The following is a 126,526-nucleotide window of genomic DNA, read 5'->3' as shown; positions in this document are numbered from 1 at the left end:
ATTATCCGTATATGAAATACAGCAGATATTATCTTTATCTGAATCTGACAATTGTGGATACGGATACGGATATGTGCAGATTCTTGTACGAATTATCTTTTTGATATCCCTGATACATAATGTGTGTCTTTGCTAGTTCATATTTTTCCCAGTGCAGTGCAGGGGAATAAATACACCCTAGATATATAAATAAATATATGTATATATATATATATATATATATTTCTCTTTTTCAGTTTTTTCCTTACGAAATCATGAGATTCGCCATCAGTTCATGCTATAAAATTACGTTTAAATATTCATGTTCTATATAACAAGGGAATAATTATTTTTTTGAGGTGATTGTTGCAAGGAAAGAGGCGAAAAAGAGAAGAGTGAGTTAGCATGTTAGCATGAAGTACGCATATCCGCCAAATGATAATCGAATGGGTATAATTTGTCATCTCTCCTCAATATAGATAGTTTGGTTAGCTTATATATAAAATTGGGTATTTATAATAGTCTTTTCATTTTCATGGCTAATATTTATATATAAAATGATTTCTCTAAGACGTACATGAGTTAACAAAAATTATAAAATGATATATGACTTGGTTAAAATGATTTCATCCCGAAGTTTAGGGGTTGGGGACATATTACCTGGTATATATGTATCACAAATATTAGTTGTGCATACTCAAATAGAAAAATGTGTCTTAGAACCAAAATATCTAAAACTTAATTTTCTTGCAAGTTTAGATTAAACTTCTGGTTACATTTCTTTGCCTTGTTTCAATTTTATTATAATATGTCATCCTAGACATATTCGAAACTTTAGGTGCTTAGTGCTGGTAATTTTATGTCGTTATAAAAATGACCTTATTTTAGTTATTAACTAACAAGTGAGAATATATGTAAATCTCTGTAAATGAATATTTGTTAAATACATAACCTTTCTAACATAATATTTTTCTGGTCCCTGCTTGGATCAATTAAAAAAATAATTAACTTCGATAAAATAATAAAATAATAATTTCTTAAAAAAATCATTATTAAAATATGGATCCAATAATATCATAAATTAATAATTCAGAATAATTGCAAAATATATTTTTTATATAATTATATCTTCTCTTGTTATTTATTTTCCTTTAAAACTTGAAATTTAATCATAAACTTTTTAATTCCATTCAGAATCATGAGCTCTTTTCTTTTGTTACTATTTTAAATATTTGCATTTACTTTATTGCTTCAAATAAAAAAAAATAAATTATTGAATAATGTGCATTATGTGTAAAATCAGGAAAACTCAAGTTTAAAAACTCTATACTTGCATTTTAAACATTTTCACAATTTGTATACTTATGTCACTCAACCCAACTTCATTACTTTTTGGGAGGGTATTTCAATATTTTTATATTCATCTCCTTCTTCAAATTCATTTTCACCATGAATATCAATTATAACTATTAGGGTTAAGGTTATAAAGTCTGCTCATAAGATCAATATATTATTTTAAACTGATCCGGAAAGAAAAACACTGATACAATCTGCACACATTGTACACATCAAGTAAAGACAACAGGTGAGGTGGAGTACCGGTCAGCTGAGAGGGGACAAAGGAATGATGAGCTGGACAAAGACAAACAAGGAGTGGGGGTTGTTACACCAGGAGGACTAGCTGCAGTACATGGAGCACTGGTGGAGACAAGTGGCTAACTAACAAAAGACATTTCATTGGCATTTACATTTGCATTTAGTTTTCATTTCATTTCACAGTCTGTAGTATTTAAACTGTGCATTTAGATTGGGGAAGAGTATGTTGGACAATATTATCTCTCAAACACTCTCTTTTTCATTTTCTTATGCTGAGTTAGTATCTTCGAACTGCTTTTCATGCTTGCTAGTTTCCTAGAATTAACAGTTATCGCTATCATTTCTAGTTAATGTCATCATTTTCTTTCTCTAATTTAGAATTATATTAAGATTGTATCACTGTTATCAGAGCTATCGACTCCTCGGAATCATGGCGCAAGGGAGAAACAATAGGAATACAGAACAACCGGTAGAAGAAGTTCCAGCTGCAGAGCTACACCGATTTGAGGTAAGTGTACGAGCCCTTTTAGAAGAACAAAATCAACGTCTGACTCAGTCATGTAATACAAATAGTCAGAATATTTCTCAAAATACTAAATCCATAGCTGCCTTAAATGAATTGATTGTGGGTCTATTTATACAAATAAGTAAATTAGTGTCTCAAGAGGGTCGTAGTAGTGAATCTACCAGAAATAGTATGGAAAATGAGACAGGGTATAGATAATGATTATCAAAACAGGCCCCATAGTTTTGTTTCACGAATGACCAAAGTCGATTTCCCAAAATTTGATGGTACAAACCTTAGATCATGGTTATATAATGTAACCAGTTCTTTCAGCTAGATGAGATAGAGGATGCTCAAAGAGTTAGGTTAGCAGCTCTTCATCTTGAAGGAAAAGCATTATTATGGCATCAGAATTTCATGAAGAAATGTAACAATGATCTGCCAAACTGGGTTAAATACACAGAGGAAATAACTGTACGTTTTGGTGAGTTATACGACGATCCCATGGCCGAGTTGAAGGCGTTAAAACAGACTGGCACTGTGCAAGAGTATCATGATGCATTTGACGCCTTGGCTAGCAGGTTACAATTGTTAGAGGAATACATGTTAAGCTGTTATTTGGGAGGGTTGGAGGATGAAGTTCAGCTGGCTGTTAGAATGTTCTCTCCTAAATCAGTGCAACAAGCTCTGTGTTTGGCAAAGCTACAAGAAGCTGCCCAGAAAGCTAAGAGAAGTAAAAATGTTGCAAGACCACCTTTATTGCCCACACCAGTTACCATAACAGTACCTGTTACTCAAATTCGCCCACCTCCTACTAACTTTCAAAATTCCAATAGGCGTACATTAACTCCTGCTGAATTCAATGACAAGCGAGCAAAGAATTTATGCTTTTAGTGTGATGAAAGGTATGCACCAGGGCATAAATGCAAAGGAAAAAAACCACAGTTGTACCATATTGAGATGGAGGACGATGCAGAAGACGAACCTGTATAAGATGACACTCTAGCAATAGAAGCAATAGAGGAGAACCAGTGTGCACGTATATCTGTGCAGACCATTGATGGAATTGCTTCATTCCAAACCATGAGGGTGACAGGCCACCACGGTAAGAAGGAATTACATTTATTATTAGACAGTGGCAGCACTCACAATTTTATTGATGCCAACAAAGCTTTAAAGATGGATTGTGAGGTGGAAAATATCACCCCTATGTGGGTGAGAGTGGCAGACGGATGACAGCTTAAGTGTGACAGTATGATTAAGAATTTCAACTGGAAGATGCAAGGAGTCAATTTCGAGGCTGACGTGCTATTGTTGCCTCTCAGTGGAAGTGATCTTGTGCTAGGTATTCAATGGTTCACTCAGTTGGGACCGGTGCTGTGGGATTTCCAGAACCTTACTATGCAGTTCACACACAGGGGAAATAAGGTAAAGCTGAGGGGGGCGAGTGGGAAGAAGCTGAAAATGATCCAATCTCAGAAACTGGATAAGCTGACACACATATCTGGAGAGCTTTCTATGTTGCAATTGATACCATGCGAAGAAGGAACTTGTCCTCAGTTATCATCATTACAGTCAGCCCAAAAAACGAAAGACCCTGACCTGCAATTTATGTTACAATAATATGATACTGTGTTCCAGGAGCCTAAGGGATTACCACCTAGTAGATCACACTTTGATCATCAAATTCCATTAAAGGAGGGAACAAATACAGTAAATTTTCGACCATATCGATATCCAGTATTGCAGAAGACTATCATTGAAGATATGGTCCATGAATTGATGGAGCAAGGAATCATACAACCCAGTAATAGTCCATTTGCAGCGCCAATTATGTTGGTAAAGAAGAAGGATGGGGGATGGCGGATGTGTGTGGATTACCGGAGCCTCAATAAAGCAACTATCAAAGATAAATTTCCTATTCCCATCATCGAGGAGTTGCTAGATGAATTACAAGGTACTAAATTCTTTTCAAATATTGATTTAAAATCAGGGTATCATCAAGTCAAAATGCACCCAAATGATGTGTACAAAACTGCATTTAAGACACATTTTGGACACTTTGAAAATTGGTGATGCCATTCGGCTTAACGAATGCACCATCAACCTTTCAAGCACTTATGAATTATGTCTTCAAACCACTATTGAGGAAAGGAGTGTTAGTTTTTTTGACGGCATACTCGTGTATCGTAAGTCGTGGAGTGAGCACTTGTTACACTTAGAGGCAGTGTTGAAGCTGATGCAGCAAAATTTTCTCCATGCTAATCTCAAGAAATGCTCATTTGGAGTAAAGGAAATTCATTATCTTGGGCATATAATTTCAGATAAGGGGGTGCATACGGAACCAGAGAAGATCAGGGCTATAAAAGAATGGCCAGCTCCCCAAAATGTGAAGCAACTTAGGGGATTTTTGGGCCTTACAGGTTATTATAGATGGTTTATACAAGGATATGGACTTGTCTGTAAACCTCTTACTCAACTACTGCAGAAGGATGCTTTCAAATGGACTTCAGAAACAAATGAAGCCTTTGAGAAATTAAAAACTTTGATGGCACAACCTCCCGTACTAGCGCTCCCGGATTTCACTAAATCTTTTCTAATTGAAACATATGCCTCAGGGAATGAAATGGGGGCGGTACTGATGCAAGCAGGACATCCAATTGCATTCATAAGCCAATCATTTTCTAAAAAGAATGCATTGTTGTCAGCATACGAGAGAGAATTGCTAGCAGTAGTTTTTGCTGTTAAAAAATGGCAGCACTACTTAGCTGCTCGTCCATTCATTATTAAGACGGACCAACATAGTCTCAAGTACATATTAGGGGCCTGTTTGGCACGCTACTTATAAGCCACTTATGGCTTATAAGCCCTTAACAGCTTATCGACGAGTGTTTGTCGACCCAACTTATAAGCTCAATTTACAACTTATAAGCTGATAAGTTGAAAGTAGGCAGTGACGTACTTTTTTTCCAACTTATTTTCATTTTTTCACTTTTTTCTAAAGTTTTGATTTTAAAATATAAATTTTTAAATATTTTCTAATTTAAGATTCATGAACTAAGATAATTGTATTTAATAATTATTTGTTTTAATTCATTTAAATAAAAAAAATTTCTGACTTATAAGTAAATTTATCCAAACACCTATAGAACTTATAAGTATTTATCAACTTATCACTTATTTCGCACTTAATAATTTTAAGTCATAAGTTACTTATTTTAAGATTTCCCAAACGGGCACTAGATCACAAGTCGGCGACTCCGTTTCAGCAAAAGTGGCTTTCAAAGCTTGTTGGATTCGATTATACAGTGGAATATAAGAAAGGTGCGGAGAACAAAGCTGTTGATGCCTTATCCAGAATTCTTCACACTCAACTCATGACCCCAGATGTATCTTTAGTACAAATAAATTTGATGGATAAGCTTCAAGATCAGTGTGCTAAAAATGCAGATCTACAACAACTGATCAAAGAAATTCAGGAGAATGCAGACTCTCATGCGCAGTACAAATGGCAGGATGGACAACTCACAAGAAAGGGGAGATTGGTTGTGGGAAATAGTGCAGAGGTTAAGAACATAATCATGTCATGGATGCATTGCTCACCACAAGGAGGTCATTCTAGAATTGATGCAACTGTGAAGAGAATACAAGCACTGTTCTATTGGCCCAAGCTCAAACAATCAGTAGCTGACTTTATCAAAGATTGCATTGTTTGTCAAAAATGCAAGGCTGATTTACAGGCTTATCCAGGACTGATTCAACCACTCCCTATTCCAGATAGAGTATAGGAAGAAATAACCGTGAATTTTATAGAAGGATTGCCAAAATCTCACGGGAAGGATGTGATTATGGTGGTTATAGATTGACTAAGTAAGTACGCCCACTTTTTGACCTTATCTCATCCCTTCTCGGCAATCAAGGTGGCTCAGATTTACATGGATCAGGTGTATAAGTTGCACGGCTCTCCAAAATCTATAGTCTCAGATAGAGACAAGGTATTTATTAGCTCTTTCTGGACAGAATTGATAAAGATCCAAGGAGTGCAATTAAAGATGTCAACAGCCTACCATCCTCAAAGTGATGGTCAATCGGAAGTCCTTAACAGATGCTTGGAAGGGTATTTAAGATGTATGTATCATGCCACTCCTACAGCATGGGCTAGTTGGTTGCCATTAGCAGAATTTTGGTATAACACCAATTTTCACACAGCTACGCGAAAGACTCCCTTTGAAGTGATGTATGGTATGCCCTCTACTATACATAGGCCTTATCTGTCGGGTTCAAGTAAAGTGTGAAAGTGTTTGTCCTAAATCCAATCATGTATGATGAGTTAGGAAGAACTTTCTTATATTCCTATTTGATTTCATTGATATTAATAAAAGACTTGTTATGTTTTTATTATGGGCTTTATCTATTTAAAGTGTTTTAAATAAGATATTCCATAGTTTAGAGTAAAGCTTCTAGAATTATAATGAGATTATAATAGTGAGATCTAGAAGATGATAAATCTAGACTTAAACAGTTCATGATCATAGGATAACTAATCGGATGTTAGTGGATCCGCAAAGATTGGTACATACTATGCTTGCTCCATTCAGGAGGATGTTTGTTCTCATAGGCATTTGTGCGGTGACACTATAGCTAGTATGTAGGTGCTTATTAGGGAATAAGTTCACTGAACATGACTCGATAAGTTGAACAACTAATGGAGATTACTCACGTGTCAATAGTGGTTCACTGAGTGATAGTTGTACAAGTGTCCTTATACTTGAGATCGTTAAAGTTATCTTATATATAATGAACTGTGCTTTGGTTTAGTCCTTAGTCTCAAGGACATCCATTAGGTCTATTCTGGGCATAGGGATTTGTGTATAGAGATAGTTAACGTCAATAGAGGATCTACCCCTTCCAGTATAGGAAGAGAATATCCTATGTTATTCTTAGTATGCGAGTTCTGGAATCTCTGGCCAGAGTGTATAAAATTAGAAAGGAGTTTCTAATTTGCATTGATATGAACTTTGCATTATGAATAAGAAATCATATGATTAAATTTGATAGGCCTGACACGAGATCCATGCCTTGTATTTAATCGGGATATTGTAAGGGTAGAAGGAATTCGTTGTACGGTAACTAGTCACTGACAGGTTCTTGGTATTCTAAGCAGTGAATTCATATTATCCGGATAGTCGCGATATGTTGAGAAGCATCACTCACGATGTAGAATAAATAGAATTAATCAGTTTATTATATTTAGTGAATTTTAGTATTCATATAAATAATTAATAAAAGTTTATTATTATTTATTTCTACTACCGGAATAATATTGAACCTACAGGGTCACACCATAAAAGAATATTTTCTAAATAGTTTAGAAAAAGAAATAATGATTAAAATAGTTTTAATTATTATTAAAGTATTTTATAAAGATAAAATGTGGGGGTTAATATATATATATATAAAGATATATTTTATAACTCTAGGAGAGCCCTATAAATAGAATGAGATGGCTCATTCTATTTACATAATTTTGGTTTTATGAAAACCCTAGCCTCCATCTTCTTCCTCTCTCTCTCTCCCAAAAACTCCTTTTTTATAAAAGCTCGGTTTTATAAAATGTTCATCGAAGAGGATCGTTCTTGGTGGATCCCGGTAGAATGCTTCACACACTGAGGAGCAACTGCTAGCACTCCATTTTTATAAAACTTCGATTCACAAGGTATGATTACGATTCCTCAGTTTTTCCCTTTTATACGTTTTTCTATATGTGTGGTATATGGTTTTTACGGAATAAATGTTATATCACGCTTCCGTTCATCCGTAAATTCCTTCATTGACATCAGAGATAGGTTCTGCATATAGAGATTCATATAAAAAAAATTCAGATTTTTTTATGCATGTATGGATTTATTATGATTTTTGCAAGTTTATTTGGATTTAATTATGAATTAATTCGAAATAATTTTTGCATGAGATTTTGACTACTGATTTGGGTTCTACAAGTGTTGTAGATCATCTAGGTATTTTTCTCATAATTTTGTGATGTGTAGATTATTTGTTATGAATTTTTTAAAATTGTTTTAATTAAAATTCATGAAATAATTATGCATGTGAATAATTATGATTAAAATTTGCACAAGGACCCATGGTTGATTTGATAATTTTCTGCTACTGCCTGATTTAAGAAATCATATTATTTTGATTTTTATTAATTTATTAATTAAATGTTAATTAATTTATTAATTAAATGTTAATTAATTTATTAATAATAAAATTAAAATAATAAAATATTAATAAAAGTTATTAATTAAGGGAGTAAAAGAAACGGCTGGAAGCAGACACGTCGCAGGAGAAGAAACAAAACAAAAAAAAATCTGCAGAGTCGACTGTGCCAGGCGCGTGTAGCGCACGCACGGGGAAAGGGGGGTCGCGCATTTACGGAATGCCTTAAAGGCTCAAAAGTGTTGTAAAGCATTACCAGAATGCGTTACAGCCCTTGTAACGCATTCCTGTAATGCGTTACAGCCCATCTGTCTTTTTTAAATTTGATTTTTGGGAGTTTCGTAACTCCTTTTTGGGCGTGCAATATATCGTTGGATTCGTTTTTCCGAAACGGATCTAATGGAGTGTTCAAATATTTTTTATATAAAAGTTTTGAACTGTTTATATTCTCGAAAGTGTTTTAAAGCATGTTCTAATTGTTTTAATTTCTTTTAAATGCTATAATAAATCCATACATCATTATATCAATGTGTGACATGATATTACTTGCATGATTACTTGTTTATTTATTTTTATATATGAGATATATGCCTATGTTTACCATGCGATGATAGATTTAGGTGAACTTAAATCAATATAAGGCGTGCTCTAGAAAATCTAGAATATGAATCATTTCTTGCCTTAACAATAATATTATGAATACAATCATGAGATTATTGTGTTTATATCATAATATTATTGTGTTTATGAAACACGTAATTAAATATGAATTTTCAATTTTGAGAGAAAGGATGATTCAGTCAAAAACAGATTTTGATCTGTAAGAAAGGGGTATTAAGTGACGCCTCTTGACAATGCTCCCCCCGATTTGGGAATCATCTGATTATCGATTATTGATTTGAAATATTTAATTTAAAAGGAAGAATTTATTTATAATATGATTATGATTGTAACACAATATAATCCCTCTAAAATTAAATAATATCAAGTAGTAATTGGCCAATGACACAACGGGCTTGTGTCGGTCATAGCCTTCCAACATGATAGAAAGTAGTTCTTATTTTTTAAATCATTGTCGTTTCGTGCTACAGCCGAGGGCTTTGATTTCAAAATAAGAAATACTTGTCTATTACATAGAGATGCGTACATTGAATTAGAATCTAAAGGTCGTTACGTGCTGCAGCCGTGGGCCGTTGGAGACTGATTCAATTGTACGAAATGTTGGGTTAGACTTGACTTAGAATATTGAGTCTGTCGTGCTACAGCCATGACTCAATTATTCAAGAGGCTAAAGTTTTATTAGGGAATAACATAAGATGTAATTGACAAGAGTTGTCTGCCTATTGAACATCACATGATGTTTCGTGCTACAACCGAGGTTGTGTGATGGAATGTAGGATCCCTATTCCCACTAGCATTATGAATGCTTAATTTTTCACTTAGGGGGTTGTATAAATTAGATTAACTAGTGGGAGCCACTTATGAATAAAGACCCGATTCATATAGTGTTTTGAAATGAAATTGAATATTTGCTAAGTGTTGTTATGTGTTCATCATTTACAGATTTACTATATACGTTATGTCTTCTGCACTATCACTCTGGAGTATACTAGATGCTCACAAGTTGACTGGTCCTAATTTTGCTGACTGGCTTCGAAACTTGAGAATTGTTCTCAGGGTTGAGAAGCTGGAATATGTGCTTGACTCACCTAAGCCTACTGAACCCGCTAACGATGCACATAATGATTAACATGTTGTGTATCGTAAGTGGATAGATTATGCAAATGTTGCTCAATTCATCATGCTAGCTTTCATGAACATTGAGCTACAGAAGCAGCATGAGCATATGGATGCTCACACTATCCTTATGCATCAACAAGAGTTGTATGATGTGGCAGGGAGGACAGCTCGATATGAGATATCAAATGAGATGTTCGGTTGTATGATGTCTGAGGGATATTCTGTGAATGACCATGTACTTAAGATGATCAATTTGATTGAACGTCTTTGACAACTTGGTTTTGCCATGGATGGGGAGCTGAGCCAACACTTGGTCTTGCAATCACTTTCGGGTTCGTTCTCGCAGTTTGTTGTGAACTTTCACATGAATAAGCTGGATGTCAGCCTGGCTGAACTCCACAACATGTTGAAGACTGCGGAATCGAATTTCCCCCCTAAGAAGAGCTCTGTTCTTCTAATTGGTGAAGGTTCCAATCCTAAGAAAAGGAAGAAGAACCATTCCAAGAAGAAGAAAGTAGGTGAGAAAAAGCCTGTTCCACCAAAAGCTGAAGACCCCAAGAGCAAAGCTGTTTGCTTCCACTGTAATAAGGTGGGGCACTGGAAGAGGAACTATAAGGTTTACCTTGCAGAATTGAAGAAGAAGAAGGGTAGTGAGACTACCGCTTCTGTTTCAGGTATGTTCATGATTGAATTGAATATGTCATTAAATTAAATTTCCACTTGGGTATTAGATACCGCCTATGGTTCTCATATTTGTAATTCGTTGCAGGGACTAAGGAGAAGTAGGACTCTTGAGGAAGAGGAGGTGATTCTACGGATGGGAAATGGAGCAAGAGTTGCTGCTGAAGCTGTAGGATCATTTCATTTACATATGCCTACGGGCAAGACTATTGTTTTAAATAATTGTTATTTTGTTCCCTCGATTGTGAGGAATATTATTTCTATTCCCATGTTAGACTTGGCTGGATTTTTGTTTGTTATTCAGAATAATAAATGTTCAATTCTTAGAGATAACGTTCTTTATGGAAGTGGTATTTTAAATAATGGTTTGTATGTATGTGACGTAGAGCATGATTTACTATAAATTGAACATACTAATAAAAGAAAAAGGGATGATGAAAATCTCACCTTTTTGTGGCACTGCAGACTTGGTCATATTAGTGAAAATAGACTACGGACATTGCATAAGGAAGGGTTACTTGACCCCTTTGATTTTGAATCATATCCTACATGCGAGTCTTGTCTATTGGGTAAAATGACCAAATCTCCATTTAGTGGACATGGAGAGAGGGCTGCAGATTTGCTAGGATTGGTACACACAGATGTATGTGGACCACTGTCTACGCAAGCCATGGGTGAATTTTCATACTTCATTACTTTCATAGATGATCGATCTAGATTCAGATATGTGTATTTGATGAAACACAAGTCTGAAACCTTTGAAAAGTTCAAAGAATATAAGCATGAAGTGGAGAACCAACCCAAACATAGTATTATAACTCTTCGATCAGATCGAGGTGGTGAATACTTGCATGGAGAGTTTTTAGATTATCTCAAAGAAAATGGTATAGTCTCCCAGTGGACTCCTCCATATACTCCACAGTTGAATGGGGTATCTGAAAGGAGAAATCGAACTTTGTTAGACATGGTTCGGTCCATGTTGAGCTATGCGAATCTTCCAGTGTTCCTGTGGGTTTATGCATTGGAAACCTCAGCATATTTACTGAATAGGGTTCCTTCCAAATCTGTTCCTCAAACTCCATATGAGATATGGAAAGAAAGGAAACCGAGTATTAAACACGTTAAGATTTGGGGATGTCCATCTTATGTCAAGAAAGTTGACCCAGATAAGCTGGAATCTCGATCCGTAAAATGTAATTTTGTGGGATATCCTAAAGAGACTTTAGGGTATTACTTTTACACCGATCATAGGGTGTTTGTCTCCAGACATGCTACCTTCTTGGAAAGGCAGTTTATCCTTGAAGGAAACAGTGGGAGCAAAATTGAACTTGATGAAGTTCAAGAAGCACAAACTACTACGAATCAAGTGGAAACACCTGTTCAGACTGAACAACCTTCTGTGGAACAGCCCATTCGTAGGTCATGGAGAGTGTCTGCCAACCTGAGAGGTATTATGGCCTTGTCATTGAGAATGACAATGAGTTGTCAATCATTGATGATGACGACCTTATGACCTATAATGAGGCTATGAGTAGTGTTGACTCAGAGAAATGACAAAGTGCCATGAAATCTGAAATGGAATCTATGTATACCAACCAAGTATGGACTTTGGTTGAAGCACCTGAGGGTGTGAAGCCTATTGAGTGCAAATGGGTACACAAAAGAAAGATTGGAGCAGATGGCCAGGTGGAGACCTATAAGGCCAAGCTCGTGGCAAAAGGATTCAGACAAAGGCAAGGGATTGAATTTGATGAAACTTTTTTGCCTGTAGCCCTGTTAAAATCAATTCGGATTTTGCTTGCGATTGCTGCTTACTACGACTATGAGATCTGGAAAATGGACGTGAAAACGGCCTTCCTCAATGGGAAACTTGAAGAGGAAGTGTATATGACACAGCTAGAGGGTTTTCTTTACAAGGGAAATGAACACCTAGTATGTAAGCTGCTGCGAACCATATATGGTTTAAAGCAAACTTCTCGTAGATGAAACATCCATTTTGATGAGACAATCAAAGAGTTTGGTTTTATCAAAAACATAGATGAACCATGTGTCTACAAAATGTTAGTGGAAGCGCGGTAACATTTCTTGTATTTTATTGAAAGAGAAGATATCAAGATTGAGAGAGTTGACACACATAACAACATAGCAGACCCACTCACAAAGTCATTATCTCAGATTCACTTTGATCGTCATAAAGAGAAGATGGATATTAGATACCAGGGTGATTGGCTTTAGTTTAAGTGGGAGATTGAAAGTGTTTGTCCTAAACCCAATCATGTATGATGAGTTAGGAAGAACTTTCTTGTATTCCTATTTGATTTCATTGATATTAATAAAAGACTTGTTATGTTTTTATTATGGGCTTTATCTATTTAAAGTGTTTTAAATAAGATGTTCCATAGTTTAGAGTAAATCTTCTAGAATTATAATGAGATTATAATAGTGAGATCTAGAAGATGATAACTCTAGACTTAAACAGTTCCTGATCATAGGATAACTAATCGGATGTTAGGGGATCCGTAAAGATTGGTACATACTATGTTTGCTCCCTTCAGAAGGATGTCTGTTCTCATAGGCATTTGTGTGGTGACACTATAACTAGTATGTAGGTGTTTATTAGGGAGTAAGTTCACTAAACATGACTCGATAAGTTGAACAACTAATGGAGATTACTCACGTGTCAATAGTGGTTTACTGAGTGATAGTTGTACAAGTGTCCTTAGACTTGAGATCGTTAAAGTTATCTTATATATAATGAAATGTGCTTTGGTTTAGTCCTTAGTCTCAAGGACATCCATTAGGTCTATTCTGGGCATAGGGATTTGTGTATAGAGATAGTTAACGTCAATAAAGGATCTACCCCTTCCAGTATAGGAAGAGAATATCCTATGTTATTCTTAGTATGCGAGTTCTGGAATCTCTGGCCAGAGTGTATGAAATTAGTAAGGAGTTTCTAATTTGCATTGATATGAACTTTGCATTATGAATAAGAAATCATATGATTAAATTTGATAGGCCTGACACGAGATCCATGCCTTGTATTTAATCGGGATATTGTAATGGTAGAAGGAATACATTATACGGTAACTAGTCACTGACAGGTTCTTGGTATTCTAAGCTGTTAGGAATATATGTGCATTAGTTTGATGATATGTTTAACAAAATACTTAAGTAGAAATTTAGTGTCAGTAGCCTCAACGGATAAGACCACTTTGGCTATCCGTTGATGGTGTAGCTTTACTTAGAAATAAGTCTAGTATTGTAGCATATTTCAGTCTCTGTATTTAAAATGTAATTCTTAGAAGTTGAGAGAAACTATAAGTCATGTTGACTACTAGATGATATGCAGATAGGAAGGCCAATTGTAAATATTTCATGCCTTGTAATTTTGTATAAATGAAGTGGTATCAACGGATGAGAAGCTAAGCTTCAACGGATGTCTCTAAAGCTTCAACGGATAACATCCTTCAACGGATGAGAGCATCAACGGATAAATGCATCAACGGATGAAAGCTTCAACGGATAACATCCTTCAACGGATGAAGTCATTAACGAATGAAAGCTTCAACGGATGTTCTGCTAATTAGCCGTTGATAAGTGGTAGTTGTACCTACAGACAGAGGCACATGGGTTGACAGAGAAAACTGAGATGTGGTAGCCGAATTTCAGGATCAACAGAAAAAGCAGCCGTTCTTCTTTAGTACAAAGATGCAATAGTCAACAAAGTACTGGAGTGAACAGGAAAAGAAGCAAGTGAAGAACTTATTTTACTATTGTAATTTTATATTGTTTTTCACTTGTACACTTGGTAATATATAAACCAAGAAGAAGCTAGTAATTAGAGAGAGATTTTCCAGAGCTGTTAAGAAATATCTTGAGAGAAAATTCATCTAGTTTGTACTAGGATGCAGCTGTGATCAACATTGTTGAACACAGATTTTCTAATATACCATCTCTGGTGGAACAACAAATCCACCAGAAAAGTTTTTAAAGTTTGTTGTGTTCTTTACATTTTATGTTTGAATATATATCTGTCTGCATTAGCTCAAAGCAATTCATACACTTGTTCATCTAGAACACACTGCTTTAATAAACTTCTCAAAACCTGAAAAAGTTTTGAGATTTACATTCAACCCCCCTTCTGTAAATCTCATTGTTAGTCCTCTAGGAATAACAATTGGTATCAGAGCAAGCTCTTGACACACAAAGAGTTTAAAGATCTTGGAATCTAACAAAGATGAGTAAGAAGGATATTGGAGTAAAGATCCCAGTTCTTGACAAAGACAGTTATCACCACTGGAAGGTGAAAATGCACCTTCATCTACTCTCCCAAGATGAAGGTTATGTAAACTGCATTGAGAATGGTCCTCACATTCCCCACAAAGTAGCCACAGTTGCTACGGCCACAATTGCTGTTGGTCAATCCATTCCAAAACCTAGAGCAGAATGGACAATGGAAGACACAGAAGAAGTCCACAAGGATAAGAAGGCTATGAACATTTTGTTTAATGGTCTTGACAAGGATATGTTTGATAATGTGATAAATTGTTCAACTGCCAAAGAGGTTTGGGACACAGTTCAGTTGCTGTGTGAAGGTACAGAACAAATAAAAGAGAACAAAATGCAGCTTCTCATTCAACAGTATGAGTACTTTCATTTTGAAGAGAATGAATCTTTAAATGACACATTTAATAGATTCCAAAAGCTGTTGAATGGACTGAAGCTGTATGGTAGAGTGTACCAGGTGAAGGATTCAAATCTTAAATTTTTGAGATCCTTACCAAAGGAATGGAAACCCATGACTGTTTCCTTAAGAAACTCTCAGGATTATAAGGACTTTACTCTTGAAAGATTATATGGAATCTTGAAGACTTATGAACTAGAGTTGGAACAGGATGAGGTATTGGAGAGGGGGAGAAAGAAAGGAGGTTCAGTTGCATTGGTAGCTGAAAATGAGAAAGAATGCAGAAAAGAAACTGTGAGATCTACATCAAGCTCCAAAGATGGTGTAAGAAATCCAGAATCAGACAAGGGTAAAGAGCAAGTTGCTGAAAATGAAGACAACTCCAGTCAAGATGACTCTGATGGTATTGATGAGCATCTTGCATTTCTGTCCAGGAGATTTGCAAAGATGAAGTTCAGGAAAAACACTAGAGCCACTTAACCCTATAAGAACATGGTGGACAAATCCAAGTTCAAGTGTTTTAATTGTGGTATAAGTGGACACTTTGCAAGTGAATGCAGAAAGCCAACCTCTGAAAAGAAGAAATTTGAACAAGTAGATTACAAAAAGAAATATTTTGATCTACTCAAACAGAAGGAAAGGGCTTTCATCACTCAAGAAAAGGACTGGGCAGCTGATGGAGATGAAGAGGATGAAGATGTGGATTATGTCAACCTTGCTCTCATGGCTGATTCTGAAGAAAACGAAGTTAGTTCATCAAGCAATCAGGTAATCACTACTGATTTAACACAGCTTACTAAAGAAGAGTGCAATGATGCTTTCAATGACATGTCTACTGAATTGTATCATTTGCGTGTGTCTCTTAAATCTCTTGCTAAAGAAAATAGTAGGATCAAAGAGAACAATCTGTTTTTAAGTAATAGAAATACTGTGTTAGAAAATAAGTTGATTGACCTAGAGAAAACCAAATTGCATTGTATATCTGTTGAAAATGAACTAGCTGAATCTGTTAAGAAAGTAGAAATACTTTCCAATCAATTAGAGAAAGAGCAAGAGGTGATTAAAGCCTGGAAAACATCTAGGGATGTAAGTGCTCAAATTGCCAAAGTCCAAGGAATTGAATCATTCTGTGAAACTGCCTGGGATAAAAATAAAAAGAAACTGGAATTAATTGATGGACTGTCAACGGATGTGGAATCAACGGATGATGAAAGTTATCCGTTGAAGGAAGAAAAGGAACATCCGTTGAAGGTTCCTCAATTAAAACAGGCAGATGTTTCTAAAAGAGAAAATCTAAAGAAACTCAACAAAAAGTTTGGTTCAACTTCAAAGAACTTTGTCAAAGAAGGAGCAAGCACATCCAAAGATGTCAGAAAGGTGAATGTAGGGCACATGACCTTAGAACAGTTAAACAATAGGCTCAAGATGGTTGAGGATAAAAAGGAATCCAAAAGGAAATCCAACAGAAATGGGAAGGTAGGAGTTAACAAACATAACAATTACACACCTGACAAGTATGCTCCTAGAAAAAGCTGTGTGCATTGTAGTAGTGTTAATCATCTATCTGCTAACTGTAAATCTATTAAGAAATCTCCCATAACTGTACCCTCTTCCATGCCTAACATGTCTGTATCACCTCTACATGATATGCCTGTTATGTCTCAACAAAATCCTTATGCACATTTTGCAAACATGCCATATTTTAACAATCCTTATCTTGCTGCATTCAGTATGCCTCAAATGCCATACAATATGCCAATGTGGAATAACATGTATGCACAATCCATGCCTAATAATTCTATAAATGTGATGGATAATGTTGTGACTAACCCTACACCTCAACCAACCACATCTAAGACCAAGGTTGACTCAAACTCACCTAAGTCTAAAGATGCAGGAGGAATGAAGTCTAGGAGAAAGGCTAACAAGAATGGACCCAAGGAAACTTGGGTACCAAAATCAAATTGATTGATTTTGTGGTGTGCAGGAAAATAGAAGAAATCTATGGTACTTGGACAGTGGCTGTTCAAGACACATGACTGGAGATTTCTCCCTGCTCACAGAGTTTAAAGAGAGAGCTGGCCCCAGCATAACCTTTGGAGATGACAGCAAAGGGTTTACTATGGGATATGGCTTGATTTCAACAAGGAATGTCATCATTGAAGAAGTTGCATTAGTTGATGGTCTCAAGCACAACTTACTGAGTATCAGTCAACTATGTGATAGAGGGAATACAGTTTCCTTCAATTCTGAAGCCTGTGTTGTCACTAGTAAGGAAGACAACAAAGTGGTTCTAACTGGAGTTAGAAAAGGAAATGTGTACTTAGCTGACTTCAACTCTACAGATGCAGAATCTATTACTTGTCTCTTCAGCAAAGCAAGTTCAGTTGAGAGTTGGCTATGGCACAAGAAGCTATCCCATTTGAATTTCAAAACAATGAATGATCTAGTCAAAAAGGACTTAGTAAGAGGAATTCCTCTTGTTGAATTCTCAAGGGATGGTCTGTGTGATGCTTGTCAGAAAGGCAAACAAAGGAAAGCATCATTTCAGAAGAAGCTTGAAACAACAATTGATGAACCATTACAGCTGCTACATATGGATTTGTTTGGACCAGTCAATGTATTGTCAATAGCAAGAAAAAGATATTGCTTAGTGATTGTAGATGATTTCTCTAAGTTCTCATGGGTCTGTTTTCTTGGATCAAAGGATGAAGCAAGTGAAATCATTATCAATCACATCAGGCAAGTCAACAATCATCCTGACTTGAAGGTTAGAAATATCAGGAGTGACAATGGAACTGAGTTCAAGAATTTGACATTAAGGCTGTTCTGTGAAGAAAATGGAATCATGCATGAGTTCTCAGCTCCAAGAACACCTCAGCAAAATGGGGTTGTTGAAAGAAAGAACAGATCTTTAATTGAAGCTGCCAGAACAATGCTTGAAGAATCAAAGTTACCAACATATTTCTGGGCTGAAGCTGTTAATTGTGCCTGCTTCACTCAGAATATTTCTTTGATCAATCAAGCTAAAGGCATGACTCCTTATCAGTTGTTCAAGAGAAGAAAACCAACTCTAAACTTTCTTCATGTCTTTGGATGTAAATGCTTTATACTGAGGAATCAATCTGACCATAAAGGGAAGTTTGATGCAAAGGCTGATGAAGGAATATTTGTTGGTTATTCAGCTGGAAAATCTTATAGGGTCTACAATCTAAGAACCAACATTGTTATGGAATCTGTGCATGTTGTGTTTGATGATAAAAAGATTGATGGACTAACAGATGAGGGACATAATGAGAGACTCAAATTTGACAATATTGAGATATATTGTGATGATAGTGAAGAGGAGACTGATGGAGATGACACTTCAAAAGGGATTCAAAACATGCCCCTGGATAATGCACAAAATACTGCATCCATTGATAGAAGCAATGCAGTATCCGTTGAAAGACATAGTGCACCATCCGTTGAAGTACAAAATGAAGCATCCGTTGATCATAGTTCATCAACGGATAATCGATTTACATCATCAGTTGATAGAACTCCAAGTTCCCTGCAAAGGACCAACAACTCAGGGGGAGTTTCAACTAGTCAACACTCTGTCTCACATCATGACAATACTGAGGCCACCTCATCTAGAGCACATCTTCCACCACAAAGGAAATGGACCAAGAATCATCCCTTTGAACTGATCATTGGTGATGCATCATCTAAAGTGCAAACAAGAAGAGCTACTCAAGATGAATGTCTGTACAGTAGTTTTCTATCTCAGGAGGAACCTAAGAAAGTGGAAGAAGCTCTATTGGATCCAGATTGGATATTAGCTATGCAGGAAGAGCTAAACCAATTTGAGAGAAACCAAGTTTGGAAGCTGGTACCCAAACCAAAGAACAAGAGTCCTATTGACACAAAGTGGGTATTCAGAAACAAGATGGATGAAAATGGCATTATCATAAAGAATAAAGCCAGACTGGTTGCTAAAGGCTATTCTCAGCAAGAGGGAATAGATTTTGATGAAACATATGCTCCTGTTGCAAGACTTGAAGCCATCAGAATATTTCTAGCCCATGCAGCCCATGCCAATTTCAAAGTCTATCAAATGGATGTCAAGAGTGCATTTCTAAATGGGAAATTAGAGGAAGAAGTCTATGTAAGTCAACCTCCAGGATTTGAAGATCCAAATTTTCCAGACTATGTGTATTATCTGTTGAAAGCACTCTATGGACTGAAGCAAGCACCTAGAGCCTGGTATGAAACCTTATCAAAATTTCTTTTGGAGAATCACTTCACTAGAGGTACTGTTGATAAAACTCTCTTCTTTAGGGATGTTAATGGCTCTAGTATACTTGTTCAAATTTATGTAGATGACATAATATTTGGCTCTATAGATGATAAACTTTGCAAAAAGTTTGCTAAGCTAATGCAAAGTAAATATGAAATGAGCCTAATGGGAGAACTAACCTATTTTCTTGGTTTACAAGTTAAACAAGTTAGTGATGGAATTTTCATTAGTCAAACTAAATATATTTATGATCTTTTAAAGAAGTTTGACTTAATGGAATGCTCATCTGCAAAAACTCCCATGGCCACTGCCACCAAACTTGAATTAAATAAGACTGAAAGGTCTGTGGACATTACAAGTTATAGAGGCATGGTTGGTTCACTTTTATATTTAACTGCTAGCAGACCAGATATAATGTTTGCTACATGTCTGTGTGCTAGATTTCAAGCTGATCCTAGGGAGTCTCACTTAATTGCTATCAAGAGAATTTTCAGATATCTCAAGGGTACACCAAATTTAGGAATTTGGTATCCTAGAGAATCTGGCTTTGATCTAATTGGTTATTCAGATGCAGACTATGCAGGTTGCAAAATAGACAGGAAAAGTACAACAGGCTCCTGCCAATTCCTGGGAAACAAGCTTGTATCATGGTTTAGCAAAAAGCAAAATTCAGTCTCTACTTCTACAGCTGAGGCTGAATACATTGCTGCTGGAAGTTGCTGTTCTTAAATGTTATGGATGAGGAATCAACTCCTTGATTATGGACTTCATGTTGATAGAATACCTATCTTTTGTGACAACACAAGTGCCATAGCCATAACAGAGAATCCTGTACAGCACTCAAGGACCAAGCACATTGATATCAAGTACCACTTCATTAGGGAGCATGTCATGAATGGTACAGTGGAACTACATTTTGTTCCAAGTGAACAACAAATTGCTGACATATTTACCAAGCCACTTGATGAATCAACATTCACAAGATTGGTAAGTGAGCTAGGTATGCTTAATTACTCTTAAAATTCATGTCTTCTTTGCAATTTGATGAGAAGCCTGAAATATATTAGTTGCTAGAACAAATTTGACTTTTAACACAGTTTATTCCATCAACGGATGTTCCCTATCCGTTGAAAGTCAAAATTGCTCTATCAACGGATATTCATTATCCGTTGAAAGACAAGTATATCTCTGGAACTTTTATCCGTCGACGGATAAAGCTGAAGTACCTTTCAACGGATGACAATTTACATTATCCGTTGAAATGTCACATCAGACGTTTGAGGTGTTTCACAGCCGTTGATTCTATTTTCTTAACCGTTGATACCATACATACATCTGTATGTATTGGTTTTAAAGGTAGTTATTAGAATACTTACAGTTTATTCTTAAACGGCTGAAATTCACTAACACCTACTTATTGATTAATCCTTTATTTATTTCTTTTTCTTTGAAAGCATATAAGCCCTTCTGATTGTTCATTATTACTTTACGCTTTCTTAGAATTTCAAGCATTTACCATTTTCTCTCTGCAAAACCTTCAAGTTATTCTCTGCAATTTCTACTCACAACAATGGCACCAGTCGTGAAGATTATGTCTCAATCTGGGTTCATCTACGAGAAGAACAATTTCATAGCTCTGGTAGAAAAGAATGAAGCCCACTCAGATTATCACAAAATGATGGACTTCATCAAAAACTGTAAACTTAGCTATGCAATGCTGGAAGCCCCAACGATTTTCTGTGAAGTAGTTGAGGAGATTTGGACAACTGCTGAGTTCAACTCCATGGATATGACTATCTCCTTCACTCTCAAAGGTAAAAATCACTGTATTAACTGTGATGACTTACAAGCATGTTTTAAATTACCTGAGAACAATGCCATGACACCACACACTGATAGTGATGTATCCAGCATGTTAGATTCCATAGGTTACTCTCTTAACTCTGCTAATTTAGGGGGTATTAGACGAAAAGGCCTTAGGAAAGAATGGAGTTTTCTTGGGGATGCCTTCATAAAGGTTTTCTCTGGGAAAATTAGTAATTTTGATGCCATAACTTCATCTCTTGTTAATATGTTCTATATGCTTGTTTCTGATAGGTACTTTAACTTTAGCAACTATGTGATGCTAGAATTAGGTACTAGATTAGGTAACAAAGCTAATAGACCTAATAACATCTATTATGCTAGATTCTTTATGTTATTGGCTAACCATGTTGATGAAGGTTTAGTCATAATCAATGAGAATAATAAACTCAAGTGCTGGGCACAAGAGAAAAGAGTTCTTGCAGACTTGAAGAGAATGGATCTAAACAGCAGTGTGCAATTGGTATATTTACCAATCATGAATGCACCCCAGGTAGGTGAGGTAATTGCTTCTACAACTCCTACTTCTTCCAACCCCTCTATTTCTTTATCTTCTAGTGTGGCCATGAAATCTGTGTCAATGCCCCAACAGATTTCTACCAAGGTCACCAAATCTAAACTTTCAAAATCCAAGACAAAGAAAACCACCTCTGTTGTTTCTCAAAAGACAACAGTTGTAACAACAACCATTAACCCTGAGGGAAGTGAACAGGGTGTGAGTGGTGAGGGGAGGGGTGAACATCAAAGAAACCCCCAGGATAAGGAAGGAGAGTTGAGTGCTTCCCAAGCTAGCCAAGCCCCAGTTTCTCAAAAAGCTGTGGTGGTTGAAAAGGTTTCTAGCACATCCCTAGTAGCATCCTCCCAAAAGGATGTTACTATTGAAAAGAGTTCCCAACCAGGAACACAGAACAAAAGAGGGAGGGACACTAAAGCCAAACACTCACCTACAAAAGCTTTTATTAGAAGGAAGAAGGCTAGAACCCAATCTTCTACACAGGGTGCACACACTGCACAGATACATCCATCTGTCTCTGTGCCTTCTCAAACTCAGTTTGATGTGACTCCAATAAATGTGGAGTCACAGCCCCATTCTCTCACAATAACTACACATCAATCACCAAATACTTCTTCACCATCTCTGGATGTGGATATGTTATTCCCATCAATTCCTGATTCTCCCTCTTTACAACTCAGGGAGGAGCCCCACTCAAATACAGGTGATCATCATCTTTTAGATGATTTGTTGGATCACCCGCAAATTCTTTCAGATATAATTGAAGGATCTGTATCAACACATATCAAATCAATCTATACAGATTCAACAATTATATCACTTTCAATTTCATCTTCTTTTCCTTCTTCAACGGATATCACTCATCCGTTGACAAGTGGTTGCTCTTCAACGGATAAGCTTAACAGCAGTTATCCGTTGATAACAACAGTTTCAACTTCAACGGATATTCCACATCCGTTGATAGTCTCTACACAAATAACTGAAATGATTCCAAGTGTAGAAGACATGAATACTGTGCAATCACTTTTAGGATTGAGGGCAGGGAGTGAAAATTTGAGTGAGAGGCTGGGTTGCTCCCAGGCAAAAGGAGAGATTGAGAGCACAAAAATGCATGCTATTTCTTCCAGCATGGCAAAAGTCAGTGAGTGGAGTACCACCTTAGAAGGTGAAGGTGAGGGAGTGAGATGTGTGAGCCAGGGGGAGCCCCTGATGCAAGAACATAGAGAAAAAGAGAGAAAAGCAGGTACAGTTGATACAAGGGTGGAACCAGCCATTGCTCATGAGTCAATGATTGTGGATGATGCTGAAAAGGAAAGACAATTTCAGCAACATTACAAAGCTGTAATTGATAACATTTCCTTGGATGCTGACACTTTTACTCAACCTGTGACAGCCTATCAACTGTTGGCTGCTCAGGGCAATGAGGAGGCAGAGAGGACACTACATCTAGTGCACTCAACAGAATCTCTTCAAAGGGATAAAGCTGCTATTAACAGGATGCCTTCTACAGCTGGTGAGCCATCTGAGGAATTTGGAGTAAATTCTGATGATGATGACTCTATTTCTTCTGATGGAAGCATGAACATAGGGGGAGATGAAGACCCTAATTCCATTCCTAATCTACCTGAATGGGCCTTGACTAAGGAGCATAGAACAGGTGAATTCAATGTCCACTTGGTCAAACAAATCATCACTATTCAACAGGCCATTCAGAACACTTCAAATGCAAATATCAAGGCTATCCTCCAAGCTCACCTGGACTCACTGCATCTCATGAAGTTGCAGAAAGTAAAGCAAGATATGAGTCTAGATGATCTCAGGAAAGATATTGCTGACTTGAAATCCTTCACTTCAGAAAAATTGGATTCAGTCATGCCCTATGGTACTTTGCAGGACTTGGTTTCGAGATTGAAAAAGGAATCAGTTACTGAACAAAGGCTGGCCAAGTTGGAAGACAGAGTTCAAGGAATTGAAGATTCTGTGGCCACCCTTCTTCTCAACCAACAATCTCAAACCAATCTCCTAATGCAGCTGGCAAAAGCACAAGGCTTGACCCCTCTCCTTGATGATAACAAAAAGGGGGAGAATAAAAGGGAAGGGGAAGGAGAGCCCTCTACAAAGATTCAGATATCTAAAGTGCTAGTTCCTGCCTTCACTACCTCTCCAATCATTCAAATCAAGGGAAAACCTGATGGAATTGATTTGATTCAGCTAGCAGCAGCTGAAATACAAATGAAAGAACAATGGAGGAGAATTGATGAAAGGTTGCAATTGGTGTTTGGTTCTACACAAAATAAATCAACATCTGTGAAATTTAGCACAAAGATTGAACCAATCAACATGGAGCTCAAGCCAGTAGGGAGAAATAAGGTTGGAGAGACTTCTTTCAAGAATTTAAAACCTATGGTTCTAAAGCCTAACACTAGATCCAGTATGGACTCCACAAAGAATCCCCTAGACTTTGCTCAGATGCAGGAAGTAGACTTTCCTCTTCCAAAACCTGATGGAGACAAAGTTCTAAGTGCAAGCATCATAAAGAAGAAGGAGACCAAGGACAAGGGTGAGAGAATGGACATGGCCTTTATCTATAGAGAGGGAAAGAGTATCTGTGTGATGCAAGGACATCCCAAATTTCTAAAGGCCAAAAGGGAAGAAACCAGAAGGTTGAAGAAAGAAGCTGTAAAACTCAAGGCTGACAAAAGAGCACAAGCAAAGCTTGAAAAACAGCTAAAGTCAAGCCAAGTTGAAGAAATGAAAGGAATTGAAGTCAGGGGTGAAGAAAAGATTGCTAACTTAGATGAGGTTCTTGGGAGCATATTTGGTGAAAATATGGAAGAAAGAGAGGAATGGCAGAAGGGAAACAGAAGAAAGGCCAAGGCACACAGAAGGAGTGAAGATAACCCTGAAGATACCAAATCTATATCTAAACCACTACCTTCCATACCTAAACCTTTTGTTGCTGATCCCTCTATAAATATCCATGGTGAACCAATCATTCCAAAAGAGGAACCTATTGATTGGGACAACATCACATTGCCTACCTTTTTAACCACTCTATCACTACCAAAGAAACAGAAAAGAAAATCTAAATCTACACCTCCCCTAACCTCTAAGAAATTCACTCAAAAACAAAAACCTAACCCTAAGCCACCCATTTCTAAAGATGATTATGTTCACATCTGTGACATAAAAGAAGCTTCAGACATTAATCTCTATCTGGATGAGCTGGAGGAAGTAAGGGGAATAGCTGCCTACAGACAGCTACCAGAGAGATTGGTTTTCAGATATAAGGGAGCTGGGGAAAGAACATGGCCTCTCTACAGGATTCTAAATGAAGGCTACTCTACCTTGATCAGAGTCTTTTCAGCCATCAAAAAGGATTCTGGCTTTACCAGAACAGCCAAGACTGAAATTCTCAACAAGATTGCCAACATAAGGAAGACTTGGAGGGAACCAAATGCTTTGCCCAGAACCTTACTCATACAAGAAAGGGGAACTAAAATTCACAAATCACCTCATTGGTTGATGGAATTTAGAGATGACAAAGGAGTCAGAAGATTTTTCAGACTTGAAGACCAACTCAAGATTGCCAGCAATGAAACTCTCAAAGAAATGCAATCTAAGTTGGATATCAGTGATGAAGATGAAGCTGAATTCTTCAGACAACTCCAACTCCAATTTGAGGAAAATGACAAAGGGCTAGGAAAGAAAACCAGGGAACAAAGAAGAAAATAATGATTTGCTCAGGCTAGAGGAGCACCCTTGGAAATACTGTAAATCTTCAATTACCTCCTAGTACATACACTTTTGCAGCACTTTTATATTTCTACTTAGTTTCAATTCAAATATTTGTTAAGTGTTTTGTTATCATCAAGTTAACCCTGAATTTATGCCTACAATTCTTATAGACATAAATAGGGGGAGATTGTTAGGAATATATGTGCATTAGTTTGATGATATGTTTAACAAAATACTTAAGTAGAAATTTAGTGTCAGTAGCCTCAACGGATAAGACCACTTTGGCTATCCGTTGATGGTGTAGCTTTACTTAGAAATAAGTCTAGTATTGTAGCATATTTCAGTCTCTGTATTTAAAATGTAATTCTTAGAAGTTGAGAGAAACTATAAGTCATGTTGACTACTAGATGATATGCAGATAGGAAGGCCAATTGTAAATATTTCATGCCTTGTAATTTTGTATAAATGAAGTGGTATCAACGGATGACTTAAAGACCTTCAACGGATGAGAAGCTAAGCTTCAACGGATGTCTCTAAAGCTTCAACGGATAACATCCTTCAACGGATGAGAGCATCAACGGATAAATGCATCAACGGATGAAAGCTTCAACGGATAACATCCTTCAACGGATGAAGTCATTAACGGATGAAAGCTTCAACGGATGTTCTGCTAATTAGCCGTTGATAAGTGGTAGTTGTACCTACAGACAGAGGCACATGGGTTGACAGAGAAAACTGAGATGTGGTAGCCGAATTTCAGGATCAACAGAAAAAGCAGCCGTTCTTCTTTAGTACAAAGATGCAATAGTCAACAAAGTACTGGAGTGAACAGGAAAAGAAGCAAGTGAAGAACTTATTTTACTATTGTAATTTTATATTGTTTTTCACTTGTACACTTGGTAATATATAAACCAAGAAGAAGCTAGTAATTAGAGAGAGATTTTCCAGAGCTGTTAAGAAATATCTTGAGAGAAAATTCATCTAGTTTGTACTAGGATGCAGCTGTGATCAACATTGTTGAACACAGATTTTCTAATATACCATCTCTGGTGGAACAACAAATCCACCAGAAAAGTTTTTAAAGTTTGTTGTGTTCTTTACATTTTGTGTTTGAATATATATCTGTCTGCATTAGCTCAAAGCAATTCATACACTTGTTCATCTAGAACACACTGCTTTAATAAACTTCTCAAAACCTGAAAAAGTTTTGAGATTTACATTCAACCCCCCTTCTGTAAATCTCATTGTTAGTCCTCTAGGAATAACATAAGCAGTGAATTCATATTATCCGGATAGTCGCGATATGTTGAGAAGCATCACTCATGATGTAGAATAAATATAATTAATCAGTTAATTATATTTAGTGAATTTTAGTATCCATATAAATAATTAATAAAAATTTATTATTATTTATTTCTACTACCGGAATAATATTGAACCTATAGGGTCACACCATAAAAGAATATTTTCTTTGATGAAATAATGAGAGAGAATTATTTTCTAAATAGTTTAGAAAAATAAATAATGATTAAAATAGTTTTAATTATTATTAAAGCATTTTATAAAGATAAAATGTGGGGGTTAATATATATATATAAAGATATATTTTATAACCCTAGGAGAGCCCTATAAATAGAATGAGATGGCTCATTTTATTTACATAATTTTGGTTTTGTGAAAACCCTAGCCTCCATCTTCTTCCTCTCTCTCTCCCAAAAACTCCTTTTTTTATAAAAGCTCGGTTTTATAAAAGGTTCATCGAAGAGGATCGTTCTTGGTGGATACCGGTAGAGTGCTTTACACACTGAGGAGCAACTGCTAGCACTCCATTTGAGGATCGTTCTTGGTGGATACCGGTAGAGTGCTTCACACACTGAGGAGCAACTGCTAGCACTCCATTTTTATAAAGCTTCGATTCACAAGGTATGGTTACGATTCCTCAGTTTTTCCCTTTTATACGTTTTTCTATATGTGCGGTATATGGTTTTTATGGCATAAATGTTATATCACGCTTCCGCTCATCCGTAAATTCCTTCAAAGTGGATGCTATAGATCATAGCTTGCAATAGAGAGACCACGCGATTGCAATATTGAAGCAGAATTTGTGCAAGGCTCAAAACAGAATGAGGCAATTGGCAGATAAAAAAAGGTCTGAAAGGGTGTTTGAAATAAGAGACTGGGTCTACCTTAATCTGCATCCATACAAATAATATTATGTGGCTACGAGACTATACCCTAAATTGGCCATGAAATATTACGACCCCTATCAGATTGTCAAGAAAATTGGCATGGTGGCTTATAAATTACAGCTACCTGCAACCTCGAGGATACATGTCACTTTTCATGTATCTTTACTTAAGAAACATCACGGTCTTGCTCTCATTGCAGTAGATGAGACTTTGCCTCAATCTTATGATTCTAACTGTTTGCTAGAAAAAATTCCTCAGAAGGTGCTAGAGGTCAGGAGTGTGAAAAGAAAAAATACTGTCATGGTTCAATGGTTAGTCCAGTGGCTGCATCAACCGGATGAAGAGGCCATATGGGAATCTGCCGCTGAAATTATGAAGAAGTTTCATGAATTTGATCCTTGGGGTCAAGGATTCTTCAATGGGGGGAGTATTGATACAATCTGCACACATTCAACACATCAAGTAAAGACAACAGGTGAGGTGGAGTATCACTCAGCTGAGAGGGGACAAAGGAATGATGAGCTGGACAAAGACAAACAAGGAGTGGGGGTTGTTACACCAGGAGGACCAGCTGCAGTACATGGAGCACTGGTGGAGACAAGTGGCTAACTAACAAAAGACATTTCATTGGCATTTACATTTGCATTTAGTTTTCATTTCATTTCACATTCTGTAGTATTTAAACTTTGCATTTAGATTGGGGAAGAGTATGTTGGATAATATTGTCTCTCAAACACTCTATTTTTCATTTTCTTATGCTGAGTTAGTATCTTCGAAGCTGCTTTTCATGCTTGCTAGATTCCTGGAATTAACAGTTATCGCTATCATTTCTAGTTAATGTCATCATTTTCTTTCTCTAATTTAGAATTATATTAAGATTGTATCAAACACATCGTATTTGTAGCCTAATTAGGGCTCTAGAAGAGCCCTATCAAAATCCGGCATATAATTGTTTGAAAAATTCATAAATCTCAAAATACGTTTCTAGGGTTCATATATCTTAGGGGTTTTTGTTTTAGATGTCTTCGATAAGCTTGGTTGATTGTTAGTATAATTTGGTTGACATGATTTTATAGATAATTGCTAATATTTATTTTGTGATTTTGGTTTTTGTTTTGTGATTGGCGGAGAATTGAACTGCCACGTGAGTTTCAAATTTTTTCTGCCGACTTTTTGGGTTTTAGATGTTAAAATTTGGTTATTCGGCGTTCTATGTTATTGGATAACAGTTTACATGGGTTTTATTGAGTTTTGGTTGAGTATTCACATACATGTAGAAAGATGTGTTGTACGTATGAAAGCAAAATGGGTGTTGCACTTGTGACACAAAAGGACAAAATCTAATAGATTATAAAAAGATAGCTTGATTGAAAGTTACGGGAAAGCTTAATAGAAAAGAACAAAATGGATGTAAGAGAAAAACTGGAAATAAAAATGGAAGAAGATGTAAAAAAGAATGAAGACAACCTTGAAATAATTCAAAGAATAGCAGGTAAAACCCCTGCTTATAATATCGATATTAATCAACATATTGAATCTTGTAGAATTAGTATAAATATAATTAATAAAAAAGAAGATACAATTAAGGTATTAAGAGACATGTTAGAAAAAAGAGATGAAAAAATAAGAAAATACGAGGAAGAAATTTTAAAATTAAAACAAGAAAAAATAAATATAGAAATTAGTAAAACTGCATTATTAAATAAACAAAAAGAGGTCATAGAAGAACAATAGAGACTAATTGAAGACTTGGTAGAAAAGAATGAACAACAATATTAGAGATACCTCAAATTCCTATTTCGTAATAAAAAATACTACAAAAAATAAAGTTAAAAAGGGATTTACAAAAATAAAAGATTATGAAAATTTGATAGATATAATAACATTTTGAATGGAATACCCTTCTTATGAGTATGATGCAATAGATGAACAAGTTAAAAAATTGCTTAAAAGAATGATTACTAAAACTAAAGAAAAGGTGAAAAATGGAACATATATTTATTTCTTCTAAAAAATAAATAAATAAATAGAATGGCAAGTATAAATTGGACGGATCCAAATTCAATTAGGAGAAAATTTAAAATTTTAAAATATTTTAAAATTTCTCAACAAAAAATTAAAAAAGAAATGGAAAATATTGAAGATAAAATAGACACAATAGGTTGGACAGAAGAAAATAGAATTGAAAGAATAAGACTATACCAACAATTGGGTAAAGTAATAAAAATCTATAGAATAGATAGAGCAGGTGTACAATGGTATCATGAGATATTATTAGAAAAGGCAAACCTAACAGGTTAATATGGATAAAGGAACAGATATTGCAAAATAAGAGCCTAAAGAATTATATTACCAAATAGATACATATGAGGAAGACAATTCACAAACAATGAATTTTAAACCAGAAACGTATCAAAAAATACAAGATGAAAAAGAAGAATTATCTGTTAAAAAGACATTTAAAACAGGATGGTTTGAAGGACATAAAGAAATTAGATATATAGCACAAAAATATGAAAATATAATAGATACCACCAGCGTAAATGGAAGAGCAAAAATTAATTTAATAACTGATGAGATTATAAAAAGAGAATTAAGAAAATTATCAACTAAAGAAGCAAAAAAATATAGAAATATATACTTTGGGGCAGTAGAATTTACAATAAAAGCATATTTTCAAAGAAATATAGATACACCAATACAAATATACATATTAGATGATAGAATACTAGGAAATCTACAAGATGCCTTAATATCAGTAGTAAAAGGAAATTTAATATATAAAAAATTAAAATTTACTGTACAACTAGATTTTAGTATATCACTAAAAGATGAGTATAAAGACTTGGCTTTAACTTTATATTATAAATTAGATGGTATAACAATGCCAGCAGGAAGTAAAGTAATAAGTATTGAACATGTAACTAAACAAAATGATTTAAATATTCTAGTACCAAAAATGTATCAAGAAATTTTAGAACAAATTGAACATAAAGAAAATTCAAGAATAACAATACCAGAAGAAATTTATATGGATTTTAATCACAGAACAATGCCAACGTCAAATAAAATAATTCCAAGAATAGATGGATCCATATTAAGTTTTAGAAAAGAATCAATAATATCTAGACATTTAAGTTTCAGAGAATAACCAATTATGTCAACACAATATAGTTTACCTAAAATTATAAATTTAATAGATGTGAAGACTGATAGATTAAAAATTAAAGTAATAATATTCGAAGGAATTATAACAAAAGATTGTATAGCTGAAATAAATACAGGAGCTATTAAAAGCTTTATACATATAAGTAAAATTGATGAAAATAACTGCTCCATAATAGAATCACGGACTTATAATTATCCTGAAAATGAGAGATAGATTATAATTACTAAAAGTATAAATTTAAGATTTAAACTACAAGATTTAGAGTACAACATAAATATAAGAGTTATAGAATATGATAATTCTAATGAATTATTATTAGGAAGTGACTTTTTAACAATGATAAATTATAAAATTAATAATAAAGGCATTGAAATAAATGACCAAGGAAAAATCCGATTTATTAATAAAATATGAATACACATGAAAAAATAGAAAACAAAAAACATAAATTACAAAAAATAAAAGACGCTCTAAAAGAAGGTATATATTCACAAATAAAATATTTAGAATATAGTGAAAAAGAAATAAAATTAGAAAAGGACATAAAAGAATTAGAAAAACAAAGTTCAAAAACTGGAAAAATATGGATATATATGGGAAATGGATGGAAAAAATGAATTAATAAATCTAACTAATGAAAAGAGAAATGGATGGAAAGAATGAACTAATAAAACTGGCTAATGAAAAAATAGAAGTTTTATGAGAAGAAGTCATAATAAAAGAAAAAAATTCAAAACATGAAATTAGTAATGAATGAGATTAAAAAGGATCAAACTCAAACAAGACAAATAATAAAAGAAGAATTAACTACTCTATGGAATGCATCTGAAATACCAATATTTAAAATAATATTAGAAAAATTAACTAATCTAGAAGACGAAAAACCAAAAAACAAACAAATGATAAAAGAAGATATCAAAGAAACACCAGAAATTGTGACTATAAATGCTTGGAGGAGAACTAAAGAACCTATTATGATAGATATTAGTAAAATAAAACCCATTATACCAGAATCTGTAGATAAAATATTAGACGGATTATCTTTGCTACATAAAAAAGGAAAATTCTAATGGACAAACAAGAGCATAATGTAATAATATTTCTTAAAAATCATGGAAAGGAACTACTAGAAAAAGAAAGATATAAATATGAACCAATGAAAAAGGAATCAAAAAATTTAGATAATATAGAACAGGAAAATATAGAATACATACAATTAAAGTTTGAAAAACAAGAACAAGAATTGAAAAGATTAAAAGTAGAAAATAGCAAACTCAAAATAAATACTAATGAAGAATGGTTTGACAAGTAAAAAAAAATAAAAACAAATATGAAAATATTAAAAAATATTTGAAAGAAACTAAAAGAGAACTAAAACAAACGAAAAAAGAGTTACATCAGGAAGTAGAGGAAACCAAAAGAAATTTAGAAATATTAAGAGAAGAAATTAAAAAAATTAAATAAAAAGAAAAAATTACTGAAAGTACAAGTAACTCGGATACTTCGAGTAATAGTGTCAGTTATAATGAAAAATTAATAAATTTTACAGAAGAATCTGAAAATGAAGACAAATCAGAAATAGAAAACAATCAAATAATGCAAGCCTTAAGAAAAATGAAAAATGTGAATGCTATCATAAAAGAAGAACCACAAAGTGACAATCAAGATGAGTATAACGAATCTATAGACACTGAAATGGAAACTATAAATGAAGACGCTGATAATTACCCAGAAAAAGAATTAACAGATGTCAATTTAGAAGTACTAACAAGAAGTAGTAATAAAATACCTAAACATATACCAATAGGACATCATGCAAAATTTAAAGAATTTGTAGGGTGTTAACCTTAATGGATATTTCTTAGACTTAGATAATGTATATGAAGAACAAGAAATTATTAGAAGGATTACAGATTGGAATCTAGGAACTTATATAGCACTAATGAGTTCCACACATACTGATAATTTAGATTATACTTATGATTTAATATCCAAAACATTAATAGGAAAAGTAGCATTTTGGATAGAATCTATAACATACCAATTAAAAACAGAAGTAATGCGTAATGTAGGAGACTGGAAATTTATGTTACAAATATTTAATATGATACTAAAAAGAGAATTTTTAGGAGAACCATGGATAGTAGCTAGAGATAAAGTGTTGGTAGAAAGAAAAATAGAAATAATAATGAATTTAAATAACATGAAATGTTGTAAAATAAATAAACAACCTGAATATACTATAAGTTTTACTAAATTCTTTTATGAAGCTAGGTTTCAACCCGAAGAAAGCCTAATCTACCAACAACTATATTATGATCATTTTCCAAAACCATATAATAATGAAATAACAAAAGAATATAATAATTTAGAACCAAGAGAAAACACTTTAGGAGAAAGAATAAGAGTATTAAGAGGATATGTTATGAGAAAATGCGAAGAATACCGAGTTCAACAAACGGTTAAAAAGGATAAAAAAAACTAGGATTAAGAGAAATATGTGATTTTACTGAAAGAAGATTAATATTTGGATGTGATGATGAAAGGAGAGAAAAACCAAATAAGAAATATAAGAAAAAATACATAAAAAGATTTGATAAAAGACAAAACTACAATCGGAACAATAATCCATATTATAACAAATATAAAAGAAGAAAGTTCAGAAAATTCAGAAATAATTCCGATACAAGGAAAAGATTTAGGAATAGAAGAAAATTTAGAAGAAACCCATTTAATAAAGGAAAAGAAAAATTGAGTGAATGCAAATGTTGGAATTGTAATGAAAAAAGACATTATGTAAATTAATGCCCTAAATTAAAGAAAAGGGAGTAAAATATATAAATACATCACAGTTTATAATGAATCTGGAACAAATAAAAGAAGATAATGATAACTGGTATAAATACGAAGAATTTTATGTCTGTGAAACTGATAAAGATAGTGGATCAGAATCTTTAATTTATAATTCTTCAAGTGAAAGTTATTCAGATTAATGATAGCTATTTACATAGAATCTTATGTAGAACATAAACCTGGAAAATTAATAAAATAAAAAATATCTATAGATAGCGGAGCAGACTTATGCTTGGCAAGAAAAGAAGTACTCCCTCCGTCTCTCCCAATTGTTATCGTTTCTGGGAGAGTGCCCGACACGCATTTTAAGATGAATAAAAAGTATTGTTATATAACTTTTTTTAAAAAATTTCTTTTTCTAAATAAAAATAGAATGTTTAAACTTTTATTCAGAAAAATAAAATTTTTAAAAAAAAGTTATAGAACTATACTTTTTCTTCATCTTAAAATGCGTGTCAGACACTCTCCCAGAAACGATAACAATTGGGACGGAGGGAGTATTAACTTCACATAAATGGAAAAAATCTAAAATACACAGAACTAAAGTAACAAGATTTAATGAACAAAGAAAAGAATTAGATACAATAACTGAAAACATGAGAATAATATTAAATAAAACAATATTTAAATTACCTTTAATTTATCAAGAAAATAAAATGAAGCAACCAATATTATTAGGAAATAATTTTTTAGATCATTTTAAAACACAAGTTGTAACTTCTAATACGTTAAGTTTGCAAACACCTTGTAATAAATGGATAATATTAAAAAGAATAATGTTTATAAACACATTAAGTATAAACAACTTGATAATAAGTAGAAACAACAATCTACAAGAATTATCGGAAAAATATCATAATTTACTAAAATCAAAATTTGGAGAAAATCCGGTGCAATTATGGGACAAAGAAAAAATATATGCTGAGGTGAAATTGATAAGTTCAAACGATATAATCAGGTCAAAACCTATTAGATATAGCCCAACAGACCAAAAAGAATTTGAAATCCAAATAAATGAATTATTAAAACTAAAAATAATACAAGAAAGTAAAAGTCCACATAGTAGTCCAGCTTTCTTAGTAAGAAAACATAGTGAACAAAAAAGAGGCAAGGCTAGAATGGTAATAGATTATAGAGAATTAAATAAAAAGACTATATTTGATGGATATTTCTTACCATATAAAAGAAATCTTATTAATAGACTCAGAAATAAAAAATGGTTTAGTAAATTTGACTGTAAAAGTGGATTTTGGAAAATTAAGTTGACCAAAGAATCGAGACCTTTAACAGCTTTTAGTGCACCACTAGGAGATTATGAATGAATAGTATTACCCTTTGGATTAAAAAATGCTCCACAAATATTTCAGAGAAGAATGGACCAAGTTTTTAGAAAATTAATAGATTTTTGCATCATATATGTAGATGATATACTAATATAGAGTGACACTTTAGAATGTCATATAAAACACCTAGAACAATTTATAACAACTGTAAAATAACATGGAATACTACTTTCTGAAAATAAATCAGAAGTCTTTAAAAATAAAATAGAATATCTAGGATATATAATATATAAAGATGGATTAAAATTACAAAACCATATAGTTTCAAAAATACAAAATTTTAAAGATAAACTAGAAAATAAGAAAGAAGTCCAACAATTTCTAGGAATAATTAATTATGTAGCAGATCATATAAAAAATTTAACACAATTAAGGAAAGCCTTACAAGAATTAACAAAAAAACATACCTTTTGAGTGGAAAGAAGAACATGATAAAGCTGTTAAAACTCTTAAAGAAAAGGTTAGTAATTTACCAAAACATAGGATACCAATAAAAACAGATAAATTAGAACTTTATACTGATACTGGTGATATAGGATGGGGAGTTGTTCTTATTGCTTATGAAAATAATGATATTGACAATGAAAACCCCCTTATATGTGGTTATGCAGGAGGAACGTGGAAACCAAATGAACTAAACTATCATATAAATGAAAAAGAATTATTGACAGTAAAATTCGGAATTAAAAAATTTCTTTATCATTTGTTACCAGTATAGTTTATAGTTAGAACATAAAATACTCAAGTAAAGGCTTTTATTACAAACAAAATAGATTTGTTGTCAGAACTAAATAGAAGAAGGAAATGGCAGACATTTTTCTGTTGTTATGATTTTATTGTTAAAAACATATCTGGTACTAAAAATGTTCTAGCTGATTTTCTTAGCAGGTACAAGTATGACGACTAACAACTTTGATGTGTATATCAGTGATATTACAAAAATTATTACAAAAAATCATGAAGATATAGCCCAAAAATATGAAACAATCGCCCAGTTAGACAAAGACATCAAAATTTTAGTCCAAGAAAATACACATCTTCTGAAACAGTTATCAGATGCTATAAAAGATAAACAAACAGTGAAAACTCTGCAAAACCCACTTGCACCCTCTACCAAACTACAAACTTTTACATCTAAACTTGCAACTATGCCTTCATCTTCAAACTCACATGAAATATCTCCACCTATTTCCATGAGTGTCAGTGTTAAATTCTCATCTGAGATCATTACAGCATACAAAAAAATTATGAAATATTATGACTATAAGTCAAATGATCAGATAGTACGAGGCATTAAAACAAGTAAATATCCAAGATATTTGTGCCAAATAAATGCAAACCCAGATGTAGTAGAAAAGCTATTTACCTATGGATTTATTGATAAAATATTGGTTGATGACACATTATATAGCATTTCAAAATTACCTATAGTAATTGTGGAATCCAAAAAAGCCTATATGGAATCCATGGGAAATGGAATTTATGGAATCCAGATATTTGATCCTTCAACGGATTTGGTGGGAAAGCCTATAGTCATATGTCAAATATTCAAGACTGGAAAGATACCAGTAAGCGGAGACAATGCAAATTTGAAACTACCTATCCCATGTAATATAGAATATTTCCAAGAATGGATTTCTATAAAAAGAGCAATTGGTCTTATAACCTTAAAAATCAAGATACAAGATATGTTGAGAGCAAGAAAAGCTAATATTATTGGATCAAGTCGAGGAGGACAAGCTGAAGAAATTATTACTCTATATTACGACAATGAAGCTCTATCCCAAGATACTATTGAGCTTGAAAGACTGCATGACAAAGTTATTAATCTACAACACACACATGCAAAAGAAACCGTATAATAATATCACATTTTAACAAGTCCAAGGAAGAGACCAGTGATCAGTGTCAGTACAAATAATACAAATAATATCCCTATTAAGATAAAAGGAGAAAAAGGTACTTATCCATTCCAATAGTAAAGATATTACAAGCCCAATGTAGTTTTTACTACAAAAGGCCCATCAATAATACCATATTATAGCCCAATGTAGTTTAACTACAAAATGCCAAACATGTTACTACTTTACAAGCCCAAAAATTTCAAAGAAAGAAGAAAAGATGCACGCTGGAAGAAAGAAAAGCAAAAGACTACAAAAAATAAGTTGGAAATGCTGAAATGATAGAAGACAAAAAGAAAAGGGTAAGTTTGATAACAATGGCCGACAGAGATAAGACATAAAGGAGGATATCACGCTGGAAGACCACAAGAAAAAAGTAATGAAATAGTATAGTACTGTATCAATAATGAAGAGGATTTACTATATCAGTAATGAAGAGGATTTCTATATAAGGAGCCACATTGTAACAAAGAAGGACATCTGCTACTTGCTATAAAAATCTTCAGTTTCATATATCTCTCATGCATAGCTAAACACTTCTCTTTTCCATAATTTCAGCCAAGCACAATATCATAAAATCAGAGAGGTTACATTATGAAATTATATTTAGTATTTATTAGTTTAGAAAATATTATCTTAAAACAACATTTTGTACTCCTAGCGCCTAAGCCAATATCCCACAGCTGATGCAGGAAAAGGGAGCAAGGACCCACAGTGAGTTGAGAGCTCCGATGATCTAAAATTCTGTTACAAGGTAAATATTCTAAATTAAAAATTACTATTTATAATTTTTATAAGGTGATTATTTTTGTGATTATGATATTAGAATTGGTTAAAAATTATGGAAAATTTAAATTAAAAAATGAATTTAATTTTATTTAATATTCTGTGCAGTTATAAAATACCATATATATTTCTTCCCTCCTTAGGGTTAATAGATGATGAGATCCTAATATTTAAAAATTTTAGTATGCTTAGAATTTATTATATTACCTATTATATAATATATATATATATATATATATTATATTATAATAGCCGGAATAGAGATAATTTGGTTCAACGGTTTGGTTCAACGATAATTCCCTAATTTTGATTATTACAAAAATAGATAAATAGTGTTATATATCTAATAAACTACTACTAAATATAGTATACTTATCCTACTAAACTACGAATACAACTTTTCCTATTATTAAAAGATATAAATAATAGTGTTACATATCTGCTAAACTACTAGAAATAGTCTATTTATTCTACTAAATTACGACCACGTGTTATTCTATTATTTTTATTATAAATTTATAATCATTATATATTTATATAAATATTTTAAAGTTATAATATAACTTGATAAATAAAAATTTAAAATATTAATGAAAACCCGTGCATCGCACGGGATTTATGCTAGTATATTTAAGGTACCTATTAATATAGACTCACTACATAAATGGTATGACTTTTGTTCGGTTTTAGTTGAAATCGATTACTCCTGATCTTCTTGTATATATTGTTGTTGGATTTTTATTGCTGAATTTATTGAGTTTAGCCCGAACACCAAATTGCACGACCCATTATTGAGGCCGAAGTGGTTGGCCAAAAAATTTCCGAGAGATACGATAATTGCAAAAATCACTAAAGTACAAGTACACAAAATTAGAGTTTTTAAATTTTAGTATCGCAAAGTAGTCTGGTACACATAATACACATACAAATATTAGTTTAAGTTATAAGTTATAACTAGCTCTATACCCCGTGCAATGCACAAGCACGCTCTAGATTGGACGAATCGATATTATTTTAGTTATACTTTATTATAATATTTCATGTTATCCCCCTCCGAATGTTGATGGATTTATTTGTGTATATGAGTAGATTTTTATTGTGATGGCATTTGTGCAATAGTATTTATCTACAATTGACGTAGAGACCAGTGACATTTCTTATTTTCCACCGTTAAGGACGATCTATGAAAGTTTTTTAGAAATTTTAGTAATTGCCTAAACTACTGCACGATATAGTTGTTTGTTTACATACAATTTTATTTTATAATTGTTATTTGAATTTTAGTATTCTTCAATTTTAATTTCCGACCTTAATAACTCTTTCATCTCTCTCGAAAAATATTAATAAATTCACATCTCTCGACATACTAGGCGCTTATTGGTTATATTTCATATGTAAACTCTGCCAAGATTATTTATTTTAGTTAATATTATTCGTTCACGCCATGATGACGTCGTAAAATAACAATGTAAACCAACATAATCATATATTTTATGAATTATGAAGACCATAAGTTAAAGGTTTTTTTGCATAAATTAACACATAGATATACATATATACATATATATGTATATATATTATATAAACATATATATGTGTGTGTGTCTATATATATATATGAAAATCCTGAATTTAGTTTTTTTTAAATATAAGAATATATATATATATATATGTATATATATATTATATATACATATATATGTGTGTGTGTCTATATATATATAAAAGTCCTGAATTTATTTTTTTTTGTGTAAATATAAGAATATAACACTTAAAGTATGACATGATTAGATATAAATATTTATTCAGTTTGAGGTATAAATGGTTGCGATGCACATAATCATATTTAATATATAAGTTTCTCTAGTTGATTTATTTTTAATATTTATTCGCAAATATTTATAGTAGACTATAATGTGATAAATATGGTATATGCCAGTCAACCGTGTGATTAAAGGTGGGTGTGAAGTGGGAGAGGAGGGATGTCATAATTGGGGTGCGAAGCGAATGAGCGCTGTGCTGTTTTTCGGGGCGGGGCGAAGAGAGACGAAGTATTCTTTACTCAAGTTTGACTAATTAATATAAATAAATAAATTTTATTTTAATAGTAAAATTTTGTACGATTTTCGCATATCTTTTTATCTATTTATATATTTTTTGTCATTAAGATTAACGACGAACAATAATATTTTATAAAAATAAATTTTATTATAATTTAAATGTACTACCACTTTTTTTTATAAATAACATGATTTTGTACTCAAGTTTCTCATGTATTAATATTATTTATTTTTTTATAATAATAATATTAATAATTATAATTATTATTACTATAATAATAATAATTATTATTATTATTATTAGAATTTTTAATATATATGTTTTATAGACCTGCTATTCAAATTAAATATTTTTTATTTTTAATGAAATTTAAAATTATTACTATTACTATTAATAATTATTTTTACTTTATATTTAAAATTCACTTATTTCTATTATTAATTTGATAATTAATAATTTATGTATTCTCGTCTTTAGAATTTAACTTACGTTAAAAATAAGTACAATTTTATTTTTTGTAGACAAAAAAAAATTGAATCATTAACTAAAAGAGAAATTTCATTTGAATATTATGTTTTTAATTTTCGAAGCAAATAAAAAGGACAAGACATGACTGGCACATGCCAAATAGAAAAATAAACTCAGGGTAATATAATATTTTTATTGTTTTGATCTGATAATTAAGAACCTGCTCTGAAAATATAATATTTCTAACTAAATTGTTATATATATACACATGTACGTACATACATATATATGTTTGTATGGATATATGTATGTATGTATATATGGATACATGCATGCGTGCATGTATTTATATAATAATTACTTATAAATAAATATATATATATATATATATTAAATATGCAATAATTAATCGATATTAGTAAATCACTTATGGTATAGCTTATGTATTATATGATACATGCATGTATCTCTATAATTATTAGTTATAAATAAATATATATACTAAGTATGCAACAACTAATCGATATTAGTAAGTCAATTATGTATTATATGAATTCTTATGCAATGGTTATCATTTAAAATTTTTATACTAATTTTTTTTATTAGAGTATGTAAATTTTATGAAGAAATTATTTTTAATGACTTGCATATTAATGATGTTTTAATTGAGGTAATAAAAATTACATGAATAAATCCGTATTAAATATATAATAATGAATGAGTTGCATATTAATGATGTTTTAATTGAGATAATAAAATTTACATGAATGAATCGGTATTAATTATATAATAATAAATGAGCATTAATGGTTAAAACAAATCATGTATGGATATTAATTACTGTATTTATGATTAAATTTGAATCATGTATGGATATTAATTACTGTATTTATGATTAAATTTGCTCAGCGAACCCCCTGTTAATGTATTAGATATATAATAGATTTCAAATTTGGTAATTACTTTTTAATTGCAATTTTTCAGTTATGAATCTTTTATGAATTTATATTTTAATTAATTAAGACAATATTGTAGGTCTGTCATAATTCTCTTTCCATATTATTTATATAATGCATAAATTTATGTCCTTATTATTTATATAAGGATTCCAATTGTTTTATTTTAAGACAAAAATGTTTTATTATCTAAATGCCGCTTTATATCTTTACATACCTTCAATTATATAATAAGCTTTATTGAAATTGAATGAAAATTTTCCATTTTTATAAGTATTGTATTTAATATAATTCATCAACATGAAAGTTATGTAAAAAAAATTCAAACTCTACCAAATGCTAAACATGGAAATTGGTAACAAAAACAGATCCAAAATGTCACGTGTCATGCACTGATTAACTATAATTTATTTAATAATAATACCTTATGTATTCAAATAAATTTAACCAATAAAATTATATCCAATTATAAAATTATCATGTAACGTTACCCCATCACATTTCACACGGAGTCACTGACTTATTACTTTTATTCTAACCTTCCTCCCTAGATTATGTTAGTTTTCCTCCCGTCCCTAATATTTTCATAATTTATTTTGGAAAAAAATAAGGTCCACCTAACTTAACCTAAGTGATTAGCTTTTTGAAAATTAACATTTTTCATATTTTATTAGTAATTCAAGAGCAAAAATTATTAAATCAAGAAATATAACAATAAAACTAAATTCATTACAGTACAATTTATCAATATTTCATTAGAAAACTAGTTACAAAGAAAAAACTTATTGATTAGCAAAATGATAAAAATATGTACATGGCAATAAGATTCAGTATTAACTTCTGATACTTGAGACATCAAAGCCATCATCGGAAATGTTATCATAGAAGATTCGCTTTCTGAAACATCTCAAACATCGCTGATGGCGGACTGCATCTAATAAAGCTTTATCCTAGTATGGATAGAGCTACGACAAATGGGGCAAAGTTGAAGGTCTTCCCCACATTCACAACATGTCTAGGGACAAAAACAAGGCAGAGAAATTAATAAGTTTATAATAATAAGTAACCATATAAACGAGCAGTCACTCGCCTTTTTAAAAGTTCCTTTTACTAAAATTCAAACTAAAAAAAGCTCCGTATATGATACCTGATGTCCGCAACCAAATGCCATGTTTTTAGCGTTGGTAATGCAAACGGGACATAGCTATCAAAGGCAAAGAACACGAGTTAGTATGCGTCTAAGTGAAACATGACTATTGCAATATATATCTAATAATGAAGATGAGAGCATTTCGATAGTCGTTAAAAAATTTGACACAGCGAGAATGCACTTACATTGGCATCAGCCGAGGAAATATGAGGCTCCCTACTGCCAACATATGAAGCTTGTGTATCAGAAGAAGGCGCACTCGGACGAAAACTACTAGACTGTGAAAGCTTTGATGTTCCTCGAGATGCCCTACCATAGTGAGGCGGAGGAAGAGGAATTCTATCTACAGCTTTGCCTCTCCGTGCACTGATGGGGAAATGCAAAAAATATTCAAAAACTACATTAGAATAAAAACATCAGAATCATTAACATATGTCGAAGAAGACCAAGTTGTACTTGAGAATATTAAGCTCTAGTGTTGCTTTATATTGAGAAGGTATTTCCATCAAGGCTGCAAGCGCAAACTCAGCCTCTTTCCTGGACCGGTTTAGATTCTTTGACATTATTTCAGTGAAATTCACAAACTGAAAAGAAAAAAATTAATCAGTAAAGCAGATATATATGCAAGCACTTGACTAAACTACGAGGATCCTGAACCTACTAAAACTTGCCTGGAAATTGTCAAAGGCTCGCGCAGGTATATTGTCATCAAATTCTTTCATCATGTCCCACGGTCCATCTCCAACACCAACTAATATAATTGATAAGGGATATTCACTGTAAAAGCCAAAAAAAAAAAGAACAAAGAGCACTTTGAGTATTTCAGTTTTAGAATCAACATCAAAAAAAAGTCAAACCACTAAAATCACCTAGCTTTCACAATTGCCTCTACAGTTTTTCTCTCCTGAGGGCTTAGCTGGCCATGGTCAGTATCGACACTTCTTGTCACCTATCAAAAATTGAAGCTACATTATTAAAAAATTCTAATACATTAAGATGTAGATATATATATATACTAGAAAGCAATTGTTAGTTAACTTTCATGCAAGTAATATGACACCAAGGCAATCAAATGAAATCTTCCAGCCAAGAAATGTTAAAGAAACTGTCATTGCTAGGCTTTTACGCAGAGTAATCAATGCCATTAATATCCTCATATATTAGCAACATAATATTTTAGCACAGTTTTATGTAGCCAATATTTAAAATGTAAATCAGGTTAAGCTCATGTTTTTTGCTTTAAAGATTTTGCTTAGCATGATGGTCAGAACTCAGAAGCTCATCCGGAAATATGCCAAAGTACGACTTGTATTTTAGCACAAGCATATTCACACTACAAAAAAATTAAATCAGTGAAACTAATATCATTCATTAAACTAATATCATAGTTAAATACCTGCCCGTCCGCTATTATCAACAAAACATGATACTGGCCACGACTTTGCTCAACAATAGTAATTGCCATTTCAATAATAGGAGCAAATGATGTTGGACCTGTTTGCACAATTCACTGCAACATTATTAGAAGACGCCAGACCATACAAAAAAAATGAAATAATGATTTAAAGTAGTCACTAGACCTGCAAGTCTTAGCTGGGGGACTAACTCTCTATATCGTGTCAATACTTCCTCAAATCCATCACAATTTTTATCGTCTGGATAGAAACTGAACACTTCTTGGTCATGTGTTGAAGCTGTAAGTGTAAACATATGTTGGAGTCCTTAGTGCAGTCAACTCATTTCAACCAACCATTCATTAAGAGCTAATTTGACTATATAGCTCTTAATAAGTTGTATGGAAACAACTAATGATAAAAGAAAGAAGAAAATACCATCGCCAAAGCCAAAGCAAGGAATCAGATTATCTTCGTCAAATGAAGCTAACGTACGTCCAATAATTGATATTGCTTCTTCATATGGATTCTGACCATCCCCTATGTGATGCAAGCTTTTTCGATGAAATGATCTTGCACCTAATATTAAAATTTTATAAGAACTATTAGTAGCAGTTCAACAATAGCATGTCAGAACTTCATAACACTATAAGTTCACACCTGTCCATTCATTGCTCTTGGTGAAATCAATACCAACTATCAGATTTGATGACTCCAGACCAGCACGGGCCAAAGCATCAGTAACCTTTAGGTAAGAAAGTTGAGAAAGCTTTGTCAATTACTAAGACTCATTGCTCATGTATACATACATATGTATAAAGCCATTATGGGAAAAAAATTGAGACAAAAAAAATTCCTAACCAAATCAAAGACGAGGCTGAAAACATCCAACACAATCAGAAATTGGGATGATTCCCATCACAATTGCATCTTCAGATGTTCTCATTTATTATATACTATTTTAAGTAGATAAAAAAATTGTACAAGTTTACCTGATCTAAGCTGTTGTAGTTATCATCTATTCTTGAATATTTTCGCTCTGTCCGTGCTTTTGAATCAGAAGCCCAACCACCATAGCTTTGAGGGGGAGGTGCAGATGCATATTGTTGGGGTGGCAGAGGATAGGCTGAATGTGGATACTCATTATGATTCCAAAAATTTGAATTTGAAGTTGAACTGGAGCCGAAGGATGAATACCGGCTTGGGGCTGACCTTTTTGAACTTTTGCCACCCATGGAACCTATGTAACTGAATATCATGTTAGCCCAATTAAAAAAAGTAACCTACTAATAGAAGCACTACTCCAAATTATAAGATTTATTGTAGCCTAAATTTTACTCAACCTGATAAAGCAGACACTAAAAAAATTCTAATTTACATAACATACATGAAATCGATATAAACAGTTCTGTTGTGCATAATTAATAATAATAAAAAAAATTAAAATCAATTATCAATATTTTCGATTGCTTTACATAAGAATATACTACATATGAACACCATGGAGTGCACATCATTGTATTTGTAACACTAAGTTACAATACCTAAAAAGAAAAAGAAGACATGTGATCTACAGGAAGTGTAATTTGAATGAGAAGCCAACAACAACCTAGTGATAGAAAATATGTAAATTGGCAACAAAATTTTGTTACCCCACGGGTTCTTCAAATATACAGATAATTCAATTTGATGTATCTAGTACTTACATGTTAACAATCGTGAGTTTCTTCATTTTCATTTTGTATAAAAAAATTAAATATACATTGAGCTCCCACTGAAATCTCGTGGACAAGGTAAATTTTTTTTCACTTCAATCATGCTATGGATAGAGATCAAGTTTTTCCTAGGATAATTGTCTAGTAGTGACTTAACATAGAAAAACAATAAATCATTTTCGAAATTTTAATATGGACACCGAAACTGAATATTACTCCAAAAAAAAAGCTCCTAGTAATCCAATCTTCACTTCCGAAAATCCATCAACACATATACATGATATACATAAAATGTCGATTCACATGGGTACATAATTGATAATTCCCATTAGCATGTGAAATCAATCATTGTCGAAAATCACACAGGTTTACAAATTTCAGCTGATTGACCTTAACTCAACAAAAATCAACAATTAAACAAATTGCAATGGTCAAAGTTGATTTGATATTAGAGATTTCAAGCATCAATCATAACAATAAGCAAACTGTAACAAATCAATAATTGTTCCCATAAACAAACATTTCTTAGCAAAATTACACCATGATAATCAATTATAACTCAATTTCACTAGTATCATGGATTACAAATTCACAATTCAATCAAAACCTATATAAAAACAACAGAATTGTAAACAATACATACATACATAAAAAACCCATGTCAAATCAGTACATACATTTCAAGAAATGAAAGAGAATCAAGAGGATGTTTGTACCTGGTTACACACTGAGTGGAGCTGAGTCAAGTCTCCAGAGAGAGAGAGAGAGAGGAGAGAGATGAAAGTAAAGGGGAAGGCTGTGTACTTGTGTTGTGCTAAAAGGGGCCCAGTGGGCTTGTGTTAATTTAATAATGTGTGTTGCTGTCATTCTTGTTTGCGGACCACAAGTTACAGTTCAACTACATTAGGTTTTTGTTTATCTCTGTATATTTTTAAACATTTTTATTAATTATCAATCTATTTCATATTACATAATATATGATTACTTGCGAAAAAAGTCATATAGATATCATATTTTTTACGGGAGATCTCGAAAATCACTTATATTCTGCAATCAAAATATTATGAAATATATTATTTTGTAAATTTTATTCTACGAATATCACTAATTCATTAAAAATGTTGAAGGCATATAACACATCAATCAGATAGCACATAACACATAACATACAGAATATTCGATCAAAATGATTTTTCAAAGAAAATTCGGGGTTAAAATGATTTTTCAGGTATTTAATACGAGTTTTTGAACATTTTTCGGAATTTAAACGGGACTTCGAATCATTTTATAATTAAATAATATAGTTCGAACACCCGAATCTGACTTTAAAATAATTTTATAATAATTATCGAGTTTTGAAAATAATTTAAAATAATATTCTCATTTAAGTTTAATAAGTATAATGTGCATGTTCTCTGCAATTTGAGCATATTTTGTAGAATAGATTAATGTTTTAAATGCAGTAGATATATGATGTTGATGATTTTGAATAGAATAATGATTTTTATTGAACATAATTCGTAAAATAATATATTTTACAATATTTTTATGTAAAATTTTAATTACAGAACAGTGTCTTCATGATCTACAACAAAAACGTGATCTCCTTTCTAACAAAAAAAAGGTGATATTCATATAAATTTACTTAATTACTTTTTTTTGTCAAGAACTTGACTCGATTACTTGTTATTTATTTATTGAGCAAGGTTTACTTTTCAAACAACTTTTGTGAAAATGATTGATAATTACGAGTAGTTAAGCTAAACAAGTGGATGGTAATTGTTAGGAACTGAAGAGAAAGTTGAGCACGAGGGAGCATGTTTTTTGACCAAGCTTAGTAAACACCTTGGATTTAATTAGATTTCTTGAAGTTAAAATATACTTAGTAAGTTAGAAAATTATGAGTACTAAATATAACTTAAAATATTTTGGTGAACTTTTTTAATAAAATTTAATATTTTTATTTAAACGGACAATTTAATTATATTATTTTAATTTAATATTTAATAATTCATATATTACTTAATAAAATAAAATTATTCAAATAACTTAAGAATGTCACTTTAACTTTAACACTTTAAGATACTACCAAACAAAGCTATTCATAGTCAACAAATCATAGTCAATAAAGCACTGTTGCACTGATTGAACTCAATTTTGTGCCAATTAATTTGAATCATGTTTAATAAATAAAAAAGACTTAAATTGTAAAATTGGTAAACTTTTCGGTGTTTTGAAAAGTAATTTTAATTTTATTCTATGAATTTAAGAAACAGAAATGATTTTTTTTGAATATAATTGAGTTGAATTTTATCAAACTTACCTTATCCAGTCCAAAAAAAATATAACTAAAAACTAATGTTATAATTTTGCACAAACAATATAGTTTAACTTCATTTATCAACTACTCAAATTAGAAAGTGTAGATGTGCACAATAATTTTAAAATTTGAATATATCCAAACTCTTTTTTTAGCTAATTATATCCAAACTCTTATCTTTTGGTGATGAAACGAGCTGGGGAGAGGATACCGGATAAGTGTTAAAGATGACATCATGTAATGTACTATTTCCCGTCCCAAACTATAAGTATTTTTTTACTATTTATGTATACTAACTTTACAACTCATGTGATCCACGGATTTTCATTAATATTTTTATATTTTTAAAATTATAATATATTTTTTTGGATCATTATCTTATTAGTATATTTATAAATAACAATATAAATATTTGTTTTTGACATGATTTGAACCTGAATTTTGGGTGGGGTATAGATAATAATTTAAATTTTTGTTGTTGGTGGGCTTCGAACGTGGATATTTTAGTATTGTATAAATAATAATATAAATATTTGTAAATATTTGTTGTTGGCGGGATTCGAACCTTAGAGTTTGAGTAGTGTATATTCTTTTAATATTTGAATCTAACGGTCATGATCACTTGATTAAAAAGATCCGATGATTATAAATTGAGATAACCAAACCAATAAAAAAAAAGACATGCCGACCAAAAAAGGCATACCAAATTATACCTTATTCCGATTATTATAATATAGTATTGATTTTAAAATGTATAAAAGTCATAGTTTCGTATATTTATTTTTAATTTTTTTTCTTGAATTAAAATATAATAGTTATATTTTTATTTAAAAAAAAATAAATTTTTTTTTGTTAAATTATTTTTTTTATTCTATCTTAAAATACGTATAAAAAATCGAAGTATTTATATTTTGGGATGGAGGGAGTAACGTATGCTGTGGGTTAATCGGGTCCTACGGCCTACGTGGCTAGACACGTGTCGTAACTCCGCCGTATGTGTAGACAGGTAAGCTGAAACTTGTAAGTTGTAACCAATAAGTGTCTTTATATTGTCGGTTGAACAGCAATGAGTTGATCCAAAATCGAAGACAAATTGGATAAACTTTGAATTGTATTACATTTATCTATGGGTGATCAGATTTATTATATACGGTCTTGGAATTAAATTTGATGGGATTAGAAAGATTCGAACCCAATCATACTCCAACCAACCGTTTGATTATTATATATGTAACTTTTATTTTTATAGTTTTTATTTTATTTTATTTTTTTACACTTTTAAATATTTAAGAAAAAATTTATTCGTAATATATTTTGTAAAGTAGTACTCGTATATAAATGCATGAATATTACTTATTAATTTAAATTTTTAGTTTAATATATAAATGTATGAATGTTACTTATTATATAAAGTATAATAATATAAAATGTGAAATGTAAATTGTGATAATTTTATCTATGAATATAAGAGGTTATATGATGTCGGCCCGATATCCTTATCTTTTTTTTTTGACGAAATGCAAATTTTTATTACTCCAAAATATCATTCGAGATACAATGCATAACGTTTACTGGAACAAACCTCCAGTCAAACATACGATCAGAACATATATGCGACACCTGAGCTAATTCATGTGCCGACATATTTGTAGACCGTTTAACAAAATACAACTTAGCGTTATTCATAACACGGACTAAATCTTTGCACTCCACTATGATCTTACCAAGCCTGGACCGCATAGGCGTAGTGCTTCTGATCATCTGCACGACTACTAAGCAATCTGACTCGATAGTGATAATATTATCTGACCATTCTTTAGCCCAACTCAAAGCTTCTTTAACTGCCATTGCCTCAGCTAAAATCGGATTCATAACCTCTGAAAAACATCTGGTTTTTGCCAGTAACATATGACTTGAGTTGTTCCGAGCAATTAAGCCTATACCTGACATGCCTTGGTTCTCGAAAATTGCAGCGTCCACCGTGATCTTTACTTCATTGTGTTGTGGCTTCACCCAGAACGTGGCACCATCTCCTACAACTGGAGGACATAAAGGTGCACCTACGTACTTTCCCTGAGCTAACATCCACTGTGAAAGATTCTCCCATGCTTTAGCAACAATTTTCATTGGGCTCTGACGCTTGTTACCCCACACCAAATCGTTCCTAGCTCTCTAGATAGACCAGCACAACGTGACAATCTTTGCCTTTGCCTGCTTCGAATGTGTTGATAAAGTCTGTTCCAACCATGCTGGGAATTCCATGTTTCCTGTCGTCACAATATTGGGGTTGTAAATTTGCCAACATACAGCTGCAACCTTACACTGTACCAGGCTATGAAAAATTGATTCTGACCCTTCTTGACACACAGGACACAAATCATCCACGTGAACATGTTTAGTCTGCAATATGGTCTTGGTTGGTAGACATGCTGAGACTGCTCTCCACACCACATTCACAGCTTTTGGAGGGGCTTTAATGCTCCAAAGATGCTTCCAGAACATACTGTTATTACCTGCATTCCACATTCCTTTTTGCTCTTGTATCATCTTGTACGCACTTTTGACTGAGTACTGTCCCGAATTTTCCAGCTTCCAGTACAACACATCTCTGTCTAAATCTTGCTCCACTGTGGTATTTGCAATGCATTGTTGGTCACGGACATCGAAAATATCTTCTATTATCTCCATATCCCAATCCTTAGTACCAGTTCGGAATAGAGAAACCACCTTTTGATCAGTCAAAGATGGCGAAGTAGTGGAGATATATGAATTCCCTTTATTATTAAGCCAAGGTTGGCCAATAATATTTATATCTTTGCCAGTGCCAATCCTCTCACAAGAACCATCTGAGATCATTTTTCTAGCTTCCATAATGCTGCGCCAAATGAAACTTGGACTACTCCCAAGCTTTGCTGACATAAAATCAGAATCAGCAAAGTACTTTGCTTTATATACTCTGGCCACTAGACTCTCCGGATTAGTGATAAGACGCCAACATTGCTTCCCCAGCATCGAAATATTGACATCTCTCAATGATTTAAATCCCAATCCTCCAGCATGCTTATGCCGAGTCATTCTCTCCCAAGCCATCCACGTAATCCTTGAGTTGTTGTTTTGAGAAGTATTCCAAAATAATTTTGACATTGCTTTCTCCATATCACAAATTAATTCTAATGGAAGAAGGAATACATTCATTGTGTAGGACGGGAGAGTTTGAGCAACCTTCTTGATCAAAATCTCTTTCAATGATCTTGAAACTTTTCTCTCATTCCAACCTTGAATGTTGGTCAGAACCTTATCTTTAAGATAACCAAAAATCACTGACTTTTTACGGCCAATGATATTAGGAAGCCCGAGATATTTGGACAAGCTATCTGCCTCTGGAATTTGCAACACCTGATATACCGACTCCTTGTTGTATTGGATAACATTTGCACTAAAAAAGACTGATGATTTGCCTTTATTAATGCGTTGTCCTGAAGCTTTCTCATAGTGTGACAACAACTCCGTAACTTTATTTGCCTCACTTGCGTCTGCCTTACAGAATAGATAACTATCATCCGCAAATAACATGTGACTGATAGCTGGAGCTTTTCTGCAGATTTTTATCCCTTGCAACCATTTCTTAGATTCAAATTGTTTAATCAACGCCGATAGACCTTTAGCACGTATAATGAAAAGGTAAGAAGATAAGGGATCTCCTTGCCTTAAGCCCCGACTAGGTTTAATAGGCCCCATCTCTAAATTTCCATGCATAATGGTATAATCAACTGTTGAGACACATTGGAGCACTAAGTGAGTCCACCAAGTCGAGAAGCCCATTTTGAGCAGCATTTCTTGCAAAAACTTCCACTCAATCCGGTCATACGCTTTCGAAATATCTAATTTAAGGGCCATGTAACCATCCTTACCCAATTTTTTCCTTTTAAGGTAATGCATAACTTCGAAGGAGAGCATTATATTGTCAGTAATGAGCCTTCCCGGTAAAAATGCACTTTGCGTATCAGATATGACCAAATCTAGAACACTTTTGAGCCGATTAGCTATCACCTTTGTTATGATTTTCATCACCACATTGCACATTGCTATAGGTCTGAGCTCTGTCACTATGGTTGGGTTTCTTTTTTTAGGGATGAGGATAATATTAGTAGCATTAATATTATCCATTAGAATTCATGTTACAAAAAAATTCCTTACCATTTGCACTACCTCTGTACCAACTGTGTTCCAATTTTTTTGAAAGAAAGCCGGGGTCATACCGTCAGGCCCCGACGCTTTGTCTGGGTGCATGTTGAACACTGCATTCTTCACTTCCTTCTCCGTTACTGCGCTCAAGAGCTCCCTGTTTTGCTGCTCTATAATAATGTTTGCAATACAATTCAAGACCACATCTCCTTGAGTCTGATTCTCAGTAAACAGCTGCTAAAAATACTCCTTAATTAATTCATATAAACCATTACCCCATTCGACCCAGTCACCATCTTCATTCTTCAACTTCTGAATATGGTTATTTCTTTTCCTTTTATTACATGAAGCATGGAAATACTTGATATTCTTCTCTCCTACTTGAAGCCAAAACTGTTTAGATCTTTGACGCCAAAAGATCTCTTTTTGATCGAGCACTAGATAAAGTTGCTGCTTCGCATTCTCGTACTCTACTAGAGATTGGTTGTCATTTTTACCTCGAAGGATCTTCAATTTAGCTTTGCAATCTCTAATTCGACTACTAAAACAACCAGTGATTTCCCGACCCCAAATTTGCAAACTCTCAGCACACTTAGCTAACTTCTTAGTAATCGAGGAATTATCATCCTCTTCCCAACAATCTTTAATAATTTGAAAATACATTGGTTCGGTGAGCCAAGCGTTTTCAAATCGAAAGTGATGTTTTCTATTTCCTTTCAGCTGCGATTCTGAACATAGAAGTAGTGGACTATGATCCGAGGGAGAACCCTCCAAGTTATAAACTTTAGCCATATCAAACATATGCAACCGCTGAGTATTTGCAAGTACTCTGTCCAACCTAATCTCCGTCCAGTGATATGTATTCCTCCCTTTCTCCCAGGTGAATTGATGTCCCAGGATATCAATATCGTGCAGTTCAGCTTCATGGAGACAGTCATTAAAACCCTCAATGAGATTGTTAGGATAGGGGGACCTCTTTTTTTATCTGCTTGCGATGTCACATTATTGAAATCACCCACTAAACACCAAGGCAAATTCGCGTCACGAGATAAAATTTTTAAAAGGTCCCGAATTTTAAACCTCTGCGCCCTCGAAGGCTCACCATAAACACCTGTTAACCTCTACTTCCTAGAGTCAGACATAGTAACTATTATGTCAATATGATGTCGAGAAAAACTCAACAGATTTACAACATCCTTGTCTTTCCAAAATAAAGCAATGCCTCCACTTTTCCCTTGAGGCTCCACAGCTACTAAACCTTCAAAGCCCAACTTATTACACATCTTTTCCATCTTACCATAACTGCTTATAGTCTCACAAAAAAAACAAACGACGGCCTCTCACAACGGGTTACTTCTTGGAGAAATCGGAACTTGCCAGGTGAACCCATACCCTGACAGTTCCATGATAAGGCATTCATAATGACTGGCGGGTCTGCAACGCAGCACCCGCCAATAATTCATTTTTTGTCTCTGTTGAGCTTATAACTTGCGTTTCTTCTATACGTGTATAATGAGCTTGGTCCATAGGTGAATTGGTCCCATGAGCAAAGTCCATTCGACGTCTTTTAGAGTCCACAACATTCAGAATAATATTATCCGACCCAATAAACTCTCCCTCTAAATTTGGATTTGAATTTTTAGTAAATATTTGATTAGAGATATTCTGAATTATCTTACCAGAATTACCACTAATTTTGCCATCAACCTCTCCCTGATTTGTCACGTTTCCTTTCCCTCCAGTTCCTGAAATCATGCTAGTTTGTTGCACCATAGCGTTTTTCTCGGGATCAGCTCTATCTACATTAACTCCACCACTTCCACCGGAATTGGCTGCCTGAAAATTACCTCCGGTATGAAGCCACTTAGACCCCATAGTATGAGTTCTCCTTCGCGAGTCAGCACGAATCCATGATCCATATGGTTTCTCTATTTTCTGGAATGGGATATCAAAGATTTTGTCACAAAACCTTTCACCATGACCTATCATCCCACAGATGCAGCAGAAAGTGAGGATGGCCTCATACTGAAAATTAACCCAACATTATTCCTTCTCTGATTTTCGTAACTTCATACGCCTTTTGATGGGAATATCCAGTAACAATGTTACTCTGATTCGCAGGTAATCCCTCCAAACTCCCACAAAATTGTTAGGATCGCCTTCCACATATGAACTAATAAAATTGCCAATATCCGTAGCTATCTTCTGTGACATGAAACCTGGTGACATACCATGTAATTGAACCCATAAATCAATCTTGTTGATCTCCACAGTCCTAGGATTATCACCTTCTTTAAGCCTCTCCATTACCAAGTGAAACCGTCCAAACGTCCAAGGACTTCCTTCAATGACTCTACTGATATCCAATTCATGATAAAATTGGAAGAGGGACCTATTATTATCCAACTGCTTGACATACAATCCTCTACCGGGACGCCAAAGAGATGCCATTTTGTGCTGCATGGCTTGATAATCTATGCGTGAATCAGTAAGGAAACGTCCCATCAGGCACCACCTTGTATCTATCTCACTTAACTCATCGGTTGAATCCGCATAAGACAGTCCTTGTTCTTCGTCCTCAATCTGAATCGTGGCAAAGGCTTCCTCCATTTCTTGGATATAAGACTGTTGTTTAGCCATTGAAATAAACTGACCAAAGTTGAAACAGAGACTACAAATATATAACGAGACAAACGAAGAGATTAAAATAAAATTTAGAACCTTGGGTGTCAAGGGAACAAGCAAGCATAAAATCCCTTTATACATTTAGTTTAATATATCCTTATCTTTATCTTGATCTTGATTGTAATATCCTATGTCGATAAAAATAAAAGAGTTTAAGATTTTTATAGATATAAGTCAACAATTAATGTGTACCCAATCGCTAGTTTTTTTTGGATTGAACTGTGGTGGGTTGTTGTCCGATACGAATTTGACTGTGGAACGGAAGTGCAGAGTCACTGTCCGGGTTCGGTATGTGTGTTTGTGAGATCGACAATGACGACGATTTTATAAGAGGGAGTGTTTGTAACATTGTACATTGATAAAAATTAAAGTGTTTGAGGCCTTTATAGGCACAAATCAACAAATAATTTATACAAAAATCGTTAATTTTTCCGGACTGGCCTGCGTTGGATTATTGGATTTGATGCGTATTCGGTTGTGCCCTCATACATATTGGTCCCGTCTAATCTACGAATCCGTCTAATTTATATATTCAAATCATAAGTCTATGTACACTTGTTTTTTTTTAATAATCACCTACATTCCGATCAGCTTTCGTGCACGTACACTAATCAGGTTAGTATAACATTCAACCACGGCACCACCAATCCACCGTGATCCCTTATTTAAATTCTGAACGACATATGTCCACTTAAATTCAAATTTAGAACCTTGGGTGTCAAGGGAACAAGCAAGCATAAAATCCCTCCACTCTAGTACCCCTAGCCCAGGCCAGTAGGCCTCAAACAATAACAGGAGCAGGGGTTGCATGTACTTGACATTCATAACTAGTAAACTACAGTCTACACATGTGTGTATGGTGAAGCAACAAGGCAGAGAAGAGTTCAATTAAGGACTGTAATGCCAACAGCCTCTTCCATATCAACATCCTCAGCATTCATTCCATCAGGGAGTCTCAAACCTAAACAATAGACTAGCAATTGCAAGCTCTATTATTAGCATTGCAAAATTGGTTCCTGGACAACCTCCCCAACCTGCCCCAAATGGTACTAACTCGAAATGCTGGCCTCTGAAATCAATTGAACTATTCGAGAACCTCTCGGGTTTGAAATGCCTTCATCTGATCATGTTCATTGTCTGCTGATTCTGTTTTAATGGAAAAGGTAAAGTATTGCATTCATGGACCTCGTGGCCAGATGTTCGGAAACATTTTTGAATCGTTATTAAAAACAGGAAAAGAAAAATCAACAACTTTAAACATGATAGGGGATCATATGATCAATGCACAATTATATATTAGACATGGTGAAGCAACAAGGCAAAGAGGAGTTTTATTATGGTTAGTAATGCCAACAGCCTCTTCCATATCAATATCTTTTGTTACATAGACATTACACTATTACTGCTAGAGGTACAAAGATCTTATTTGTGAAATTATTAAACCATGAAGATCATTCTGAGAACTGCAAAAAGGGATCAAAAGACAATGACAGAATGATTAGTAGATTAAAACTATAGGTTCAAATATGACAACTTTCATACAACGACGGAACTTTGGGATTGTATTCAACTTTCATTAATAAGGATGTAACAATGTTGATTTGGATCAGCTAAAAAGTTACTGTAAGAAACAACTTTGATCTGATCATCAACAAAAAACTTCATGCTCATCAGGTCTAAACCTGCTCGGGGACTCCCGATGCTCCTGTATTGCGTTGTCATTTGTTTCTGGTTCTTGTTCATGATAATGATCGGTGACATACACAAAGGCATGGCATGATAATATGTTTTGCTTTGATGGGGGATTGAGCTGAATGTCATGAATTGCGTAATTGTAGGCAAACTTACTGTATTTACGTCTAGACCTCGTGGTAGAGACTACAGAACTTGGACCCCTGGCTCCCTCTGATCATGTTCATTGTTTGTCAATTTTGTTTTAACAGGAAAAGGTAAATTGTTTTGCAGTTTGCACTCCTCAGACCTCGGAAACATGCAGATTTAGATAACTAAAAGAAGACGTATATTTTATTTTTAATAATTATTAAGAAAAGAAAAATCAACAACTTTAAACATGGTAGCTGATCATATGATTGATGCACAATTATAATGTACTAGGCTTAGCATAGCGGGTTGGCCTGTTAACGATGCACATTTGGTGAAGCAACAAGGTAAAGAGGAGTTTTCTTATGGACTGTAATGCCAATAGCCTCTTCCATGTCAATGTCTTCAGCATTCATTCCATCAGGGAGTCTCCAATCAAAGCCGAGCAATAGATTAGCAAGTGCAAGCTCTATTATTAGCACCGCAAAATTGGTACCTGGACAACCCCTCCGACCTGCCCCAAATGGTAACAACTCAAAGTGCTGGCCTCTGAAATCAATGGGACTATTCAAGAATCTCTCTGGTATAAATTCTTCTGGATTTTCCCACACTTCGGGATCCATAGATATTGCAGTAGTGTTAATGAACACCCTTGTTTTGGCTGGAATTTCATAACCTTCAATGGTGCATTTTTCTGTAGTTTCATGTGGAATTAGTAAGGGAACTGGAGGGTGGAGCCTAAATGCCTCTTTTATAATCATCTTCAAATATTCGAGTTTTGGAAGATCGCTCTCTTGGACCAATGTCCCTTTTCCCTTGACAACACTTCTCACTTCTTCCTGTGCTTTACTCATTACTGATGGATTTTTGATGAGTTCTATCATAATCCATACTAATGTTGCTGAAGAAGTATCTGTTCCAGCTACAAACATGTCCTGTATTCAAGATAATTGCGCGGTCACAAACTGAAGTACACATCGTAATTTTCTTGGTTTGAATCACAACTAGAAAGATTGCTTATCTTAGTCCCACACTTTTAGAAATTTTTTGAAAAAAATCTGATTTTTTAAGAAGCTACAAATGGGAAGAAAGTTAGAAGAGAATATCAGTGAAAATTACCGTAAGAACAGCTTTGATGTGATCATCAGTCAGTCCAATATCTTGATCTGGATCAGTCTGAATTCGAAGCAATACATCAACAAGATCTTCATGCTCACGAGGTCCAGATCTGCTCAGGCTTTCCCGGTGCTCTCGTATTGCCTTGTCATAAAAGCTATCCAACTTTCTGAAATTTTCATCTAATCGTGCTTCCACACCGTTCACCTTGTTAAACCAAGCCATCCAGGGAAAATAGTCACCAATATTTACCATGCCTATTAGTTCTTGCGTTACATGAAGGATTTTATCGAACTCACTCTTTACATGCTCTTCACTGTAATCACTTCCTTTCATACTAAATACCACCCTGAGTACACAATATTGTTAACTAGCAAAAGCATCAACTCACTCATATTAATACGACCAGGTGAAGAATTTGCAACTCTTTTAATCATACCTGCAACTTCTTGTTCTCGGACATCTTTAAAAGATTGAACTCTCTTTGCACTTAATAGCTCTATAACTGCAATTTTGCGTATTTGCCTCCAGTACTCTCCGTAGGGAGCAAAGGAAATAGATGAGCTCTTGTAGGTTAATTTTTCCGTGGCATAGAGAACAGGACGGCTGGAGAAAACTAAATCACGCGTCTTCAAAATTTCTTTGGCCATTGCTGCTGATGAGACAACAAGAGTTGGAACAGAGCCAAGTTGTAGAAACATCAGGGAGCCATGTTTTCTTGAAAGGTGAAGAAGTGATCGATGAGGAGATCGACTCAGCTGATGAAGGTTCCCGATCACTGGCAACTGCTTAGGCCCTGGAGGACGTTTACTTCGTTCATGTTTATTGTTTTCAATTATAATCAGCAACATCAACAGAGGCATGGCAATCATAAAAAAGATTGTCAAGAAAATTGAAAAACTCATAGTGCATGTGCCTTATTGTTGTAATGTCAGTGTTCTGGAGATTTGCTTGTCTACATATAGAAAAAAAAACAATTATAGGCTTGCACATAAATAGTTAGTGTGAGTGTGACCAGTGGTTTATACTGTCAAAATTGTTATGGTGTTTGTTGAAATTAAGAGCACACAAGTACAATGTGATACACACTAAATCTGCTCTGACAGCAGCTTTCACATTCATAAGACATTCTTACCGGCCTGAGCTTTAATAACACCTTAAGTAACCGGTCGCTCTAAAATCTCAAGGTTTTAGAGGAAGCGCCTTTCAAAGATCTTATATTAGTATTCTAAGCACGAAAGTGTTGGACTTAATTTGATATGGTTAAGCCCTTTGGTAGCTAGCTAGCCATTCCCGTTGACAATAGAGAACTTTTTTTTTTGGAAAATGCTAGGGGTTCCCAAAAAAGTTACAAAATGTCACGTGTAAGAATTTTATTGGCTATATGAAAATCGACACCCCTGCATTTACATCAAAAATACCAATAAAAAATCATTCCATACTGCCACATCAGCCATGATACTGTAAAAAAAAATTGTATAATTTTTTGAGCAGGAGGTGATCTAGTAAGGGGACATAAAATCAAATTTTACATTTTTTTACTATTTTTTTTTAAATATTAGATAGCATCTATTTGTACGTATTTGACCGATGAGCTTCTTCTAATAGTGTTAAGAAATATAATAAAATTTCATAATAAAAAAATATGGGGAGATGGTGAGCGGAAAATTAAAATATTATTAACATATGATTTGTTTTCATTACTACGAAATATTATACTTGTTTGACAACTGTTGCAATCAATATATACTAAATTATTATGAATGAGAACGAGAAAGTAAACGTTGAGAACATATTTATGAGATCACATATTCACATCTGACCTGAGCCATTCTTTTCCTGTTTGCTGTTTATAGTTTGTCACATTTGTAATATTTTGCTTACATCTGGGGCTATGTATTCTAAGCCTTAGCTCCCGAACTTTTTTTAAAGAGAATGAAGGAAGTGATAAGAAGATAAAGTACTTTCATTCCATTTTTGGAGTGAAAATTTGTTAAATTGGTATTTATTATTGCTTCCGCTTCCTTTAAAAACTCAGGAGCACAATTATGAATGCAAGTGAAACTACTTTCTTTACCCTCCTTTCCTTCGTTCTTAAAACTCGGGAGCAAGCGGTAAATGTCGTGGATTGCGTAATTGTAGACTTGTTGCAGTGCTAGACCAGGCTGTGCAGCTGTGATTTCTAATTCTGTCAGCAGTTTTATCAAGAACTATCTATAATCTGAATACTAGAAAAATTGAATGGTGCGATCTGATCTGTGTAACAAAAAATGACAATCCAACGATAGTATATTTCTCATAACCTTGTATGGAAAAACCGATCACATGATAGATTGAATGGTGAGACTTGAATGTTGGAAGGCATGTCTACTGTATTTTTGCGTTGGTTTGAATCTCAGGTCTTAAGTTATGGCCTCTCTCTGTACATGAAGCAGTGAAGTGAAAATTAAGGTCCAGGCCTACGAATCTCTTAACATTTTCTTTACTCGAGGATATTACAGCAGGAAAGATTAATGTCGACGCTCAATTTTACAGATTGAAGTCATTTTTTGATCACATTGCAGTCATGTGATCAGCTGCATTTTTCCTTTATGCAGCCATAACCTCTCTGGGGGTGCGTTTATGATCTGAAATGCATTTTGTGCAAACACATCAGTATCTTTATCCTGTCTAATATATATACAACCTTTTAAGACTAGGATTGCCTCAGTACGACTTATGATTGACTGTTGGATCCTCTTGCATTACAAGTACACTACAATATCTGCGCCTCCAGTACTCATTAATGCAAGTCTTGTTTTTCACAGTTTTCTACTGACAGATGCTCGTTTTCTTCTTATGCAGCACTTGCTGCGGCCTCTTCACCTCTTGGAGTCATTGGCGGAGCACTTGCTGGTCATGGATCTGCAACTTTGGTATAGGCTTCACTACTTTAAGAATTCATTCCTCCATATGACAAATTTGCAAACTAACTGAATGCCTATATACAAGGAAAAGAGTGTTCTGTTTAACAAAATTTTGTCCCTGCAAAATTTCTCGTAAGAGAAAAATAATATTAAATGTGACTTTAAGTTTTATATCTTTGAAAAGGAAATCTAGCTGGATTGGCAAGCAAGTATAGCTGTAACTATGTTATCTTCCTCTGCTTCTGGACTTTCTCCTAGAAAATTAGCTCTCCTTGCAGCATCTCAATTTGCAGTCAAGTCACGTGTTATCTAATTGTGTTCATGTATAAAATAGTTTATTAATTTGAATCATATAACAAATATAAGAACTTCTCGAATATTCTTTTCACATGCTATTATTCCATCAAAAGCAATATCCATCAAGAGCTCACTCTATCAATGTTCTCGTGCAGCTTGCGGTTCTGGGAGCTTCTCTACTAGGGACATTCTTATCAGAGAAGGTGAGATTATTATATAATTTCAACACTTGGCCTTATATTATGATATACATGACAGACATCTTTATATAGACAGTGTCAGATTCTGGTAAAAACTATAAACTTAAACAGAAAACTGATATTAACATGTTGAATTCTTGTACAAAATATAAATCCTTGCATGGATCAGATGAACTATACCTTAGGTCAAAGACGACGAAATCCATATTGGAACTTTCATGACTAAAATGTGATCCTCAAGAAAAACAAACTTATTTTGAAGAAGCATAATCCTTTTAAATAACAAGATATCTTTTTGTTTCTATACCAACAGGTCATTGCATATGTGGGAGGTTCTCTGTTTCTAGTGTTTGCTGCATTAACAGTTATAGAGATTGTACATCCATAATATCTTTACTCATTGTACAATATTAAAGATTCATGTTTGTATAATTCTTTTAAACTGTAACCTTCTTTCGAAAATGTAGCTATTGTATACTATTAATTCAAAGTTCTGCAGATAGTTAAACCTCACTTGTATTATCTTGCATCAATGATCAACCTAAACTAGTACTTTTGTAGCTACTAGCCAATGCTTTCTTCTCTTGCTAACGAGAGATCGACCAAGATGTCGATGTTCAGTTATAGTCTAGACTTAAAAGTTTGAGCATCTTATGATCCAACATTTTCAAGAAAGACCTGCAGTTTAATGTTAAAACCTAATTTCCTTTTCAAAAGATGCATGTTGCATGTTACTATTCTTACGTATTTTTGTCAAGATTCGAACCCTCAACTTCCTGTGAAACAGACTGTACTACTGCCCCAGGAGCACTGGTTTTGAGTGCATTTGAAAACTTTTTGACTCCCAGAAAATGCTTTCATGATTTTGTTTGCACAAAATTTATCGTTTTACCTGTACTGATACTGATACATCCTTTAAACGAAATCAATTTTCCTGTACCAAACATTGGAAGCAAGTAGTTAAGGAACAACGGCCCTGATGCATCGCAAAAAAAACGTACATATAATGTGGGCTAGAACAATTATATCTTATGTTATCAATCATTGTCAGATTTATAAATACGAAAAAAAGCATTTTCTCTTCCAGGAGATTATTGTTTCAGTAGCAAACTGTGTTTTATATAGCAACATTGTATAAGAATGTACTGAAAATCGAGTAGAACATACAATGAGTTTTGCGGTTTTGTTGGCTATCTTCTTTATTATTGTCATGCCTGTGTTCCTGACAATTATTAGGAACCGAATACATGAACAAAAGTTTCAAAACAGGCTTCCTCCTGGGCCTAAGAAGTAAGAAGCTTCCATTCATTGGAATTGTTCCTGACAATTATTAGGCTGACCTCGCTCCAGCCCCAGATAAAAATTGCTTACGTGAATCTTTTGCATTGTGATTCTTGATAAACACAGTTTATGTTCTAATTGAACTTCATTAGACTAGTCAATATGTAATTTTCGCAAAGTGAACACTTTTCTTCATATGTAATTACTCCTGATAATTAAACAATTTAGAGTTTCATGCAACTTGTAGTAAATTATAGGCAGATATTGGCAGATTAGATTTCATTTCTTACATGTATATGATATAGAAGACAAATAAGCTTATACTGAATCAAGGACCTGACGGTCCTGGTGCATCACCAAAATGGTGTAATGTGAAATTCATGTGGACAAGAACACCAGAATGAAATTGGTGACTATCTCAATTCCCAGCTCTTGAATTATGTTACCAGTCGTCGTCAAGAATTGATCAAACCGAATAAGTACTTCTAATGATAAATACGAAACAAGGTATCTTCTGTTTCAGAAACTATTGTTTCAGTAGCAAACAGGGATCGCTAATGCAACATTATACGAAAATAGACTGACAATCGACTAGAAAACACCAACACAATGAGTTCTACGATTTTTTTGGCAGTCTTGTTTACCGTTCTTGTGCCTACGTTCCTGACTATTATCATGAACCGGAAACATGAACAGAACAGACTTCCTCCTGGGCCTAGGAAGCTTCCATTCATTGGAAATCTTCATCAACTTGGTCAATTTCCTCATCGTTCACTTCAATGTCTTTCGAGAAGACATGGTCCTCTCATGTTTCTTCAGCTCGGCTCTGTTCCAACTCTTGTAGTCTCATCAGCAGCAATGGCCAAAGAAACTTGCAAGACACATGACTTAGTCTTCTCTAGCCGGCCTAGTTTGTGTGCCCTAAATAAGTTGGGTTACAAGAGCTCAACTATTACTTTTGCTCCCTACGCAGAGTACTGGAGGCAAGTACGAAAGATTGCAGTTGTAGAGCTACTACGTGTAAAGAGAGTTCAATCTTTTAAGGCTATTCGGGAACAAGAAGTTGCGTTTATGATTGAAAAAGTGGCTAATTCTTCATCTAGTTTGATCAATTTAAGTGAATTGATGCTGTTGCTAGCCAATAATATTGTACTTAGAGTGGTATTTAGTATGAAAGGGAGTAATTACGGTGAAAAAAATGTGAAGAGCGAGTTTGATGAAATTCTTCACGAAACACAAGATTTGTTAGGCATGGTTAATATTGCGGACTATCTTCCATGGATGGGGTGGTTTAACAAGTTGAATGGAGTTGAAGCGAGATTGGGTAAAAATTTCCGAGAATTGGATAGCTTTTACGACAGGGCAATCCAAGAGCACCGGGAGTGCCCTAGGAAGGCCAGAAAAGATGAGCACGAAGATCTTGTTGATGTGTTGCTTCGAGTTCAGACTGCTCCAAATCAAGATATTGCACTTACTGATGATCAGATCAAAGCTGTTTTGACGGTACTTTTCTTAATTTATCCGAATGAGTTCTCTTTGTCTTTAAACAGGTATACAGTTCCAGATAGTCCCCAGGTGTTATTTCTAGATGTACTTCAAAAATTCAAAATTTTGGTTTTTGACAGTCTTCCTACTTTCATGAGTAGGGCGAGGTCTTTAAAACTGAATGTTTGTTTGATTGTATTGTTAGCGGTTACAGATAAGCTCGCGATTGTGCTGATGATCAGGGGAGGATCTAGTAAAGGGCACGGGGGCACGTGTCCCCCTTAAAGTGATGATAGAACTATGTTCTGAGGAAATAACTTCACACGGCTTTTACAGTTCTTTTCCAATTTATGAAACCATATAATCTTCTATTAGTATCTGCAAAAGATTTACGGTTGAAATCTCCAATACAGGACATGTTTATCGCGGGAACAGATACATCTGCAGCAACATTAGCATGGACAATGTCAGAACTCATAAAAAAACCATCTGTAATGAAAAAAACACAAGAAGAAGTAAGAGGCATTGTCAAGGGAAAAGGAGCATTTGTACAGGAACGCGGTCTTCCAAAACTTGAGTATCTACCGATGATCATAAAAGAGGCCTTAAGACTCCATCCTCCAGTCCCATTACTCCTCCCTCGTGAAACTACAGAAACACGCGTTATAGGAGGTTATGAAATTCCAGCCAAAACAAGGGTGTTCATTAACGCTACTGCAATATCTTTGGATCCAGAACTGTGGGATGATCCAGAGAATAGTTCCATTGATTTCAGAGGCCAGCACTTTGAGTTATTACCGTTTGGGGCTGGACGGAGGGGCTGTCCAGGTACCAATTTTGCGGTGCTGACAGTAGAGCTTGCTCTTGCTAATCTACTGCTTAGCTTTGATTGGAGACTGCCTGATAGAATGAATGCCGACGACGTCGATATGGAAGACGCTGTTGGACTTACTGTCCACAATAAAGCTCCCCTCTGTCTTGTTGTTTCAAGCCATATCAGTAGTCATGCATATGCATCAGGAGAAGCCAGCAATGCCATTGAATGGAAATAAAACATGAGAATTCCTAAAATTCTCAACACCGTGCCCAAATACTGAGTTGTCGTAGTATTATTAGTTATTATTTTATTAATAATTTGAGTTCCACAAATAAAAACACGACGCATGTTATTTGAGAGACCCATTTTGGGTACGCAACATTGCTCCTAAAACGTATAGGCTTGAGTATTGGCGAATGCAGATGATGGAATGGTGAGCTTAGCACACCAGTGGCTGATCATGTTACAGGTACATTACAAATGGTAACAAACTGGAGTTGCAATTTGAAGATGAGTTGGTTAAGTAACAATATTTCATCTGTCATGGTCTAATTCAACACATTTTTGGAGAAGCACACCAGGCTAACCAAGTTCAACAGCTCCCTTAAACATGATCTTAACTCCAAATATAAGAAATGTGACAAAAAATGCACTTTCACGGTGTCTTAATGTTTCCTTATATCACTAATGTTCTGTTTGGGATTACTGTTAAAAATTGTTGTGCTGTTAGAAAAAGTGTAAAATGTTGCTGGAAAAAGTGTTGTTGTTAGATGAATGTTTGGTAGTTTTTTTGATACGTATATTTTTTTTGCAAAAAATTAAAAATAATGATGTTTTTGATAAGGTTTGATGGTTAAATTAGCATTTGTTTCCCGCAACAGCTGAAAAGTAGCTTTTTTTTAAATCATGGAGGGACTTGTTTTCTCTTAGGCTAAAAACACTTTCTGAAAAACAGCTTTTAAATTTTACCAAACAACAGTAAAACCTCTATAAATTAATATAGTTGGGACCGGAGAATTCTATTAATTTAGAGAGGTATTAATTAATCGATAAATTAATAATTATTAATTTATAGAGAATTTTCGATAGCAAACAAAATTAACTTTTGATTAAATTTTTATTCACATAAATTTAAATAAAATGAATTGTACAATTTATATTTTATACTTAATTCAATTAATTCAATGTATATAAATTTAGAAAGTCAATGTAATGTACAATATATTAGATTCAAAGTCCATGTAGTGTATAAGTTAAATTCATTGTATTTTACATAGAAAATATTCATAGAGTATAGAAGAGATTGCAAACACCATCCTTGAGAATAGTGTTGAAGATGATCTTGAAGACGATACAACACCGTTGGAGCCGGTTACACGTAAAGAAGCACTCAAGGCATCAAAAATGCTTAATAACTTTTTGATGCAACATGAAAGCACCACACCCGAGTTTTTGATGCAATAAGGAAGATTAGAGATGAGCTTCATGTTGATTTAAATTATATGAAAAAGCAAACTACAATTGAATCATATTTTACAAAAATGTAATAGCTATATTTTTATGAATATAAGGGAATTATTAATTTATAGTTTTATTGGGACCATATTTTTATACAGAGTTTTCAAAAAAATTATTATCTTATTATCTTATCGAAATTGATCATTTTTTGAACTGGCCCAAGTCGGGACCGGACAAAATTATTAATTTAGAGAGATTATTAATTAATCGAGTATTAATTTACAGAGGTTTTACTAATTTGTTAACTGTTTTTCAGCGAAAAACTGGTTGTTGTCTGCAACAACAATACCAAACGCACCATAAGACAACTCTCTCATCCCTTGTATTTAAGGAATCACAAGTTATCCCTTATTTCATTTTTGTTAATAAATAATTGATTTCTCTCTTCTTTTAAGTTCTTTTCTCTCTCTTCCTTTCATATCTCATTCAAATTTATTATTATTATAATAATAAGGAATGAAAATAAGAATTATTGTTGGAGTTCAAATTCAAAATCATGTCTTAAATCACTGAGAGTTAATATTTTATAATATTTATAAGGAACTTGTTAAATAGACTTAACACAAGGTCTTGCCACATCTTTAAAGAGACAGGGGCCGGCTCTAATGACAAATTTGACAAGTCCAATAGGATTATCCTAACTTAACACAAATTTGACAAGTTCAATATGATTTTTAGTCTTCGTCAAAAAAAAAATATGATTTTTAGTCAAATTTTAGTTTCAGGCTGTAGGATAAATCAAAAAGTAATAATCAAAAAGCGACCCAATATAACTTTTATAACGTTGTTTATAAAAAAATATTATACATGTTTTTTATTGCATTTAGGTACAAAATCGTATTTTTGCAAATAAATTTAAAAGTCAAATTTCTGCAATAAATTATAAATAACGAATTTTCCCCAAAAAATTACTTGTAGAGAAACCTCTCAAAATCTATCTATACTATTATATTAAAGACGAAACAATAAAGTTTGATTTGGTAGTGATAGTAATGTTATTTAAAATAAAACATCTTCATAAATAGATGAACATTGACAACATAATTATAATTTGGTTTAAACTAAATAATATATTAATTTAACGAGGGTCAGGCTTAACAAAATTATACTTAATTAAAAAATAAAAATAAACGATATATAGTTGGTTGGATTCGCGAGTTCGGGCTAAAATAAAATAATAAAGTCCCAGCTCAAATAAAATAAAAATTTGAAAAAAAAAATCGTTTCATCGATACAATGTCATCGGGATAAAATAAAATAATTCATATTAACAATTTAGCTTAAAACAAAATAATATTCTTCCCGTACTGAAATAAAATTAAACAAAAAACTAAGTATGATTAGCCGAATTTGATTGATATGACGTGCCTGAACCCAAGGGTGTAAACGAGCCAAACTGTTCGTGAGCTACTCGAGTTCGGCTCGTAAAAAATTTGAACTCGGCTCGAAAATAATCGAGCCGAGCTTGAGCTCGAGCTTTTCGAATTTTTAACCGAGCCGAGCTCGAGCTTTAAATTATTCGACTCGTAAGGTTCGCGAGCCTTATCGAGCCTCTATTATTTTTAATTTTTTTATTATAAATATATATTTATGTAAATATTTATTATTTAGTATATATTATTTATTTTTATCGAGTCGAACTCGAACCGAACTCGAGTCGAACCGATCATATTTCAATTATTTTTTTAATATTTAGTGAATTAATTCGAGATTTCGAGTCGAACTCGAACCTACTGAACCTTTTACGAGCCGAATTTCGAACTTGAAATTAAAGGCTCGCTCGAGCTCGAGCTCGAACCCGAACTATTTTAATCGAGTTCGAGCCAAGCCTCGCATTATTCGACTCGGCTCGGCTAGATTACACCCCTACCTGAACCTAAAACAAAGATTTGATTCCTCGTACTAAAACAAAATGATAAATACAACTGATTTGACTAAGAAAAATATATTATTGAATCGGGTAAGAAACAAAATCAAAATTTGAAAGGTAATTCGTTAATCGATATAATGTTATTATGCTAAAATAAAATAAAATATGTCATTTATTCAATTTAAAACCAAATAATATTAACCGAACTAAATTAAAATTAAAAACAAAATAGATGTAATTAGCTGAATTTGGTAGATATAAAAAGGTATGTGGCTAAAACATAATGTATATTATTAATCTATGTTAAAACCAAAATTAAATTTAAACTAAACATAATTTTTATATTAATTGATTCGGGCTAAAATAAAATTAAAATGTATCTAATTTATTGGTAGGTATAATATAGGTTTATAAGTGTTGAAAAATAGGAATCCGACCCTAATAGCCAAAATACTAAAATTTTATAGTTCATTTGCATGTACAATGTTTGGATTTGTATAAATTATATGTTTTCTTTAAATTCTATAACATACATGCTATTTTAATAAAATAAAAATAAAGTTGATTCTTTTGTCGCGGTATAATAGCGTCGAACTAATATAATCAATATAGCTCATATGGGTTAAAAGAATTATACAATTGATTCGTAATAAATCAAAATTATAATAAGAAAATAATCAGGCCTGCAAAATAAAATAATATGTACTTTTATCATTGATCCGGGATTACACAAATTAAACTAACTTAATCGGAAATGTTCTTTGTTTGATACATGGTACTTACTCACCAATGTGAAGTGTAAGTTATCAAGGGGAGGCTGGTGAACAACTTTTCATGTTTCATGGATATTCAATCTTTCAAGTAAGTTCAACTTCCCTTCCTTGTGTTAACCAAACAACTCTATCAAATGACATTTCCCAGCTATTTCAAGTTCCTAAGTTCCTGGGTGTTTTATTGTCAACCAAACGATCTCTAAGATAATTTATATATATTATTATATTGATATGAGTTTTAATTTAAACATAATTATATTTTATCAAAATACCTTTAAACATCAATAAAATTATAAATTTCAATCCTTACATTACTTTTTTAAATTAAAATATCACTAACTTATACCCCATATGTGTATTTTTAATTATTATCAAATCATATTATTAAAATGTTAATTAAATAAATTTTGTTACTTAAAATTTCCACTTCAAATTAAATTCAAAAAATTATATAATATAAAAATTATCCAAAAAACAATAAAATAGACTTATTCAAACATGGGCTGTCTACGATTTCAAAAAGCCCAATATGAATAAATTTACTTTAAGCCCATCCGTATTTATATTAGGGCTAGGTCTCGAGACTCCGATCCAATTTAGAACACACCGCTCTTATCCGCTCCGCCTATATATACAACACACATCCCCTCTATTTTTCTCCCTTGATAATCTTGCGGTTTATAATCTCTGAGCGTTGAATATTTTGATTTTTATTATTATTAAATTCGTTATTAATTTTCCGATCGATAATGGAGACGGAGCGTATGATCGATTTTCCACACACCAACATGGATCGTCGACCGCGAAAACGACAGCGTTTGGGCTGGGATGTTGCTCCTCTCCCTCATCCCTCTATGGTATTCTAATTTTCTCCTCGATTTAATTGTTTCAGATCTGATTTGATTGATTGACTTGTTCTTCTTAATTTGTATGTTTGTATTGATCTCTGTGTGTGAGTTGGGTATGATTCGTGTTGATTGTATAGAGATATTGTGATTGTTTTTTTTTGTACAATTATATGTTCATATTGAGGGAGGGAGAGAGAGGGTGGTTGGGGTTGGTGGGGGAGAGAGATGGAGAGAGGGAGAGAGAGGGTGGGTGGTTGGTTGGTGGGGGAGAGAGAGATTGGGGGAGATAGAGACGGGGAGAGGGAGAAAGAGGGAGAGAGAGAGAGATTGGGGGGGGAGAGAGAGATTGGGTAGAGAGAGAGGGTGGTTGGTGGGGGAGAGAGAGAGATGGAGAGAGGGTGATTGGTGGGGAGAGAGATTCTGTTTGGTTTTTTTACTAGCAGGGGAGATGTGTGATTTACTCTTTACTGAATCTTTTTATGTTCGATTGGCTTAATTTTGGGGTGGAAGATGACCTAATTGTTTGAACATAGGTATTAATGGCATGCAATTAGAGGGTGTTTCTGGTTTTATACTAAATACAAAATCTTTCTGTGTTTGATTGGTTTAGTTTTGAGGTCGAAGATGACTTAATCATTTGACTTTAGGTATTGTTGGGACATCAGTAGTGGTTATTTCTTGTTTTGTACTCAAAAACTTAGAGGGTTTTATACGCTGTTTGATTTACTATCTTGGTTTATCAATTATGTTGGTATAGAAACTTGTTACTTTTTGGAAGGAGGGTGTAATGATTTGTACCTTGTTTTAGGAATTGAATTATTATTTTGAAAGCTATTCTGTATGAATAGTTGTTATGATAGATGATTGGTGCCATAGTGTATGTTAAATATTTGAAGGTATTAAGGAGGGATGAAGATCTAATTTCGTATTGAGCAATATATGTATGTCTAATTGTTTATTCCTTGGTGCAGGCTCAGCTTGAATTGTTTTGTGCGCAAGAAGTTGCAAATTTCACAAGCTTTTCCTCAGGAATACCTACAGAGAATACTAATTCATTGTCTTTGAAGGAAGTGGCTCGGAATGACTCTCCCCCGTGGCGAGAAGATGACAAAGATGGGCATTATGTGTTTGCTGTTGGAGATAATCTAACATCTCGCTGTAACTACCTTCTCCACAATATAGATATTGTGTTTCTTGTTTCGATTAATCAATATTTGTTTCTGAATGTGTTCTTGTGTTCCTTTTTAAATGGGACTTTTACAGATAAGATTCACAGCAAGATGGGTGAAGGTACCTTTGGTCAAGTTCTAGAATGCTGGGACAAAGAGGGGGAAGAAATGGTAGCCATTAAAGTTGTCCGAGGTGTTGAAAAATATCGGGAAGCGGCAATGATTGAAGTTGATGTGCTGCAACAGCTTGGTAAAAATGAAAAAGGGGGCAACTGGTAAGTTCAATCTGATTTGTTTTGACAAACTGTAGATGCTTATTGTAATTTGTTCCATTTGTAAATTGTGTTTGGTGTTAAATTGGTTTATTCCGTGCAGCTGTGTGCAAATAAGGAACTGGTTTGACTATCGTAACCATATCTGTATTGTAAGTACATATAATGATAATTTGGTGGATTAATGAATCTCAACTGGGTAATATAGCAACGGGGGTTAAGATCTTTGGATGAATTTAAATGGTCTTAACAGGTCTTTGAGAAGCTTGGGCCAAGCTTATACGATTTTCTACGGAAAAACAGTTATCAATCCTTTCCCATCGATATTGTCCGGGAGATTGGCAGACAACTGCTGGACAGTGTAGCATGTGTGTAGTAAATACTTATGCCAACTTTTCAATTGTTTTGTTTTGTTTTATAAAGACTACAGCTATGAGATATATCATAACAACTTTAGATTTACAAGTTATTTATTTTTAGTAAAAAATTGTGTCAAAGCATCTTATAAGTAGGTGACTGCTCTGATTTTTATCATCTTACTAATTTATGTGATAATAATATTCCTATGCTTATACATGTGCAGTCATGCATGAATTGCGCCTTATACATACAGACTTAAAGCCTGAGAACATACTTCTTATTTCTCCCGAGTACATTAGAGTTCCAGACTACAGGGTACAATATGGGGAACATTATTTGATTCACCGCATATCTACTGGTTAATCTCCGTATTAGGAACTTATATAAATTCTGGCATAACTCGTAAATATTTTACAGGGTTCTTCAAGATCTGCGAAGGATAGTTCATATAGTAAGAGGGTTCCAAAATCAAGTGCCATCAAAGTTATTGATTTCGGCAGCACAACCCATGGCCGGCAGGATCAATCTTACATTGTATCAACGAGGCATTACCGTGCCCCAGAAGTCATTTTAGGTCAGTTGTATTTCCGGCACGTGTTTGAAGTCAACTTTATGTTCTTCTCTGGTTTAGCTTAGTTCCATCGGAGGGTTTGTTTCAACAATATTTTGTCGCTATAGGACTTGGGTGGAGTTACCCTTGTGATGTTTGGAGTGTTGGCTGTATCTTGGTTGAACTTTGCTCGGTAAGCTAACTTCTAATATTGCCATCTTTTGGTGATAAACAACCATCTTTGGATAATTGATGAAGTTTGACAACATCGTTTAGGGTGATGCGTTGTTCCAAACACATGAGAATTTGGAACACCTTGCAATGATGGAGAGGGTCCTTGGTCCACTGCCACAGCACATGTTAAAGAGAGTAGAGTAGGTTGCCCAACTCTAGATGATAAGTAGTTTCCTTCCCAAAATGTTTGCAGGATGTCAAATTTTATAGTTACTTTTGTCCATTAATGTTTAGCCGGCACGCCGAGAAATATGTCAGAAGAGGCAAGCTGGACTGGCCTGAAGGAGCTGCCTCTAGAGATAGCATCAAAGCTGTAAATAAGTTACCTCGCCTGCAGGTTCTTTTGATCTTCGATCTTATAGTAGTCTTTTATTGATATTGCTCACAAGATCATGTCGATAACCAGGAATGTCTCATATCGCAGAACTTAATCATGCAACATGTAGATCATTCTGCTGGTGACCTTATACATCTCCTGCAAGGACTGCTAAGATATGATCCTTCAGAGAGGTTAACAGCTCGTGAAGCTTTAAGGCATCCATTCTTCAGCAAGGACAATATCAGGAGATCTTAACATATATAGCATGAGAGTATGGTTTAGAGAGCTCCTGGCTCTTCATTCTTCTTCCTTCTTTGCAAGGGACAGTAACAGGACATCTTAATCTAGAGCATAACAACAAGCATGCTCAAATGGAACTATAGGAGGAGAATAATTTTGAATCTTATTATTAGATCGACCTTGTGTTGTGTACCAAAAGAACATAGTTCATTTCTTTGTACTGAAGAAGAGATGTATTTGTCTTTGTAAATATGAAGATTGTAGAAATTTTTAACTTCCTCTTACCCCGTCTTGTTTATAGATCTTAGGCTCTTACCTTTCCTAGTTATAAACACTTGACAAGCTATTGGTCCGAAAATTTCTTCTCCATTGTTACATAAAGATGTACTATGTTTTTGGAATTTTATTTTGATTTTGATTTTGACGAAGAGATGTAATAAAAGTAGGGTTTTATATCAAAGTGCCCACCTTTCTTTGTCAAAAAGTGGCTACCCGATCTTCTCGGAGTCTTGTTTTGATCACTAATATCAAAATATATATTACGCGGTTAAATCTTGAAAAAAAGTTATATAAAAATTAACAGAATTGTAATCGATGTGTGACCCACTTGAGTTACAAAAAGGACGTTATGCTTCTTTGTAATTAAATATTCTAACAAACCCATCATCGATTAATTAAATTTTAGGTCAATTTTTTTTTTCAAAATTTATCGAAGTGATATATATAATAATTATAGTGGCCAAAACGAGTTCCCGTGAAAATCGGGTAGCCATTTTATAATTTCTGACAAGAACGGTAGGCTTTGATATAAAATTCATATGATTTTTTCGATTAGATCCTCAAACTCAAATCCGAATTTAGATGCGAACAAACAGAAATGCCATTTGGATGCTAACAATGGGGGGCTCCAGCACTTGTATTCAATTTCAAAAAGATGAAGAAAAAGAAGGGTTGAAACTTGAAAGCCGAAACGGACCCCAGGCATTTGCGTATCAGCAGCCATTTTCAAATTTTATGGTTGTTAAATTTTAAAATGTAGTGGAAATAAAAATCTACTGTTGAGATTACTAGACAGTACGAAAAACGGACAAGTTGACAAGCCAAAGTCGAATTCCATAAATTGAAAATTATGTTCTAGAAAGAACTGAATTTTGATTTTTATTTCATGCTATATAAAAAATACGTTGTGGTTTAAATAGATACACAAACAAATGTAAAATCATAAGAAAATACTAGCTAGTCCGAATTAGCATCCAAAACGGTTCTCAAATAACATGTATAGTTGATAACATTTGTAATAATAAAATATGACATCAAATACATACAAATACACACATAAATTAAAACACGCCTGGTCATCTGTCAGATTATTCGAGACAAAATTTTATGAACCAACTCGTATTATTTACAGTTGAATCTCAATAAAATAATAATCGATATGATAATCTTATTAAAATAATATTTTTTTCGGTACCAACATAATATATGCAGTATATTTTTACTCCTGATAAAATAATAAATTCGCTAAAATAATATTTTTCTCCGATCCCACCCCTATTACTTTAAAAAGGTTTAACAGTATACTATAAAGTAAATTTAATCAATACTTTTTAACCATCAAAATCAAAAATTACTATCCTCTTATCACAGTTTTAAATTTTACGGAGGAGAATTTATAATTATGTTTTCTGAATTAGAGCCGATCGCTTAAATACGGTTTATCTTGATTCACGTGATTTGCAGACTATTACATAAATCCGTAAAATTTATCTAATGTGCACCCAAAAAATAGCGGCGGCAGATTAACTCCGATTAAAAAAAAAGTTAAATATGAAATCTTCATAGGTTTACCCTACAAGATTAATTTTACACAAAATTTCCCGATCCCCAAAAAATGAGACCTTGACCCTTTGTTACAAAGGAACTCCCGTACAGAATGAAAGACATCATCAGTCAGCCAGCCATTCAATTTTCAAAGTTGTCACCTGACTCAGATACGCAATCACATTTGGCGCGTGAACCTACGTGTCATATTAATATTCCTCTCAATTCTTCTCTCCTCCACCAAATATTTTAATACTCCCCGCTTTTTTCCCTATCCTCTCAATATATTTAATATACTCCCCCCTTTTTCCCCGCCAACGGCTCACATTTCAACGCACTCCTCTCTCTCTCTCTCGCCACCGCATCTCCGCCGTGTAATTCCACCGCCGGCCATGGACGCCACCTCTCTCTCCTCTCTCCTCTCCAATCTCTCCCATCTCTCCTCACTAAACCCTAACCGCTTCCTCCCCTCTCCCTCTCCCTTCTTCAAACCTATCTCTCTCAAATCTCTCCACACATCTCTTCACACAACACCTCATAATTTCAAAACGACGTCGTTTTATTCGTCTTCGTCGTCGTCTTGCTCCGCGGTGACGTCGTCTCCGCCGCCGCTGACGGATCTCGCGATTGACAAGCTAAACAATCTCATCACTGAGTTTGATGCGTTAGAGCCGATTGACCGAGTCAAATTGCTGTTACGTTACGCGAGTTCGTTAGAATCGTTAGATGAGACCGAGAAAGTTGTTTCGAATCGAGTGATGGGATGTACGTCGCAAGTTTGGTTAGTGGCGGAATTAAATTGTGATGGAAAGATGAGGTTTAAGGCCGATAGTGATTCGGAGATTAGTCGAGGTTTTTGTTCGTGTTTGGTTTCGATATTGGATGGAGCGGAGCCGGAGGAGGTTTTGAGTTTGAAAACCGATGATTTGGCGCCGCTGAGTTTGGCTTCTTTGCAGAATTCTAGGGTTAATACTTGGCATAATGTGTTGATTAGTATGCAGAAGAGGACTAAGGCTTTGGTTGCGGAACGAGAAGGGAAGAAGTTTGGGGAATTGTTTCCTTCTCTCGTTGTTACGAGTGATGGTGTGCAGGCTAAAGGGAGCTATGCTGAAGCTCAGGTTCGATTGTTTGTTGTTGTGTGATTAATTATTTATTGGTTTTATAGCATGTGTATGTTATAATGTTGGTTAGGGTTTATAAGTAGTGATGTTAATTGAAGTATGCGAATATCGTGCCTAGGGTATTTGTAGGTTGCACACGTGCTGTTTGAACCTGAGAATCTTGCATTAGTTATATTACATCAACTTGTTTGCCGATGTCTTTAGCTTCAGGGTAGAGAACTGAACAAAATACTGAACAAAATACGGAAGAAAGGGTTAATTATAAAAGTGATTTGCAACACTAGCAATTAAATGAAAAAGATTAATAAGAAAAGTGAACACTGTGATCAGGATAAGGATAAATATATGAGACTGTAATAAGATTTGCAATATCTTTGCATGGTCATCTCGAGCACATGTTCAAGGCACAAATTTTGTTACTATACAGATTTGTAAGTATGTAAAATATAATCCAGTCATGTATTTTAAATATACAGCCATCTCTTGTGCGAAGTGCGGTATATTTTAAATATCCTAAGTTCATTATAGCTAAATTGCAGGCAAAATTTCTGTTCCCAGAAGACTCAAAAATTCAGGAGCTTGCCAATTTGCTGAAGGAGAGCAAGATTGGTGTTGTTGCACACTTTTACATGGACCCTGAAGTCCAAGGTGTTTTGACTGCTGCACAGAGTCTATGGCCTCACATTTATATATCTGACTCATTGGTTATGGCTGATATGGCTGTGAAAATGGCAAAAGAAGGATGCCAATATATAGCTGTTTTGGGAGTAGATTTCATGTCAGAAAATGTGCGTGCGATCCTTGATCAAGCTGGATTTCCAGAGGTAAGATCATTTCCTAATCCCACCCACAAATTCAAATCTATACAATTACTTGATGATACAATTCTGTTCTTGAAGTTCCTATATTCTCACAGTTTCCAACCAGACATTTAGTTTATAGTATGAATTAATGTCGTGTGGTTTTAATGTCAGAAGTACAAGTTTATTTAAATGTGTATATATTTACTACTTTCACTGCCTAACTTACCATTGTTTGAGGTCTTACTGATTTATAGTTGTGCTGCTTGTGCTAATGGTGTTGTTTTGACACATATTTTGCAGGTTGGCGTGTACAGGATGTCCGATGAAAAAATTAGTTGCTCTTTGGCTGATGCTGCTTCTAGTCCTGCATATATGGATTATCTTGCAACTGCTCCCGTGTCGTCTCCCGCTTTGCATGTTGTGTATATAAACACATCACTAGAGACAAAAGCTCATGCTCATGAATTAGTGCCAACCATAACATGTACTTCTTCTAATGTTGTGCAAACCATTTTGCAGGTTGTGTTTCTACTGCATTTATATACATCTATTTTAAGAGGCATCTTCTTTCTAATTTAGTCTAAGTCATTTTTATTAATGAAAGTGTAAATGTGATTTATTCTGCAGGCATTTACTGAAGTACCGAACTTAACTGTACTATATGGTCCTGATTCCTACATGGGTGCAAATATTGCGGAGTTGTTTAGACAGATGACTGTAATGACTGATGAAGAAATTTCCGAGATACATCCTAAACACAATAGAAATTCAATCAAGTCGTTACTTCCTCGTCTTCATTATTTTCAGGTTTCTGGTCTTGACTGATAAAACTATGATCTTGTTCGATTCTTTAATGCTAAATTAGAGCCTGCCAGTGAGTTTTGTTGAAAAAAATGTTTTAAGGCTTTCCATTCCATTAGGTGCCAAATTACCTCGTACCATATCAGAATTATGTGCTTGTCAAAATAAGAAAGGAAGATTAAAGTTTGGAAAATTGATGAAGTAAATAATTATGTATTCCCTGGGAAAAGCGGCTGTTTAGTTTAAAATTTGCACTTAATAAATCTTGCATATTCTGTTTTCCATGTTTATTTGATTTGACAATGAGAGAACAACTTTGCGTTGGACTATCTGTTCAGTCAAATCTGCCCGAAGATTATCATCTTGTAGATCCCTGGCAGAAATAGATCGAGGGCTAAGTGAACAGTCTTTGCATTTGTGTGTAGTAGAGTCCTCTGATTGTGTTGATATTATTATCAGTAATTAATTTCTCGGATCCCTTCCCCCTTCTCCCCCCTTTTGAAGTCCGAAAGGGAAGGGGGGTTTGCTTTCTCCTTTGCTTAATATTTTCTGTAAGATATGAAATGTAAAAAATCCATTTTTCAGTTGTGCTGACATATTTTCCACATGCCAGGATGGTACTTGCATTGTCCATGATATCTTTGGTTCTGAAGTAGTGAAGAGGATAAATGATATGTATTGTGATGCATTCTTAACTGCTCATTTTGAAGTCCCTGGTGAAATGTTTTCGCTTGCTATGGAAGCAAAGAGAAGAGGAATGGGTGTAGTGGGTTCAACCCAAAACATATTAGATTTTATCAAGCAGAAGGTACAAGAGGCTTTAGATAGAAATGTCAGCGACCATCTTCAGTTCGTACTGGGAACAGAGTCGGGAATGGTAACTGCAATTGTTGCATTAGTTCGCAAGATGTTGGCGTCTGTTGATTCCTCTAGTAAAAGCAAAGTTAGCATTGAGATTGTTTTTCCTGTCTCGTCGGAGTCTGTGACCACAACATCGTGCAGTTCACCTCAGGGTATAAGTTTGACTGAAGTTGGAGATTTCATGAAAGTTCCAATTATACCTGGAGTAGCAAGCGGAGAAGGTTGTTCAATAAATGGAGGATGCGCATCTTGCCCTTATATGAAGGTCTGTGTTTTCTACTCTAATTGCACTACTCCTTTTTCTGCACAAAGCGAAGCCTCATTTGACATTTTGTTATACTAAGGATACATAATCTATTCATGCCTATTACTGGGATTAGTGACAAGTTAGTGGCAAAAATAACATTTCTTATTGAAAACTGAAGTGCTTGGTGTTTTTAAGTGTACATGATTACGGGAAACTTATTTGTTATTAACTCGCTGATTAGATTGTAACTGTCATCCCGTTGCTTAGACATTGATGAAGTGGGGTGAGTGCATCCAACTTGTGTGCACCAACTTAGATTCGATTGTTTTTTAAAATCATAAACTTAAATTTTCTTTGTGATGTCCAATTCCATGCATATCCAATAGATATAAAAACTGACACTTATATCTGTGAGGATGAACTATTGACATGCTTAATATTGAACTTTGCATATTTCCTTTCTTTTTAAAATTATCGTATGTGGTAGCGAATTCTCACTCCGGAAAGTCTTTTGATCCACCAGATGAATTCTCTAGCGTCGTTACTTAAAGTTTGCCAGCACCTGCCAAATAACAGTGATAGACTTTCAGCTTATGAGGCAGCACGGTTTAGTCTGCGCACTCCTAATGGGAAACTAATTTCAGATGTTGGTTGTGAGCCAATACTGCATATGAGACACTTCCAGGTCAGTATTCAATGATCTGAACATAAGTTTGATGGATTATACTTTCTATTGTAAATTATTTATTTAGATATCCTTTTGATGGCTTTGCAGGCGTCAAAAAAACTACCGGAGAAGCTCATCAGTCAAATACATAACCGTTCGAATAATGGAAAACCAGTGTCATTTAGCTAGCACCGACCAGAGCTTGTTTAGTGGCTAGTAATTTGATGCTGCTGGATGCATAAAAAGCTGGGAATGCAACTCTTGACTCTGTTTTGCGCATGCCAATGCCGTTTTTGCCTACAGAGTATATATCTATTATCTTGAATTTTGCTTAGCAGGAAGAAATCCAATATACAAAATGTTTTGCTCCTTTTGTTTCTATATATTTGCCTAAATTTACAATTATAGGAGTTATGGAATAGTTGTCTGCTATTTCATTTTAGTCTACTTTAAGGCAGCTGGGAAGAAATAGTCTTCTATTCTTGTTCACTAGACATTCAGCAAAGTCTGAATATGTCGAGAAATAAGGATGTTATATAGTCTGCTATTTTCTCTTCTTTACCATTTACTTTTTTTTTTCTCCTTTCTTTGTATAAATGTCGAGAAATAAAGTCTGGTATTATACTTTTTCAACGAATTCATTGGCACCTGACTTGTACCAAGGATTACATATGAAGTGTTCACATTATTTTTTCGATAAAAAAATAGTAGCAGCAAATTACGATGAATAAAAGTATGACCGTGTTGGGAAGTTGAAGGTTCAAGAAAAATTTAGCGATTGAACGAAATTAAAGGTAACTAACTGAATTCTTTAACATAGGTGACCAAATAAATTCACGGTCTTTGATAATTAGCGGATTAAAATTACGTTTTGGAGCTGATTCGCTATATTTTGAAAAACTATTGCGGAGGAATATTTTTAATTGGCACAAAAATATGAACAACAAATTTTATATGGTTATATATTGAATATTTTCATTCAAAATAAAAAAAATTCAATTATTTGGTGATTGTAATATGCACCTAAGGTTCATGTATCTGAATAAGTACGAACTTCCATGAGTTTAGTTTATTTTCTATTGATGAAATTGGTATTAATGTTAAGAGATCTTATTCACAACAATTTCATCAATAAAATCAAGCCACCCAATTCATAAGAAAGTTATACTTACTGTGTGCGAACGTATACATACTAAAAAAATCCTTTACTTTAAATAATTTATACAGGGAAATGGAATGATAAATAAGGGGTTTTTATATCAAATGGCTCATCATTCTTGTCAAAAACTATAAGTGACTACTCGATTTTCACGAGAACTCGTTCGGGACACTATAATCACCGTATATATCATTATGATAAATTTTCAAAAAAAATTTGACCTAAAATTTAATGAACCGATGATAGGTTTGTTAGTTAATTTTCATATATATATTTTTTTCAAGATTTAACCGAGTGATATATTTTTTTTATTTTAGTTGTCAAAACGAGTCTCCGTTGTGATCGAGTAGCCACTTGATAGTTTTTGACAAGAACCGTTGGCACTTTAATATAAAATTCGATAAATAAGCTCCGGTCTTTATTAGAAGTGGCAATTCGTTCGTTTCGTGTACTTTTGTGTCATGTACTTTTGTGTTTCGTGTCATGAATGTCTAATCCAAACCCGAACTATTAAGCGTTCGTTTCGTTTCGTGTTCGTGTACCTTTATTTCGTGTACTCGTGTAATTTAAATCTCATAATAAAAATAAAGATAAATAAAATATATATATTTAAATATTAATTTTTTACTAGTCAAGTTTTAAATCAATAAGTCATAAAGACTTAAGTGCAGTCAAGTCTTATTAAATTTAAATTTAAATTTATTTTGTATATATTTTCTGTAAATATTAAATGTAAAATATTATTGCAAGATATATGTATTCATATAATTTTGATAAATTTATTTAAATATGTATTTATTTCGCGTACTTTCGTTTCGTGCGTATATCCAAATGTAAACCAAAAACCGACACTAAATTCATCCGTGTACTTTCATGTCCGTGTACCAAAAATGTCAAACCAAACCCGTTATTTTCATGTTATCGTGTCGTGTACGTAATTGCTGACTCTAGTTTTTACGATTTAAACTTGAATTAAATTTTTTATTATAATTATTGACATTTTTTTGTACTTTTTTCTTACCTCTTATGAATAATGATGTAACTTACATGAAAAGAGACCAGAGTTTAAATGCTAAATTGTGAAGTTTATTTATCAATTCTCTTTATACGTCAATTAATAAAATTATTTTTTTTAAAAAAGGAAAAATTAAAAATCCCCTCCATTTGTTCAAAGGGTTAGCTGGTTGAGCATTTTCAAGAGTCGTCATTCATATTTAAACCAATTCTTCACTGCTACAATTACCCAATTTTTTTTTATTACTGCCACGACATCGTTTAGGCATATTCCTCATGTGCTCCTATCTTCTCCGCTACCGTTAGTCTCCGCTCTTTCTATCGGCGACGATATCCCGATTTTACGCCTCTGGTAACTTTAATTTCAATTCTATATAAATTCTATATATATTATATTTAATTCATTTGTTCATGAACTTACAATTGATTGTCTTCTAATTCATATCCATTGTTGAAATCATCCATAATGCTGTCAATTTAAAGTTTTATTAGTTATTCATGAATTATATTGTATGTGATTAGAATGTAGACAGAAAGAGGAAGTGCGGAACGTTGCGAGACGATTATTCTCATGTGTTCTCGTGCTAAAACTGTTCCCGGTTTTTCTAAGATTTTTGTGATGCCGTCTTAGTTATGCGTCTTAGTTTTTGATGACATTATAATATTGTGTGCCTACGGGACATTCCATTCTAGTTGCGATAGAAGTGTGTGAAAAATTGAAAGGCCCATGCACTCGGTGGCCCTAGGCCTAGTCTCCGTGGGCCTAGCCTCCGGAAGCCGTTGACCTCCCCACAATCTTATCCTTTACCCCTCTTTACACGTGTCATTCACCTGGGCACCCTGTCACTCTTTTCCCCTTCCCTGCCTTTCACGTGTCCCACTAGCCTTTAACAGTCACCTAGTTAATAGCCTAGGGGACACCTGTATTCCCATGCTGCCTTTCACGTGTCCCACTAGCCTTTAACAGTCACCTAGCTACTAGCCTAGGGACACCTGGCTACTAGTAGGGAGGATAAAGGGAAAATTAGGGGAGAAAAAGACACACACAAATCACATCCCAAAAAACCAAGACCAAACCCTACGGACCTAAAGTAAAATACCAGAATTACAACTATAAGTTATGAGCAAGTTTGTGTGATAATTCGTAAAGAGATTTAATGCAATTACCTAGTTTGGTTATTAGATAGCTTATCCCGATCAATGTAAGGAACTTCGGTTATCATTTTAGGAATATGATTGCTTGTGCCCAACTAAAATGTTGTAAACTTTCTACACAATGCGTTTGGTTTTACTTATAACGTACTCCCTCCGTTTCAAATTGTATGTCTACTTTCAAAAAAAAAATTGTTTCAATTTAGTTGTCCACTTCAACTTTCAATGCAAATTAATATTTCCAAAGTTAACTCTACTCAACATATATCTTTTTTATATTTTCTAGATCAACCTTATCCCACATATTATGGTCAAAAAATGCAATTAATTTATCAACATTTAGTTTGAAAGTGGATATCTAATTTGAAACGGAGGGAGTATAAGGCATGGCCCCGTACTTGCTGAGGTTACTTGTCTTTGTCCTGGCAGTAAAGAGTAAAAATTTATATTCGATGGAATTTTATGATGTTAAAAGTTAACCAAGCTAGATAAACCTTCTCCTTACCCTGGTTAATTTTTAAGCGTGAACATGTACAGGTTCCGGTCTCAATACAAACTCCAAGTGGCTTTGACATCAAAATTTGGTAAAAGTGTGATCAAGATGAGCCAAGTCGAATACTTATTTTTCTTTTGGGGTTAGGTCAACTACAAGAAATCTAAATTCTCACCCACACATTGTCTCAATTAGAACTTGACCTCCTGTTACCAAGTGTGAGGGTATCCACAAACTCAGCTTTACTGAATGATTTTTAGGTCGAGTAAGAGTGAGCCATAAGTTACAAGCTCGAAACTGAATAGGCTAAAGATCGATAAAATTTTCCATCACTTGAAGGCTCGAGTTAACTGGACTTGGTATTACATTCACCTCAATCTTGAACCTGATAAACTCAAGTAAATCTAATATGTAAATTACAATTTGATTCTACAAATATGTGTATAGGTATGTTTTTTTATTTTTGCTGAAATATATAAGGGTATATTTGAATTTTTTATAAATAAACAATAGCTCATCTAGATTCATGTGCCTCGTTGTTTTAGTAACTTGATACTCCAGATTGGCGTGTTAAATTACTTGAACGCTTGGAGCTTAAACTTGGTTCGACTATTGTCCAGTCGAATTTGAGTATTTTACGAGCTTAGCTCAGATGCCTCACAAATTGCCTGACTTGTTTGCACTTCTACTCGTAACATGTGACATTCTGACAAATTTCACATTGCGCTGATTGTGTTAGTGGTTTGGTTGATATACATATCTTAATTTATATACCAATATTTTTTCTCATTCCAGCTGGCCATGGGCTCGCAAAATGCATTCAGGAGTGTCGAAAAGAATCCTCTTCTTTCATTTGGGGTTATATCTGATGTTCAGTATGCTGACATTCCTGATGGCCGCTCCTTTCTTGGTACTCCACGTTATTATAGACACAGCATTCTTGTGCTAAAGAGGGCAGTCCAAAACTGGAACAATTGCCAGAAGCTTAAGTTTGTGATTAATTTTGGAGATATAGTTGATGGATTTTGCCCAAAAGATCAATCTTTAAATGCTGTTAAGAAAGTTATTAATGGATTTGATAACTTCAATGGTCATGTATACCACATGATTGGCAATCATTGCCTTTACAATCTCCCTCGTCATGAGTTGCTCCCGTTATTGAAAATCCCGGCTCTTGACAGACATGCTTACTATGATTTTTCTCCAATTCCGGAATACAGATTCGTAATTCTTGATGGGTACGATATCAGTGCTATTGGCTGGCCTGATGATCATCCAAACACAGAAAAGGCCTTGAAATTTCTTAGTGAGAAGAACCCAAATTCAGAAAAGAATAGTCCAGAGGGATTGGTGAATCTTGAGAGAAGATTCCTTAAGTTTAATGGGGCAGTTGGGAAAGAACAATTGGACTGGTTGGATCATGTTTTGCATGATGCGACTAATTTAAATCAAAAGGTGGTAGTTTGCTGTCATTTGCCTCTGGATCCCGGATCATCATCCAAAGAAGCACTTTTGTGGAACTATGATGAAGTAATGGATGTCATACATCGGTACAAATGCGTGAAGGTTTGCCTAGGTGGACATGATCATAAAGGTGGACATTCAATTGACTCCCATGGGGTACATCATAGGGTCCTAGAAGCAGCCCTTGAATGTCCTCCAGGCACAGATGCTTTTGGATATATAGATGTTTTCGACAATAGGTTATCACTTATTGGAATGGATCGTATGAAAAGCACCAATATGGTTTTCACTTCGTAAATAAACAGGGGCATACAGCTTGACCATCGATTCTTTCCAGAAATATCGACTATTATAGAATTTCACATTTTTATTTAGGTAAAAATTCATCTTATTTCAGCCTCGCTGTTTCTTTCGTCTATTGTCCATTACATGTATTATGTTTTATGAGCAAACTTTATGATCAAAACAATAGCTCTCTCGGTCTTATGGTATATGTGGTCACCTTAAAAACTTGTGGATCTCGAATATCAAGACTGAATGTTTGATTAGGTTCGGGGATGTTGTAGGCCTTTGATTAGTAGTAGCTGATTTCGGATTTCTTTTTATTTAAGGTCTACAGAAACATGACATTGAGATTTATGTTTCTGAGCTTGCCTTTGTATGGATGATATTCTTTCTTTTTTGTTTTCTTTGGTACAAACTAAACATGAAGTGTAAAATGTCATGATTATTTTAACTACTAGTTCAGGACTTCAGGTTCTCTCTCAAGTTTTTTTTCGTAAAAAACTCGCAGCCGCTACCTTCGGGTACGCACCGGGTAAATTGGACCAGTTCCTGACTTTAGCCTATAATAAAACCTTGTTTTTTCTTGCTAGTCAAGATAGCATCTTCAGCCGTGTACTGCACAATGATCACAAGTCACACAAACTGATCAAGACAAAATGTTTGGCATTTTACAATGATTCTTGTTGATCAGCTTATAATAATCTATGGCAGGTGAGTAGTTTATTAGGATGTTTTTTGTCTAACCAACCAACTAATCACTAGGATCTCCCTTTTCTTCACCCCATAAGTACTAAAATAGACTAATATTAATGTCAAAATTTGGAAAGATCAAGTTTTTGTGTAGTACAGAGAACAACAAGAACACAATGTTGGTAAAAGCCTCATCTATGGTTCCCTCTAACCACAAACATCCGAAAAATATACACTGAAAATGCCTGTTGACTAGTTCAAACATGTCGATACAAAACTAGCTAGTGCTAAATTCTTTTGCAGACCTTGATCTAAAGGATAGCAAGGATAGCAATTGCACATAATATCAGGGGCTAACGAGACAGTTACGCATTTGATAATCACACCGTGTCAATATAAGGGTGAAGCGATTGTTGGCAAGCATATCGTACCACGGTAAATGACTGCGGTACTTGTAAACATGACCCCCATCGTACCACGGTTAATGACTGCGGTACTTGTAAAGATGACCCCCATGTAGTGACGTCAAAAATCATACCTGGGCAGACGATTGTTGTCAAGTATATCATATCACGGTAAATCGCCGTGCCACTTTAAAACTGGCTTCATGTATTTACGCCAAAAACCAAACTTTACATGTACCGTAATACGGTATGTTGCAACAATCGTTTACTCAACAGAGATGCTCTCTATATATAATATTCCATAAGGCGGATAAATAGATACACAGAAAAAGACAACTACCGTCCTCCAATGCCGGCCAAATTTACATTCTAACCAATGCCTCCAAATGTTCATGTTAAAACAAATGACCTTACTTGCTGTTCTGATCTCATATTTTATTCTACAATCTTCCTCTGCGTCATCTGTTTCTTCCCCCGTTTATATAGGCACCAATGCCACAATAAACATAGTACTAAAAACACAATCAGAACTCAAGCCATGGAGAGAACTAGATTCAACCGCAACAGTTTCGCAAACGAAGCTAAAGTTGCAGCAGCAGGCTCACCAAAAGGCCTGCAACAGAAGAAAATAACCGGAACCAGACGATCTGTAGCGGAAAGACAGGCACCTGATCTTACTGATTTCATGAACGACATGTTTTTCGGAACTGCAACTAATGAAAAGAAAGTGTACAACTTGACAGGCAGTGATAAGGAAGATGGAAGTGCAGAATTTGACTCAAGCACCAGAAGTAATAATAGCAGGTTGACACAAGAGTGGCTTGAGGAAGCTAAGAGGATGGTAGCTTCTTCTCCTACTCGTTCCGAATCGCCGTCTCGGTTCGGCGGATCACCGAAATATGCAAGGCCACAGGCGCAGTATCAGCCACCGAGATTGTCATTGTCTACGTTTGATAGAAGAGATCCCCATAGTAGGTCTGCTAGAAGGTGAGTACATTTTACATTAGTCTGTTACGGTTGCGGAACTAGGATTTCGAAGCAGTCTCGATTAAAATAAACTACCGTCAATATTTTGATGATAACCTTGATATAATAAAAAAACGTCTACCAAATTTTAACCAAAAATCTAGATTTGAGTAAAAAATTCTACTAAAATTTAGGCTCAACCGGAGTTTTGAGTTCCACCCGTAAAATTCTCGGTTATAAAATTCTATGGAAATCCGAAATATTACAATGTTAATTCTAATATGCATTCAAATAACAAAGCTGCTCCAGTGGTTGAGCTCTTGTACCCCGTGCGGACAGAAGTTCGACCCATTACGTGTGCACGTGTGTGTTATCAATTAGCAAAAAAAAATTATAATATGCATTTGGCAAATTTAATGTAAAATTTTGTAAAATCTTACGAATCTAAGTAAATTTTTATTTTTAATTTAATAAATTATCAAATAACAATTTATTATTTATTTGAAAATAACAGACAGAGACCTGTAGATGGCTTTGGAGAAGAAATAGTGACAAAATCAGTCAAAAACAAAAACGCAGTCAACAACCCCGTTACTGACAACAACCCTGTCAATGCGGTTCAAAAATGGTTCTCCAACATTATCAAACCGTCCGACCCGGATCCACAACCCATACCCGACCCGAGTCCACCTCTCCCTCCTCGTCTATCCACCCACCGTCGCTCCAGATTCGAATCCCCACCCTCACCCGCCCCATCTCAACCCGACCCGACCCAGTTCCTCCCGCCCCGACAATCTATCCACCGGAAAACCCGGTTCCAGTCCGACCCAGCTGTGACCCAACCACTTGGGATCCCACAACCCACAAAACGAGTCAACCCGGTTCCCGACCCGACCCGGTTACTCTCGCCTCCAAAGCACCTGACTGAGTCATCTCACCGGAGATCAATTTCGTCTGCCACTTGTGTCTTGCCGGAAAAACAGGGTCAGTTGCCGCCGGTGGAGTCGGGTCATCGGAGATCAATTTCATCTTATTCGGATCAGAGCTCAATTGAATTGGGAAAAGACTTAAATGGGTTTTTAAAGGAGCAAAGAGTGAAAATTAAGAAGCTTATAAGTGGAGAAATTGATGGGACTGCCAAGATTGTGCTTTCTGGCCCTTCTAATAGTAAGTGTTTCGAAAAGTTTTCGATTTCGTAAAATTACTATTTTTTATGTTTGATGAACTCGTTGGTTTATGATGTTATTGTAAATTGTTGAAATTATTGTTAACAGCTTTTAGGGATTAATTTTATGTTGACTTTAGCAAACTAATTCGAACTTTTAGATCATACGTGAATTGGACATTGTAACGGGATTTATTTTATGTTGATTTTAGCAAACTAATTCGAACTTTTAGATTGTACGTGAATTGGACATTGTAACGGAATTTTATAGAATATATAACTCGAGGTTTGATTTATTATCTAAAAAGGAAAAAATGGCGGGGGGTTGACGTTTTGTAGTGAATCGCTTAACATTGAGCTATGAAGGTAAAGATTGCGATTTTGTTAGTATTCGTGTAAGATAGAGAGTCTGGCTTTAGTGGTATAAATCAAGTGATAGTCTGGTAAAAGTTTAGGAAAGCAAGTTGTGCATAAAATAGTTTGTCTGAACCGGATATATTTGCAGGTACAAGTGCTATGTTGTCAGCGGTTTGCTATTCCTGGTTGCTTGAGACTAAAATGAGGAATAACAAGGAGGGCGTTGAGGGAGAAGGCAGTCCAGTGGTGGTGTTGCCTGTAATAAATGTGAGAAGGGGGAAGATGTGGAAGCAACGACAAGCAGCGTGGCTTTTTCATCATGCTGGCGTTAATGCTAAAGCTCTGCTATTTTCTGAAGAGGTTCTGATTCTAAGTATAATTTACTACATGCTGTTTTATCTTCATATTACTTTTGTTTGAGCTACTGGAATGGTACAGTATGTGCACCAAAGGTTCCATTTAAACATGGTGTTCATGCATAAGATATAAGAAAATAGTAGTGTGACAGTTTGATTTGAACCTTTGAAATTTGGAATTAGTGTCATCACCTGCGGACGGATACAGCGCTTAAATAAAATTGTGAAGGTCAACATAGTATTATATAGAGTGATACATTCCAAAATCTAGAAGAGCTTTATTGTTGGACATTACAGAAAATGGTTAAAATATAACAACTAATGTGGGATGGAGGGCGTGAAATAGTGAATGTATACCTTGTTCTCTTGTACATTGTTATTTTATGTTAATACTCTTTGGTTTGGTGCCTTTGGGCCTTTCTACCCGTCTTGGGCACCCGGAGATGGTGCATATATTGTGGTGGATTTTTTTGACTAGAACGTGGACACCTTGAGCAACTGTAAAACCACATATCATACAAAATGAACTTGGGATGCAAAAAGTAAATTAAAAAATGAAGAAAAAGAGTAGAAGACACCTAATCTGCAAAAGCATATTTGATTGGAATTTTATTTATGATTTTTGCTTTGAATTTTTATCATGTATTTCATCGATATATTATCCCCCAGTACACGTGTCCTAGAATAGGAAAGTGTTCCCGTGTCCCCATATTTCTGAAACTCTGAGTCTGACACTTGTATATGTATCCAGTCCTACATGACATACCTTAGTCCGAGTAACATATATTTTATTGATAACTAGAGTTAATATGTCTTCTTTTAGTTTATGTTATACTTGGTGTGACGGTCTCAAGTGATTGTAAAAGTTATCTTACTTTTTCAGTGTAATGTGTTATTAGGTAGACTTGGAAGCACTAATGATGGCTAAAAAGCTGAGTATTCTTGTGGTTGGTCAGGATGTCCTCATAAGCAACAGCGAGGTAAAAATTATTTACTCTATGCCAAATAATGATGTTTAGAATGTGTCATTTCTCTTAAAAATCTCTTGCACACATGGTCTTATTTGTTTTTGTTTGGTTTTATATATTCTCTGCTTGTCACCAGGTTGGATCTCAGTGCACCATTCTTACTGATAATTACTGTGAGGATGCCTACGAACTACTTGATACCCCTGTTCTGAAGAAACTCCTGGTATTGATAAAAACTACTAACGTATTTTGCAGTTCATACATAGTCTTCCATGCTCATGTATATGATAAGTGAAACTTTCTCTACTAACTGCCTTGATTTAATTCTTAATATCAGCTTGCAGGTATTCTGTTAGACACACAAAATTTGAACACATCAACTAAATTGTCGATGACGAGAGATGCTGAGGCCGTCCAGTTACTATCAGTTGGCTGTGCCCCCAATTACGGGAATGCTTTATATGACCAGTGTATGCTTTAGTTATTTGGATAATTAGAGACCGTGTACATAAGCCTTATACAAGTACCATGGAACACTGTGTAATTTTGTTTTGCTTCTCTCAGTAATGCAGGATCAAAGAGATGGTAATTTTTTTGAAGCTCTGCGACACAACTACGGAAAGCCTCCTAGCGAAAGTAAGCTCTTATTCTATCTAGAGTTCAGTGAATTGTTTTTCTTTTTATAATACACACCTGTTACTTAGTTCTTATCTGTGATTTGCTGGAAAGTCCAAACTTAAACTCTTAGGTTAAATGTCATTAGACGTTGTCCTTGGAAGTAAGTCTTCTGTCTAAACTTTGGGAACAGCGGATATTCCTGATCGACTTGGTCATTTGCGTGGAATATTTTCCCCTCTTTTAGTTGTTATATAACTAAATTTTCCCTGTTCTTTGAACTAAATCTGTTGCAGCTGTTAATTCTGTGTATCGTTGTAGCAAAAATTATTTAAAATTTAAGGACTTATTATGACCTGCTTACAGCTGCTACTATGTTAATCTGATACTTCTTTTGGGCCTTGTCAAGTCCTGTGACATGGCATTTGTATTTATTTTCTTACTTATCTATGGCATCCAGTTCTTCAATCAAGTTTGAGAGATTTTATGCTCCTTGATCTGTTTAAAAGGTGACTTGTTTGGAAACAGCAATCTCTAATTCTCTGCTGAACCTGTCAATTCTGTCCCCTGTCAATTACAGGTAGCAGAGTACCTGTGGAGCGCCGGACTCCTGAAAGAAATTCTACCCCTGAAGCACCTGTAAAAACTTTAGATAAAAATATGAACCGGAAAACTGAGAGAACTGGTACCACACCTACTAATCCAGGTAATATTAATAAATGGATATCATTTCTGATCACTGGGTCAGAGGTAAGTGTATGGTACATATTACAGATTTCCTTGCAGTGGACATTATATGGAAAAAGAATAACTGTTGAGTGTTAAATAAGTACCCCTTGTTACTTTTTCTGTATCCTATTTATTACTTGCTAGATGATCATGAGAGTAAACTGCAGTCGCTGTTGCTAGATAATTTATTCCTTGCTAGATGATTAATGAAGACAGTCCATTGACCTTTCAAACATAGGGTTCTTTGCAGTACAGAGATATTTTTTAAAAGTCTACATATCATAATCTCTTTCAAGTGAGCAATTTATACGTGTTCCTGTTCTTTTCTCTTCCATTTAGAGTATCGTTTTCCAAGATGCATACTTAGTTATAAAACTAAGTGAACAGCTGAATAAATTATATCCTTTTACGACATCAATAAAACACTAAGCAAATAAACTTTTGATTGAAATTTATATTTATTCTTGGGAATATTTATCATTGACGAATGTGTTCATAAGTTGTTTTGCGGCAGTCTCACTTTTTGAAGAGGCAGTACAAATTATTCTGAGTTCTGACCCAAACATCTCCCTGCAGCAAATCCTAAACCAGTTCCAGCAAAAGCAGCCGATTCATCTGGTGCGAAGAATAAGTTTTCTATAGGAAAATGGTTTGGCTTTGGAAAATAGTATACAAGATATCCTAGACGAGAGTAATATGATGAGGGAATTCTTATTCTTTTAGATAATGCATGATTCAACACTTGTTAAGGTGGGGTTCTTACTGGATCACTCGTGGACCTCTGCTCTGGTAGACCAGGTTATCTTCTTTATCTTGTCATTGGAATTTTCTAGGCGTGTTATGAGAAAGACAAACATGATTGTTATTCGAAGTTTGTCTTTATTTTTTTGCATCAGTAGAATAATGCACGGAAAGCTGAGTTGGCCATTCCTAAACTGAAAGGCTACTAATATAGAAAAATCTGTAAATTCATATTGTTACTTCTGTTTCTCCAACTCCTTCAAATTCTGTGTTGTCTTATGAATATTAAGAATGGCTTGTTTCTGTTATGGCTGATGAACATATAAAATCTATAGCATATAATTCTCCATATCGATTAAGAAAATAATCGTGTATAGGTAGGAAGCCTATGTTACTCGGACTCGGCTAGAAGTGTCCGACATAGATACATGTCCGAGTATCGGACTTGGCAACATTTTAAAAAATATACATGTTTTTGGTCTAAAACAAGTGTTCAAGTCCGAGTGTCCATGTCCGAGTGTCGAGTATCCGACACAGGTACTCGAAGGTAAAATGAAGAGTCCGAGTAACATAGTAGGAAGCTACTTTTTCGACCTTCTCTTTTATTGGACTTTTTCTGTACCTGCTTCGGAGTTTTTTTAACTTTACTCTGCAGATTCCGGTAAAAAATCACATCATATCAACATGATTACAAGAAACCCCATTGAGAAAAAGTTGTATACATGGCCCTTGCAAGCCAGGTAAAGCATTCTAATGATTCTATAGATGACCAAATAGTGGAAGGTGTTATACAACTTGAATTGACCTCACTATAGGCATATTTGGCCAAGCATCTTCTCTTTTCCTCTATTATGACTTGTGAGAAGAGAATGGAGATGGACAATAGGACAAATTGACAATAATGTTACTATTAATCAACACATATTAGGTGCATGATTGATTCCAGGCTCTGGTATCACTTATCAGTTTAATCTATCATGCTTCAACATGCTATAAACTATTGTATTTATACAATTACAAATTAGGATTTGACTTGTGAAGGTAAAGCAAGAGTTGTTGCACTAAGAAGTGATCAAGATATCTTGAAATTATCTCCTGAAATTCTGGCAGCAGGCAAGATCATCTGTCCAGGACTATGATTGCTTGTCTTTCTCAAAAATATCAATGTACCTATTTCATCCGATTTGTAATTGGGGGTAGCAATGGCTGCCATGATCCAAGAAGATGCATCGATTACAGATATGCAATTATTCACTTATAAGCTAGTAAATACGTATCGATCTTATAAGTTGAATTTACAACTTATAAGCTGATAAGTTAAATATTAGCAACGATGTACTTTTCTCGACTTATTTTGATTTTTCGCCTTTTTTATTAACTTTAGTTTTAATATTTATGTTTTCACATGTCTTTTTAATATAAAATTTATGAATTAAGATAATTATATTTAAAAAATATTTATTTTGGGTCATTTAACTAAAAAAAATTCTGACTTATTAGTAAAATTATCCAAAACACTTTTTTTATTTATAAGTATTCATCTACTTAACACTTATAAATCACTTATACATTTTAAATTATAAGTTACTAATTTTAAAATTTCTCAAACAGACACTAAGTCATATATTGATACTGAATACAGAGGTGATGAAATATTTACATAAAATTTCTCTTGCATTTTAGATTTCTAGTCTTCTAGCATTGTATGCATCAGCATTGTTACAAGAGCTACAGGACATTCAGTGAACTATGAAAATATTGGTAACACAAACACTTGTGTGCATAATAATAAAGAAAAAAACATACATATCATGGTCATGTATATAAATGCTCATTTATCAAGATGAGATCAATGGTTTGAACAAAAGATGAATATGCCTCTAGATAAGGAATTATTGGGCATGTGTAGGATGATCCAATCTGTCCTGTCAATTTATGTGAACTGCCAACTTGTTCAACCTAGCTGTAACTAACTCCAACCTCTTTCTGAGGTCCCACTTTTCTCCTCTCCCCCATGTGCTTTCTCAACCTCCAATCTTCATCCTCACCACACTCCAGTTTGTCCCATGACAATAGTCTTGATCTCCTCTGTGCCAACTGTGTGTCTGACAATGGCACAATGCTACTACAATGGACTGTTTTCTCTATTCAACTTTCCAGGCATAAAGAAACAGGCAAAACTCTGATGACCCTCCTCCTGGAAGGCCTTCTACTGAACCAGAACTCCCTGTCTTTGATGACAACGGTGTCGATGTCAAAGACGATGAAAATGGTGGTGAGGATGAAACTGATAATGAGGTTGGAGAGGATGATAACAAAGTAGGCTTAAAGATAAACAATGCATGCCTTAAACCAGGACTGAATAGCCAGTCATGAACATCCCAGTATACTTCTATTCGTACTCTGTTGAGATGAATAGTTTCATTACCTCTAAACTTCCACTGGAGATGACTTACATGAATGACTAAATGCCCATCTATTCTAATCTCCATTTCTGGATCAACTCCAGTTACAGAACTGATGCTTCCACTACTTTGAATACTCCTCAATTTGCACTCAATTGATATCACATGAAATCTTCCTTTCTCATGGAACTTAACTCTTGTCAGAAACTTCTTTTTTCCGAATACATGTTCCTTTCTTGAAACCAGAATAGGATCAATAAGAGCCGGTCTGCATCCTGTTTTCCTGTAAGCATCTTTCTTCAAATCTCCAAGCTGTAACACAACCTCTTCATCGGATACAACTGCAACATAGTACTCTGAGCTTGGCTCTGTTTCACCATTAAATTTCGCGGCCTTAAGGTCCCAAAAGATGTCCACAGGCTTACCATCCACCACAATGCGCTTAGACCCTTGTTTCCTCCAAAAGTACCAAGGCTTCAACTCCACCTTACATGTATAATGACTATCTCCTTCAGGACCTTCTATTGAAACTGACAGGCCATGAAGTAACAAATTCTTGCACCATGTAACAGTGATTAATCGACATTGATCTGCAATTTTAGTTCGATAAGCAGACATGAAAACACTCTGGCCTGACCTTGTTACAGCAGCAGAATCATCCATTGGTTTCTCTCCTGATGAGAAACAAGCTGGAATGCCAATTGGATCTTGCATCATTTTGAAGAAAATATTGAGCTACTTAGCCAACTTAGCTATATCAATATATAGAATGAACTGGACCTTGTGAGTTATGAGTATAATAGCATGGGCAGAGTGTGGGAAATTTAGAGATCTTAGTCCCTAGATGCCTGTCATGAATAACAGATGCTGCCAGAGGTGTTTCTTGGCAGCATTAATGAATACACAAACATATAAAAATGATTTCAAACTGGCATGTAGATGTGATATGAATGTGAGTGAATGAAGAACTGCCCTTTTATATTAAAACTTCTGTACCAAAACAATATTTTATGATAAGCTTTTAACTTCTCATCTTGTTATTTGTATAATTGTAGTCTTTTAACAAGACAACTTTATTGAATCCTAGGCAAGTTTGATTCTGGTGCAGTTAAAATACTTGATTTCATGCTTGGGGTTAAAAAACAGAGAAGTCATCTTCACCAGATTTGGAGTCTGGGCTCATGGAAAACTACATATTGAAAGGGTCATTGAGAGCATGACAGCACATGACTTGAGGGTTTAAAGGTGACCAGTCAAAACTTATAAATAATCAAAAGATCCAGTTCTCATTTCCCAATGCAGGTCTTCATGAATTTTCTTTTTCTGATTTTTTATTATGCACCTACGGGCACACAATAAAATCCAGAAAATTATAAATTTTAGGTCATTTTGATTGATTTGTTCTTTATAATACCGGTAGAACTCACAATATACACAAATACTAAATCAATCAAAATGATCCAAAATTATAAATTTTCGTACTTATTGTTCGTCAATAACTCCATGTGCACACCATATAAATACCCTTTCTCTTTATAGAATACTGTATAGCCAGACTTTTACAATAATTCATTCAATGTTTAAATTATTTCAAAAAGATAATTTACAAGATACTATAATTCCACATTTGTATAGTTTTAATACTTAACATTCACAAAATTAAACCTAAATTTGGCATCAAACTTCATACAATTCAGTCAAACTATAGTCTAAGGAAGTATTTGAATAAAAAGAAGTATAAATGAGGAGAGCAGAGGCCAGAGGGGGGATCTAGGGTGGTGTGTACTCTCAGAATAATCTGAGATTGCAGTCTGGTCCAGCTCTAAGTTTGATCTATATAGATAGATTATAGAGTCATATAATGAAATATATATCAATCATAAAATAAGAAGAAAGTAAACCTAAAAAAAGGAAAATAAAGATGGTCCCCTAGCTCAATGCAGATTAGACCATGTTATGAGTGAATAACAATACAATTATGATGATAATTGACAATAAAAATTTCACATCAAATTTTAATAAGTTGTGAAAGTTGTTTTTATTTTCTGTGCAAATCAACTTCTCCACCGGTTACCAAACGCAATTTTTGGCCTGATACGTTGGGAAAATTGCTTGTTCGGAAAAGCAGGGTCAGATAGGGCCTCTAGAACAATTGGATTATGCACATTTGATTTATAGATGTAACAAATGCAAAGAGAAAAGAGCACTGTAGATGCTTGTAGCATATAATAAACAATAATCCACCAAATATATCCAAGATATTTAAGAAATGTACCGTAAAGCTTAAAACTTACGGATCTGAATTGCACCTAAAAAACCATTCGACAAAGTGAATAAGGGCTTGAACACGATGAGTTATTTTTCGACAGTAATGATGACCTTCATCCATTCTAGACAAAAGAGCAGCTAAAACTTGGTACATGAAGAGAAGAAAATATGCGACTACTTCACAACCAATCCTCATCATTTTACAGTCAAAAGCATTCACCATAAGCTATTCTCAACCCAAGACACTTACTCTACAGTCTAAAGCGTGCATTCGATACACATGAGCCATTCTCTGGAGGTCTTGAAACATACAGATTACTGCCGATCATGCAACATTGTCTATCCTGTCCATCCAAACATAACTTACATAAATAAGTGAAATATGTGCAAGAGTGAAAACATCCATGAGTTTATTATGGAGCAACAGTCAATAATTATATAATCAAATTAATGACTCAATCATTATAGTGAATTAACAGGGAACTGGCAAGGAAAATAAATGAGACTTGTACATCCTGTTAGACACTAAAAGGTTACAGCTGACAAAGGTGGATACCTAAAGGATACCTAAACCACGACAAGTCGACAACCAATACAAAACAACTAATACAAATTCATCCCGCTAGAGCCTAAAACGAGTAATAATTATAAACAAAAAACAAATTAAACATGTACATGAAAAAAAGTCTTGTATAATGGATAGAGAGACGTTCTCTCATCATATAAACAGCAGAAAATCAATTATTATATAATTAATGCTACAATGATAAAATCTATTCACTATAATCCAATAAGCATAACTTGTATTATTCAGTTATCCTTTCTATGCACAACCAAGGATAATAAAATGGCAATATTGACTAAAAACAGTTGTGCATAAAAGACGAGATAATTAGGGTTAAATGAAAATAAGAAGTTGTGGTAATGACCGAATGAACAGCGTCTGAACAACAGAAGTCATGTAGTTCACCATATTTTTAGGTCTTTAATCCTGTGTCATAATACAAAATATAATATGCTATTTACATCAAAACCAATCATAAGTATATTAACTTTATAACATGTCTATATATAATAACTTTAACGAAACATATATACATGTATATATAAATATGATGCCTGATGCATCAGTTCTAAATTTGCAGCTTTCTCTGAAACTTGGAAATTATGAATCATCATAGACATATACACGTGAATGAATTTAGTAAACCTGCTACACGTGAATGAATTTAGTAAACCTTTTTGCACGATCTAAAGAAGCAATAAAAATTTGTACCTAATTTTTTTTAAAATTTCATTCCTTTCTAACTCCAATGCGTTCGTCCACAGCCTTATTTTAAATCCCTCTACTTCCCTGCACATGGAGAGGACAAATAAGGAACTACAAATAAAAGGGAAACAAGGTAAAAGGCATATATATTTGTAGAGAGCAAAACAGTAACAATAACATACTTTTCAGTGCATGTAGTCTTATTTCAAACACAAAAGCAGTACATCACCAGGAACATTTTAAAACGATTTTTGTTCGGTATATGAAATCTTATATGAGAAGATGCACTAAATAGTATATACAGATTCCTATTTAAAGAACTAAACCAAGAAAACTCTTACAAAAACAAGTTTGTGGATGTGAGCTTGTTTCCCTTCTATGCAGGCATTAGCCCGATGGGCGTGAAAATTAAACAATCAAAATCATATAGAAAAATGAGTGAAGCGGGTAATAAAGAGCCGCAGCTGTGTGAAGGCTACACTTAAGTTTACTGCGCAATGCGCATACATCTCACACATGTATTGACGGCAGTTTTATGGGTGTGCAACTGCGCATAATTTTAAGGCAACTTAATAAATGTAATACATTGTACATATTAGTGATGTGCTAGTTTCATATTAGATTCTAGTCATACATGAATTATATGATTACAAGCTTTGAATTTAAATTTGTACACACCTCTGGAACCATTTATGATTCATTTATATTTATTACATTTAAATTACACAACCGATTTCTCCCTGAACGTATACCATATATACAACACCGACGAAAAAAATTAATTTTACCGAAATGTCATAAATCAATTACAGGTATTCAAGTTCCAAGTATAATCAAATGAATAAAAGCAGTTTATCCATAAATGTCACCAAACTATATAATAGTTAGAACATTGTATAAAGACTAAACACCAGCGGGGATAACATCAATCAGCAACAAAAAACAAATATGGAGTAGCATCAATCCAACACTTCCATGTCATTTCATGATACTATCGCCTACTATATAATATATCTTGTATAATGACATGCACTAATAAATTAAAGAATGAAAACTAACCTTTGACAAATCATCAGAAAAATAGTTGATACTAAAACCAAGTACAAAAAACCTCCTTCATTACATAAGCATTCATTTTCAAAGAGCAGCCCATAAAATTTGTGTCATAGTCATTTATTTCTATCCCCGGCCCCGACCTTTTTTTTTCTAATTTAGTTGCTTGCTAAATGCATATTATTTTTTCTAAAAAAATATTTAATTTTCCAAAATTGTGACATTGCCTATGCATAAAATAACATTTGCATTGCCTCATTGAGCAAAAAATAAGAAAACAAACACAAATAAGTGTATCAAGAAGTTCCGGAGGCAATCCTACTGAATGTGCTAGGTAATAGTAATGACCTTACATGTGTTTTTTTAGGCAGTAGACGAGACACGGGAACAATGATTTTATAATTATCAAAGCAGAGGTACCTTATATAGATTCCCGGTTACAAATATATAGTTTAACACACGCACACACATATTACATATATGTACAGTATTTTTGTAATATTATAAAATCAACTAGCTCTATAGCCCGTGCGAGGCACGAGCATGTTCTAAAATATTATAATATTTTTTATTAATTTCGGTGTATCTTTGGGATATTTGAAAATTTAAATTAGTGATAAATATTGACGGTTACCAACCTTATTTTTCTTTGTGTTGTATTCAAAGAAGTTCTCAATGGCAATTATATTATTGTCGACTTGTTTGATACTCCATAATATGTTTTATGTAATTTGTGTTGTATTGGTGGTAATTTCGTGTAACACACATGCATAGTGTATATGTGACCATATACTATCGACGTAGCAATTTATAATTTGATCTGCAAAAAAATATTTTTTGTGTTGTATTGATAAGAATTTCATGTAATATACGTGCATGATGATTTAAATGTGATTATGTTATTGTCTATTTTGTAAGTAAGTATTTGATACTCATAATATGTCATAAATAATTGTATTAAATTTCAAACAGTTTTAAAAAATATTATGTTTTGCAATTGTATTCTAAAATTAGTGAGTGATGTTTTTTTTATCAGCTACTTAAACCATGATTAATATGATACATGTTATTAAAAAATTTGATGTAATTTAATCATGTTTATATTAATAAATATCTGAGATATCTAATTCTTAATTAAATTAATAACTTTTTAAATGATATATATTATTGAAAGTAAAATATGTATGCATATATATGTAAGTGTGTGTGTATATATAGCTATTAATTACAAAATAATTAATATGCATTAATGAAGATTAGCTATTAATGGATATTAAATACAAAATAATAAATAGGATAAGGGTTTAACTTGTCATTTTACATTGAATAAATTGTCTCTCCCAACCTCCATTTGCTCTATTATATATATAATAGATATGACAACAATACAATATTAATATATAATACTACTGTACAAGAGAGTAATGAAAAATATATGACTTTAAGTTTAAAATTACAAAGAAAATTTACATTTAAAAACCCATAACTTAAAATTTTATGCGAGTTTAGTTTATTTGTATTTCACAAATAAAAAATAAAGTGATTTTTTTCAGTTTTAATAGTAATTTTTTTTCCAGTCTCAATAGTAATACGTGTGTCTGAGTTCATAATAAAACATGTAACATTAACATCTTTGAAACAAAGGCATTAATCTGCAAAAAAACAGTCGATCAAAATGGGGTCATGCTCATTTACTAGAGTCCCCCGGCCCCGAAAAAACATTAAAATCGTGACATACATAATTAACATTGCCTATGCATGAAAATAACAGTTTATTACTTTATTGGGAAAAAAATAGTTAAGGTTGACTATTTTCTAAAAGAAATAGTTCCCAAAATTGTACACAATTGCCATTTCATGTGTGTCAAAAACATTTTTTTGCCTATACAAAAGCAATATTAATAATATATAAATATCGAGATGCAATCCTACCTAATGTGCTAGGTTATCACAATGTCCTTCTATTATTTAAGGTGAGACGATGCGACGAGAGTTTTATAATTATCAATTGAGAGGCGCCTTACTAAAGATTTGCAACTAAACTTACACACATACAAAAATAATTTTTTTAATTATTTTTCATTAGATTTATTAATAATGATATAAACTCGCATAGTTTTATCTTTTAAATATATATAATAGATACATATTTATCAATGTTATAATTTCTACAACAATTTTTAAAAAAATTAAAAGGCCGTGATTAATCTATTGCCTCAATATCACCTAATCGAAAACATGTGACAAAGGAATTGCCTTATTAATCGCTTATCCAAAAGGAGGCGCTATTGCCTTATATAACACTTTTGATGACACTGGCCGTTACACTCTTATCTTTTTTGGCATCCTATATTTATCTTTTACTTGCAAGCAAATATAGTTTTATACTTTATTATCCTTAGAAAAAGTGAATTTGGTTAACATACCAAAAAAATGTTATTTCCAAAAGGCTTTGTTGTTTCTCTTTGTTTTGACATCTGATCTAGATATTCGAAGTTAAGACACACAAAGACATACTTACATTTACACAAATACATATACTTAAAATATAATTGAGACAGTTATGACACACTCATAAACTTAAAAGTACCTATGTAAATCATGTGTATTGAGATAATTGTCATACAGCTCCCAAGAGAAGTTTCTAAAATATTAAGGTCTGGTCCGTCCGGATATATTGTAAATGAAAAAATTAACAGGCTAACCTATTAATCTTTTTCAACAATGCGGCTTCCCAATCCTCATCAACAGTGTCTTCGTCAATATTGAAGCTTTCATGTTGAGTGCCCAGTAATGGATCACCAGTGAAACCTCTATGATACGCAGAATTAGAAGCACCCAACTCCTAAAAATTTTAATATACATCTTCTTAGGTAACAAAAAACATAGTATATTGTAGGGAATAAGTGCAAGAAATAATGAACAATATAACAATGGACATCATATGCCTGACCTTCTCACTGTTCTCAGCGACTTTCTCTGAAGCAGCGACTTTCTCTGAAGCAGGGGCCTCAGTTGAAGCAAAAACACTAATTGAAGAAGTTTTCTTCTTCTCCTTTCCTTTGTTGCGGTTCTTTTTCTTCTTCTTTGAGGTTTGACCCCCGTTGGTATCTGCAAATATAATGGACCTAATTAATCTTGATTTTTGCATTATGAGTCTTACCTCCTTCAAACTTCATTGTGAAATTGTAATGTACGAAGCAAGGGAAAACTATCAGCTAAATTCCTAAAGTATCACTCGAAAGATACCATTAGATAACCAAACCACGGAAGCCATTAAAAAGTAAAACTCGCTCACTTTTCACTAGAAAACAAGAAAATAAAAATGCTTGTATAATTTGTGTATAAATTGAGGATGTGCAAATCACTTTGACGAGGTGGACACTTTTCACATTTTTCGTCACTTAAAATTATCTAGATACATACAGGTTAGGAGTTAGGACATGTATCCTGAAACTTAAATACACCCGTCTGGAGAACAGAACAGACAAGGAGGGTTTTTAGTTAACGACTATGGAGGAAGAACCATGGTTGATATATCAAAACTGCCCCCAAACACATTATAGAGCATGTAAAACACACTTTAACATATAGAAGAGACATAAATAATATATCAAAACTGAGGTAATTAGTCAGTTGGTGTATTTCTTCTTGAATTAATAAGATGTCATGTCTCACCATGTAAACAATTTTATAGGTATAGATGGCTTCCTCTTCAAAATTGTTGGGATTTACATTTACCTAACATCTTTCAATTTCTATGCAATCTTACATGCCATTTTTTTGTTATATATGGCAAGAAGAACACACTGCACAAATAATACATATAGAAGACTTGGAGTCCTTCCGAAAGAAAAAGGACCAGTTGTATAGATAATTTAAAATATGTGAACAATTCTATTACACATATATTTAAACCAGTATAGGGCACACATATAAAATTTTAAGGAGTAAAAAGATAACAATACCTCCATCTCCATTGATAAATAAAAGGAGGTCGTCAATTGAACGATCTTCACGCTTTGGAGCCTCCACTTCTGCCTCCACTTTCTATCAAGGAATCAACCAATAACAAGTAAAGTATGATACATATAAAAATCTTAGAAGATATATTCAAGTTGTTATAATACTTATGATGGTAATCATATTTACGACAATTGAAAGTTTACCTTTATGTTTAGTACCTCGTCATGCTTTTGCATCTGTTTTGCAAACAATTTATTTGAAAGCCTGGTACGTACATCGACATTCTTCTGAGGGTCCATCTCTTTTCCCTGCATGAATTGACAAAGTCAACATAAAAAAAGGTAAAGAGGATGTCACTTGAGAACATGCAGCGAACATGGCTGTAAAAAAATAACCTTCATGAGCTGCTCGAATAATGCTTGCTCTACTTCCTGGATACTTTTCCCAGTGTTTTGAGCAAGTGTGTCGCGAATCATTTCAAATAGCTCTTCAACCTGTAGAAAGTTTGAAGCACGCAGCAACTTCCAAAGAGTGCGTTCATCTTTTTTGAGCAGTACATCATCAATAAACAACCGGCACTCCTTTTCAAAGAAAAAACATATATTAATTCAAAATTTACGGCATCATTTACAAAACAATTCTACAAAGGTACTGCTATCACAAAACCTATAACATAAACCTCGCAACAATACAAATTAAGCAAACACAAATCTAACCTTGGAAGACCGGTCAGGTGCACTGGAAAAACGAAAATATCCAAATATCATTTCCACTGCATCTTTCTCAACACCCCGAGGTAGACAAACTGGTTTGCGCCTATTAAACCCAAATCCGCATTCCAGTGCATCGCTTACATAGGGGGACTTCCAACCAATCTCAATGTCTACCTGTATAATGTCACCCCCAGCAGTTCGAAGATACACGGAGGGATCCACAGTCTGCTGGCCATTCCGAGTATACTATATGGCCAATACAATATTTATTATTAAAATGCAGCTTCACAAACAATACAATTATACAAGTAGCTCAGTAATGCTAGACATTCATCACAATCCAGATAAAGTAGCACACAAATTTAATAAAGCACACAACACGAAACGACACAAAAATAATTAAAAACCAGTAATAACACGACACGAAACGACACGAATTGCTCAAACACTGATGATCAATCACTTACAGAGTATGTTGACGGTTGAGAGATTAAAAGCCCTTTCCATTTGGTTATAATTAACAATAATGTCGATAATCTCCTTGTTATGAAGTATAACTAATAATCATACTCTTGTATCTATTAGCTTCCTATTCAATTATCCCCAAATCAAACCCTAGCGAGAGCCCGGTCGAGTGATATGGATCCGACCCGTATAGCCCAAACACCAGTCAAGTTCGTCTGTGACCGGCCCACCTGTGTTATTTATTATTTTTTTTCTAATCACTTACGCACGCATCAATCGATATTATTTTTACAATTAACCGTGATTTATGTAAAATTATTTTAAATTTTGTATTTATTCAAGGTTACAAGACACATGCATCATGTTTACGAGTGTGTAATAGTTGGTACTTGGTAAGATATAAAAGTATAAATAAAAATATTTTAAACATTTTCACGCTATTTTTAAAAATTAATTTTCATTTTATAATCATATTTTAAGTACTTATATATAAAATAATTTTAGATCTAAGGAAAGAAGTTTGAATTTTATTGTTAATATAAAATCTAAACAAAAAAGGTGAGTAAAGCAAATATATCAACAGATTGAATTGGTGGATATAAAAATAAACATTTTACTTGATGTGTTGACGAAAAATATATTGAAAGACATAATTAATATTTCAAAAAAATGACATAATTAAAATTAAAAACAAGAAGAACGACATTCGCAAACAATAGTACCTGATTGTTTGTCAATTCTCTTTCAATAGTTGACTCAAAAGATCTGTTTGACCTGCTCGACATCTTTGATAGCCTGTATACGCATAAAAAACAAATATAACTTAAAAATAATAAACTAAAGTAAAAAATATCACGAAATATATTACAAAGATTGGTCCATGTTCAAATTTTTTATTGCACCCATGTAATAAAAGAAATTCTAACAAAAAAACGTTTACAATTACCGCAACAAGCAATAAAAATTAAATGTTATGTAAAAAATATTTTAAGTTCATTTACAAGTTCAACACGAGGAGAAAAAATGTAACGTAATACTAACGTAGATTTTCGTATGTATTCGAACACAACACAAAGTTCTTAAACCATGAAATATAACAAACATCCTATGCAAAAAAGTTTATCAAGCAAAATTTGCAAACTGTACAAAATTTGTATGCACGGTACATTAATAACAAATTTGAATGACTATTAATAACAACAAATCGATCAAATAACAATCATATTGAAATGAAAAATATAATGAAAGATTATAACCTTATTCAAGTTGGTAGCCGAAGGAGTGTTGCTCAAGAACAATAACAAGAGTTTAAGCACAAAATGAGAGAGAGTAGTTGAAATGATAAAGATGACAAAATGAATACATGATTTTTTTTCGCAAATATGATATCCAAAAGATGCAATGTAGATAATAAATAAATTTACAGATATTTTTAGATATTGATCGGTATCTGTTTAATCTTTTAAAAAAATATATGTATATAAAAGATGCAATGCAGATATCACAAAATAAATTATAAGAATAAAGTAATATTAAAGGTAACCTTAGATATTGGATGAGCATCCATGTATAAATTATCTTGTCAAAAGGTATAAGAATGTCCTTCCTAGATTTGAAATCTGCAATATACAATAAAGATATTGAAATGTAGTGGATAATAACTAGAACGGATAATTCATTTGTTTCATAAATTTTCGTATCGTGTACTTTCGTATTTCCTGTCATGAATGCATAATTGAAACCAACCAAGTCAAGGTCAAACTCAATTGTTGTGTCGATTGGGAGGGATTAGCTAGAAACGCGGTAAGAGTTTCTCGTACCGATCAGATACACTGTACACCCGCCCGTGAAGGATTTTCGTTTCAAATTCGTGTACGTTCATTTCATGTCATGTAATTTTAGTTTAAAAATATTAATAAAAAATAATAATTAAATATTCAGTTTTTATTATTCGATTCCTAAGTCAATAAGTCATAAATAATTAAGTATGGTCAAGTCTTCTAAAAAATAAATTTGAAACTATTTTATATATATATCTTTTGAAAAAATAGTATATATATAATATTATTTTAAGATATATTATTCATATAATTTTAATTAATCTGTTTAAATATTTATTTATGTCATGTATTTTCGTTTCGTGTCCTGTACGAAAGGGTAAATTCAAATCCGACACTAAATTCATTTGTGTATGTGTGTGTCCATGTTCGTGTATCCAAAAGATAAATCTAAACCCATGATTTTTGTGTTATTTTCGTATCGTGTACGAAATTGTCCGTTCTTATAATAAAGAATAAATGATACTTAAGACTTTTTAAGAATAGATAAGTATACTTTTAAACTATTTAAGATCAAAATATAATAAAAGATTCCATGACATTTTTAGAAATTAGGTGGATAAAAATATGAAATGAAATACATACTTTTAATTTTTAATATGATATCTAAAAGATGCAATGTAAATATGTAATATCATAAATAATAGTATAAATGATTCGAAGACATTTTTGGAAATTAGATAAATATGTTACTTATTTATTTGAAAAGTTTGAAAATATTCTCTCAAGATTTGATATCTCTAACAACATATTATGAAGATAAAAATACGTTAGAAAATGATTCCAAACACAATTTTAGAAATTATATGGGTATCTAATTTTAAAAAAATATTTAATATCTATTTTAAATATTTTTATTGTTCAAATATATAATGAGTACTTAAAAAATAACAATATTAATAATTTCAAAAGTATTTTGAAAAAACGATACTTTTATGAATTCCAAAAAATCAGAGTAAAGTCAGTATATAAGATAGTGATAAATATGCATTGAGTCAGCGGGATTTGGGTCAGTTAAACAGTTCAGGCTACTCAGCCCAATTAGTTCGATTTATAAAAATTAAACTTATTGTCCTGAAAACATATATTGGGCTGGATTGGGCCGGGTCGGGTTGATCTGATCAAAATTACTTCTCAAGAATTCAATAAAAGATTAATTAATAAAAAACATGAGTTGAATCTATAATCAACATTCAAATATTTAGTAATAAAGTGTGCCACTGTCTCACAAATTTGAAATCACACGAAGGAAAGAATCATTAGTTTATGACCAAAAAAGAAGTCATGCATCTTTTATTACAACTAGTAAATGTGCCCTCTTCGCTATGGCATATTATGTTAGATATATTTGAGATGCCATGTCTAATTTGATTTGTTTTTAGTTTTCAGAACTTAACAACAGGACTTATCAGGACTTACTGGAAATCAGGACTTATTGGAAATCAGAACTTACTGAAGTCAGAACTTAATATCAGAACTTAAGGCGTCATAAGATATTTATCAGTACTTAAGTGCGGGAAGACTTCAGATAAGGAATATGGCTGATTTACAGGAGAAGATCTGTACTAAAACAAAAGAAGATATGCATGAAGAGTTAGAGGACTAAAAGACTTGTAGAAGATATCTGATTGATATATTTTAGGAGACAGAATTATATTCCATATCAATTAGAAGATATCTTGTAACTGTGTACTATATAAACACAGCTTAGGGTTTACACTATATGTGTTATCACTATCGAGAAGATTATACATTGTAACCTAGCAGCTCTTAGTGATATTGTTCATCACTGAGAGAGAACAACAGTTCTATTGTAACAGAGTTTATTTGAATATACTTGATCTTTGTTACATACTTGTGTTGAAATCGATTTGATTGTATAAACACTATATTCAACCCCCTTCTATAGTGTTGTGTGACCTAACAAGTGGTATCAGAGCCTTTCTATTAACACACATACAGTAAAGATCCAAACAATCAATCATGTCTGAAGAAACACAAACTCCAACTAAGCCCACCAAAACTCAAGATACTCAAAACACTCAAACCCACAGTCGATATGAGACTATTAGGGTTCCCATACTGAGACCATCTCAGTATCCCATATGGAAAGTGAAGATGGCTATGTTTCTGGAAGCTACAGATCCAGAATACCTTGACAGAATTAATGAAGGACCACATAAGCCTACCAAGCTCTCTGTTGCAGTTGTTGATCAACCAGCAAAGACCATACTAAAGGAGAGAAGTGAATACACACCTGAAGACATCTCATCTATTGCCAAAGTTGCAAATGTAAGGCATCTGCTGCATAGTGCAATTGATAATGTCATGTCAAACAGGGTAATTGGATGCAAGACTGTAAAGGAGATATGGGATGTTTTGGAGACAAGATGACAGGGAACTGATGCAATTAAAAAGAACAGGAAGACAATACTCACTCAAGAGTATGAGCACTTTGACTCAAAAGCTTATGAGTCATTAACTGATTTATATGACAGGTTTGCCAAACTCTTGAATGATCTGTCACCGGTGGATAAGGAATATGATCTTGAAGATTCAAATCTAAAGTTCCTTTTAGCTCTTCCTGAAAATTGGGATTTGAAGTCTACTACCAAAAGAGACAACTATGACCTTACTAAAACCACTCTTGATGAAATTTATGGTATACTAAAGACTCATGAACTTGAGATGGATCAAAGGAGTAAGAGGCATGGAAGAAAGTCAAGGAAATTTGCTCTTAAAGCTGAGGAGGAATCTCCTAAAGTTGATATCTCAAAGAGGGGCAAAGGAAAGGCTCTCATCATAAAGTCTGATTCAGAGTCATCATACTCTGATGATGATGATTCAGAAACTGAAAGTTTATCTGAAGTTGATGTTGATGCCGAGATGATACAACTGTGTGCTCTTATGGTGAAGGGTATCACAAAGATAGCCTACAAGAAATTCAGAATGGGCAAGAAGTTTTCCAGTAAAGGTGGAAGTTCTGATAAGAAAGGGTACAGAAAGTCTGAAGGCAAAGGAGGAAAGTCTGACAGAGGAGACAACTCAAATGTCAAATGTTACAATTGTGGTGAAAGAGGCCACATATCTCCTGACTGCAAGAAAGGAAAAAGTGATAAAGGCAAGGCATTTGTCACAAAGAAGAAAAGCTGGACAGACACTTCAGATTCTGAAGATGAGGTGAACTATGCCTTGATGGCAAATGCTGATAGCAGTACTGACACTGCTGAATTGAAGGTACCTCAAACAACCTTTGCTTTTCATACTGATGATATTACTGAGTTGAGATTATACCTTAAAACAATGTTCAGCAGTTTTAGAGATCAGACTTTAACATATGAAAGATTAACATCTGAAAGTCTTGCTCTTAAAAACAGAAATGACTATTTAGAAAAGGAGTTAGTTTTTCTTCATCAAACTAAGAAAGGAAGAGATGAAACTTTGTATGTTAGAGATGAAGTGCTAAAATTAAATGAATCTCTAAAAACTGATTTAGAAAAGGAAAGAAAGATCATCAGAACTTGGACTAACTCTGGCAGAACAACTCAAAATTTACTAAGTAGTGGAAACTGAAAAGAGGGCTTAGGTTATGGAGATGATAAAAATGAGAAAGAAACTTTGCAAATTGAGCCAATTGTTGTTAAACAGACTCTTAAGCCCAAGATAAATCATGTTAAGTTTGTAGCAAAAACTGTTAAGTCTGATTCTGAAAAGATAAAAGATTCTAAGACATAAGTCAAAGAAAAGTCAACTTCTGACAAATTACAACAGGATAAATCAGCTGAAGTAAACATAGGCTTAATGACTAAGAAACAACTTAAGCATAAGCTGAAAGAGATTAGAAATGTGAACAAGGTCAAGGAAGCTAGGAAAAATAGGAATGGAAAGGAAGGTGTGAATAAAAATAATAATTATATGCTTGTTCCTAATGCTCCTAGAAAGAAATGTTACAACTGTGGAAACTCTAACCATCTTGCTTCTTTTTGCATGAAGAATAAGGATATAAACTCTTTACCTCCTAGATCAGGAGTTATGAGTCAGTATGTTAGGTTTAAACCACAAAATCCTTGTTTCCATTGTGGTAGTTTATGACATTCCATTTATACTTGTAAGGAATATCATAGTTTGTCCTATGATTATTATCAAATAAAACCTTCTTTAAAGAAAGTTAGCATTGTTCCTTCTAGTGTAAAGTCTGATGCAAAGTCTGATATAAAGTCTGATAAATAGCATGTTAGCATAAACTCTGAAATTAAATCCGTTGCAAATGCTAACAAACTTAATAAGGCCAAAGGATCCAAGCAATTCTGGGTCCTTAAAACTAACCAATAGTGGTCTTTGTGATTGCAGGGCAACAGGAAAAATATCCTAGTTCTGGACAGTGGATGTTCAGGACATATGACTGGAAATAAAGCCCTACAATCAGACTTTCTGGAGAAAGCTAACCCAGGAGTTTCTTATGGAGATGGAAATATAGGAAAGACTCTGGGATATGGCAATATCAATCTTGGGAATGTCATCATTGAAACAGTAGCTCTTGTCTCAGGACTTATACACAATTTACTAAGTGTGAGTCAAATCTGTGACAGAAGTTATCATGTGGATTTTTTTGAAGAACACTGTGAAGTTATAAGTAATTCTACAGGCAAAGTGGTTCTGAAAGGTTACGGGCATGGTAACAATTATGAAGCCAGACTTTCAACAAGTTCTGATGGTTTTGCAATCTGTCTGTTGAGTAGAGCATCAATTGAAGAAAGCTGGAATTGGCACAAGAATCTCTCTCATTTAAATTTCAACAATATAAATGAGCTTGTAAAGAAAGATCTTGTGAGAGGACTGCCAAAATTAGTATTTGCTCCTGATGGCCTTTGTGATTCATGTCAAAAGGCAAAACAAAGAAAATCTACATTCAAGAGCAAAACTGGATCCTCAATTCTTGTGCCTTATCACTTACTGCATGTTGATCTATTTGGTCCAGTCAATGTCATGTCCATTGCAAAGAAGAAATATGCTATGGTTATAGTGGATGAGTTCACAAGATACACTTGGGTGTATTTCTTGCACAAGAAGAATGAAACTGCATCTACTCTAACTGATCATGTCAGACAGCTGGATAAGTTGGTCAAAGATTCTGTTAAAATAATATGAAGTGATAATGGCACTGAGTTCAAGAATTCATTCATGGAAGAGTTCTGCAAAGAGCATGGAATAAAGCAGGAATTTTCTGCACCTGGAACTCCACAATAAAATGGAGTTGTAGAAAGAAAGAACATGACTCTCATTGAAACTGCACAAACTATGCTTGATGAAGCAAAGCTTCCAACCTATTTATGGGCTGAAGCTGTGCAGACTGCTTGTTTTACACAGAATTCAACTCTAATCAACAAGCATGGAAAAACAACATATGAGATGGTGAAGAAAAAGAAGCCAAATCTGAAATACTTTCATGTATTTGGATGTAAGTATTTTGTTCTAAAGACTCATCCTGAACAGCTGTCAAAATTTGATCTAAAAGCTGATGAAGAAATTTTTGTTGGATTTCCACTTTCCACAAAAGCCTTCAGAGTCTACAATTTAAGAACAAGGATTGTCATGGAATCTATCAATGTATCTTTTGATAATAAAAAAGATTACCAGACTTGAGATTTCAATGATCATGATCAGTTGAGATTTGAAAATGAAGATTTAAATTCCGATTCTGCAAATTCTGATGACATAAATCCTGATTCTGTAAGTTCTGACGGGTTAAATTCTGATGTCATTGCAACTGTGGTAACTACCTCAAGGGAAAATGCACCTGTTCAGGGGGAGCAAACTAATGATCCTACCACATCTCAAGACTCTCAAGAAGCATCAGAACCTGTCACTGGCTCTTCAAGTTCTGATTCATCAAGTTCTGATAAACCAAATTCTGATAATTCTGGAAACTCTGATTCTTCAAATCCTGAAGGATCTAACTCAAATTCTGAAGTCTCAGAGAGCATAACTACAGGGGGAGCATCAGAAAATGCTGATAGAGATAGCATGGATCATGGGGGATGATCTAGTTCTAGAGATCAACTTCCATCTGCAAGGAAGTGGACTAAAGTTCATACACCTGACTTAATAACTGGAGATCCTGAAGCAGGTGTCAGAACTAGAACAACAACATCAAATGAATATCTCTATCATTCCTTTCTATCTCAGACTGAACCAAAGAAAGTGGATGAAGCTCTTCAAGATGATGATTGGGTGCAAGCAATGCAGGAAGAGTTAAATGAATTTGAAAGAAATAAAGTCTGGATCCTAGTGCCAAGACCAAAGAACAGATCAATTGTTGGCACAAAATGGGTGTTCAAAAACAAAACTGACAGTGATGGCATAATTACAAGGAATAAAGCAAGGCTGGTTGCTAAAGGTTACTCTCAACAAGAGGGTATTGACTATGATGAAACATTTGCACCAGTTGCTAGATTGGAAGCCATAAGAATCTTTTTGGCTTATGCTGCTCATAAAAAGTTTAAAGTCTTTCAAATGGATGTGAAAAGTGCTTTTCTCAATGGAGAATTAGAGGAAGAGGTATATGTTGAACAACCTCCAGGATTTGTAGATCCAAAATTTCCTAATCATGTCTACAGACTTGATAAAGCACTTTATGGCCTTAAGCAAGCTCCAAGAGCATGGTATGAGACTTTAGCTCAATTTCTTCTGGAAAGTGGATCTAACAGAGGCACAATTGATAAAACATTGTTCTACCTCAACCATGGAAAGGACTTACTTTTGGTACAGATATATGTTGATGATAGCATCTTTGGTTCTACAAATGGCAAACTCTGTGAAAGGTTTGTAAAGCTAATGCAATCAAGATATCAAATGAATATGATGGGAGAGTTGAGTTATTTTCTGGGACTTCAAGTCAAACAAACTGAAGAAGGTACTTTCATCAGTCAATCCAAGTACAACAGAAATGTACTCAAGAAATTTGGAATGCAAGACAGTTCTACTGCTTCAACTCTCATGGCTACTGCAACCAAGTTAGATAAATATACTGGAGCATCAGTAGATATTACTAACTACAGAGGTATGATTGGCTCTTTACTCTATTTAACTGCAAGTAGACCTGATATCATGTATGCTACCTGTCTTTGTGCAAGATTTCAGGCTAATCCAAGAGAACCTCATCTAATAGCTGTGAAAAGAATTTTCAAGTACCTCAAGGGTATAGTTGATCTATGATTGTGGTATCCTAGAGAATCAGATTTTAAGCTAATAGGTTACTCAGATGCAGATTTTGCAGGATGCAAAATAGACAGGAAAAGCACTAGTGGAAGCTGTCAATTTTTTGGAGGCAGATTGGTTTCTTGGTTTAGCAAGAAACAGAAGTCAATTTTCATATCAACTGCAGAAGCAGAATATATTGTTGCAGGAAGCTGTTGTGCACAGATTATTTGGATGAAGAATCAGTTACTGGACTATGGGTTAGAATTTTCTAAAATACCCATTTACTGTGATAATCAAAGTGCTATTGCTATGACAGGTAATCCAGTTCAACATTCAATGACAAAGCACATCAGCATTATGTACCATTTCATAAGGGAACAATGCTAGCAAATCTTTTATACAGAAGAAGACAAGCTCTGAAGCTGTAGATGCTCAAGCTCTGATAGCAAGTTCTGACAATCAAAATCTGATATCAAGTTCTGATGTTCTGATTCAAGCTGAAAGTCAAGAATCTCAAAAGTTCTTACAAACTCTGAAGCTAAAGGGAAAGCAGACTACTGTCTACTACAAAGATCCTAAAATTAAGACACTTGATGAAGAAATTGCTAGAAGACTATTTCTCAAGCATAATCCTGGAATGGATTTGGAAACACTCAAGGAGGAAGAAGCTAGATTTACAGCTGAGAAGACAAATCTAAAGTCTAAAGCTTCTGATGCAAAGAAACCTCCAAGGCCTAAGGCAAAAGGCATTGTGATCAATGAAAGCTCTGAGGCTTCAAAGCCCAAGAAAAGATCACAAATTGAGATTGATCCAAAAGATAAAGGGAAAGGAAAAATTGATGAACCAACAAATCCACATGAGATGAAGATTTCTCAAATCCTGATGAAACCTGTATGCAAACTAGTTCAAGTATTTGATGATGCTGCTGAAATAGATGAAACTGTTCAAACTCTGAAAAGAAGGAAGGTAACTGAAAAATCTAAAACAACCTCTGACACTGCTCAAGTTGTTCAGAATGAAGAACAACAAGCTACAGAAGAAACATCAAATTCTGATAAAGTTATCAAGACATCAACCACTGACAAAGCTCAAGTTAAATTGAGTAAATTGACATTTACTGATAAGAGAAAACTCCTATGGAAGAATGTTAATCCATCAGATCCTAAGAAAAGCCAATTGTTATCTGATTTCATGACTGTTGGATTGAAAGCCAGAGAAGCAAGAGACAGAGCTGGATTAGGTTCTGAAGAAGCCAAAATCAAGACAGGAGTTGAAGTACTTACAAGAGATTCATTTCTATTGACTGACAAACCTCTCGAAGAAGTTACACAGAAATACCTTGATCAGGTTATATTTGTTCAAGTGGTACTGGATGCTCATGACAAAAGTAATGTCAAAGAAAAACTGATTCTATTTCTTGAAGATGGAAGGACATATCAAATGTCAGAATCAGAAGTGCTGAATAAATCTCTGAAAGAACTTCAATTCTTTCATTTTCTTTTAGAGATAAAGTCTGAGATTACCAGGAGATGGTCAAATTTCATAATGAAGATCATAAGAGATAAAGCAAGAATTTCTGGTTCAAGGGTTATAAAATTCATTCCAAGCATAGTTGAAGATGATGGAAGTGAAATTCCGATGAAGAAGGATTTTGCTAAACTTGAAGTCATTCTGAAAGAGAAATGTCTGTGCTACAATGAAGACTCTTCTCATCCAAGGGTGATCAGACTTAGTGATGGTTTAGAAAGAAACCATATCTCAGCACTTAGGACTACAATCTACCAGATTGGAAGTCAGGGTGAAGAATTGAAGCAAGTCAAAGCTATAATAGCTCAAGTCTTGAGGAATAAAGAAGAAAAGCTGATATCAAACTTTGTCAAGAATCACTTTGGATTCAGATTGATTCAGTAAGATTGGTAAAAGCTACAAGGACTGTAAGTTTTAATTAGTTGTCTTATTAAACTCTCATTGCATTTGTACTTAAATGTTTTTGACATCATCAAATCTATTAACTTGTATATTTTTCATAATTTACAAGTTGGGGGAGATTGTTAGATATATTTGAGATGTCATATCTAATCTGATTTGTGTTTAATTTTCAGAACTTAACAACATGACTTATCAGGACTTACTGCAAATCAGAACTTACTGAAGTCAGAACTTAATATCAGAACTTAAGGCATCAGAAGATATTTATCAGTACTTAAGTGCGGGAAGACTTCAGATAAGGAATATGGCTGATTTACAGGAGAAGATCTGTACTAAAACAAAAGAAGATATGCATGAAGAGTTAGAGTACTAAAAGACATGTAGAAGATATTTGATTGATATATTTTAGGAGACATGATTATATTCCATATCCATTAGAAGATATCTTGTAACTGTGTACTATATAAACACATCTAAGGGTTTATACTATATGTGTTATCATTATCGAGAAGATTATACATTGTAACCTAACAGCTCTTAGTGATATTGTTCATCACTGAGAGAGAACAACAGTTCTATTGTAACAGAGTTTATTTGAATATACTTGATCATTGTTACATACTTGTGTTGAAATCGATTTGATTGTATAAACACTATATTCAACCCCCTTCTATAGTGTTGTGTGACCTAATATTAAGTTTTCATAATTTTTGTAGTTATGTTTTTTTTTCAAGAGGGAATTAATTGTATAATAATTTAAGTATTAATGTTAAAGTGAACTTTTTTTGTGCCGATTAATAGGTTATAAAAATATCTGAACATATCTTTGAATCAGATAACAACATACAATAGTACATCAACTAATCACTTTATTTTTTACATTACAATTTTAATATATTGTTTTAATATAATTTTGTCAATTAAAACATATTAAAAGTAATAATAATATGAACTTGAACTTAAATTCCAACTAATAAAATGAAAATTCGAAAAAATTATAATTGAATTTCTTATTAAAATGTAGAAAATTAAGAATGGACAAATTTAATTAATACATTAATATCTTCAATACTAAGAAATAAATAAAAGATAAATGTGACAACATTAATTTCAGTAATTGGGGGTTACTATATTTGTTAAGGAGTTATAGAGTTTTTTAAGCTTTCGAAGTCAAACAGAGGAGGTAGAGCCGTAATCTACCACATTGAGCCAAACATCCACTTTTCAGAGGTATGTTCCTCTATCCATTTTCTGCTTTCTTTTGTTTTCAAGTAATTTGTTTTAATTAAATCTATTGTGTACAATGATGGATTTAGAAGATAATCAAATCAACTTTATTTGTCCAAATGCAGCCTTTTATGAGAATGGTGAATTGGTATGTGTATGTAAAACTTTTTAAATTCATATGAATTAGATTAAGTAATTTTTTCTTATTCTAGAATTGTTATTATTCCAGTTCCTTCCGTTGCCTTTTTCTGTCCATCATGGTCGAACTTTGCCTGCACATGTGAAACTTCATGGTCCTTCGTTAATGTTGTGGACAGACAAGTATGTAAATGAGAGAAATAGCATCTCTGAGTTGATAAATATGATATCCTTTTACGGTATTAAACCGTACCACATGGCGCTTATGACTTATGAAGGTGAAGGTGATTTTAAGTTCCAGGTATATAATCCATATGCAGTGGAGATGATTTATCCAACGCATGCATTGGGTTTGGACTCGGTTTTGAAACCTGTTGAAGTTGATAAACTTGCTTCCAATTTCTTTTATAATGCTCGCAGTAATTTTGACGGTGTATATCATTTGAAGATTAAAGCAGAACATGTTCTTGGCATAATGTTCACAGAGGTAAAAAAAACCATATGAAACATAAATACCGTTATAAATATATCAGGAATTAATATTGAGTTTTAAACAAGTATTTTCAGAAGAGGGCTGTGAAAGGATTGGGTTGGATGAGAACTCTATCTCTTAAACTTTAGGTTTTGAAGAAAAGAAGTGGGAAATTGTTGTAAATTCTGGTTTAGGTAGGCCTCTTTTAGGTCAAGAATGGAATAGGTTTGTTGAAGAAGCAAACATATCAGTTGGGGATTTAGTTGTCCTCAAAACTACCAATGATTATTTGAAGTACAAAGTCTGTATATTTCAATCAAATTATCTTTGCGAGGCTCCTGCATGTGGAGGTATGTTTTCTGTATACATGCAATTTTGAATAATTATTGTTTTAATTTTAACTTTGACCTGTAAATGTATAGGTGGCGTCAACAGTCTCAAAGGTTGCAATAAGTTTTTTAAGTTTATAACATATCATACTTTAGAATTTGGACAATTGGTATGGCTTCTATGCAACTGTAATTTTTTTAAGCTTTCATATGTTTGAAACATATTCTAATATAATGGGTATTAAATTCAGGAAGTTTCGCATCTCTTTGTTTCCAAGTATGGAAGTGGGATTGTAAAAAATCTGCATATTTCACTTGGTGGTTCAATGATTTCCAAATTCAAGTTCTGTCCAGCTGAGAAGAAGATATACGAAATGCATCGTTTTTTAAACAAATATGCGATTAAAGAAGACTATTGGATTGTGTTAAATTATACTGGTAATTCATCATTTGAATTGTCAGTTTTTGAGACAGAAGGGATGAATCACTTCCGTGATACCACAGGAAACTACAGATTTGAAAATTTTATGTTTCCCCCATCTGATGTAGAGTTTGTTGATATAACAAATAGCATGGATGTTGTTTCTGAAGGTAATATAGTCTTTTTACGGATATTTAAATATGCAGGATTCTTTAAATTGATAATAATTTATTTATGCTTCCTGTAGAAATTCACTTTGATATGGATTTTAGCACTAACTCTGATAGCACCGGCTCTGATGATAGTAGTGAAAGCAGTGAAGGTATTTTGCAAAACTATACCTTTTCATTTAAAATGAATATTGAACTAAAGTTACTAAACTACTATGATTGTAGAAAATGTTAACGTTATTGATGATGAATTGGAGATGTTGACATTTTATGTGACAATTAAAAAGTCACACTTGGATGACTGCTGCCATGGAGCGGTATGTATTACATTTTAATCATGTTTGTATTGACGAACATTTTTATTGAGTTACCATAACAGAGTTTCTCTATAATAGTACATTGCACTCAGACTTGCAGCAGTGTACAACCTCTAGAATAAAAGGACTACTATAACTCTGATGGTGGATGGAAATCAGTGGGTGGTTGATGCTTTGCGGAGTAAAGGGCAATGTCGCTTCTCAGTGGGATGCGCCGATTCCGTCCGTGACAACAATATTCAGAAAGATCAATTGTTGGTTTTCCGGTATCTGGGAGAGTTTCTCTTTGAAGTAAGAAAGTTCTGAAATATTTATTATGGTCGTACTTTGAATTTGATCTATTCTCTCCATTTCATTTTTATCTAAATTGGTACTTAAATTGAACTGAGTATTATTGACATTGATTTCAGTAACTATTCTAAACAGATATTGTTGTTACTGTTCGGTTAATTTAAATATGTTATAAAAATTTAATTGTAGTATTTTCTAGAAATTTGTTTTACAGTTTTTTGTTTTTATAAATAATACAGAGTTACGACTAATGTCTATTTGAAAAATTCCGGCAAATAGAGTATAGAAACCTTAGTTGAAGTAACACAATAAAAAGTAGAGAAAACCAATAATGTTTTGTACATAGGAATTTTTTGTAAGAAGTTAATAGAAACCTTACAGTGGTCATAAGTACATGGATTTAGATAGGGGAAAATATCCATGGCAAATAGTAGCTTCCATTATAGAACTTGTGAAACAGATTCTTAATTTATTGAAGATGTTGATTGCTGCATTTGACGGTTGTCATACGTTAGTTAAGGTTGTAACTAAGGTTATTCATTAAAATTAGTATGTTTGAGATTGTAGATTACCTCGATACATGATTCTGGTAAAGGCCTCGGCGGAATTTCATTATCAATCTTTGGGGAATATACATTGACTACATCTTTTGCAGCATACACAGTAGATTTGAAGTGAATGTTCTCATCTTTTATGAGTAACTTAATCATGTAGACATTGTCCTCAAGAATTTTCAGTATGGATGGAATCATTTTTGCATTCTTCTCCTAAACATAGTTACATATTCAGTGGCATCGTCTTAGCTTAAAAAATTTAGTAAATGTCTACCATGTACTTATTAGTATCTTACAGTTTACCTTTTCAACAATTTCATCCACATCTTGGAAATAACATTTCTGGCCTGCAGGATTTTCTAGTATAACTCCAATTTCCCCGGTATCGTCAAAAGCATCAACAAACACTTCAAACCTGGTGGTTGTAATTTGGAGGGATGAACGTAATAATATATAAAATATTAAATTGCTAAATATTTATTAGTTTTCTATCCATGGAGTGTTTGATATTACCACTTTAAAGGATAGGGAACATTTCTTTGACACGTTGTGCAAAATTGCATTTTGTCCCCCAATGTAGTCGCACCGTAGCAAGACGAACAAATGTGCCTAAACCACTTTTCAGAAACATTGACATCTTTCACGGTCAACTCATAGTAAACTTTTTTCTTAAAATAAAATATAATAGGTTAGGTATGTACACTTAGTCGGATAAATTATTTGAAAAATGCCGGAGGGAAAAATACCTCTATGTAATCTTCACCAAGTTCTTTGATCTGTTTTACTGTTAGTATTTGTGGTGGTTCGTTCCTTCTTATAACCTTGTGCACATCAACAAAAATTGATTGTTTCTGTTCAACACAACAGGTTAAACTATTACTATAAGTTAAATATCTTAATAATAAAAACATGTTCGTCTGGGAAGGTATACATTTCCCTCATCTGAAGGACGCTATGGTGTTGGGAATTCAAAAAAAATTGAGTAGCTCCAACGTTATAAATTTTAATTTTCCCTAAGAAAATAACAAAAATGTTAGTGTACGTATGGTATACGGTCAATTACAACTACTTGAATGAAATTAACCTTGCCATTCGGTGACTCGTGCTGATGATATTATAATTATAAGAGGATATTGAAAATCAGCTTGAAGGGTGTCTTCAAATTCCTCAGCAAAAGCATCCCAAAATGTAACACGAACAAAGGTGTTTCCATCAGTCATATGGAATTTCATCTGCGTCTGAGGCTGGTTCAGTTTGTTGGTGAACCTTGCTAGTCTGAGTTGTGGATCTTGAATGACACCAAGAACATCTGTGTATTTTAATGAACAAAAACTTAAGCAACCAAAATTTTGTGTTTAAAATTTATGTGAAATAAATATGATGATAATTCACATGTTAGATAAGTTGTTTGCTTGGACAAATCCTTCAAATCACCAAGATCATAAAAATCAAATACCGCGTTCTCTATGCAAACATCATTTTCGTGGTATTCACGAATCTTCGTCTCCTTTAAAAACAATATGGATTTCTTTCATGACGCATCAGAATTTGTCCTCAGGTTTATAGTCTTTCACAGTAAAGTTACTGAATAAGTAAATGTTTCCTGCTTCTATTGCGGCTTCCAGAGGATCAGAAATGTTTCCAGGAACAGATGCATGTATTCTACAATGATGAAGTGAAGTAAAAAGAAGTCTTCTGAGTTGTGCATATTACTGTAACTATGAACTTTTATAGTTTATGGGTTACATACCTTGCTATCCAACAGTAATAGGTTGAAGCCTTTGAAAGGTTCTCCTTTCTTCATGTATCCTCTCCAAATATCCATGACTCTAGCTGGAACTTTCCAATCATATTTTCCTTTTCTAAGATCTTTAAACGAATCATACCTACTTGTTCCCATTATACTTTGTTATTTTGAAAGTGGGATTTGAATCTCATATATTATGTCTATGACATTTGCTTCATTTGTTAATTTGTTGTACATTTATATTAATGGCATCTCGAATTTAATGTGGAAGCCTAGTGTAGGTGGAAAGTAGATATTTGTCATGTCAAAACAATTAAATGGAAATTGCCGGTTCTCAAATCAATCCTTAAAGTCTAACATCTAAAAAACATCGTAATTGAAGAAGAGGAGGAAATGTTAAAATTTAGACGAAAAATAGAGGGTACGATTTCATAAAATATCCCAACATAGAACATAATAACCGATAATCAAAAGAGGGTAAATATCATCCCAGCCTTTCACTTCCATAAATTTCTTCAACATTTAGAAAGCTTGATATAATTCCGCTTGTTGCCAAATAATTCAGCTGTCATGATTAACAAAAATTTAGAACTTTTACCATGAATTATGAAACTTGGAAATTAGTTTACTTTATTTTATTTGAATATTACATTTTTAGGACTTCTTTATCTTAATAACATGAACATTCTCCTCCATCTCACATTTCATTGTTGTCTTATTCTTCCGGCCACGACTCCAGTTTGAGGATTTCCCAGTAGGAGGGCTGGCATAGTCAGGAATCTTGGAAAACTCATTTTCCTAATAAGGATAAGCAAATATAGAAATGAAGAGCCTCATAGACAATATTATGAAACAATTTACTGTACAAATAAAGTTATGTTTCATGATTATATAATTACTGTTACCGTATTGTTCGTTAGCTCTTGCATTTCAGGACTGAAAGGCTCAATCGGATGTATGCTCTTTGTCACATCCTGGGGAAAAAGAATTCAATAGTTTATAATTACATTGCAGTTATAAATAGATATGGAGGATAAAAAAAGTTGTTGGTTTATGTAATAACTTACTGTGGTGGTATTAATCTCTTCAATATCCGGGCTGTTAGGTCACACAATACTGTAGAAGGGGGTTGAATACAGTGTTCTCACAATCAAATCGATTTAAACACAAGTATGTAACAAAGATCATATATATCCAATAAACTCTGTTACAATATGAACTGTTGTTCTCTCTCAGTGATGAACAAATATCACTAAGAGCTTCTAGGTTACAATGTATAATCTTCTCGTTAATGATAACACATATAGTGTAAACCCTAAGCTGTGTTTATATACTACACAATTACAAGATATATTCTAATTGATATGGAATACAATTCTGTCTCCTAAAATATATCAATCGGATATCTTCAACAAGTCTTCTAGTCTTCTAACTCTTTCCATGCATATCTTCTATTGTTTTAGTTTCGATCTTCTACTATGAATCAGCTTCCTTCCTTATATGAAAGTCTTCCCGTACTTAAGTTCTGATATGACCTTAAGTTCTGATATTAAGTTCTGACTTCCAATAAGTCCTGATTTCAGTAAGTCCTGATTTATCCTGTTGTTAAGTTCTGAAAACTAAACACAAATCATATTAGACATGACATCTCAAATATATCTAACAATCTCCCCCAACTTGTAAATTATGCAAAATATACAAGTTAATAGATTTGATGATGTCGGAAACATTTTAAGTACATATGCAATAAGAGTTTAACTAGATAACTAACTACAACTTACAGTCCTTGTAGCTTTTACCAATCTCACCGAGTCAATATGAATCCAAAATGATTATTGACAAAGCTTGATATCAACTTTTCTTCTTTATTCCTCAGGACTTGAGATAATGTAGTCTTGACTTGCTTCATCTCTTCATTCTGACTTCCAATCTGGTAGATTGCAGTCCTTAAAGCAGAGATATGGTTTCTTTCTAAACCATCATTCAGTCTTATTAACCTAGGATTAGAAGAATCTTCATTGTAGCACAGACATTTCTCATTCAGTATCACTTCAAGCATAACAAAATCCTTCTTCATTGGAATTTCACTTCCATCATTTTCAACAATATTAGGAATGAATTATGTAACTCTTGAACCAGAAATTCTTGGTTTATCTCTGATGGTTTTCAATATGAAATTTAACCATCTCATGGTAATATCAGACTTTACCTCTAAAAGGTAATGAAAGAATTGAAGTTCTTTCAGTGATTTGTTTAGCACATCTGATTCTGACATCTGATATTTCCTTCCATCTTCTAGAAAAAGAATCAGATTTTCCTTGACATTGTGCTTGTCATGAACATCCAGTACCACTTGAGCAGAGATAACCTTATCAAGGTGTTTCTGTGTAACATCTTCAAGAGGTCTGTCGGTCAGTAGAAATGGATCTCTAGTAGCAACTTCAACTCCTGTCTTGATCTTAGCTTCATCAGAACCTAGCCCAACCCTGTCTTTTGGTTCTCTAGCATTTAACCCAATAGTCATGAAAGTAGACAGCAATTGGCTTTTCTTTGGATCTGATGGTTTGACATTCTTCCACAGAAGTTTCTTTTTATCAGCTACTTCCATCTTGTCTAAATCAACTTGAGCACTGTCAGAGGTTGATTTCTTGATGACTTTATCAGGCCTTGCTGCTTATTCTGTAACTTGTTGTTCTTCACTCTGAACAACTTGAGCTTTGTCAGAGGTTGTCTTGGATTTTTCAGAAATCTTCCTTCTTTTCAGAGTTTGAACATCTTCATCTTCAGCAAGAGTATCATCAATAACTTGAACCATTTTGCACACTGGTTTCATCAGGATTTGAGGAATTTTCATCTCCAGTGGCTTGGTTGATTCATTAACTTTTCCCTTTCCTTTATCTTTGGGATCAATCTCAACCTGTGATCTTGTCATGGGATTTGATGCCTCAGTACTTGACTTCTCCTTGATCACAATGCCTTTTACCTTAGGCCTTGGAGGTTTCTTAGCAACAGAAGCTTTTGGATTTAGATTTGTCTTTTCATCCTTAAATCTAGCTTCTTCCTCCTTGAGTTTTTCTAAGTCCATTCCTGGATTATGTTTCAGAAATAATCTTCTAGCAATTTCCTCATCAAGTGTCTGAATCTTGGGATCTTTTTAGTAGACAGTTGTCTGCTTTCCCTTGAGCTTCAGAGTTTGCAGAAACTTCTGCGAGTCTTGACTTCCACCTTGAATCAGAAAATCAGGCTTTGTCATCAGACTTTGCTCATCAGAACTTGATATCAGATTTTGAGTATCAGTACTTGCTATCAGATTTTGAGTTTGAGCAGCTTCAAAACTTGTCTTCTTTTGATTAGAAGATTTGCTAACATCGACATTTAGCTTCACTTTGCTGCTTTTCCCTTTAACTTGAACTTGACCTCTACCCTTGCTAGGGTTTCCCTGGTCATCAGCGTCATCATCTTTCTTCTTCAGTATTTGATCATTAGAGCATTTGGACTTAACTATCTTCTCCCCCTTTTTGGCATCATCAGGTAGTAGGAGAGAGAGAGAGAAGAAGTTCTACTGAAGATTGAATCTCATCCAACTGAGTTTGCTGAGAAGCTTGATTTTGCAGAACCTCAGTAATTTGGGCCTGTTGCTTCTCTTGAACTTTTTTAATTGCTTCAACCTTTTCAATAATAGGTTTGATAAACCTCTTTTTATCAAGCTTGGTCTCCATATCCAGCTTTTCAGCTGACTCAAGAAGCTTATCAACCTTAACATGAGTTTGAGAATGTAGACCTTGAAGATTTTTAGTAGACAGAGCTGTGATTTTGAGTTGTGTCTTGAAATCAGAATTTGTGAGCAATTCATCAGCTTTTCCAATATGATCTGTCAGTACTTTGGAGCTTGGAATGAAATCAGTTTCATTCCACCTCTTGTTCCACTCCACACCTCTGTGAGTATCTTCCCAATGAATAGGAGCAACTTACTCAACAAACTTCTCAATTAGTGTCTCCTTTCCTAGAATGGGAGCTGGAGTATCAACAGAAACACTGTCTGTAGAACTTGAGAGTGTGTGAGGCAACTGGAGATTTAGGTACATCTTCATCTAAATTCTGATCATCAGAATTTATCTCCAGATTAGGAGTTGGTGGTGTAGATGATATATCAGCATTTAAGATTGGAGAGTGAGGTGGAGATGTCTGAGCTGCTGTAGGAGCTTCCAGATAAAGAACAGTTGGTATATTCAGATTGTGAATATCTATTTCAGAATTTGTGTCTTGTTCTTTAGCATTATCTGTAGCTTTAATAGGAGAGACAAGAGGTGTTAGCACAGTATCTTGAGCTTGAGTAGGGGATGGCATAACTTCAATTACAACAGGTTTTGATGAGATCAGAGATTCCTGATCCCCTTCCTCAGCTTCAGTAGTATCCTCAGATAGAGGCTTAACCATGTGCCTTTTTGCTCTCATTTTATTCAATCTCCTCGTTAGTGAAGGAATTGCTTGAGCATCAGAACTAGCAGTTCTCTTTCTCTTCAAAGTATCAGAACTTTGAGCTTCAATATTTACCTGTGGGGTTGACCCTACAACTTCTGCAGTCACAGGTTATGATGCATGAACCTGTCCTTCCTTGTCTTCACTATCAGATTCATCCCTGAGAATCATCTTCCTTCTCTTTTGTGGAGGTTGAGGAACAGACTTTGCCCTCTTAGGCCTGTAAGATGAAGGTCTGATTGTATGTGCTGATGGTTGGTGTTGTGAAGATTGAGCTGATGGTTGGAAGTAAGTTCTGATTGTTGGTTGAGTTGGTTGAGGTTGAGAGGTGGTTGGTTGTGTAGTTGCTGATGGAGGTTGGGATGGTTGGACATCAGGATATTTGGTAGAATATGTGGCTGGATCAGAGTTTACCAAAAACTGTTTGACAGAAGTAGGAATTTGGAGGGGTCTCAAAACAGTTTTCTTATTATCAGTAGATAATAAGTCAATAAAGGCTCTCTTAGCAAGCTTAAATGGTTCAATTAACTCACTTGCTAATTGGGGTGCATCAGAACAACAAAAACTATAAATAAGCTGACAGAATCTAGCAAAGTAAACTGTATTTCTATCTTCTGTCTAGCTATCCCCAATAAAGCCTAAAATAGCACTTGCATAATCAAAATGAGTTTGATTAATGAGAGCATACCCGATTTGCTGACTGAGAATAGGGATTGCATCAAAATTAGAACATTTGTTGGCGAAGGCCTTTGTGATGTAGCCAAAGAAGAAACTTCATTCCCTCCTTATGTGAGGTCTCTTCAATTGACCCAGCTTTGCCAATGTCTTTTCATACCCCAAACTAGCCATCATCTGCTGAAGGACTGGCTGTAGACACAGTTTTCTGGCAAATGTAAAGCATGTTGAACTGTAGCCAGAGTCACTACATGCTCATTCTCCCCTGTTGAAAAGATGATACTTGGGGACCCATGAGCACCACTATAATCATACATGCCACTTCTCCAAAACTCCAGCACTTGAGTTCCAGAGATTGCATCCTTGCTAAGAATAGCCAAGTAGTTGTTGGGAACAAACTTAGCTCCATGGAAAACAATATCTTTTGGTGCCATTTCTGTGAAAAAATAAATGAGAAAAAAAGTGTTTGCAAGGTGTTTTATAAAATGCCTGTATCAAAAACAGCTTCAGAGAATATTAGTGGGTGAGAGAAAATAAGAGAGATAAGAGAATGAGAGATGTAGGTAAAAGATTGTAAAATCTTTTAACTTTCTTATTTATACAACCCACGTGAAATATGGCAGACAGTTTACACCTGACAATATTTGAACACTCAATAGTTAAA

At 33.9% G+C, this 126,526-nt stretch overlaps 11 protein-coding genes across 14 annotated transcripts; 5 read left to right on the top strand and 6 right to left on the bottom strand.

The window, feature by feature from the left end:
• Positions 1-42,218: 42,218 nt before the first annotated feature.
• On the bottom strand, positions 42,219-46,612 carry LOC141668429 (E3 ubiquitin-protein ligase RGLG2-like). 2 transcript variants are annotated; one of them, XM_074475316.1, is made up of 12 exons: positions 46,503-46,612; positions 45,064-45,319; positions 44,732-44,816; positions 44,510-44,650; positions 44,258-44,371; positions 44,074-44,171; positions 43,547-43,626; positions 43,349-43,454; positions 43,134-43,261; positions 42,863-43,043; positions 42,675-42,731; positions 42,219-42,542 (listed from the first exon to the last, which is right to left on the bottom strand). In XM_074475316.1, the coding sequence occupies exons 2-12, from the start codon at positions 45,304-45,306 to the stop codon at positions 42,462-42,464; spliced, it is 1,314 nt and encodes a 437-aa protein (XP_074331417.1). In that variant the 5' UTR covers positions 45,307-45,319; positions 46,503-46,612; the 3' UTR covers positions 42,219-42,461. The 2 variants fall into 2 exon arrangements, with proteins under 2 accessions (XP_074331417.1, XP_074331418.1); XM_074475317.1 differs by having other exon boundaries at positions 45,064-45,311; positions 46,503-46,593.
• Positions 46,613-49,636: 3,024 nt separating this feature from the next.
• On the bottom strand, positions 49,637-50,233 carry LOC141663881 (uncharacterized). Its single transcript, XM_074469729.1, has one exon. The coding sequence runs from the start codon at positions 50,231-50,233 to the stop codon at positions 49,637-49,639; it is 597 nt and encodes a 198-aa protein (XP_074325830.1).
• Positions 50,234-52,279: 2,046 nt separating this feature from the next.
• Positions 52,280-53,583, bottom strand: LOC141663875 (uncharacterized). Its single transcript, XM_074469724.1, has 3 exons — positions 53,482-53,583; positions 52,567-53,266; positions 52,280-52,461 (listed from the first exon to the last, which is right to left on the bottom strand). The coding sequence occupies exons 1-3, from the start codon at positions 53,581-53,583 to the stop codon at positions 52,280-52,282; spliced, it is 984 nt and encodes a 327-aa protein (XP_074325825.1).
• A 3,494-nt stretch (positions 53,584-57,077) lies between these two features.
• Positions 57,078-58,823, bottom strand: LOC141668347 (strychnine-11-hydroxylase-like). Its single transcript, XM_074475200.1, is given in 3 exon segments — positions 57,078-57,732; positions 57,917-58,270; positions 58,273-58,823. Coding segments are annotated over 3 exon segments (1,518 nt in total). The 5' UTR covers positions 58,819-58,823; the 3' UTR covers positions 57,078-57,114.
• A 4,383-nt stretch (positions 58,824-63,206) lies between these two features.
• Positions 63,207-65,210, top strand: LOC141663866 (cytochrome P450 71A9-like). Its single transcript, XM_074469713.1, has 2 exons — positions 63,207-64,100; positions 64,496-65,210. The coding sequence occupies exons 1-2, from the start codon at positions 63,207-63,209 to the stop codon at positions 65,132-65,134; spliced, it is 1,533 nt and encodes a 510-aa protein (XP_074325814.1). The 3' UTR covers positions 65,135-65,210.
• Positions 65,211-69,678: 4,468 nt separating this feature from the next.
• LOC141665896 (serine/threonine-protein kinase AFC2-like) lies at positions 69,679-73,337 on the top strand. The gene is made up of 11 exons (XM_074471880.1): positions 69,679-69,917; positions 70,880-71,066; positions 71,172-71,352; positions 71,453-71,501; positions 71,603-71,717; positions 71,933-72,024; positions 72,127-72,283; positions 72,388-72,452; positions 72,536-72,633; positions 72,728-72,830; positions 72,918-73,337. The coding sequence occupies exons 1-11, from the start codon at positions 69,810-69,812 to the stop codon at positions 73,065-73,067; spliced, it is 1,305 nt and encodes a 434-aa protein (XP_074327981.1). The 5' UTR covers positions 69,679-69,809; the 3' UTR covers positions 73,068-73,337.
• Positions 73,338-75,127: 1,790 nt separating this feature from the next.
• LOC141666520 (quinolinate synthase, chloroplastic) lies at positions 75,128-79,933 on the top strand. Its single transcript, XM_074472572.1, has 7 exons — positions 75,128-75,994; positions 76,537-76,821; positions 77,101-77,319; positions 77,428-77,607; positions 78,215-78,727; positions 79,233-79,394; positions 79,485-79,933. Exons 1-7 carry the CDS (start codon positions 75,269-75,271, stop codon positions 79,563-79,565), a joined length of 2,166 nt encoding a protein of 721 aa, XP_074328673.1. The 5' UTR covers positions 75,128-75,268; the 3' UTR covers positions 79,566-79,933.
• Positions 79,934-81,725: 1,792 nt separating this feature from the next.
• LOC141663719 (manganese-dependent ADP-ribose/CDP-alcohol diphosphatase-like) lies at positions 81,726-85,426 on the top strand. Its single transcript, XM_074469517.1, has 2 exons — positions 81,726-81,901; positions 83,990-85,426. Exon 2 carries the CDS (start codon positions 83,996-83,998, stop codon positions 84,953-84,955), a length of 960 nt encoding a protein of 319 aa, XP_074325618.1. The 5' UTR covers positions 81,726-81,901; positions 83,990-83,995; the 3' UTR covers positions 84,956-85,426.
• A 987-nt stretch (positions 85,427-86,413) lies between these two features.
• LOC141663670 (uncharacterized) lies at positions 86,414-93,289 on the top strand. 2 transcript variants are annotated; one of them, XR_012551598.1, is made up of 10 exons: positions 86,414-87,024; positions 87,518-88,170; positions 88,674-88,885; positions 89,781-89,861; positions 89,986-90,072; positions 90,187-90,319; positions 90,414-90,485; positions 91,045-91,170; positions 91,770-91,991; positions 92,976-93,289. XR_012551598.1 is itself a non-coding variant. In XM_074469458.1 (9 exons), the coding sequence occupies exons 1-9, from the start codon at positions 86,414-86,416 to the stop codon at positions 91,859-91,861; spliced, it is 2,067 nt and encodes a 688-aa protein (XP_074325559.1). In that variant the 3' UTR covers positions 91,862-92,357. The 2 variants fall into 2 exon arrangements, 1 of the variants encoding a protein (XP_074325559.1); XM_074469458.1 differs by lacking the exon at positions 92,976-93,289 and having other exon boundaries at positions 91,770-92,357.
• Positions 93,290-94,078: 789 nt separating this feature from the next.
• On the bottom strand, positions 94,079-95,056 carry LOC141663861 (uncharacterized). The gene has a single exon (XM_074469704.1). It carries the CDS (start codon positions 95,054-95,056, stop codon positions 94,079-94,081), a length of 978 nt encoding a protein of 325 aa, XP_074325805.1.
• A 1,477-nt stretch (positions 95,057-96,533) lies between these two features.
• On the bottom strand, positions 96,534-104,302 carry LOC141667715 (uncharacterized). Of its 2 annotated transcripts, none has more exons than XM_074474318.1 (9): positions 104,077-104,302; positions 103,613-103,855; positions 103,292-103,477; positions 103,115-103,204; positions 102,899-102,980; positions 101,884-102,041; positions 101,636-101,775; positions 97,884-97,961; positions 96,534-96,951 (listed from the first exon to the last, which is right to left on the bottom strand). In XM_074474318.1, exons 2-9 carry the CDS (start codon positions 103,661-103,663, stop codon positions 96,933-96,935), a joined length of 804 nt encoding a protein of 267 aa, XP_074330419.1. In that variant the 5' UTR covers positions 103,664-103,855; positions 104,077-104,302; the 3' UTR covers positions 96,534-96,932. The 2 variants fall into 2 exon arrangements, with proteins under 2 accessions (XP_074330419.1, XP_074330418.1); XM_074474317.1 differs by having other exon boundaries at positions 103,100-103,204; positions 104,077-104,297.
• Positions 104,303-126,526: the final 22,224 nt, after the last annotated feature.

The sequence above is a fragment of the Apium graveolens genome, chromosome 6 (assembly GCF_009905375.1).
Source record: "Apium graveolens cultivar Ventura chromosome 6, ASM990537v1, whole genome shotgun sequence".
Taxonomy (NCBI): domain Eukaryota; kingdom Viridiplantae; phylum Streptophyta; class Magnoliopsida; order Apiales; family Apiaceae; genus Apium; species Apium graveolens.
The sequence above is the reverse complement of the archived record's forward strand: the minus strand, read 5'-3'. Positions and strand labels throughout refer to the sequence as shown.

Bases quoted from the DNA above. Each gene is read 5' to 3' on its own strand.
- LOC141668429 (XM_074475316.1), bottom strand. From the start codon at position 45,306: ATGGGTGGCAAAAGTTCAAAAAGGTCAGCCCCAAGCCGGTATTCATCC. The intron at 44,817-45,063 runs GTAAACTTGTAC...TCTTACCTAAAG, and splicing joins ACTACAACAGCTTAGATCAG to GTTACTGATGCTTTGGCCCG. The intron at 44,651-44,731 runs GTGTGAACTTAT...TTTTAATATTAG, and splicing joins CAAGAGCAATGAATGGACAG to GTGCAAGATCATTTCATCGA.
- LOC141663875 (XM_074469724.1), bottom strand. From the start codon at position 53,583: ATGGAAAAGATGTGTAATAAGTTGGGCTTTGAAGGTTTAGTAGCTGTG. The intron at 53,267-53,481 runs GTAAATCTGTTG...AGATAAAAAAAG, and splicing joins TTTGGAAAGACAAGGATGTT to AGGTCCCCCTATCCTAACAA. The intron at 52,462-52,566 runs GTAATGGTTTAT...ACATTATTATAG, and splicing joins TGGTGACTGGGTCGAATGGG to AGCAGCAAAACAGGGAGCTC.
- LOC141663881 (XM_074469729.1), bottom strand. From the start codon at position 50,233: ATGAAAATTGTTGCTAAAGCATGGGAGAATCTTTCACAGTGGATGTTA.
- LOC141663866 (XM_074469713.1), top strand. From the start codon at position 63,207: ATGAGTTCTACGATTTTTTTGGCAGTCTTGTTTACCGTTCTTGTGCCT. The intron at 64,101-64,495 runs GTACTTTTCTTA...TCTCCAATACAG, and splicing joins AGATCAAAGCTGTTTTGACG to GACATGTTTATCGCGGGAAC.
- LOC141665896 (XM_074471880.1), top strand. From the start codon at position 69,810: ATGGAGACGGAGCGTATGATCGATTTTCCACACACCAACATGGATCGT. The intron at 72,025-72,126 runs GTACAATATGGG...AATATTTTACAG, and splicing joins TTAGAGTTCCAGACTACAGG to GGTTCTTCAAGATCTGCGAA. The intron at 72,634-72,727 runs GTAGGTTGCCCA...ATTAATGTTTAG, and splicing joins CACATGTTAAAGAGAGTAGA to CCGGCACGCCGAGAAATATG.
- LOC141666520 (XM_074472572.1), top strand. From the start codon at position 75,269: ATGGACGCCACCTCTCTCTCCTCTCTCCTCTCCAATCTCTCCCATCTC. The intron at 76,822-77,100 runs GTAAGATCATTT...CATATTTTGCAG, and splicing joins ATCAAGCTGGATTTCCAGAG to GTTGGCGTGTACAGGATGTC. The intron at 77,320-77,427 runs GTTGTGTTTCTA...TTTATTCTGCAG, and splicing joins TTGTGCAAACCATTTTGCAG to GCATTTACTGAAGTACCGAA.
- LOC141663719 (XM_074469517.1), top strand. From the start codon at position 83,996: ATGGGCTCGCAAAATGCATTCAGGAGTGTCGAAAAGAATCCTCTTCTT.
- LOC141663861 (XM_074469704.1), bottom strand. From the start codon at position 95,056: ATGATGCAAGATCCAATTGGCATTCCAGCTTGTTTCTCATCAGGAGAG.
- LOC141663670 (XM_074469458.1), top strand. From the start codon at position 86,414: ATGCCTCCAAATGTTCATGTTAAAACAAATGACCTTACTTGCTGTTCT. The intron at 88,886-89,780 runs GTTCTGATTCTA...ATGTGTTATTAG, and splicing joins CTCTGCTATTTTCTGAAGAG to GTAGACTTGGAAGCACTAAT. The intron at 91,171-91,769 runs GTAATATTAATA...ATCTCCCTGCAG, and splicing joins TACCACACCTACTAATCCAG to CAAATCCTAAACCAGTTCCA.
- LOC141667715 (XM_074474317.1), bottom strand. From the start codon at position 103,663: ATGATATTTGGATATTTTCGTTTTTCCAGTGCACCTGACCGGTCTTCC. The intron at 103,478-103,612 runs GTTAGATTTGTG...TTCTTTGAAAAG, and splicing joins CACCTGACCGGTCTTCCAAG to GAGTGCCGGTTGTTTATTGA. The intron at 97,962-101,635 runs GTTAGCCTGTTA...CTCCATGTGCAG, and splicing joins TTGTTGAAAAAGATTAATAG to GGAAGTAGAGGGATTTAAAA.